The sequence below is a fragment of the Hemitrygon akajei genome, chromosome 17 (genome assembly GCF_048418815.1).
Source record: "Hemitrygon akajei chromosome 17, sHemAka1.3, whole genome shotgun sequence".
NCBI classification, from domain to species: Eukaryota; Metazoa; Chordata; class Chondrichthyes; order Myliobatiformes; family Dasyatidae; genus Hemitrygon; species Hemitrygon akajei.
Genome location: NC_133140.1, coordinates 35,231,342 through 35,375,520, shown reverse-complemented (window position 1 = coordinate 35,375,520; position 144,179 = coordinate 35,231,342). Strand labels below are relative to the sequence as shown.

Here is a 144,179-nt window from a genome sequence, read left to right as displayed (position 1 = left end):
GGAGGGGAGTTGGCATTGCTAGTCAGGGAAAATGTTACAGCAGTGCTCAGGCAGGACAGATTAGAGGGCTTGTCTACTGAGGCCATATGGGTGGAGCTGAGAAACAGGAAAAGTATGATCACATTAATTGGATTGTATTATAGACCACCCAATAGTCAGCAAGAATTGGAGGAGCAAATCTGCAGAGAGATAGCAGACAACTGCAGGAAACATAAAGTTGTGATAGTAGGAGATTTTAATTTTCCACATTGATCGGGACTCCCATACTGTTAAAGGTCTAGATGAGTTAGAGTTTGTAGAATGTGTTCAGGAAATTTTTAAAAATTAATATATAGAGGTACCAACTAGAGAGGATGCAATATTAGATCTCCTACTAGGAAACGAGTTAGGACAGGTGACAGAAGTGTGTGTAGGGGAACACTTTGGTTCTAGCGATCATAACACCATTAGTTTCAACTTGATCATGGATAAAGATAGATCTGGTCCTCAGGTTGAGGTTCTAAACTGGAAAAAGGCCAAATTTGAAGAAATGAGAAAGGATCTAAAAAGTGTGGATTGGGACAGGTTGTTCTCTGGCAAGGATGTCGTTGGTAAGTGGGAGGCCTTCAAAGGAGAAATTTTGAGAGTGCAGAGTTTGTATGTTCCTGTCAGGATTAAAGGCAAAGTGAATAAGAATAAGGAACCTTGGTTCTCTAGGGATATTGGAACTCTGATAAAGAAGGAGAGAGATGTATGACATGTATAGGAAACAGGGAGCAAATAAGGTACTTGAGGAGCATAAAAAGTGCAAAAATAACTTAAGAAAGAAATCAGGAAGGCTAAAAGAAGATAAGAGGTAGCTTTGGCAGTCAAGGTGAAGGATAATCCAAAGAGCTTCTACAGGTATATTAAGAGCAAAAGGATAGTAAGGGATAAAATTGGTCCTCTTGAAGATCAGAGTGGTCAGCTATGTATGGAACCAAAAGAAATGGGGGAGATCCGTTAATGCCCCTCCTCCCCTTCTTACCCCATCCCTGACATATTTAGTTGTTTGCCTGTTCTCCATCTCCCTCTGGTGCTTCCCCCCCCCCCCCCCCACTCCTTTCTTTCTCCCGAGGCCTCCCGTCCCATGATCCTTTCCCTTCTCCAGCTCTGTATCACTTTCGCCAATCACCTTTCCAGCTCTTAGCTTCATCCCACCCCCTTCGGTCTTCTCCTATCATTTCGCATTTCCCCCTCCCCCCACTACTTTCAAATCTCTTACTATCTTTCCTTTCAGTTAGTCCTGACGAAGGGTCTCGGCCCGAAACGTCGACAGCGCTTCTCCCTATAGATGCTGCCTAGCCTGCTGTGTTCTACCAGCATTTTGTGTGTGTTGTTGTTTGAATTTCCAGCATCTGCAGATTTCCTCGTGTGAGATCTTAAATAGGTTTTTTGCTTCTGTATTTACTAAGGAAACTGGCATGGAGTCAATGGAAATAAGGCAAACAAGTAGTGAAGTCATGGATAAGAGAATGAGGTGCTTGTGATCTTGAGGCAAATCAGAGTAGATAAATCCCCAGGTTTGATGTCAGTAGTAGGTAAATTATTGGACGGAGTACTAAGAGATAGGATCTACACAAGTATTTGGATAGACAGGGACTTATTAGGCTTATATAGAGTCAACATGGCTTTGTGTGTGGTAGGTCAAATTTAACAAATTTATTAGTGTTTTTCGAGGAGGTTACCAGGAAAGTGGATGAAAGGAAGGCAGTGGATGTTGTCTACATGGACTTCACTAAGGCCTTTGACGAAGTCCCGCATGGGAGGTTAGTTAGGAAGATTCAGTCGCTAGGTATACATGGTGAGGTATTAAATTGTATTAGATATTGGCTCAATGGGAGAAGCCAGAGAGTGGTAGTGGAGGATTGCTTCTCTGAGTGGAGGCCTGTGACTAGTGGTGTGCCACAGGTATCAGTGCTGGGTCCATTGTTATTTGTCATCTATATTAATGATCTGGATGATAATGTGGTAAGTTGGATCAGCAAATTTGCTGATGATACAAAGATTGGAGGTGTAGTGGACAGTGAGGAAGGTTTTCAAAGCTTGCAGAGGGATTTGGACCAGCTGGAAAACTGGGCTGAAAAGTGGCAGATGGAGTTTAATACAGACAAGTGTGAGGTATTGCACTTTGGAAGGACAACCAAGGTAGAACATACAAGGTAAATGGTAGGGCACTGAGGAGTGCAGTGGAACAGAGGGATCTGAGAATACAGATACAAGGTTGCCTAAAAGTGTTGTTACAGGTAGATAGGGTCATAAAGAGAGCTTTTGGTACATTGGCCTTTATAAATCAAAGTATTGAGTATAAGAGTTGGAATGTTATGATGAGGTTGTATAAGGCATTGGTGAGGCCAAATTTGGAGTATTATGTGCAGTTTTGGTCACTAAATTACAGAAAGGATATTAATAAGGTTGAAAGAGTGCAGAGAAGGTTTACAAGGATGTTGCTGGGACTTGAGAAACTGAGTTACAGAGAAAGGTTGAATAGGTTAGAACTTTATTCCCTGGAGCGTAGAAGAATGAGGGAAGATTTGATAGAGGTATATAAAATTATGATGGGTATAGATAGAGGGAATGCAAATAGGCCTTTTCCACTGATGCTCGGGGAGAAAAAAACCAGAGGACATGGGTTAAGGGTGAAGGCGGAAAAGTTTAAAGGGAACATGGGGGGGGGGGGGCTTCTTCACACAGAGAGTGGTGAGAGTATGGAATGAGCTGCCAGATGAAGTGGTAAATGCGGGCTCACTTTTAACATTTAAGAAAAACTTGGACAGGTACATGGATGAGAGGTGTATGGAGGGATATGGTCCAGGTGCAGGTCAGTGGGACTGGGCAGAAAAATGGTCCGGCACAGCCAAGAAGGGCCAAAAGGCCTGTTTCTGTGCTGTAATGTTCTATGGTATGGTTCTGTGTATATATATGGTTCTGTGTATATAAGCAGAACATCAGCTTTCGCGTGTGTGCTCATTACACACAACTCTATCTCCTCATACAACTCTTGACACTGTCACTTATTCCTCTCCGTAGATGTGGCCTCACCTGTTGAGCTCCTCCAGCATTCTGTGTGTGTTGCTCTAAATTTCCAGCATCTGCAAAATCTCTTGTGTTCATGATTTGCTGCTCCACTGCAATGTCTCTTTCACTTGGGTCTACCCTGAAGCCGTTAAAATCTTCTCTTCGACAAGAGTTCAGTGAGACGCTCTCTCATTGCTCTCCTTATATGGTCTACTCTTTCCCCTCCTCCGCCATTTTATTTAGGCTTCTTCCTTCTTTCTTTCCAGTTCTGATGAAAGGAGTGGCCCAAAATGTTTTTTTTTAAATACTTCATTTACAATTTTCAGTTTTACAAAGAGAAAACATATTGGTGACGTACAAAACAATGCAAAGGAAATGCAGCTCCAGTGGAGCACAGACAAAACAAATCAGAAACAGAAACAAAAAGGCTGCCAGACAATTTACAAGATTACATAAATACACTTTCAAAAAAAAGTTGACACAATAGTGGTATCACAGAAGCAATGTAAAATAAAATGAAGAAAGGAATCTGGTTAGGCACCACACCCACTCATGAGATTAGACAAGTCAAGATCACTATGTAATGCATGTGAGTTATTATGACACTGAGCCTAGAAAGGTCGCCATATTCTCTCAAATATATTCTGTGTATTGGGTTTGTGCAGACGCAGTCTTTCCACTTGTGTAATAGACAACATCTCCTTGAGCCAGTGAGCAAAGGTAGGTGGAGTAGTCGACTTGCAGGTCAGAAGAATAAGTTTCTTAGCCACTGCCATTCCTAGATGCAGAGCAATCTGCATGTCGTGCGGCAAATCAAGAGTCACTGCAGAACATCCAAAGATGGCGAGGTGGTGATTGGGCTGAATGTCTCTAGAATAGGCTTTTGAGAGCCACTCAAAAATTGCAGTCCAAAAGTTGTATAATGTAGGGCAAAGCCAGAAAAGATGTGCTAGTGAGCCCTCAGCAGAGCGGCACCTGTCGCGACCAGATGGGAAGCTGCGATCCAGTTTTGTTTTTGAATAATGCAATCGATGCATCACCTTGTACTGGATTAACCTGTAGCGTGAATGAATAGAACAGTGAACCTGGGACATTGTCTCCTCCCAAAGTTCCGATGATATCTCTGAGTTCAAGTCCCCAGTCCAGGCTTCCCTAGTAAAATCTGTAGAAACCAAAGGAGTAAAGCAATTCACAAATTTTGATATTAACTGTTTGGAGTCTGGAGGGAGCAAGAGGTTTTCAAGAAAGGGATAGATGGTGGAAATAGGCTGGAAGTGTGGGTACTTTTCCTTGACATAGTGTCTAACTTGGAGATAGCGAAGAAAAAGTGAATTTGGAAGGTTGAACTAAGTGCTTAATTGTGTGAATGATGCAAATTGGTCATCAATGTACAGATCTGAGAAAGTTTCGATACCCCTCTCTCTCCAGACTGCAAACACCAATCTAACTGTCCAGGCTTAAATGAGTGATTTTGACAAATGGGAGCGTGTATGGAAACTCTGGGAATTTGGTGAGTCACTTTTATCTGATTTAATATTTGTAAAGAATTCTTTAAGGTAAAGTTTTGTTGGATTAGCTTGTCTGTTGAGGCATAAGTGGAAAACAGAAGAGCAGGAAGTGAAGAATATTTAACAACAGAGGCTTCCAGCTGTAGCCATGAAGGTTTCTCTTCGGTCTCAGCACCTCCACATTTCCAGTGTGTAAGAGCCCTGGAGTTTGCTGCCCAATAGTAATGTTTGAAAATTGCCAGACCAAGACCGCCCTTCTTAAGGGGTTTGTGTAGGTGACCCTTAGATATCCTATGTGATTTATAGCCCCACACAAAGGGCAATATGATAGAGTCAAGTTTCTTAAAAAAAGGATGCATTTAAGTATATAGGCAGGTTTTGAAAAAGATATAGAAACCTGGGTAGGCTCACCATTTTGATCGCATTTACCCGTCCAATCATGGATAAGGGCAGTATCCTCCAGGACTCGATGTTTGTTCTGAGTTTTTCTAAGGAGTCTATAAAGTTGAATTTGAAAAGATTCTTTGCGTTCTTAGTCAGTTTAATCCCGAAATAAGTGGAACAGTCCTTCTCTACTCTAAAAGGCAACTTTTTCAGGAAGTTTTTAGGAAATTGATCCACTAAGGGCATGAATTCGCTCTTTCCCCAATTTACGGTATAGCCAGAAATACTCCTGAAGGAATTTATATATTCTAGTAGGATGGGATTAGAGACCGCTGGGTCGGCTAGACAAACAAGGAGGTCGTCCACGTACAGGGTCACACGGGTCTCAATATTGCCCAGCTTAATACCTTTAAAGTGTGGTGGCCCCTGATGCCAATTGCCAGGGGCTCCAGCACTATGTTAAACAGCAGGGGGGACAATGGGTCCCCTTGGCGAACACCCCATTGCAGGGAGAATGGATTGGATTTATCCCCATTTGTGAGAATGGAGGATTTTGGATTAGTATATAATATTTTATCCCATTCTATAAAAGTGTCGCCGAATCCAAACTTCTTGTGTGTTGCAATTAGATAGGGCCACTCTATCATATCTAATGCCTTCTGGGCATCTAGAGACAGTATAGTAGCTCTATCATCTTTCCCATGATCGGCATACAAAATGTTGAGAATTTTGCGGACATTCCAAAAGGAGTACCTGCCCGGGAAAAATCCCGTTTGGTCCGGGTGAATGATATTTGCTCTATGCTTACCAAGCCCATTTGCTAATACTTTTGTAATTATTTTCAGATCATAAGTTAGTAGTGCAATGGGCCTATAGCTTCCAGGGTCCATTTCATCTTTATCTTTTTTTAATAAAACACAGATATTTGCTTCACTGAGAGAGTGTGGGAGCCTCTTGTTGTTAAAGGTATCCCGAACCATTCTCAGCAAAATCGGTGTAAGGACATCTTGGAAGGCTTTGTGGAACTCTGGCCCAAACCCGTCCGGTTCAGATGCCTTACCGGTGGGAAATGCTTTGATGGCATCCTGTAACTCAAATAATGAAAAATCCAAATCCAAATTCTCCCTGAAAGCTACATCTAATTGTGGGAAGTAAAGCCGATCAAAAAGATTATCAAAATCTTCCTGTGTAGCTGTTGATTTGGAGGTGTAAATTTCTGAATAGAACTCACTAAATCGTTTGTTAATATCCTTTAAGTCCATAAGCATCAGGCCAGATTTGGATTTTATTTTGTAAATGGCTTGTTTTGCTTCTTCTCCTCTTAACTGCCTTGCCAATAACTTCTGTGGTTTGTCACCAAACTCAAAATGTCGCTGTTTAAGTTTAAGTAGTATGTTGTCAATTTGTTTCCCTAGAATGGACTTGTATTCGTATTTTAATTTGAGAATGTTATTATAATCTGATTGGAGCAGAGTTTTTGTGAGCGTGTTCAGCTGCTAGTAATTCTTTCTCAATCACTTCCAATCTATCTCGTTTAGCCCTTATCCGTGTTGCTTCATAAGAAATAATTTATCCTCTGATATACACTTTAAGTGTTTCCCAGAGTGTTGAGTCATTCACTTCACCGTTGTCGTTGGTCTCAAGGAACTGCAAGATGTGCATTGTAATATATCCTTTAAATGCCTGATCCTTGAGCAAAAAGGGATTAAAGCGCCAGTTATAGGCTTGCTTAGGGAGGGACAATTGAAGATTGAGATTGACAGGACTATGGTCAGATATTATTATGCTGTGATATTTGGTGTGGTCAATATTAGAGATTAATTTAGAGTCAACTAAAAAAATAATCGATCCGTGTATATGATCTGTGAGAACATGAGAATAAAAAGAATAATCATGGTCAGAAAAGTGTTGTAGTCTCCAAATATCCACCACCTTCTTCGACTTCATTGAATTGTTAGGAGTTTGCACAGCAAGAATATTGGGTGGGGAGCCTGTCTAAATACGGGTCCAGGTAGCAGTTAAAGTCACCCCCAATCAATATGTGGCTTGAATCGTTATCTGGGATCAAGTCAAACACCTTACGGAAAAAACCTGGATCATCCTAGTTGGGCCTGTAAGCGTTTACCAGTGTAATGAGAAATGAATTGATATGCCCAGTTAAAGTTATAAACCTGCCATTTGGATCAATTGTGCATGAGTGAAAACGAAAAGGCACGATCTTACGGAAGAGAATGGCAACGCCTCTGGCTTTGGAAGTGAAAGGTGCCTGATGGACCTGTGAAATCCAATTAGCCCTGAGTTTCCTATGCTGAGTGGCTTTAACGTGAGTGTCTTGTAAGAATATAATGTCAGATTTCAGTGACTTCAAATGTATGAAAACTTTACCTCGCTTTATTTGGTGACCTAAACCATGCACACTCCAAGAGACCAGGGATATGGAGTCAAGAGTATTATTCATTTGTGGTACCTTTTGCATTATAATGAAACACAAACGTAACATTCAGTCTGGCAGCCAACAAAAACCAACAGAAAATAACATGAACAGTTAACAAATATATGAACAAAACCCCCACCCATTGCTTCCCTAAACGAAGCAGAGTTAGGTCCCTCATCCTAATCTGGGACCGCTGGACAAAAGCGGAGAAAAGCACCTCCAACTAACAGCCCCTCATTAGCACACATAGTAAGGAACAAATTGAGGATAGAAAAAAGAACTGCCTTAATTAAAGTCTGCTCAGAGCACGTTTAGACCCTCTTCATTTATGTTGTGAAAATAGCTTTCAAAGTTTTTGGTCTACAAAAGTCTTGGCTTCAACCGGGTTGCTGAATACTTTTACTTGCCCTTGGTGATGAACATGGAGCCTGGCCGGGAAAAGTAGCAAGTGCCAGACCTCCTTCTCTCTCAGCAGTTGCAGCACCTCACGGAAACTCTGCCGTTGCTCCATAACCTCAGCGGTGTAGTCGGGGTAGATTAAGATTCGATGACCTCCGTAATCCATTGAGTGTTGCCTCAGGAGCTGCAGAATCTTTTCTTTCTCCTGTGGAAAATGTGCCCGTGCAATTATCGTGCAGGGCCTTGAGCCTTCCGGTGGTTTGGGCTGTTGTGTGCGGTGCGCTCTATCGATAACGACCGGATTGGTGAAGTTATCATCCGCCAACAGCTTGGGGATCAGGTTAGCGACAAATTCAGTTGGTCTCCCTTTCTCCTCACCTCCTGGGACGCCAACAATCTTTATGTTATTGCGTCTGGATCTCCCTTCCAGATCTGAAAGCTTGGCCCGGAGCCTTTTATTTTCTTGCTGCAGCTCGGCGACTGAAGTTTCCACGAGGTGGATTCGCTGCTCGTGGTCAGCGGTCTGATTTTCGGTGTTCAACAGTCTCTCAGTGAGCACTTGCTGGGAGGACAACAGACTCTGGAAACTGTGCTCAAGCTTGTCAAACCGCTCATTGAAGGACTGCAAGAGCTTGTTCAACATTTTCTGCCAAATAAGAGGAAGCTCTTCTTCCTCTTCGGCTGACGACGTTTCTGGAGGATTCTTGCTAGCTTGGTCCTGGCTAACATTAGCTGCAGCATCGGCTAGTGGGCAAGTGGCTCTCTTCCCGTGTTGTGCTGTTTTACTGGACATGTTCATGTTACACTTTTTGGTGGCGTAAAAGAGAAACAAAGAACGGAGACCTTGTAACAAAAACTGAGAGTCAAGCGTTCAAAAAGGCAGTTTTAACTGGTAAAGTTTGGTGTGCCATGGGGAGCTGGAAAAAACACGTCTATACTGCACTCATCTCACTAGTGACCCACGTCAAACTTCACCTCATCCTGTTCACCTGTGACGTGTGTGCTTACTCAACTACAGTGGCCCGCAGCTAAACAAAGTTTGGAGTTCAAACTTCCCATAATTTTTAAATTCCTCTATGGCTTTTCCTTTCTCTATGTAATCTCTTCCAATCTTGGAATCATCCACACTCCAGCTCTAGCTTCTTGAACACTCCCAAAATGAAATCAGTCCTCTCTTGGCTGACAGGGAATATCCTCTCACATTGCTTAGTGTGAAACTTGATTTGTTATCATTCCTGTAATGACATCATGAAAATTCGTTTGCTTAGGTCATGCTATGCCAAAGGGAAATGACTGGTCCATCTATTAAGAGAAAGATGACAAGCAGCTATTTCAACAGGTGGAAATCATGATGAGATAGTTATCTGATATGGTAATTTAAAAGACCACATCTAGATAGTGGACTGAAAAGCAACGGAATATTTCGAATATATACACTGTTTCTCAGTCTCCAAGCAGTAGCTATTGTTTTGTTTACAAACCAGAGTGAAGAGGGAAGCCAACATGAATGTTTCATGAAGGTTAATATTTTAATAACCACTGGCAATAGTAATAATGATCCATTTAAGTGATGCTGTTATGGGGGATGATGCTGAATAACGTAATAGGGTGGCAATCAGATAAGTTAAAAAGAAAAGCAGATGAATTGAGCCAAGGTGTTGATGGCAACAGCAGAACAACTATCAACTTCTGTCCAGAACAAACGCTCTGAAATAGCTGAACTCAAATCATGTGTGCAGAAGACTGAAATCTCTTTAATCTAAAGGTGAAGTGTGGTTCCCTATCCTGCAGTGAGTTTTCGAAGCAGGCTAAAGTCATAGAAGTCTAAGTTAAAGGAGGCTGAGGTATTGAAACAACCAGAAGCTGTGGGTTACCAGAGTTCCGCTAGATAGGATCTGTCTTGCTGTTGTGTAGGAGAGCCCATAGTGAGCAGTTGTTACAGTACACTGTCTTCTCTTTCATTAATCTAATCACAGGATACAAGCATGTGAGCAAGGTTGACATGTATTTCCCATCGGTAACAGAACGTGATGGCTTGCTGGACCATTTCAGACGGCAGCTTTTACGTGGGTGTGTCCAGAAACCTGTTTTTAATGCTTGGTGTTTGTAATCTTGATGTCAAAATCAGAATCCGGTTTACTATCACTGGCATATGTTGTGAAGTTTGTTGTTTTGTGCCAGCAGTACAGTGCGACACATAACAATAAAACTATAAATTACAGTAAGAACTATATTTTAAAAATAAATTATGTAAGTAGTGCAAAAAAAAGAGGAAAAAATTCAGAGTTCTATTCTGCCACCATCTGAAAGAAGTTTGTAGGAGGGGTGATTGATAAGTTTGTGGCCTAAGGTAGACGGAGTCAATTTTAGAAAACCTAGCACATTTATTTTTCAACATAATCCCCCTACATTTACACACTTAGTCCAGCGGTCGTGGAGCATACGGATCTTGGACCTCCAGAAAGTGTCCACAGATGGGTGATTGATAAGTTTGTGGCCTAAGGTAGAAGGAGATGAGTTATACAGCTCTCGTTACATGCACATGCAGGTCAACTCTTTGAGTGGTTATGCAGAAAGTTTGAAGTTAATAACTCATCTCCTTCTACCTTAGGCCACGAACTTATCAATCAATCCTGGAGTTATTAACTTCAATGTTGGAAGGACTCAGCAGGTTAGGTAATATTGAACTCAACATTCTGACAAAGGGTTATTAACCTTTAACTCGGTTTCTCTTTCTGTAGTGCTGCCTGACCTGTCATGCTTTTTGTTTATAGTTCAGCTAATCTTAATACCAGGTTTTAATACTTCCCTTTGTACTGAAAATACTGAATCCTACTGCAGTAAGTTAACCTACCACAGTAAGCTTAAGAAATCCAAGCAACACCCACAAAATGCTGAAGGAACTCAGCAGGCTGGGCAGCATCTGTGGAAAAGAGTAAACAGTCGATGTTTTGGGCCGAGACCATTGTCCTGCTGAGGGGTCTCTGCCCAAAATGTCAACTCTCTTTTCCATAGATGCTGCCTGGACTGCTGAGTTCCTCCAGCATTTTGTGTGTGCTGCTCGGATTTCTGGCATCTGCAGATTTTTCTCTTGTTTGTGATAAGAAATTAAAGCTGGCATAGGAACAATTAGCAATCATTAAGATTTGGTCCATTTTCCCCATGGACGTGAACCAGAATCAGGCTTAATGTCACTGGCATATGTTGTGAAATGTGGTGTTTTTCAGCAGCAGTACAGAGCAATACATCATTATAAAGAACTATAAATTACAGTAAGAAATGTATATCAAAAATAGGGAGAAAGTGTATGTGTTCATTGTCCATTCAGAAATCTGATGGCAGAGGGGAAGAAGGGTGTTCCTGAAAAGTTAAATGTGTGTCTTCAGGCTCCTGTACCTCCTTCTTGATGGTAGCAATGAGACAAGGGTATATCCTGGGTGATGGTAGTCCTTAATGATGGAAGTTGCCTTTTGAGGCATCACCTTTTGAAGATGTTTCCAATGCTGGGGAGGTGAGTGCCCCAAATGGAGCGGGCTGAGTTTGCAACCTCCTGCAGCTTTTCCAATCCTATGCAGTGGCCTCTCCATACCAGACGGTGATGCAGCCTGTCAGAATAGTCTCCGTAATACATCGTAGAAACTTGTAAGAGTCTTTGGTGACCTACCAAGTCTGTCACATTCCTAATGAAGTATAGCCATTGTCGTGCCTTCTTTGTAACAGTATCCACCAGGATAGATCTTCAGAGATGTCGACACCCAGGTTTGTGAAACTGCTCATTCCTTGCTGAGGACTGGTGTGTGTTCCCCAACAATTCTTGTGTCACGGGTAAATTTATAGATGTGCCTAGCCGCACAGCCATGGCTGTAAAGAGAGTAGAGCAGTGGGCTATGCGCTAGTGTTGGTTGTCAGCGAGGAGGAGATGTTATTTCTGATCCGCACTGACTATGCTCTCCCTGTGAGAATGTCAATAATCTAGTTGCAGAGGGAGGTACAGAGGCCCAGGTTTGGGAGCCCTGCTGTTTAGTACTGAGGGTACGATGGCGTTGTGTGCAGAGCTGTCGTTAATAAACAATAACCTGATGTAGGTATTGCTACTATCCAGGTGGCCCAAGGTCAAGTGGAGAACCAGTGAGTGAGTAAAAAGCATCAAAAGCATATGAAAGAAAGGGAGCTGACTAGATCAGGCACTTAATGTGGCATGGTGATGCCTCTGTCAGGTTCCATCTGGGTATCCTTCAACATTGGCATGGACGTCGATTTCTCTAATTTCCAGTCTAATTTCCCCCTTTTCTTTTACCACTTCCCACTCTAGCTCTCCACTTACCTCTTCTCTTGTGCTCACCTGCCTGTCACCTCTCCCTTGTGGCCCTTCTCCCATGGTCCACTCTCCTCTCCTATCAGATTGCTTCTTCTTCAGCCCTATGTCTTTTCCACCTATAACCTCCTAGCTTCTCACTTCACCCTGCATCCCCCTCCCACCTTGCTTCAACTATCACCTTCTAGCTTGTAATCCTCCCCTCTCCCTCCCCCCGCCTTCTTATTCTGGCTTCTCCCCCACCTCCTTTCAGGTTTTGATGAAGGGTCCCTATAGGTCAATTCTTTATTCTTTTCCACAGATGCTGTCTGACCTGCTGAGTTCCTCCAGCACTTTGCATGCATTGCACTTAATATATTCCTTTCAAACATCAGCTATGTTTGAAAATGGCTGTGACTGAATTTAATATGGCACTGGTTTGAAACTGGAAGGCTAAGCACATCTCTGTATGATGGAACCCTCCTAAGTGCTTGCCAAAGTCAAAGCAAATACTGTTCAATGTTTCAGCATGCTTCCAGCAAATGCAAGAGTTTAGCAGCAAACTCACAGAGTTCATCAGTAATCTGCAATGGTTAAACATTTTAAAATACTTGGCACCATTGTGGGATTGCATACAGAGATGAAGGATTCAATAACTGTAATGAAGCCAAGTCAAGAAGGTGAAAGAACATTCAGTTCTGTACTAAGCTATACTGGCAAAGCAGAATGCATTATCAAGGGAGGTAGCAATTAATAAACTGAAGAGATACTCTAGGGTTCAAAAGCCTGTACTGTATTTATTACAACTACTTACATTTTAATGTTTAATATAAAAGTGTAAATTTAATTTCTTAAATTACTTAAAATCGAATATATATTGTACAGATCAACCTCAAGAACTCATTAACCCAATCAGCAGGGTCAAACAAACCCCTGAAGCTCCACAGCACTGGGTTGTCATATGCCCTTTGGAAACACCAACACAGTTGGCTCTCCGCTGATAAGCTTTCAAGTTACAGGTGTCAGATCACTGAACAAATCCTTATTGAAATCCTTGAATAAATTGAAAGTACAGTGAGCCAAAACAAAGGTCGCACTGGATTGAGGTTAGCCAGGTTAGCCAGAGGACTGTATTAAAGGAGTAGAGGCAAAGAGAGGAGATTCTAGCACTTTGGAGAAGGTGTTAATGGTCTAGTGAAAAGTTGAAAGTGATCAGGGATGAGGCATGCAAAGTTTGTGAATGTTTGTCAGAATTTTTCTCAGTGAGAGGAGTGGTGACCAAAAGAGGAGGAGGTGAGGCACAAGGTACTAACACCAAGTTTTACAATCGGGATGTTCAGGAACTAGTTGTCACTGTATGTTAGTGAGCCCAGGGGTGATGAGCGAATGAATCTTGGTGCTAATTTCAATGGGCTCAAGCTTATAGAGGGTAGAGAATGGGTTGTGCAAGAAAGTTTCTGTTAAAAGAATGGTTGCCTACTGTAGTTAGATATGAAATTTATTAAATGATTGTTAAAACATTAGTTTCATATCAAACACGAGGAAATCTGCAGATGCTGGAAATTCAAACAACAACACACACAAAATGCTGGTGGAACACAGCAGGCCAGGCAGCATCTATAGGGAGAAGCACTGTCGATGTTTTGGGCCGGGACCCTTAGTCAGGACTAACTGAAAGGAAAGATAGTAAGAGATTTGAAAGTAGTGGGGGGAGGGGGAAAATGCGAAATGATAGGAGAAGACCGGAGGGGGTCAGATGAAGCTAAGAGCTGGAAAGGTGATTGGTGAAAGTGATACAGAGCTGGAGAAGGGAAAGGATCATGGGACGGGAGGCCTCAGGAGGCCACACATTTTAATTCCATGTCCCATTCCCATTCTGATATGTCTATCCATGGCCTCCTCTATTGTCAAAATGAATCCAAACTCAGGTTGGAGGAACAACACCTTATATACCGGCTGGGTAGCCTCCAACTTGATGGCATGAACATTGACTTCTCTAACTTCCGTTAATGCCCCTCCTCCCCTTCTTACCCCATCCCTGACATATTTAGTTGTTTGCCTGTTCTCCATCTCCCTCTGGTGCTCTCCCACCCCTCCTTTCTTTCTCCCGAGGCCTCCCGTTCCATGATCCTTTCCCTTCTCCAGCTCTGTATCACTTTTGCCAATCATCTTTCCAGCTCTTTGCTTCATCCCACCCCCTCCGGTCTTCTCCTATCATTTCGCATTTCCCACTCCCCACACTACTTTCAAATCTCTTACTATCTTTCCTTTCGATTAGTCCTGACGAAGGGTCTTGGCCCGAAACGTCGACAGTGCTTCTCCCTATAGATGCTGCCTGGCCTGCTGTGTTACACCAGCATTTTGTGTGAGTTTCATATCAAGCTCCTTACGAATCCCAGTGAGGCACACCAGTACCTTGTATATTAAAGCAAACTATGCTTTGTAATTCTGTGTTCCTCAGACATCGACAGAATTTGTCTAATGCCTGTATGTAGAATTCTTGCTGAAATTGCTGCTAGCCAGTTTAGGTTTTACTAATCTGCAAACCTCTGGGGGTGCAGTTAAACTTAAAATCAGTGTTACCTGCACTTTCAGCTTGAATGCACTTACGTGCTTATTGCGTTTTAAACACCTTAACGTGCCGCACCACTGTCTGGTACAGAAACTGCACTGCATCAGACAGGAGGGCTCTGCAACAGGTATGTAGATAAAACTGCCCAACATCACCGGCACCAGCCTACAATATCATGAAGGATTCACAAGTTTTAAAGGTATTTTACAGTAAACAAGTGTAAAGGGGAACAAAATAATTGTTTCTCCAGATCCAATGCAGTATAAGAATAAGGCAAATAGCACCATAATAATAAAAACACAATATATATAAATACATAAGATAGCTTATATACATACGTAGATTGATTGTATGTCCATAAAGTGATACTAGGCACAGGCATGTCTGTACATAAAGTGACTGACAGAAAATGCTGAAGTAGTGGTGGTGGGGGTGTGGTGAGGTGGGTTAGTAGGGGAAGGTATTAAGCAGCCTAACTGCTTGGGGGAAGTAACTGGTTTTCAATCTAGTAGTCCTGACATAGATGCTACGTAGCCTCCTCCCTGATGGGAATGGGACAAACAGTCCATGAACTGGGTGGGTGGGATTCTTCATGATGTTGCTGATCTTTCTCTGGAATATTTCTGTATCTACGTCCTTGCTCATGGGTAGGCTGGCGCGGGTAATGTGCTAGGCAGTTCTGACCGCCCTTTATAGAGCAGCACAGTGCAGCTTCTGTGCCATGCATTGATACATGTTAGGATGCTCCCTACTGTGCGTCTGTGGAAGGATGTGAGTATTTATGTGCATAGCCCAGCTTTCTTCAGCCTCCCCAGAAAGTAGAGGCATTGGCAAACTTTCCTGATTGTATAGGATGTGTTCTGGTTGTGAACATGATGTGAGAGGTTGTGCATGATGTGCACTCCAGGAGTTTGATACTGCCGACGATGTAGAGAGGTGTGATTGATGTAAATTTTCCTTAAGTCTCCAGTCATCTCCTTTGCCTTGTTGATGTTGAGGAAGAGGGTATTTGCCTAGCACCAGGCCTCAAGCTCTTCCACTTCCTCTCTGTAGGCCATCTTTCCGTTGTTGGTGGTGAGTCAGCTGTCGTGTTGTAGGGTAATGTAATTGGGAGAAATGTACATAATTCACTTGCAACGACCAACATTGGGTTGGGGTTTCCCTTTAAGTGGCTGGTCTGACGTAATGAGGTTATTACCTAAAAGGTTTTTAAACACATTTTTGTCCTGTAGGTTAGGAAGTTCGATAAAATGTGTTATGGGTTTCATTAAACATAAAACGCCTCTCTTCATCGTATTTGTAGACACCTACATTAGTGACCCCACTGCTCTAGAACCATTCCAGAGTTGTTGAACATGTTTGGCCAACGCAGTTACTTCAAAACTGCCGAAGTTTTGGGAGAAAAATGCCATCACTTGGTTGGTACAAGCTGCGGCCGAGTTTGCTCTGTGAGAAATATTCGCCAACAACACTATGTATTTTGATATAGTAGCATCGCTCAGCAATTCCACAGCTTTGAGAATAGCGAATTTACTAGAACACCCACCTGAACATGATAAATACTGATCACAGAAAATTCACCTTCTACAGACTTTAGGACTATCAGAGTCTGAGTGCGCCAAGCATTTGCTCTCCTTGCCCGACCTTGGCAATGCTAAGCCATTGGAGCTAATGAACCATGTGCTGTCTCTCCTGGGAAATCACCATCCTTGTATTATTTTTAAAGAACTCTTCATGCAGCAAATGTCTGATCAAGTTCACATAGCCCTCATTAATGCACCCACGAAGGACTATAGGGAGCTTGCTAAAATGGCTGATAGTCTACACTCAGCTAGGCAGCGGTGTATCATTCCTCCTCCTTTCTCTACCTCAAGAAGCCCAGACAGCAAGTTGCCCAACATAAGGACACCTGTGGCTGCGAAACACACTTCACTGGGTGTATCCAGAGAGCCGTGCCTGTCCCGTGACAGCACTGCCCTCACCTGGTCGGAGGTCACACCACCTGCCAGTCAACATTTCACCCTCCCAACTAATCAATGCACACTTAACCGTTGGCCACCTTAATTGGATTAACTCCTCGAGCACCAAGCCGTTTGCCCCCCAGTGAACCACCTGGGCTGGACCCTCCAGCCCCCTGAGCTATAAAGGGTGCTACGTGTGCTTAGCTTGCTCTCTTTTTGCCATCCTCGAGGGACCACCCTGCTTCACTCCAGGATGAAGACTGGGGGACAGCGCTGGAGACACGTGGTGAGCTGTCCATTGAATAGGGTTGTGGAAGTGTTTATTGTTGTCCCTGTAGCAGAGAGCAATGCCTGCCCGTAGTCAAAGGCTGGTTTCCCTTGCTTGTATGTGTACCTGTACTCCGTCCCCACACTGTTTTCCCATGTATTGTACTTGCCAACCCAATTTTTCCCACACTCATCTATTCTAAGCGCGTTTGTGCGAATATTGTAGCTTGTGTTGTTCCCAAGCTCTTCTCCCCTTGTAAATAAACTGCTTATTTTTAAAACTGTGTGTCCAGAGCCCTTGCCTTTGAGACCCAAAGAATCTGTTTCATTTCCATCACAACACTGGACCTATGCTTTTAACCACACTCACTTTGGTAGGAATGCTAGGAAGTGCTGACCGCCTTGCAGCTTTGACAGTGCCAGTGCATCGGGACATCAGAGGTCTGATAGCACTGTGGGTTCCAACTGCCAGGGTCGTCTGCTGTTCATGACAGACACCCTTTCAGGACAACACTTCCTGTGTGACATGGGTGGTCAAGCAAGCATGCAGCCAGCATCACCGATTGATGAGAAGGCAAAGAGCGACTAAACCTTGCTGGAGGCCGCCAATGGGAGCAGGATCCAGACTTATGGGACGTGATGGGTGACACTCTGCTTCAGTGGCCGACATTACACATGGGACTTTGTCCTGGCTAAGGTGGCAAGACCTCAGCTCAGCACAGATCTCCTGTGTGCCCAAGAGCTATGAGTCAATCTTAAGAACTGCCGGCTTGTGGATGTCAGGGACTTTGGGTCGTCACCCTGCTCCCCCAGTAAGTTCCCCACAATGACTCTGTCAAGCACGTGCACCACTGTATGTGAGTTCACTCAACCGCTGGGTGAATTCCCAAACCTTATCAAGCCCACATTCTCCATTACAATAACAAAACATGGGGTTGAGCACCATGTTCCCACAACTGACCCGCCAGTCCATGCCCCTGTGTGTAGACTGGCAACCGCGAGGGCTGATTTTGCCAACATGGAAAGAGTTGGTATTGTACACCGCTCGAATAGTCCCTGGGTTTTGCCTCTCCATATGTTCCCTAAGTGCGATGGTGCTTGCAACCCATGTAGTGATTACTGACCTTAAATGAGGCCACCACCCCCAATCATTATCCAGTCCCACACATCTAAGACTTCCGGTATGTTTAGCCGAAAAGTTAATTTTTTCCAAATTCAATCTAGTTAGGAGCTACCATCAGGTACTTGTGTGCTTGGAGGACATTCCCAAAAACAGCTGTGATAACCCCATTTGGCCTCTTTGAGTTTCTGCACATGAAGCACAGACTTTCCAATGGCTGATGGATTCTGTAGTAAAAGACTTAGATTTTCGTTTTGTTTACCTGGATGACATAGTTGCTGCCAGGGAATCCTAATCTGAATATGTATCTCATCTCCACACACTTTTCAAGAACTTAAGCCAACACTGATTGATTATTAACCCTGCTAAATGCTGTTTGGGTTGACAACCACTGACTTTCTCAGCCATCGCATTTCTGCAGAATGTACGAAACTCCCCCTACAAAAGGTAGCCAGTATTATGGTTTTCCCACCACCCTCACTACTAAAAAACTACCGGAGTTTTTGGGCTTGGTGAGTTTCTATCAGTGTTACATTCCGTGAGTTGCTGAGTTTATGAGTGGCTTAAAGGCAATACCCTTAATAAAGCGCTTGACTGGTCAGCAGCCATAACCTGGGCTTTGATGATCCCAAATGAGTTTTTTCCAAGTCGATCGTACTGGTGTACCCGCTCCCCAATGCACCCGTGGCCATTACTACTGATGCTTCAGACTTCGCTGTGGGTGCTGTGCACGAACAGTTGGCCAGAGGTGTGAGGAAGTCGTTTGCCTTCTTCAGCCGGCAGCTCCGTCCCTCGAAAGGAAGTACAGCACGTTTGACCGTGAGCGTCTCGGTCTCTCTCTGGCTGTCTGCATTTTCATTTTCTTCTGGAGGGTCGCCATTTCACAGCGTTCATTGACCACAAAACCCTCGTGCACGTGGTGGCCAAAATAGCGATGCCACCTGGCCTACGTATCTGAGTTCATAACAGATATAAAACATATCAAGGGGAAAAATAATGCCATGACTGATTGCCTCTCACAGCCAGCCATTGAGGCTGTACACATAGGAGTTGACCATGCTGGTGTGGCAGCTGACCAAACCAGTGATGCTCAGGCTTACCGAACAGCAGTCACGGGCCTGCAGTTGGCTGACATTAAGTTTGGGGAGACTGGGATTTCTCTCCTGCGTGATGTCTCAGCCGGTCACCCCTGCCCCAATATGCCCACAAACTGGAGGTGGACTGTTTTCGACTCCACACATGGCTCCTTACCGAAACTGGTTGCACTATAGTTTGTTTGGCACGGCCTCAGAAAGGACATATGTAATTGGATTGCAGCTTGTGTGGAGTGCCAGAAGGCAAAAATTGTCATATTCAGCTGCTATTGGCACCTTTTGAGGTCCCTGAGCAATGGTTTGACCCTGTCAATGTGGATCTTGTTGGTCCTCTTCTCCCCCTCCCACCTTCTCGCTGTGGTGAGCCATACCACCAGGTGGCCAGAGGACATCCCTATACCATCGACGACAGCTGCAGACGTGCCTTGGGCATTCATCAGCACCTGGGTTGTTCGGTTTGGTACCCCATCTGATAGAGTATTTCCTCTGACTGCCATCTCCAATTCATTACAGTCTTCTGGCCTGCGATGGCCCGGAACCTCAGCGGTTGGCTACATCACACCATGGCTTATCACCTGCAGTCCGATGACCTATGCGAGCAGTGTCACCGCTCCTTAAAGGCTGCTCTGAGGGCTTCCCAGACCGATGAGTGTTGGCAGTTTCGTCTCTCATGGGTCCTGCCGGGGCTCTGAATGGCTCCAAAGGAGGACCTGTAGTCGTCCACAGCTGAATTGGTGTCTGTGCAGCCATTGTGAGGGCCAGGTGATTTCATTCCTGATGCTATGACTGTCTGGTCGGCCTCTCAACAGTGTTGTACCCTCCTCAGTAAATTCAATTCCTTTGCACCTATTCCTACCTCCCATCATGGGATACAGCACTCGTTGAGTTCCTGTTGACGAACACACCACCTCATTTGTTTTTCTCCGGCATGATGCACCACAGCGTCCCCTCTGGCCCTCTTACGATGGCCCGTTTCATGTTTTGGAATGGGGAGAAAAGACTTTTTATTATAGATATGAGGGGTAAAGGGATAGATTGCCTTAAACCGGCCCACCAAGATTTGGAGTGTTCCGCTGCTATGCCCCGGCATCACAACGTGACCATGAGTTGGTCAACACACCTCTGGACGAGCCAGAGGCACCTGCAGTTCCTCCACCCATGGAAAACAGGACCCGAGCCGGGTGGCTCGTCCGACCTCCAGACAGGCTCACAGTCCCAGTTTTAGTGAATTCTGGCAGGGCCTGTGCAGGGTAACATAATCAGCAGAAATATACTTAATTCACGGCCACCGATATTGAGTTGGGGTTTCACTTTAAGAGGCTGCTCTGAAGCGATGACGTTGTTACGTGAAAGGTTTTTAGCATGTTTTTGTTGTGTAGGTTAGGGAGTTCGATAAAGTGAGCTACGGTGTTTGTCAAATATAAAACGCCTCACTTTGTTTATTTTTGCAGAAACCTACAGGGTCATCGGTGAAATTGAGAATGTGAATACTCGGGAGTGTGGTCATGGAACCTATCCTGCTTATGGGCTGTTTGTCCCAAACCCGTCAGGTAGGAGGCTACAAAGCACCTACACCAGGACGTCTAGACTCAAAAATAGTTACTTTCCCCAAACTGTCAGGCTGGTCAACAGCTCCACCCATTAATCCACCCTACAACCCGTCTCTTAATGTGAACAAAACAAAAGAGATGGTTGTTGACTTCAGGAGGGCACGGAGCGACCACTCCCCGCTGAACATTGACGGCTCCTCGGTAGAGATTGTAAACAGCACCAAATTTCTTGGTGTTCACCTGACGGAGAATCTCACCTGGTCCCTCAACACCAGCTCCATAGCAAAGAAAGCCCAGCAGCGTCTCTACTTTTTGCGGAGGCTGAGGAAAGTCCATCTCCCACCCCCCATCCTCATCACATTCTACAGGGGTTGTATTGAGAGCATCCTGAGCAGCTGCATCACTGCCTGGTTCAGAAATTTCACCATCTCGGATCGCAAGACCCTGCAGCGGATAGTGAGGTCAGCTGAGAAGATCATCGGGGTCTCTCTTCCTGCCATCACGGACATTTACACTACACGCTGCATCCGCAAAGGAAACAGCATTATGAAGGACCCCATGCACCCCTCATACAATCTCTTCTCCCTCCTGCCGTCTGGGAAAAGGCTCCAAAACATTTGGGCTCTTACGACCAGACTATGTAACAGTTTCTTCCCCCAAGCTATCAGACTCCTCAATACCCAAAGCCTGGACTGACTCCTTGCCCTACTGTCCTCTTTATTATTTATTGTAATGCCTGCACTGTTTTTGTGCACTTTATGCAGTCCTGTGTAGGTCTGTAGTCTAGTGTAGCTTTCTCTGTGTTTTTTTTTTATTACGTAGTTCAGTCTAGTTTTTTGTACTGTGTCATGTAACACCACAGTCCTGAAAAACGTTGTCTCATTTTTACTATGCACTGTACCAGCAGTTATGGTCGAAATGACAATAAAAGTTGACTTGACTACATTATTACATACACTTCAGCCACCCCTCTCCACAGCAACCCGGTACCCTTTATCCCTGCATACACTGACACTTTATGCTCCACTCCACACCTCCTGCCCACACTGACACAGTCACTGGCCCTGCTGCTACCTGGAGGAGTTCTTTTTGCCAAGAGTCACTTTGACAGGCAGTGATAAAGTGGCACTAACCTTATGATCAGATACTTTAGGTGCGTACAATCAGTCTATGTGTATGCTAGATAAGCTAACCTCTCGTTGGTATGCATGGCGACACCCATCAGTTACTGTACATTGTGTTTTGTAGGATTGATTGTATTGTGTTTTTATGCTTATTGTGATTTTAAGATGCATCAGATGCAGAGTAACAATCATTTCATTCTCCTTTACACTAATGTACTGAAGAATGACAATAAGCAATCTTGAATCTTGACTAAGGCTCCTAATGATCAGCTGAACATTGCTACAAGCTGGGGAATTTTCAGATCCCTCAATGTGAAAGTTTTCCTGATGGTGAATTACAGTATCTTTAGGAAGCACACATGGCTCTTTCCTGAGGGAATCTGCACTGCTTCAACACTACAGCCTTGAGCATGGATCCTGGGAGATTTGGGCCATGTTTACTTACATGGCTGCCTATGACAGCGTTCTCTCTAAATACGCCATTAAGTGCATGCACAATAGGAGACTAGAAAACTCCTGGAAAATAGGCTCGAGAAAGGCTCAGAATCGATTTTTGTGGCCTTCATTAATCTGGAGGTGCCCTGCAATACTCACCCAACAGATGTGGAGATTTTATTGGAGGGTGAATTGAAGATAGCAGTCAGTGCTGGCAGAAGAGCAGCTGGAGTTTAAGACCAAAGGAGAGAGCTCACCAAAGCAAAAGAGATAAGTACTGTTCACATATGACTGATAGAGAGACACTTCTTGTAAAAGAGCCTGTTATGCAAACTATTTGATCCTTTCTACAGTCTATTTGTTACCACCAATATATAGCAAAGATCTGCTAGTAGAGCTCAAGTGCTACATAACAAATCCTTCACCTGCTGCGGGTCGGTCACACAACATCAATAAACCTGTGATCTAATTACTGCAATGACTTTTTTAAAGTTTTTTTTATTAGTTTTTCAAAACATTTTACAAAATTAAAAACCCCAAATCCCAATGAGGAGCATTAATACAGAGCAAGGTTAAGCATACAATAACAATATGCTACACAGGAAGAGAATTTAACAAAAAAACACCTAAATTAAAGACAAGTGAGCTTAGTGTCCTCCCCAAACCCCACAACACAAGAAAAAAAAAACAATTCCAGACCGACCACCACACAATATAGAGAGTATAAGTCCGGACAGTCAAACTACAATAGTTTTTAATTGCCTGCAACTCAGCCTGACATCTCTTGCAAAGAGTTTCAATTTATTACTCTATTCTTCCTCTATGAGGGGATTCTCAGACTTGGAGGAGGCAGCTTGAGCCAGCTCCTGTCAGGGTCTCCCCCCCCTCCCCGGTTACCATGGCTTTCTTTGCACATGGGACCACCCTCCTGTTATGTATCTCATTGATTGGGGCTCTGACAGCTCATTGAATGGATCTGTAAGCCCCCACCCTCCCTCTTTAATTTCCTGTTCTCCATGGCAGCTATGGTTTGTTATGGCTGCCATATGCAGCTTCCACATTGATCCCCCTTTGAATTGGTGCACAGTAAAGTCTCGGAAGTTGCTTTTAACTGAGCTTGGTTCAGTGTTCGCACTCAGAGCGTAAAACTGTTCCAAACTTGACTTTGGCTTATTCCATTGTTTTTGAAGAGTATTAGTGCTAAAGTCAACAACGTGCTAGGATATCAAAAGAAAGCAGCACTGTGGTTTCCTACAACTGCACCTCATCATCTCAGGCTGTCAATATTGAGAGAAGGAACCAATCCCCTGCGCTAACCATAAAGAAATTACTAGGCACTTGGTTACAATGCAGTAGGGGTCTGAAAGACTTGAATAGCAAAGGAAGAATGTGTTGACCAAGCTGCACTGAGCATAATGCAGCTTTAATGCTAATGAAAGGAAGCTGAAATCGGTATCTGGACAATTAATATTCCTGCTAGTCTCTTTGTACCATTCTACTGCCATTTTTATTTCTGCTACTCAGCTTTGCAGAGACAAACAAAAATTTTGGACATCCTATAGGCATGCTCCAGGAGCTGTCCTTAGTTGACTTAATCATGTCATGTTTTGTTTTAAAATATCAGTGCAGAGTTTGGTTGCTGTAGAACGAAGCTTTACTGGAAACATATTGCACTTTGATGCCTGGATCTTGGGCCTCCTTCATGCCAGACTTGCATTCTTTCAATAGCACCACTGTAGAATGTCAGGGACCGGTTCACACTCAAGGCAGCTTGAGTTGTACATTGTTAAAGTAAAGAGAGCGTTCTAACACAGAAGACAAAGAATTAAGCCTATGAACAAACTGTCCTCTGCTTCTAGAAACGTCAGCAGCCCTTGCCTATCGTTGTGTAGTTCGTTATTGGCTCTATTGAATTCCACAACAGTGCACCACATTTGATGGAGAGAGCGGTAGGCACCAAACCATCTCCTTCCTCTACCTCTGATATTAGCTAAAAAGAGCCTGAGCACACATGTTTAGAGCTACATTGGTTTTCATGGCTACAATAATACAGCATTAATGTTCTATAGTTTTAGGAAACTTCAGGATGACAAACATCTGTTATCATCTTGCTGTTGAATTCAAGTCTCCTCAGGTTCATTTCTATTAGGTATCTGCATCTGGAGCAAGAGGCCCATGATGCATCAAGGCAGCAGTATTTACCAGAAAAAATACTACCTAATATCACAAGTAACTTCTCTGCTCTTGCTGGTTCTCTTCTGCTAAGGAACAGGACTGAATCTTGACTCTATTAGACCAGAAATAAGTTAAATAATTTCCAGATGATAAGTTTCAAAAATGTTATAAATTACAAGCTGTCTTTATGCATCAATCATATGTACAAAAAAAGCTCACAGACTCAAGAGGGTTCTCCAAATATCTGTACTTAGTCTGGGGATTTGTCTATTTTTCTTCCAAAACAGTACTTCATGGCCTTTATATCATAAACATTCTATGTAAAGCTGTCAGTTTGATTCCTATTAAATGTGGCGGGAACAAGCAGTCTCCAAGCTTTGCTTTCAAGTAAGACAAACCCCAAATAATAAAGCAAGATTAACAAACTAGCTCATTTTTGTCACTTTTATTTCTGCTGAGAAACTCACATGAAAGACTTGCTTGGTGCAAAACAACAACCAAGGATTGAAGTGCAGGAGAGAAAACCAAAGTCAGTCAGCTTAGCAAGGTGTATCAGTTAGGGGAATAAGTTTTCAGCCATTGAGATTTTATGGATTTCTTCTTCTCTATTTAACAGCTAAATAGACTTACTGCCAGAGAACTGCCCTTGCAGTTGCCAGTAGATCACCAGTGTCCCCATATTCCTGCTAGAAAGTTTGCTTCAGGGTGAAGATCTGGCTTCATTTAAGTGATGGTGGCTTGACAGTGACTGGGGAATCTGCTGGCTCAGTGCTACAGCAAAATGAGACAGCACCTTGATACTGAAGATCCACAAATCCTTGTGGGCCTCCAAAGGTCCCATTCAACTTTCTCTAACCATCTGTCCACTGGGGTTATGTGGTGAGAGAAAATGAGGTGGGTGGCTAAGGGTCTGGTCCTCCTAATGCTCAGCTTCTTCAGGTAACGTTCCAACGTTAGAACCACAAGGATCACCAAGAAAATTGCAATCCAGACCAAAGCGAACATCAGAAAATCCCAGCTGTGTGACATCAGAGATCCCTAGAAAACTTCCACATATTAACCACATGGATCAGCAGAAAATCCCAGTTTCATGGAAAATCCCAAAAACGGAAACACAGAAAATCCCAATCTTAGGAGGGAGAAGGCTGGCAGCTGTAAGCATCCTAAGGTGCGGGTGCTATAGAGGTGGAGGTCAGAGAGGAGAGTGAGTTGCATTTCTGATTAAGGAGAATTTTGCAGCAGTAGTTGAGATGAAATGACTGAGGGATTGTCCCTTTAAGGGTAGAGCTGAGAAATATGCAGGAGGTGGTCACTTGGTAGAGACCTCTAATGTGGGCCTCTAATGTGGAATCCAGGGAGATTTTAGAAGGTTACAAGAACAATAGGGTTGGTATAGTAGGGAATTTTAGCTTTCTTGATTTGGATTGAGACAGTCATCGTGCTAAGGGCTAAGATGGGGTGGAGTTTGTTAAGGGTGTTCAGGAAAGTTCTTCAGGCAATGTATAGAAAGATTAACTGGGGTGAGAGCAAATCTTGACCTTCTCTTGGTTAAGAGGGTGGGACAAGGTGACTCTTCGTGTTCACTGACCATTGTTTTATTAATTTTAAACTGATTATGGAAAGTGTCAGACCTGGCCCACAGATTAAACTTCTAGACTGGGGCAAGGCAAAATTTTATGGTATTAGACAGAAGGTTGCAAAGCTTAACAGGAGTAGATTGTTGACAGGCAAAGGGACCACAAGCAAGTGGGACGATTTTAAAACCGAGCCATCAAGAGTTCTCTGGGAGCAGTCAATTGTACAATTCAACATTTAATTCCATTTTGACTACTAGGAGTTCTCTAATGTCACTACAGAAGCCTTTTCTTCACTCACAATTCAATGTTAGTGTCCATAGATAGAGCAGGACATTTGATTTATCTTCTACTTTCATTTGCAACACAGATCTTTGTTCCGTAGGGAATATGAGGAGGAGAAATGAAGGTGATGATCAGATCAGCTGTGATCTTATTCAATGGCAGAGTGACTTTAGAGAGAGGGAGACCCTACTCTTGATCATGTTCAGTGCAACATCGAACCCGTTTGCATCACAGTTTGTCATGGAAGCTCCAGTGCACTGGAACACAAGGGGCTACAAAAACTGCTGGACTCAGCCCGTTCCATCATGGGTACAGCTCTCCGCACCACAGAGAGCAACGGCATGAGGCTATGTGTCAGAAGGCAGCCTCTGCCACCAGGGACTCTAATTATTTGACCCATGCCCTCTTCTCAATGCTGCCATAAAGTAGAAGATATTGGACCCTGAAGATCTACACGCCAAGGTTCAGCAAGAACGTCTTCCCCCACTGCCATCAGAGTCGTGAACTGACCGATATAACCTTAACAATACCTTGGACTATCGTCTATTTTCTCCCTGTCATTAATGCCATTGTTTGTTTTGTTAGTTATTCTGTGCATGTGTGGCTTGGGTATAATTTATGTAAATTTAAGTTTATTTTATCATACGTGTGTTCTCATCTTGTTCTGTGAAAAGCTAATTTTTCACGGCACTAATACCTTCTGTATGCCTGAGATAATAATAAACCTGAACACTTACACTATATTGGACGTAAAATAACAGAAAATTAATGAGCAGCCTAAAACCAAACAATAACCAGGTTTTCAAAATTAGAGTACTACTGGCTGATGTTGCTTGAACTTATACCTTTAGGTAGAAGTTTGTGTGGAACAAAAACCTTACTAAGGACACCATCACTCACAAAGGAAGGCAGGAAATAGTAAATAATTCTGAGCACATCAATTATATATTCAGTGGTGTACCTAGGCTTAGGATGTTGTACTAACAAAGCAGTAACAATGGTTTCAATTATTGGCTCTACATGCTGTCGGAATAAAGGCCCAACTTTGACAAAGGCTTGCTTTAATTCTGCTAGATAGTCTTCTCCGTAGTCTTGCAGGAGGGCTGGACAGAGGTTCTCCAAAAGTTTTCCATAACGTTGCTCCCACACTTCAACATTCCCAACTTGCCCTGAAATAGAAAATGTGAGAAAGTTCTACATCATGTTATAGTGTAATTTTCGTTATTATTATTCATCACTGGTGATCTTGCCTGTCATGAGGACTTTCCATGTCAATAATTATTAATGATAAAACATGATTAGCAATGATCAAATCAGAAAGAAATATTCATAGTCAAGCAAATGTAACCAGAGCAAGCAAGTTGGCACCAGGTCACAAGAGTCAATTAAGTACTGAAGACAAGTTAAAGCATAGACGATCGAAAACTCTATATTGTTGATCTAGGATCTATGTTTCTTATAAAAGGTCCTTCAAACTCTATACTTCATCTCAGATTCCACAAAAGGTCCTTCAAGATCAAAACTTCATCTCAGATTCCACAAAAGGTCCTTCAAGCTCTAAACCTCATCTCAGGTTCTACAAAAGGTCTTTCAAGATCTATACTTCATCTCAGATTCCACAAAAGGTCCTTCAAGCTCTATACCTAATCTTAGATTCCACTGGTATTCTCCTTGCCTGATTTGGAAGGTTGTGAATTCAAATCCCACTCCAGAGGTGTGGCTAAAAAGCTGACAGTAGTGCAGTGTTACTTCAGGTGCTGTCCTTTTGATGGCATGTTAAACCGAGGTCAACCTGCCCTGTCATAGACAAAATGTACTGGCACTCTTCTGAAAAGCAGAAGGAAAGCTGAGCTGTAGTCATGAATTATATCTACTTTTCAATCAACATTGCTAAATTATGTCCTTGTTCTTACTACAGTACTGTTTGCGGGTGCTGGCTTTGTAAGAATCAGATGCCATGTTTTCTGCAGTACACAATCCTTCTATGAAGTGCATTGGATGGTCTGAGATTCTGAAACATGCTGGATTGACGCAAAGCTGCTCTTTTGCACAAATGGAATCCATGAAACACACTGCAGTGCATCATTCCTCTGTGGCTGACTTCTACCAACGTTCACAGCACCATTCAAAATATTCAGCTCTATCTACAAATTTCTGTGCAAAATACCTTCTCACCTTGCAGAATGAAAACAACTGTGTTGTATTTATTTTCTGGAACCCCTTTAAGCCTTGCAACGCTGCTCTTCAGTTCCCCTGTGCACACCCTGCTTTCTTTGCAAATCAACTTTCAACCATTTTAACCAAAACTCCAGATATCTCCACTTAAATATCTAAAAAAAAAGCACCTTCATCAACAGAGAAGATTTTTCTTGCTGGTAACTATTTTTCAACTACTTGGGAGAATATGGAAACTTTATGAATGAAAGTTATTGTTGTTAGCCAGATACTGCATGCTGCACTAATTAATCAAAATGCATTTTACCTGTTTTAGTAGCACCGGGTTGGATGATGGATATTTGTACTCCCCAAGGTTTCATTTCTTGGCGCAGAATATCTGAAAAATGTTCCAGTGCTGCTTTGGATGTACCATATGGTGACATTCTTGCAAATGGCAATTCCCCTGTTGGTCATGAGCTCGTTAATAAGGCAATCTATATACGCTTCTATTTTATCATCAGAGCACAATGAAATTGGACTTAACTCAAAAGGACTAGAATATAAAAGCAAGGATGCAATTCTGAGGCTTTCTAAGGCATTGGTCAGACCATATTTGGAGCTTTGTGAGTATTTTTGGGCTGTACTATATATGTAAAACAAAAAGGATATACTGGCACTGTAAAGGGTCCAGAGGAAGTTTATGAAAATGATCCCAGAAATGAAAGGGTTAATGCATGAGGGGCTTTGGCCTCATGAGGATTTTGATGGCTCTGGGACAGCCCTCGCTGGAGTTTAGAAGAAAGAGAGGGGATGTCACTGAAACCGACCAAATATTGAAAGGCCTAGATAGGGTGAACTTGGAGAGGATGTTTTCAGAAGTGGGAGAGTCTAGTGTCAGAGGGTATGGCCTCAGAATACAAGGACATCCCTTTAGAACAGAGATGAGGAGGAATTTCTTTATCCAGAGGGTGGTAAATCTGTGGAATTCATTGCTTCAGCTGCGGAGACCAAGTATTTTGGTATATTTAAAGCAGAGGAGGAAATGTTCTTCATTAGTAAGTGTGCCAAAGGTTGTGGGAAGAAGGCAGAAGAATCGGGTTGAAATGGAAAATAAATGAAACATGATCGAATGGTGGATCAGACTTGATGGGTTGAAAGGCTTAATTTTGCTCTTATGCTGTATGGTCTTAAAGTATTAAATAATGACGTAGATCGCTGATGTAGAGTTACACAAATATATCAGTGGCTTTCTAGGTCTTTATCTCTCAGTGAGCTCCTTCCAGTTTAGCGAGAGCGTATGAATGCCCAACCCTACATATGAGCAAACTTCAAAAATATTATTAAATTCAAAACTTTGATGCATGTAGATAATTTTGTTCCTACATCTGTAGAACTAATCTCCTCTCACTTCACGTTTAGTAAGAATTCTTCCTTAGCAATCTTAGATATTTTTGATGCCATTCATTACAATACTGCAGCATTGAATGATATCTATGTATTGTCCAACTTATGCACAAAATAGTCTATAATAATGGAATTGGTTCATCAAACAGTGAGGGTTTATACTTATATTGTACCATGCTGGTTTAACATTCAGAGCTTGTTGAATTCTACTGATGGTAAAAGTGAAAGTATAAGAGAAGTCTTTGCTGCTATGCTGTTCAGAGTAAATGAACAAGGTATTTCAATAACAACTGCCTAGTGGCCAGCTGTTTCAGATTTACTATCTTGTATTGCCATACACCACAGAAACAAGTAGTTTGGCCAACTGAGTCAAATCCATCAACCCCCCCCCCACCCCACCACCATTTTTCTGCAACCCATTACATGTCCATTGACTCCTCTCTGAGTTACTCTACACAATGATCAACTTACCATAGCCTGTTAATAAGAGAATGTCTTTGGGGTGTGGGAAGTAACTGGAGGAGAACCTGGACATACCCACAGAGTTGGGGGAAACTGAGCAAAATCCACAAAGACAGCCGCAGAGGTCAGAAGTGAACCTTGGTCACTGAACAGCTGCTGTACCTGTACCATGTCCGTGCTACCCACTCCCTCCCAGGTTCAAAGTTCAAAGTGAAATCTATAATCAGAGTGCATACATGTCACCTCATACAACCCTGAGATTCTTTTGCCTGTGGGCATGCTCAGCAAATCTATAGAACAGTAAGTAAGCCGGATCAATGAAAGAGCATAGAAGAGAACAAACTCTGCAAAAGCAAATATAAATAAAGAGCAATAAATAATGAGATCATGAAAAGACAAGATAGAGTCCTTAAAGTGAGATCATTGGTTGTGGGAACTTTTCAATAGACGAGTGTAGTTATCCTCTTCTGTTCAAGAGCCTGGTGGTGCCATGCTTTCTTTGTAATATGTTGGGTCCGGGACAGGTTCCCTGAGATGGAATTTAAAGTTACTGACTCTCCGCCTCTGATCCTCTAATCCATGTCATTCTTATGCCACAGCTGAGGAGAAGAGCACAATGCAGGTGGATACAAAACACATTCTAAATTAGTGTCGTCAGTTTTACGTGAGCAGCTGCCTGATGCTCAGAAGACAGCACTGCCAAAGACAATCGCAAAGGCCAGTCCTCCACCTGGTTGAGACCATTTGAATTCCTTGTACAGAAGCTAGAATAAAACAGTGGGGGAGGAAATGATGAGTTCCTCCAGCATTTTCTGTGCGTTACAGCATCTCCAGAATCTCTTGCGCCTTCATTGTGCTGATACATTTGCATAAAGGTTTGGTGCATGCCTGGGATGAGTTATCATTGCAGATCATACCGAGGAATTCAACCGTATTAACTCGGCAGCTGAAGAGAAGAAATTATAAATATGCATAGTCGGAGCACTACAGTAACCATTGCTGGACTTGTGCCCTCTCTGAGTTACGATGCTGTCTGAGAAACCATTTACTCAGTGAGCCGTTTTATTTGTACAGAATACCATTAGAGTGCAGATGCAAATTTGGGTTATTACTTGTGTTGGCACATAATGCGCATGTAAAAGTACTCATGGGATTTTATTAGAAGCCGGACAGTTTTATTAAGTGACTAATCTCAACATACAAGTGTTGTAAACAGAACTATTTAATAGGTGAAATATTATTGTAACACTAAAAAGTTGGCTTGGCTGTCTTTGTGCTTCAAATGTCGTAAAATATTATACCCACAAGACTGAAGCAACTTATTTAGTCCTGTACTCACTGTTACGAATGTGCCACAGCTCTGAGGGGCCGAAGGGTGCGGGGTAGCCCCCTCCTTTGTGAGAATCGCAAGATCACTATTAAGTCAGTTCAGGGGACACAGGAAATGAGAGAAAGACATGCAGAATCCACAAAAGGGTTGGAATGTGTCCTGGCCTCCGAAAGGCGGACCCATCGATACCGGCTATTGTCTCTTGGAGACGGACTTGTGTATTGCATCCTGCACGATGCATCGAAGCCCCCCCAGGCAATGAACCGAGGGGGAGGTTGGTGGAGGGATTGCATCATCCCAACCTGATCGACATCTGCGACCCTGTGAGTCAGGATAAAAAGAGGGTCTGGGGGAACAGCCCGTCAGACGCACCAGAAGAAACGCTAGCGATCCCGTAATAGCGAAAGCCGGTGGAAGGCCACGTGCGTCCGCTTCCATTTGCCCCGGAATCGGTGGCCTTTGCCACGGAAAAACGGTTTTTAGCTAACAATGGGGAACTCAACTCTCAACGACTCTCGAAGGATTGACATCATAAAAGGAATGGGCAAGTTTTTCTCTAAATCTCTCTCTCCCCAACGGCTGCAGCCTGTATGAACTGAACGAACTATATATTTCCATCGGACAATTCATTATCCCCTAGACAACGATACAGCTTATTTCTTATTGATTATTATTATACCTGCACCTTTAGATTTAGTATTGACGACGTATAGTATCTGTATATTTGCATTGATTCTATTTTTGTGTCTTTTTACTAATAAATACTGTTTAAAAATAGTATCATCAGACTTCAACAGACCTCTCTATCTTTGCTGGTAAGTGACCCAGTTACGGGGTACGTAACATCACAATGTTTCAGGTTTTTTAATGGACAAGGGAATTCAATATATGGCCTATAACATGATAATCTGCCAATATTAGGGCAATAGAACATTCCAGACTCAGAGGAATTCCTGTTTTTTGTGTGTAACTCATAAAAATATGTTTTGTACTTAATATTGTACACGAGGGAATAAAATGCCCATGAATAAAATAAAGCAAATTAATAAATTGTTTCTGCTGCAAATGATATTTTGATATAAACCTCCATCAATCACTTGTCATTGTAGCCTGAAATGACCTGGTGGCCATTTTCACTTTTACCAGCCACGGACTGCATCTTAAATTGGAAAACAAAAGAACAACATGGGAGTTAAAGTGGCGTAGGCTGATTGTGCCCTTGTCATACGCTATACTCTCAGCTCCAATCAATTTTTTATTACATCTGCAACATTCCAAGTCAGGCTGGAGTTGAAGGATCCAGGCGTTGGACCGCTGATGCATTATTTCTGCCAATGGATTGAATTTATAGCTAAAACTGCACTCAGTGTATCATCAATAAACTTACTTGGTGGTCATAACAATAAAGAACAAAGTTGTGACTGGCAACAGACTGCTGAAATAATGCCAAAAGGCACAGACTGTAGCAGTTAGTGTGCAGTCCTATTGCTAAATGCTAAAGAGCCTGGATGTTCCCATTGAAAGAGTGGAGAAGGGAGGTTGGGTCTCTTTGAACCAGTGCCCATCCTGGAGAGTGAATTATAATGTTTCACTAGAATGAGTGGCTCTGTGCTGGGACTCTTGCCTCTGAATAAGATGGTTATGGGTTCAACTGCAGCTCCAGAAAGCTGCCGTACAATACTAAGTGGATGCTGTGTTGTCAGAGGTGCTATCTTGAAGATGAGACATCAACCTAAAGTACCCACTCCCACTCAGATACACATGAAAGATCTGACAGTATCATTCTGTCGCAAAGCAGCAGAGTTCTCCCTAATATCATAACTAATATTTTATCGTTTGGTTGGGAAGATGTTGGATCTGATTGCTAAGGATGTGGTTTTGAGGTACTTGGAGGTACATGATAAATAGGCCATAGTCAGCATGGTTTCCTCAAGGGAAAATCTTGCCTGACATATCTTTGAAGAAATAACAAGCAGGATAGACAAAGGAGAATCAGTTGATGTTGTGTGCTTGGATTTTCAGAAGGCCTTTGACAGAGTGTCACACATGAGGTTGCTTAACTAGTTAAGAGCCCATGGTTTATTGTGAAAGAAACTAGCATAGGTGGAAGATTGGCTGACTGGCAGGAGGCAATGAGTAGAAATAAAGGGAGCCTTTTCTGGTTTACTGCTGGTGACTAGTGGTGTTCTGCAGGGGACTGTGTTGGGACCAGTTTTTTATGCTAAGTGTCAATGATTTGGATGATGGAATTGATGGCTTTGTTGCAAAGTTTGCAGACAATACAAAGATAGGTGGAAGGGCAGGTAGTTTTGAGGGAGGAGAGAGACTACAGGAGGAGAATGGGCAAAGAGGTGGCAGATGGAATACAGTGTTGGGAAGTGTACGGTCATGCATTTCAGTAGAAGAAATGAAAGGGATGACTATTTTCTAAATGAGAGAAAATACAAAAATTTGAGGCGCAAAGTGACCTGGGATTTCCTAAAAGTTAATTTGCAGGTTGAGTCTGTGGTGAAGGAAAATCCGAATTTAGCATTTGTTTCAAGAGGACTAGAATATAAATGCAAGGATGTAATGTTGAGGCTTTATAAAGGACCAGTGAGGCCTCACATGGAGTGTTGTGAGCAGATTTGATACATTCATATTAGAAAGGATGTGCTGAAACTGGCGAGGGTACAAAGGAGGTTCACAAAAATTATTCCAGGATTGAAGGGCTTGTCATATGAAAAGCATTTGATAGCTCTGAGCCTGGAATTTAGAAGGATGAGGGGTGATCTCATTGAAACCTATCAAATGGTGAGTGTCCTTGAAAGAGTGGATGTGGAGAGAATGTTTCCTATGGTAGGAAACTCTGAGGCTAGAGGGCCCAGACTCAGAATAGAAGGGCGTCCTTTCAGAACGGAGATGAGGAGGAATTTCTTTAGCCAGAGAGTGGTGAGTCTGTGAAATTCATTGTACAGGCAACTGTGGAGGCTAAATCTTTATGTATATTTAAGGCAGAGGTTGATAGATGCTTGATTGGTCAGGGCATGAAGGGATACGGGGAGAAGGCAGGAGACTGGGGCTGAGAGGGAAAATGGATTACATAGAAACATAGAAAACCTACAGCACAATACAGGCCCTTCAGCCCACAATGCTGTGCCGAACATGTACTTAGTTTAGAAATTACCTAGTGTTACCCATAGACCTCTATTTTTCTAAGCTCCATGTATCTATCCAAGAGTCGCCTAAAAGACCCTGTCGTTTCCGCCTCCAGCACTGGTGGATTTGCAGGTTGAGACTGTGCAGGAGGCAATCCATGATGAAATGGCAAAGCAGACTGAATGGGCCAAATGGCCAAATTCTGCTCCTAAATCTTAAGGTTTCATGGTCTTGATATCAACATCTCAGAGAACATCACAGATACAGACTGTGTAGCCATGGATACAGAGGGTGTGGCCACAGATACAGACCGTGTGGCCACGGATACAGAGGGTGTGGCCACGGATACAGACCGTGTGGCCACAGATACAGAGGGTGTAGCCACAGATACAGACCGTGTGGCCACGGATACAGAGGGTGTGGCCACGGATACAGACCGTGTGGCCACGGATACAGAGGGTGTGGCCACGGATACAGACCGTGTGGCCACGGATACAGAGGGTGTGGCCACAGATACAGACCGTGTGGCCACGGATACAGAGGGTGTGGCCACAGATACAGACCGTGTGGCCACGGATACAGAGGGTGTGGCCACAGATACAGAGGGTGTGGCCACAGATACAGACCGTGTGGCCACAGATACAGACCGTGTGGCCACAGATACAGATGGTGTGGCCACAGATACAGACCGTGTGGCCACAGATACAGAGGGTGTAGCCACAGATACAGACCGTGTGGCCATGGATACAGAGGGTGTGGCCACGGATACAGACCGTGTGGCCACGGATACAGAGGGTGTGGCCACGGATACAGACCGTGTGGCCACGGATACAGAGGGTGTGGCCACAGATACAGACCGTGTGGCCACGGATACAGAGGGTGTGGCCACAGATACAGACCGTGTGGCCACGGATACAGAGGGTGTGGCCACAGATACAGACCATGTGGCCACGGATACAGAGGGTGTGGCCACAGATACAGACCGTGTGGCCACGGATACAGAGGGTGTGGCCACAGATATAGATGGTGTGGCCACAGATACAGACTGTGTGGCCACAGGTACAGACTGTGTGGCCACGGGTACAGACGGTGTGGCTACGGGTACAGACTGTGTAGCCATGGGTACAGACAGTGTGGCCACGGGTACAGACTGTGTGGCCACAGATACAGAGGGTGTGGCCACAGATACAGACGGTGTGGCCACAGATACAGACCGTGTGGCCACGGATACAGAGGGTGTGGCCACAGATATAGATGGTGTGGCCACGGGTACAGACGGTGTGGTCACAGGTACAGACTGTGTGGCCACGGATACAGAGGGTGTGGCCACAGATATAGATGGTGTGGCCACGGGTACAGACGGTGTGGCCACAGGTACAGACTGTGTGGCCACGGGTACAGACGGTGTGGCCACGGGTACAGACTGTGTAGCCATGGGTACAGACAGTGTGGCCACGGGTACAGACTGTGTGGCCACAGATACAGAGGGTGTGGCCACAGATACAGACGGTGTGGCCACGGGTACAGACGGTGTGGCCACAGGTACAGACTGTGTGGCCACGGGTACAGACGGTGTGGCCACGGGTACAGACTGTGTAGCCATGGGTACAGACAGTGTGGCCACGGGTACAGACTGTGTGGCCACAGATACAGAGGGTGTAGCCATGGGTACAGACGGTGTGGCCACGGGTACAGACGGTGTGGCCACGGGTACAGAAGTATCGCTGCTTGTAGCATATTGCCATATATTGACTGCTGTCAGTCCAGGATTGCAACAGTGACTGTTGCGGGGTGGAAATGTAAGAGCTAGGTGATGAATGGTTGTTTCTTTAAGACCAAGATAACAAATATATTTGTGTCATTAACAAAAATCACATGACAGCATGTTTAAAAAACATCTTCATGTGGAAAAATTGCCAGTCCACCCAAGGGACGAGGTATTAAAGAGCAATAAGTGATCCTGATATGACAATGAAGGAGATGTAGCTAAAGTGGGGTGGGAATGGAATGGGATTGTTCAAATGGGACCTGGAATGAGCCAAATGGCTTTTTTTTGGTGCCCTAATAAGAGAGTGAGCAGGAGACGGAGTGACAGTGAGAAGGTGAGAAAGATTGCTTGCCCCATGAAAAAAGATGGGTATCACCCTTCCAAAATATTTTTTAGTGCTAACTAGGCCCTGTCACTGGCTTGCCTGCAAGTTGCTCCTGACCTAAGTGCTTCTGTCATCCCTGGTGGACCCTTTTTCATGTTTATATTGGTATTGACAGGTCACGTCCATTTAGTTTCCCAATGGACAGCAGACCTTTCTAACTTGGAATTACAGCCGATGTCAATCTTCACTTCTAAAGAGAGTCCCTGTCAGCTTTGAGCAGGCATATCTTCAACCTGCTCCAAGTAGCAGCCTAGACAGACCTCCTGCAGAAGTGATGGGCGATGGAGGGCAGGGATGAAATTGTGGACAAACCAGAGACTGCAGACTCTGAATCCAGAGCAACATTAAAACCAACTGCTAGAGGAAGTCCGCAGTTTGAGCAACATCTGCTGAAGGAAAGAAAATGTTGGCGATTCAGGTCAAGACCCTGCATCAGGATAAAGTTGTTTTCTGTGCATTTTGCACAAGTCCTGGGAGATCAACCTGCATCTGTAATCACTTACTACCAAATTGTAGTTTCCAGAATATTATTGGAAAGTGCCTATGCAAACTTGTCATGCTGAAGTTACACAATTTTGCAAAAAATAGCAGTAAGGACAGGAAATGGAGAGAAGAGTGATGCTTACACCCTAGTCCTCCAATCCCTCCTTACCCTGCATTATGTTTATCTGCAATCCCACAGGAAATTATTTAACCAGTTGTTATACTCAGATGCATTGCTGTTAATTTGTTTTACAGATGTCTTTTAAAATTGTTGTTCCCTACTCTGACAATTAAATGCAAAACAGAGCATTTTGGCAGAAGCACTATGAAGCAGAATAGTGAGCTGGTTCACTGCCAAGCCAGATGTTCCAGCAGGTGTTTATAGTCACTTTGGGCTGACCCACCACTCCGACAAACTGCTTCAGTAGCAAAAGGAACATGCGCTCCTGGCTCTGATCAAAACAAGTAGTATTAAAACATTCAAATTATTGTTTGCCACAAAGCAACTTATTTATGAGCCTGTTGCAAATAGTCTTATAACCTTAATAAGGCACTGTGTATATCTCAACTATAACATTGTTTTCCTTTACTTAAAACCGCTTGCATTTAATTACGCAAGCACTCTGAACTAATAGGATGTTGGAAGCTATGTAATTCCAAGGAGGCAGAGCAAGACCAAAGTGAAATGAGATGTGGGACCAGAAATCTAGCTCTTAGTTTGGTCTTTCTAATCTTCCAGCTAGCTCTATGTTGCACAAGTCTCTTTGATAAGATATTCATTTTGATAAAAGACAAAAGCTTAATAAGATTTCCAATGAATGAGTTTACTTGGAAGTGAAGTTAACTGCCCATAGTGTTTTCCTCCTTAAATGTTGCTGTTACTTCCTACAGTGATCTATGATACAGTCACAAGTCCAGGCTACCACACTGTGAAGGAGATTTAGGAATGCAAAGAGCCCAGAAGGCAAATAGCTGGTAGTAATCTCAGCATGGATCTATTGAAGAAGGTTAACAACAGGTGAAGCTAACTATTAGGGGACATGCCTCCTGGTTAAAAAGGAACTGCAGGAAGAGTTAAAATGATTGGTGCATTATAAACACAAACATGAGGAAATCTGCAGATGCTGGAATTCAAGCAACACACACAAAATGCAGCAGGCCAGGCCGTATCTATAGGGTACAGTCGACATTTCGGGCCAAGACCCTTCGTCAAGACTAACTGAAAGAAAAGATAGTTGGTGCATTATAAAGACATTTTTGGTTTAGAAGTAATGTCAGGGCTCAGAGGATCTTAATATGCACCAGCAAGTTCTCTGCACATGCTACTCAGTGTCACTATGGGCAGACAAATTCATCATGCATTCAGATGAGGAATAGCTGCCAGGCCATAATAGTAGAGTTGTGGCTCACTTACATTTCAGGAAATCATTTACAGATTTTGTATTTATTGAAGTTGCTACTCTGGATTTCAACTTGTGAATTCAAATTTTGCTATGCATATTTTCTTAGCCAATGATATTGATTTATGAAGGAAGGAACTCAAAATAACAGGCAGGATTTCTTGTTGAGAGATGAAGTTGAAATACCACTTTGTAAGAAACGATTCACGTTAAACCTTGATTATGTCCAAGAAACATTAGTCACACCGATCAAATTAACAATTTGTTTGAGCAGACCTTACTAACTCCAGAACTGATTTTTGAAAGTGAAAAACCAGTTGAACTGTATGTTCCACAAAAATACATTATGCTCATTAATTTATAAAAAAATGTCTGGATTGGTGAAACATGTTCCAACTTCACACATAGGAGTCTGAAAGTTCCTTTGCCCAGAGTTTGTAGATATCTCTACTAATAACCTTATATATAACATCCCCTGCACACATCAGTATAAATGCCAAAAATTTCAACTATTTGCCTAAGGAAAAGACAGTCTTCAAGATTAACTCGAGGGACTAGGATGTGTATTTAATACTTCAGTAATATTTGAGTAATATTGTAAATATATTGTTAATTAAGCGTTCTTGTTCATTTAATTAATCCATTACAGGTTATATGTAAAAGTACGTAAATGGCATACGTCACTATGCCACCACGTCATATATGTGCATGCCTTACTTAAAGTGAAAGCAAAACATGAACAGCTTCTCCCGGGTTTCTGTCATTTTCCTTCAATTGGCTTTATGTTTTGGAGTTACAAAACATAACATTGGCAACAAGAAAGTTTTAAACAAACCTGAGAGGAGTACCTACCTGTTCAAGAGCAGCAAGACGTTTGAATCTTCTAAAAAGTGCAGTGTGCTTTCTTTGCAAGAGAGAAACACTCGAGTTTAAAAAGCATTAACGGACAAATTCATGGGTTCATAAACAGGGTGTACCCAGTGAAAATAATCATAAATAAAAAAAGAGATGGCTGGTACATGGGAAGGACAGACACATTGAATTGCAAAAGAGATAACTGGATATTATATACTGAGCAAACTGAGCAGTATTTTAAAGCAAATAAAAAATAGAATTAAAGCAATTGCCAATTTTCTAAGTGCATTAGGTTTAAGTGCCTATAGTTTGCTTAGAAGTTTAACTACTTTCACCAAACCAGCTAAAATGAGCTTTAATTGTCAGGTGAAGCGTTATTATACTACTGCTCAATACTGACAGCAATATCTGATGATAGTCATTAAACGAGTGATTAAGTAAAAGTGATCCACTGTTCTAGACCATTTCAGAATAAAACACAATTACCTACACAAGTCATTTAACTGGAAACATTAGAAACTATGCATTCTGAAAACAACAATGCAGAATAACAACCCAGATGGGATTTATGGAAATTCTTGAACATACCATTAAGGAACTGGTTAGCATGTGAGTTAAATGACATGAAAATGCATGTCAACATCTTTAACGTGCAGCATCTATATTTTTGAGAAGAGAGCACAAATTGTGGATTCAATGCAAACATGAATGAAAAATATGACAGAGTTTCAGCCAGCTCAAGATAAAGGTGCGTCTTTATTGGGAAAAGCTACTGGGTTAAAAGCGGCAGCAGAGGTGGCCTTTTTCCCATCAGTACCTCATTACAGGGACATTGTAACGTTCTCGCTCGGGTGTAACAGAACGCCGAACTAAACGTCGAGTTAAACCGTAGTCAATGAAAACAAGGTCGCAGTAAGATTAACCATTTACTGTTCACTCTTCACATTAACGTATGGTGAAAACTGTTGATAAAACAATACAAGATTGGTACAGTGTTTGTTTCCTTCTAAAGATCACATTTACATCGTGAATACTTGCAAAGGTAAAACTACAATAACTACATTACATTAAAGTGCAGCATACAGTCAGAATCTACCTGCTCCATTGACTGCTTTAAATACACTTCAACACAAACTATCCCGACTCTTTAACTAACGAAAACATAAACCTTATCGACCGTCGTTACTTTTAACAGAATCAGCGTTAACATTTTAATTCAACATATCGATTATCTCATGACTTACAGCGTTGCTTTCACTGTGTCTTTGGTGCGTAGAGAACAAACTGCTCGCGCTGTGGCGCCACATGTGAGCGTCCCCCCACCCTTGCGTTTATCCCAAACCGGTATTTCCCCACAAGACGCGGCGAAACCGGATGTAACGTCATCGCAGCCGCGATATATTACAGACAAATGAATTTACTTAAACAATCCTAACTTTAACTAAAAAATGCTAACAAATTACTAAGCGAAAATATTATAAACTAAATAACTGCCATAAAGGCAGCACACTCCCCGCTTGACGTTCGTAAGGTCACAATGAACATAATACAAAACTTCAGTCTCTAAATCAGTCATTAGGTAGAAGTAGAATGACTTCTGTAACTGGCCTTTGGTAAATTTTCACATCACCTTGGTCAGTAGTTTTCAATTCGACTTTCCTGACATGTCCATCCCGACTAGGGAATGTGGCAGTGATTCTGGCCATTGGCCAGCAGTTGCGGGTGATTTGCTTGTCCCTGAGCAGGACTAAATCTCCAACTTGCAGGTTCCTGCGGGGTTCTGTCCACTTTTGTCTGTGTTGCAACAAAGGTAGATATTCCTGTCTCCAACGAGACCAGAATCGATTTGCCAGGGCCTGGACCTGTCTCCATTGCTTTGTGTACAGATCCTTATCAGAGAAGTCCCCTGGTGGAGGGGCAGCTCCTGCCTTCTGCGTAAGGAGCATTGATGGCGAGAGTATGAAGGGGTTTTCCGGGTCAGAAGACATGGGTAGGAGTGGTCGTGCATTCATAATGGCTGTGACCTCTGCCATCAGTGTGCACAGTACCTCGTGGGTCAATCGGGTGCGTTGCTGCATCTCAGGTTTCCTTTTCAGGGTTTTTTGCAAGGACGTGAACCGCTTGACTGCCTGCTCTTTGTTGTTTGGCAAGCGCTGGCGTGGTTCTCTGAAAGGTAGTGGGGCGACCCCATTATTTGCTTTGTCTCTGAAGACCTTGGTGTCCTCTGTTTTTAAGATGATGGCGTCTTGAGCCGATGGAGCAAGTTTATTACCGTGCTCCGTTTGAGCGAAGACTGACTGACCCAGCGTCTCGTCAGTTACTTTGCGCTTGCTGAAGCCTTGTTGTGCTTCCTGGACACACATGGAACTTGTGCGGGGTTGAAGAATCGAATGGCGGCTACTTTCTAGCACATTGGTCTTGAGTGTGTTAACCGTCGATTTGTGTATGTTGCCAGGGCACACCTCTCCTATCACCACCCAGCCCAGATCCAGGCGTTGCGCAAAGGGGGCGTCGTGTGGTCCATTGACCTGCTGCCTAACCTTGTGTACCCGGAGAACATCTCTTCCTAATAGCAGGAGTATTTCTGCTTCTGGATCCAGCTCTGGGATGTGTTTGGCGATGTGGTGGAGATGTGGCTGGTGTAGCACTGCACTTGGCGTCGGGATCTCAGTGCGGTTGTTCAAGATTTTATCGCACTCTAAGAGTGGAGGGAGACAGATGAGGACTTTACCATCCAGGGACTCGATCTGGAAGCCTTCAGCCTTCCTTCCGTAAGTTTCCACGCTGCCTGAGCAAGTTCTAAGGTAGTATGGGAACTGCTCACTCTCAATGTGGAACATGTTAAAGAACTCTGGACTGACTAGTCAGCGATTGCTCTGATCGTCCAGAATTACGTAGGCTTTGGTGGCCTTGTCTTTGGCTCCCTTAGGGTACACCTTAGTGAGGCAGATCTTTGAACAAGAACAGCTTGCCTGAGCTTGGCCGCAAACTTCTGTACAGCTCGAGCTGACAACAGTTGTCCTGGAGTGAGCTTCTCCCTCCCCGCCGTCCTGTTGTGGGGGTGAAGGAGCGTTGTCGGTTCGCGGTAACGGGCTGGGATGCATGGCCCCGTCGTGATTAGTGCTATTACATTCCGGGCACTTCACGGCGATCGTACACACTCTGGCAAGGTGAGAGGTCGAGGAACAGCATTTAAAACATATTATTTTCTCCTTGAGAAGGGCCTTCCTCTCTTCAAGGGGTTTTTCCCTAAACGTTCTGCATCTTTTGAGGGGGTGGGGTTTGTTATGCAATGGACAATTCTTGCTAGGGTCGTTGTTAGTTGTAAAGACTTCAGTCTTAAGCACTGAGACTGGTTTAATAATGTTGAAATTATTCGGAGAGGATTTATCTGGCTTGGTGTAAATTGTACTGCTTCCTGGACCTATGAGGCTAGGATCATTTCGCTTCTTCGCCTCCTTGCACACAAACCTAGTGAAATACTCGAAGGGAGGAAATAGACCTCTGTGTTCTTCCTTGTACTCTGAGGCAACAGACAACCACCTGTCCTGCAGCCCAAATGGAAGTTTGCCCACGATTTGTCTAATCCCGCGTGGAGTATCTAGGTATACTAGACCAGCTGAGTAGCCATCTTCTTTGGCGCCTTGAATCTCCATGAGTAAATCTCCGAATTCTCTTAGCTTAGTGTGGTCCTTGGCTGACACCTTAGGAAAATTTCCCAAACGTTGGCATAGCGCCGCTTCAATAATTTCGGGGGCTCCATAGCCCTCCCGAAGTCTCTCCCATGCTTTCTTCAATGCTAGCTCGGGTTTGTTGATGTACACTGAACGTATGCGTCTCACCTGTTCGCATGATTCTTTTCCCAGCCATTTTGCCATAAGATCCAACTTCTGGGTTGCTCTGAGCTGGACTCCGTCGATAGTGTTGGTGAATGTGGAGTGCCATGCATGGTAATTTTCAGGTTTATCGTCGAACTGGTATACTCCTGAAGTGACGAGATCCCGTTGTGCTAAATACCGTGCTACGGGTTCGGCTGCAAGTGGCATGCGGGCTGAGGGAACATGTCTGTGGGTATACGACTGAGGGCATACATCTGTTATGGAATTTGCTGTTCTGGACTCGGTCTTTGCCTCTCTTCTCCTCAAATCTGGTAAGTTTGGTGTCGAGAAGTGCTTGTCGTGAGCCCTTTCATTCCTGGATTCATTGCGGGGTTGCGAGGGTAAATTGTCTTCCTCGGATGGATGTGATGCGGTCGGGCCTCTCTGAGACTCCTCATGAAGTGGGACGTTATGAAATGAGTGTGGAGCGGAAGAACGAGTCTTCCAGCTTATTTGAGATTGGACATAGTCTCTTGTGCGTTCCAACCTGATCTTTTCTGAAGTAGATTTTCCGTCAACTGGATCATGCATTTCTTCAGCATCTTCTATTAACTCTGCTTCCACCCTGGCAGCTGCTGCTTCTCGTTCTAGCTTCAGCACTTCTAACTTTGCCTCTACCCTTTTTCTTTCCAACTCATTTTTGGCTTTTCTGGCAGCCTTTTTCTTCTGGTTTTCGGCTTCTCTGGCAGCCGCTTCCATTTTTACTTCTACTTCTTGTTTGGCAAAGCACGCTCGCACATTGGCGGCTTCTGCTTTAGCTCTTGCTTGGGTGGCCTTACTTGATTGCCCTACTGCCCCTGTCGCAGGATGGCAATGACTTTGGCAACGACTTGATGCTGGACCGAGTTGACATTGCTGCACTTGAAACACCTGATAATGCCGCTTTTTCACTGTAACGTTCTCGCTCGGGTGTAACGGAACGCCGAACTAAACGTCGAGTTAAACCGTAGTCAATGAAAACAAGGTCGCAGTAAGATTAACCATTTACTGTTCACTCTTCACATTAACGTATGATGAAAACTGTTGATAAAACAATACAAGATTGGTACAGTGTTTGTTTCCTTCTAAAGATCACATTTACATCGTGAATACTTGCAAAGGTAAAACTACAATAACTACATTACATTAAAGTGCAGCATACAGTCAGAATCTACCTGCTCCATTGACTGCTTTAAATACACTTCAACACAAACTATCCCGACTCTTTAACTAACGAAAACATAAACCTTATCGACCGTCGTTACTTTTAACAGAATCAGCGTTAACATTTTAATTCAACATATCGATTATCTCATGACTTACAGCGTTGCTTTCACTGTGTCTTTGGTGCGTAGAGAACAAACTGCTCGCGCTGTGGCGCCACATGTGAGCGCCCCCCCACCCTTGCGTTTATCCCAAACCGGTATTTCCCCACAAGACGCGGCGAAACCGGATGTGATGTCATCGCAGCCGCGATATATTACAGACAAATGAATTTACTTAAACAATCCTAACTTTAACTAAAAAATGCTAACAAATTACTAAGCGAAAATATTATAAACTAAATAACTGCCATAAAGGCAGCACAGACATAGAGGGCAGTTTCCAACCCTGGAAGCCTGATGGGCAGGCAAACTGTTAAAAGCTAGGTTCCCCATTACTCATGTAAAACAGAAAGAAAAACTGGACACCTGCAACAAGTTGTAGAAGCAAGCAGAAAGTGGCTGATATAAAGAATTGGTATCTATTGTGCTTGGAGGCAAGGAATTACACTGACCAAATACATTCAGAGAAATGCTTGCATGCCATTGCAGTTACTGATGCTGCATATTGAATGGTAACATGACAGAAGACTGCACAACAACTATTAAGATAATTATTTGCTGTAATGCGTTACAGTGATGGGTGTTAATGCAGCAGAATTCTACTCATTCGTGAGGTAGGACACCGAAGGCAGCTGACAGACAAGTCTGGCTCTTAGAAGCTCTAAAATCTCTGAAGAATTCTTGTGACCTCTGGGAGGAATGAAGTGGCTCATGGTCCAAGGCGGTGGGAGTCATGCTACCGATCGATAACTGTGGCAATGTGTACCCAGAAACTGATAGTGTTGGGCAGTGACTGGGTTTGAGCACTTGACTAATATACTACATTTAAGCACAACACTTGCTGGAGCAGGTGTAATGGGAGACTCAGTTTGACATTGCAATGAATTCTACTGAATCACCACCCACTGGCTGAAGGAATTTCTTTGCATCTCTGTTCTAAATGGTCGTCCCTCTATTCTGAGGCTGTGCCCTCTGGTCCTAGACTCAGCTATTATAGGAAACATCCTCGCCACATCTACTCTAACTAGGCCTTTCGATATTTGATCAGTTATAATGAGATTCCACGCTCATTCTTCTAAACTCCAGCGAGTACAGCCCCAGAGCCATCAAACACTCCTCATATGTTAACCTTGTGGAATTCATTGCCAAAGACAGCTGTGGAGGCCATGTCATTGAATATATTTAAAGCAGAGTTTGATAGGTTCTCAGGGCATCAAAGGCTACAGGGAAAAGACATGAGAACGGGATTGAGAGGGATAATGTATCAGCCATGAGCAGAATTGATGGGCCGAGTGGTCTAATTCCGTTCCTATGTGTATGGTCCTATTTTAAGGGCTCAAAACTGCTCACAATACTCCGTGCGGTCTGGCCAATGCCTGATAAAGCCTCAGCATTATATCCATGCTTTATATTCCAGTCCTCTTCACTGTATTCGCCTTCCTTCCCAGAGTCATTCTTGTGATCCACCTCTGGAACATCTCCAATGCCAGCACATCTTTTCTTAGATCAGGGGCTCAAAACTGCTCGCAATACTCTAAGTCTGGTCTGACCAGAGCCTTATATAGTCTCAGCATCACATCTTTACTCTTATATTCTAGTCCTCTCACAACGAAGGTTAACATTGCATTTGCCTTCCTTACCATCGACTCAGCCTGTAAGTTAACCTTTAGGGAATCCTGTGCAAGGATTCTAAACAGAGAGAAAATTCAAAGAACAGGTGTAAAGGCATTTGGGAATCCTTGGCCAGGATTCTTAAATCCTTTTGCACCACTGTTTTTTGAATTTTCTCCTTGTTTAGCAAATAGTCTATGATTTTATTTCTTCTATCAAAGGGTAGGTTTCGGGACTAATGCGCGGTGGGCTCTTTCGACTTCCAGCTTCATAGCCGGGGGAAGATCCAGCATGTCTCGCAGTAACTTTCCAACAAAGTCCGTCATAGACGAGCCCTCCGCTCCTTCGGGAACGTTGTAGATTCTGATATTTTTCCGCCGTGATCTTCCCTCCAGGTCAAGCAGTTTACCTTCTTGGTGATGTATTATTTTTATTGTCTTACTCAGTATCTGTTCCACGTTTTGAACACAATCTTCCACCTTCTCAATTCGAGTCTCTGCCACCACTATTTTTTGATTAATGCTGGCGAGCTCTGACTTAACATCACTGAGCTGCTGCTTTATATCTTTCTGGACCTCCATTATTTCTTTCAGGATTTTGAAGATATTCACCGCTTCGCCTGAACGAGGCCCGGCGTCTGCTTCGCTCGCATGCGGTCGGGTAGGAGAGCCGCTCACTGCACTCCTCTCGGCCGCAGGCTCCGCAGTGTCACTCTTTAAATTTCCATTCCCTTTCCCCATTCTTGCCCCTCTTTTCAGTTCAAATATTTTTCGAAAAATATTATATTTGATGGGTTAATGGGGCTTAATACGCGTTTTTCCGGAGGAGCTAGTGACTTAAGCTGCCATTCTCGATGATGACGTCACCGGAAATCCCCCTTGCGGTTTCTTAACTCTACTCACAAGGATTCAACATCTTCTGATCCAATGTCACCTCGTTCTAAGGATTTTGATTTTTTTTTACCAGCAGATCCACTCCGCCCCTCTGCCTACGTGCCTGTCCTTTCAATACAATGAGTATCCTTGGATGTTAAGCTCTTGACTATGATCCTCTTTCAGCCACATCGCAGTGACGCCAACACGTCATACCTGCCAATCTCTAACTGTGCTACAAGATTATCTACCTTATTCCATATACTACGTGCATTTAAATATAACATCTTTAGTCCTGTATTCATCCTCCTTTTTGGCTTCCATGTTTCAGTTCAGCTCATCCCACAGAATACAATTTTGCCCTATCATCCGTCTGTCCTCCCTCACAATCTCACTGCAGACTGCATCGACTTGTATACCAACTGCCACATCTTCAGCTCTATTACTCCAGTTCATAGACCCCTACCAACTTACTTTAAGCCCACCCCAACAGCTCTAGCAAACTTGCCCACAAGAATATTGGTCTTCCTGGGGTTCAGGTGTAACCTGTCATGTACAAGTCATACCCAATGATCCAGTAATCTGAATTCCTGCCCCTGAACCACCTCCTCAGCCACTCATTCATCTGTCCCAAAATCCTATTCCTGCCCGAACTTGCATGTGGCACTGTGAGTAATCTGGAGATTACTACCTTAGAGGTCCTGTTCTTCAGCCTCTTCCCTCACTCCCAGTACTTACTGAGAAGGACCTCTTCCCCTTTTCTGCCTATGTCAATGTGCACCATGACCTCTGGCTGCTCACTCTCCCTCTTGAGAACCTGGTGCAGCTGCACTGAGACATCCTGGACCCTAGCACCCGAGAGGCAACACACCATCTTGGCTCTCTTTCACGCCCACAGAATTTGCTGTATGTCCCCCTGAGTATCGAGTCTCCTATCACTACCGCTCTGCCTGACTTTACCCTTCCCTGCTGGCCTGGTGGCTGCTGTCCCTGCCCCCACCAGTATCCAACTTGTTGCTGAGGGGAAAGGCTATAGGGGATCCCTACAATGAGTACTTAATCCTTTAACTTACCCCGGTGGTCACCCATCTAAAGTCTGCACTCTGGGTGTGACTACTTCATTAAGATCTATGACGTTTTCAGCCTCCCAGATGATCCCAAGTGCATCCAGCTTCAGCTCCAGTTCTTTGACTTTGTAAGTCTGGAGCTGAAGTTGGGTGGACTTCCTGCAGATGGAGTCATCAGGAAGACCATTAGGTATCCTGAAATCCCACATCTCACTGCCTGAGCTACCATCCTGTCTGCACTTTTTGTGACTCTAACTTCTCAAACTTAACTTCTAGACTTCCCCTATTCTAGCCCAAGCCTGATGAGCCAAAGCTTAACCATTCTAACACCGTCCACTCATACAATAGCTGTTCCACTTAAACCTAACTTCTTTTGATTGGCACATGCTAATTAACCCTAGTTACTATTAACCCCAGCAAAATTCCACTCTTCAGACAAGTCTCGATAGGCCTCGCTCACTTTTTAAAACTGGCACCTAAAGTCCATAAAGAACTATCTCCAACTCACTCTGCGATATTCGGCTCTGCAGATAAAGGAAGGATGTGCTGGCATTGGAAAGGGTCCAAAGCAGGATTATGAGAATGACCCTGGCAATGAAAAGGTTAACGTATGAAGAGAGTTTGATGGCTCTGGGTCTGTACACACTGGATTCTAGGAGAATGATGGCCAATCTCATTGAAACCTAGATAGGATAGAAATGGGGAGGATGTTTCCTAAAGTGGGGGAGTCTAGGACCAGAGGACAGAGACTCAGAATAGAAAGATGTTCCCTTTTGAACAGAGATGAGGATGAATTTCTTAAGCCAGAGGCTGATGAACCAGTGGAATGGGATTGAGAGGGATGATAAATCAATGGTGGAGTAGACTTGATGTCCTATGTCTTATGATCTAATTGGAGGCACAATCTATCAGCATAAAGTGGGGATTCAGGGTAAAGGGATGTCATGAGAAGGTTCAGACAAACACTGAGGTTGCAGTGTAAATGAGTCCTTGTAGGTAATGAGATTTACACATTTATACTTTTGGAAACAACTAAACAGGCAGGTTTACAATTGGCTTATCTTGACTTAACTGCCCATATGTTGCCTCCAGTTCCTTCCTTCCCTTTCAATGAGAGAACCGTAGAGTGTATAATAGATGTGGTATTAATGATGGTGAGGTGCCATCGTGTTGAGGACTACGTTACACGGTTAATCATTGAAACACTTACAGCTTTGATGATGAAATAAACAGTTCTCTTTCTTTAAATGAGTGAATAGGTGAAAGGGATACTCAGACTCAGACCCAGACCTTTTGAAAAACCTACAGCGCACTACAGCTACGATCACTTATATCCTGCATCTGTAAAAATCATCCTGTGAATACATATCACATCAGCACAAGGAAACAATCTGATTCTCCACCAGCAGGGGAAGAGCTGGATGCACATTTTGAAAAGTTTACGTAAATGTCTATACACCACGGGGCATATTTTGAAAATGTGTCTCATAATGGAGCATTGATGGATTTCACAGGCAAACAGTGTGTAGAACTTCCAGCTTTCAACGCATCGTGTCAGTCACGAAAAATCTTGAGGGACCCAATGAGAAGCTCTGGTGTTCTCGCTGAACATCAGTGGTTGTATAAGATACTGGTGAGGCCAAATTTGGAGTATTGTGTACAGTTCTGCTCACGTAACTATAGGAAGGATATCAGTAAGATTGAAAGAGTGCAGAGAAGATTTACTAGGATGTTGTCGGGTCTTCAGGAGTTGAGTTACAGGGAAAGTTTGAAAAGGTTAGGACTTTATTCCTTGGAGCGTAGAAGAATGAGGGGAGATTTGTTAGAGGTTTACAAAATTATGAGGGGTATAAACAGAGTAAATGTGAGTAGGCTCTTTCCACTTAGATTAGGAGGGATAAATATGAGAGGACATGGCTTTAGGGTGAAAGAGGAAAGGTTTAGGGGGAGCTTCTTCACTCAGAGATTGGTGGGAGTGTGGAACGAGTTGCCATCTGATGTGGTAAATGAGGGCTCACTCTTAGGTTTCAAGAATAAATTGGATAGGTACATGGATGGGAGAGGTTTGGAGGGTTATGGGTTGGATGCAGGTCAATGGAACTAGCGGAATAATGTCTCGGCACAGACTAGAAGGCCTGTTTTCAGTGCTGTAGTGTTCTATGGTTCGATGGTTCAGGGCTGACTGTTCTGTAAGACCCAGCTCCATTCTAGGACCCAGAATCAAGCATCAGCTTTATTTGCTATATACAGTACATTGACATGTTTTAGAAATTTGCCCTGGTGTGTTGGCACAACATACAACAAAAAACTACATTTGACAATCATAAGGAATAAATAATATACAGATATAGAATAAAATGTGCATAAACACATAAATACTAGCATGTATTTACAGTCTAAACAGCATTATAAAAAGTGGTTTAAAGTGTTTTAAGTGCAGTACAGTGACTGAGGTAATAGATAGGAGATGGGGATGGAAACTAGATTTGTTACAGTCTACAAGCTTCAGCTGAGAGATTTAAACCAAAAATGTAATCATGCAGCCAATCTTTCTTTTGGCAATTTTGTTTGTTTTTAGTCTTATCTTTGTACTGGAAGCACTGCTTAGCAGGTACCAGTGGCCCTCTGGTGCCCAACCACGTAAATGGCTGAACAACTGGATACCAGGAACAAATTGAATTCTTCATAGCTGAGTCAATCGTCCCTTAAATGATTTTATTAGCAACAACAGGATAATGAGTCTGACTGACATTGACACTTTTCAAAAGCACAAGGTATGAAGACGAAGTGGATCCTCCTAGAACTACCTGGCCAATATCTGCTATCTTGACATGTTCCTGGGATCTTCTTAATCTTTTGGCTTTCCCTATTTCTTTTGCATCAGGTTTGAAACCTGACTAGTCATGAGGTCTGGAGTTTCTTCTTTAAACTTCTGGGCTTTTCTATCTCACTCTCTTTTTTCTCTCTCCTCCCTGAAGAGCTCAGTACTCTTTCAGCAGGTCTTCAGTTATCTGTCCTGATATCTGCTTATGTGGCTATTGCCAGATCTCATCAGGAAAAGTGCCAAAAGGATTTCATTATCTTAAATAGTTGTGTAAACATTCCAGTGCTGAAATCAGTATACTTCAGCTCAGCACTTTGAGTGTGTTTATCAACTTTCCCATTGGGGAGTTGCTATTAAGATTTAAATGAGGATTACTAGGAATGTCATTTTCAGTACTCTGAGTGCCAATGAGTGATCTTTCCCCACACAAAACAAAATCACAGCTGCAGCTGAAACTATATGATTTCATTTCTCAAGGCACTCCAGTCAGACATGCACTAAACTTGGAATCTGTTCAATGTGCCTGTAACAGCAGTCAAAGTAATTACACTGTCAAAATTAATCAAAAGGGTACTGAATTACCTTTCTGGGGAATGGAGACTAGTTAATCTAAATGAGAAATTTTGCTGCCAACCGCCTGCATAATTAAACCACACAGTCGAAAAAGTATTTACGGTATATGCATTTGCACTATCTCAGCTGCTTGTTCAACACGAGTAAAGGAAAAGGTTACTTCAGGACACCACACATCTCCATCTCTGAGAACTCCACTGCATTTGTTACTACATTCAATTGCTCAACAGCTTCAAGGACATGGCAGATGCAAGAGTTAGCCCACAAAATGTTTGAAGGACAGTTGATATCCGGAGATCTGACGTGTCATCAAGTCTTCTTCTCCTTTACTTTCCAAAGACCCAGCAGGTCAGTGAAGAAGATTCACCAGCCTCAGCGGACTTCATTCCATTGCCAAAGCAGCTGGTTTGCAAACTTAAGATAGTCCAGAGCAGATATGCCAGATTTCCCAGAAGTTTAAGGGAGATATCAGGGGTAAGTTTTTTACACAGAGGGTTGTGAGTGCCTGGAATGACTTGCCAGGGATGGTGGTGGAGGCTAAAACATTAGGGGTATTTAAGAGCCTCTTGGACAGGCACATGGATGAAAGAAAAATGGAGGGTTATGGGGTAGTGTGGGTTTAGTACTTTTTTTTAAGGATTATATGGGTCGGCACAACATGGAGGGCTGAAGGGCCTGTACTGTGCTGTAGTGTTCTACGGTTCTATGTTTTAACAATGCTCAAAGCCTACCATTCTAAAGATCTTCCTATTGGGAAACAAAATGAAGAACTGGTGTGCAATGGACAAGTGAATGGACATAATCTTCAAATTTAGATCATGAAATCAGTGAGGAGAAGGCTATTACAACAAGCGTGAAAAAAGAGACCAGAATGTATGTCATTGAGCAAACTATCCACTTCACTGAATTGGCAGGGTTCAAGTGCCTAGAAGAGTCAAGATCCTCCATTCCAAACTTGATATTGATAGAGGTGAGCTGTGTCCTGCTTATCGTTATAAAAAGACAGTGTATGTGACGGAGGCACCCAGATGGTGTGCTGCCTCCGAGGGATGTCTCAGATCGGGCCCACGGCATTCTAAAGGGGGAGGATGAGCAGCTAAAACCCTTTGTACTTGTTGGCACCAATGACGTGCTGTAGATAAGAAAGGCAAGGAAGTCCTGAAGAGAGATTTTAAGGAGTTAAATAGAAAGCTGAAAAACAGGCCCTATAGAGCAGTAATCTCCGGTTTGCTACCTATGCCTTACAACTGTGAGCGCAAGAATAGGGGCATTTAGCAGATAAATGCATGGCTGAGGAACTGATGCAGGGGGCATATGTTCAGATTTTTGGATCATTGGGATCTCTTCGAAGAGCGAGAGAGCTTCGCACAGGTTGGGGGAGAAAAGTTTAAAAAAGAAGTGTTTTGCAGAGCTCGGCGCATTAGAATAGTGGGTATGACTGTGAGGACAGTTTTCTGTTCTGGGTGTCAGATGCGGGATCTTAAGTTTGCAAACCACACTTCCAACCTCCCTGATGGCCACATCTGTGCCAGGTGCATTGAGCTGCAGCTCGGTGACCTGCAGTCGTTAGGGAGAGTGAGGAGGTGATAGACAGGAGCTACAGGCAGCTAGACACCCCGGGGCCACAGGAGAGAGATAAATGGGTGACCGTCAAGAGAGGGAAGGGAGGGCGTCAGGTAGTGGCTGTCTCCCTTAACAATAAGTACTTCATTCTGTGTGCATTTGGGAGGGACAGCCTACCTGGGGGAAGCAACAGTGGCCGTGCCTCTGGCGCTGTCTTGTCCTATGGCTCAGTAGGGTAGGGAACGGAAGAGGAGGGCAGCAGTAATAAGGGACTCTATAGTTAGGGGAACAGACAGGCGATTCTGTGGGCACAAAAAAAGAAACAAGGATGGTAGTTTGTCTCCCAGGTGCCAGGGTTCGTGATGTTTCTGAGTGCACCCACAACGTCCTGAAATGGGAGGGTGAGCAGCCAGACGTCGTGCTACCTATTGGTACCAATGACGTAGACAGGAAAAGCGTGGAGGTTCTGAAAGAAAACACAGGGAGTTAGGAAGGAAGCTGAGAAGCAGGACCTCAAAGGTAGTAATCTTGGGTTTGTTGCCTGTGCCATGCAACAGTGAGTATCGGAACAGAGTGAGGTGGAGGATAAGCGTGTGGCTGAAGGATTGGAGCAGGGGCAGGGATTCAGATTTTTGGTTCATTGGGACCTCTTCTGGGACAGGTGTGACCTGTACAAAAAGGATGGGTTGCACTGGAACCCGAGGTGGCCAATATCCTGGTGGGGAGGTTTGCTGATGTTTTTGGGGAGGGTTTAAACTAGAATTGTAGGGGTGTGGGAATGGAAGTGAAGAGGCAGAGGATGGGAAGGTTGGAGCACAAGTAGAGACAGCTTGTAGGGCGTTTGTGAGGAAGGATAGGCAGATGTTAGAGCAAAAGATGCACTCAGCCTGATGGATTGAGATGTGTCTATCTTAATGCAAGGAATATTACAAACAACACAAATGAACTTAGAGCATGGATCAGTACGTGGAACTGTGATGTTGTGGCCATTACAGAGACTTGGATGTCTCAGGAGCAGGAATGGCTGCTGAGTGTGCCAGGCTTCAGAAGTTTCAAAAAGAACAGAGAGGGAGGTAAAAGAGGTGGGGGAAGGCATTGCTAATTAGGGATAGTGTCATGGCTGCAGAAAAAGCGGAAGTCATGGAGGGATGGTCTACCGAGTTTCTGTGGGTATAAGTTAGAAACAGGAAAGGGGCAATAACTCTACCGGGTGTTTTTTTATAGATCCCTCAATAGTAACAGGGATATCAAGGAGAAGGTAGAGAGTCAGATTCTGAAACGGTTAAGTCGTCAAGTCACTTTTTATTGTCATTTCGACCATAACTGCTGGTACAGTGCATAGTAAAAATGAGACATTTTTCAGGACCACGGTGTTACATGACACAGTACAAAATCTAGGCTGAACTACGTAAAAAAACAACACAGAAAAAAACTACACTCGACTACAGACCCACCCAGGACTGCATAAAGTGCACAAAACAGTGCAGGCATTACAATAAATAATAAACAAGACAATAGGGCAGTAAGGTGTCAGTCCAGGCTCTGGGTATTGAGGAGTCTGATAGCTTGGGGGAAGAAACTGTTACATGGTCTGGTCATGACAGCTCAAATGCTTTGGTGCCTTTTCCCAGATGGCAGTAGGGAGAAGTTTGTATGAGGGGTGTGTGGGGTCCTTCATAATGCTGTTCGCTTTGCGGATGCAGCGTGTAGCGTAAATGTCTGTAATGGCGGGAAGAGAGACCCCGATGATCTTCTCAGCTGAACTCACTATCCGCTGCAGGGTCTTGCAATCCGAGATGGTGCAATTTCCGAATCAGGCAGTGATGCAGCTGCTCAACGTGCTTCAAGGGTGCCACCATCATCCCTGTGCCGAAGAAATCTTCAGTGTCCTGCCTAAATGACTACCGTCCCGTTGCACTCACATCCATCATCATGAAGTGTTTCGAGAGGCTCATCATGAGGCATATCAAGACCCTGCTGCCCCCCTCACTGGACCCGCTGCAGTTTGTGTACTGTCCCAACCGCTTAACAGATGACACCATTGCCTCCACCCTCCACCTGGCCCTAACCCACCTGGACAAAAAAGACACGTACATTTGAATGCTGTTCATAGACTTCAGTTCAGCATTCAACACAATCATCCCTCAGAAACTGATTGGAAAGCTGAGCCTACTGGACCTGAACAACTCCCTCTGCAACTGGATACTAGACTTCCTGACTGGGAGACCTCAGTCAGTCCGGATCGGGAGCAGCCTCTCCAACACCATCACACTGAGCACGGGGACCCCCCAGGGTTGCGTGTTCAGTCCACTGATGTTCACTCTGCTGACCCACAACTGTGCTGCAACACACAGCTCAAACCACATCATCAAGTTCGCTGATGACACGACCGTGGTGGGTCTCATCAGCAAGAATGACCAGTCAGCTTACAGAGAGGAGGTGCAGCGGCTAACGGACTGGTGCAGAGCCAACAACCTGTCTCTTAATGTGAACAAAACAAAAGAGATGGTTTTTGACTTCAGGAGGGCACGGAGCGACCACTCCCCACTGAACATCGACGGCTCCTTCGTAGAGATTGTTAACAGCACCAAATTTCTTGGTGTTCACCTGACAGAGAATCTCACCTGGTCCCTCAACACCAGCTCCATAGCAAAGAAAGCCCAGCAGCGTCTCTACTTTCTGCGAAGGCTGAGGAGAGTCCATCTCCCACCCCCATCCTCATCACATTCTACAGGGGTTGTATTGAAAGCATCCTGAGCAGCAATAATACAGTGCAATAATAATAATAGGGTTATTGTCATGGGAGATTTTAACTTTCCTAATATTGATTGGCATCTCCTTAGCGCAAGGGGTTTATATGGGGTGTTCTGGAAGGTTTCCTGACACAATATGTAGATAAGCCAACTGGAGAAGATCAATACTTGATCTGGTATTGGAAAATGAACCTGATCAGGTGTCAGATCTCTCAGTGGGAGAGCATTTTGGAGGTAGTGACCACAACTCAATCTCCTTCACATTGGTGTTGGAGAGGGATAGGAGCAGACAATTTGGGAAAACATTTAATTGGGGTAGGGGGAAATACACTATTGGGTAGGAACTTGGAAGCATAAATTTGGGGCAGATGTTCTCAGGGAAATGCACGGCAGAAATGTGGCAAATGTTCAGCGGACATTTGCATGGAGTTCTGCATAGGTATGTTCCATTGAGGCAGGGGAAGGATGGTAGGGTTAAAGAACCATGGTGTGCAACGAATGTAGAAAATCTAGTTAAGAAGAAAAGAAAAACTTACAAAAGGTTCAAGAACCTAGGTACTAGCTCTAGAAAATTTACAAGGTTGCTAGGAAGGAGCTTAAGAATGGAATTAGAAGAGCCAGAAGCGGCCATGAGAAGATCTTGGTGAGCAGGATTAAGGAAAACCCCAAGGTATTCTCCAAGTATGTGAAGAGCAAGGGGATGAGCTGTGTGGGAATAGGACCAATCAGGTGCGATCGTAGAAACATATGCATGGAGTCAGGTAGCAGAGGTACTTAATGAATACTTTGCTTCAGTATTCACCAGGGAAAAAGACCTTGGCAATTGCGGGGATGACTTACAGCAGAATGAAATGCTTGAACATATAGAGATTAAGAAAGAGGATGTGCTGGAGCTTTTGAAAAGCATTAAGTTAGATAAGTCACTGTGAATGGATGAGATATACCCAATGCTACTGTGGGAAGCAAGGGAGGAGATTACTGAACCTCTTGCAATGATCTTTGCATCATCAGTGGGGACGGAAGAAGTACTGGAGGATTGGAGAGTTGCAAATGTTGTTCTCTTGTTCAAAAAAAGGAGTAGAGATAACTTAGGAAATTATAGACCAGTGAGTCTGAATTCAGTGGTGGGCAAGTTGTTGGAGAAGATCCTGAGAGGCAGGATTTATGAGCATTTGGAGAGACATAATCTGATTAGGGTTAGTCAGCATGGCTTTGTCATGGGCAGGTCATTCCTTACAAGCTTGACTGAATTCTTTGAGGATGTAACAAAACACGTTGATGAAAGTAGAGCAGTGGATGTAGTGTGTATGGATTTCATTAAGGCATTTGATAAGGTTCTCCTTGCATGGCTTCTTCAGAGAGTATGGAGACATGGGATCCAGAATTGGCTTGCCCACAGAAGGCAAAAGGTGATTGTAGATGGCTTGTATTCTACATGGAGGTTGATGACCAGGGTTGTTCTGCAGAGATCTGTTCTGGGACCCCTCCTCTTTGTGATTTTTATAAATGACCTGGATGAAGAAGTAGAAGGGTGGATCAGTAAATTTGCTGATGACACAAGGGTAGGGCTTGTTGTGGATAGTCTGGAGGGTTGTCAGAGCTTATAGCGGGACATTGATAGGATGCAGAACTGTGCTGAGAAGTGGCAGATGGAGTTCAACCCAGCTAAGTGTGAAGTGGTTCATTTTGGTAGGTCCAATTTGAAGACAGAATATAATATAAATGGTAAGACTCCTGGCAGTGTGGAGGATCTGAGAGATCTTGGGGTCCGTGTATTGGAGTATAAAAGTATAAACTTTAACTATGAAGTCAGTTATTTGCTATGCATGTACTCAATTTAGTAGAATGAAATCTTAGGAATGTAGAGGTAACTAAAGAGCTAAAGAAATGTAGATTAGAACATTGCTCAGTTCTGAGTTTCCTATTTGCTATGCATATACCCAATTTGGTAGGAGACTGCAGTCTTAAGATGACAATGGTGTGTTAATGAGAGGTAGCTAAAGAACTAAAGAAATGTAGATTAGAACATTGCTTAGTTTTGAGTTTATTATTTGCTATGCACAGTGTACGTGCAGCACGTGTAAAATGCAACTAGAGATTGCTTTAAAAGCTGCTGTGTCTGAGGATCGGGGGTGGGGGGGGGGCAGTCAGCGACTAGTTCAATGACTGTCTCAGCTTTGATTTGCAAATTAAAGTTTAACCCTTCTTGAAGAATCTTCTGCATCTCCTGGTCATTTGTAAGGCACGAAAAACCACGACATAATTGGCGACCGCTGCAGGACCGGATAGAGACCCGCGGAAGGGAAACGGCAGATTGGGAACACTTCCCGGTCCTCTAGGGACCCCCACAAGGCTAACAGAATTAAGGATGCACCCAAACAAAAGGAAAGCGCTTTTTGCGACAATTTGGACTAAGAATTCTGTTGGCTTTGGGGAGGTCTTGGAGTCTCAGAAGTGTGGAACCGCTGCCAAAGGGTCTCTCCGGTCCAAAGAATCTGGCAGAATTGGGGGTTAACGAAGGAGGCTCAGAGGATTGCTCAAGAACACTGCAGTGAGGGTAAGTACAAATAAGTTAATAAGTTAAGAAAAAGTCCACGTGGTGTTGGTAAATCCCTGTGAGTACCGCTTCGTATGAAACGAAGGGCTGAACGGCAGGGAAAGTAGAATAGAATTAGAGTAGAAAGTCCTCGTGGTTACCGCCTTAAGAGATAAGGGTCTGCCCGGGCAAGGTGTTAGACTAGGTGTAGAATTAGAGTAAATAATATTATCCAGTAAACAAACTGTGAATCTCTGAAATACCTTAACAAGAGAGAATAACATGACAGGTAAAGGAACAGCAGTAGAGATTCTGAGCAAAAAATTCCCATTAGTTCAAAATGAGATCACAAAAACTTCAGAAAAATGGGAAAAAAGAACCAAAAACCTGGTCACAAAGTGGCCAAGAGAAGGAACGTTTGATGTAAGTTTGTGCGAAGAAATGGAGGGACTAGTTAAAAATTACAAATCAAAAGATAAATCTAAGAAAAGAGAGCAAAAAAGAGAACGAGAAATGGAAGTGCTAAAACTCTTCAGAATGGAGGGAGAAAGGCTGAGGAGGACAGGTAGAATATTGATTACAAGCGAGGAAGACACTAAGGTGCTGGAGAAACAGCCTGTTAAAGAGAGAGAAGGGTACGGTGAGAAGCTGCCTTCGGCTCCGTACCCGGATGCGAAAGAAACAGAAAAACCCCCTCCCTATAATGAGGAAAGAACCCCTAAGCAGTGCCCCCTGCTGACGGGAACAGTAAACATGCAGGGAGAAGTCCAAGTTTGGGATAATGAGGAGGAGAAAAAAACAATACGAGAAGGAAAGAGCGGCGATATGGAAGGAGATACAGGCAGAAAGGATAAAGATAGAACAGGTACAGAGAGAAATGCAAGAACAGATTGAACGGATGAAATACTTGAGAGAGGAAAAGGAATATGAGGAGTATCGATTATACCATAGAAATAACAGACTTGAAAAGGTGACTCATTGGAGGAGCAAGAGTTAAGTGGAGAGAGAGAGGATGCGAGAATTTGTGGGGAAGAGGTAGGAGGCAGAAGCCTAGAAGGAAAGAAGGAGGCAGTAGGGGAGCGACTTGCGGAAGTAGAGAGAGAGCCAGATAAGTTACTGAAAGGGGATTGCCAGGAGAGATGCGGAAAATATTCTAGGGGCCAACCAAGTATTGAATCAAGACAGAAAGGAAGGACTCCACAGGGAGACCGAGGGAAGAGCAGAACCCCGGAGACATTTGTGTGGGAGGCAGTAAAGACATACCCAGAGACAGATGGGGAGTCAGGTGAGGAGGAAAGCCAGGGCAGGTGGGAAGGAGGAAGAATGATACCGTTGTTAGTTAAAGGATCAGGACGTACAGTATATCCCTTGGGGATCCCAGGACCTAGAAGGGCTGAAAAACACTCTGCCCAATTTACATGAAGGAGCAGGGAAATGGATTAGAGCCTTTGAAGAAGAAACAGCGGGACGATTATTGGCTATGGGAGATTTGAAGGCACTGTTGATAAGGTTGATGGGAACCTCCAAATTTAACGAACTAATGGAAATGGCTGGCATAGTAAACTCGAACGACCCAAGAACTGATGGAGATGGGTTTGACAGAGTGAGGCAGAGGGTATGGCAGGCCCTCAGAAAGCTTTATCCACCCAAAGTGGACCCCAAAGCCTTAAAAGGGGATCCATTGGGAGACACTGAAAACCCAGCAGCCTACGTAGAAAACCAGTTGAAAAGGTGGAGAATAGCTTATTTATGACCTCACTGTTCCGACATAGCATTTTGGATGCAGTGCCGCCACAAGTAAAATCCAAACTGGAGGAGGTGGTTGGGCTAACGTCAAAGACCCCACAAGAATCTAGAGACCACGTAGCCCATGCGGTTGAGAAATACCGGAAAGACAAACAAAGGTTGGCTGAGCAGCAGGAAGAGGTGCAAAGAAAGTTAATACAAATGCAGCTCGAAGAACTCAAAAAGAAGGAAAAAGAGAAAAACAAAAAGATGCTGCCAACAACCACCGGTTCGAGTACAGCCATCGAGCTGGACAAAGCACTGCTATATGGAGGGACCAATCATACTGTAAGACAAGGGCTGGAAAACCCCATGCCAATAATTGTCTTTGAGGGAGCATTCCCACAAATGCCCTATCAGGAACAGACTAAATTCGGTAGTCTCAAGATGGCGCTCATGGAGTAAACCGCATCTAGGCTTTGCTCCAAACCTTTTACGTTTTTTTTAACCTACAAACACCCCTTAAACTTATTTTAAAGGGGTCTAAACATATAGAATTTTTCTTCTTAAACTATTTGAATTATTCTCAACTTGCTGAAATGTCTAAAGCAAAAGAACCGAAACAGACGAAAGAACCGTTAACTTTAGAAGTAGTTGTGAAGTTTATAGAAGCTAAATTTGAAGATCTGGAGAGAAAATTACTTGGAAGATTTACACAGTATGACGAACATTTGAAATCACTCGAAGAAAAGTTCCTGACCCTTTCACGGGAATCAAAAGAACAACAAGCAAGCATTTTGGTTCTTGAAGAAGCCGCTCGTAAGAAGGATCGTATAATCGAAAAAATACAAGAAGAGCAAACTTCGACGATCCAACAGATGGATCGTTATAAAGTTAAAATTACTGATTTGGAAAATCGTTCTCGAAGACAAAATCTTCGGTTAATTGGGATCCCGGAAAAATTTGAAAGCGGTGATCTGACCGTTTTCTTCTCTAAATTTCTAGTGGATGTCCTGGGCGCAGAGGTCCTGGATAACCCCCCGATAATCGATCGAGCACATCGGGTGTCCAGATTTCAGGCAGATTCAAGTCTGAAACCGCGACACGTAATTCTTAGAATCCATTATCCTCATATCAAAGAACGTCTGATTCGTGCGGCTCGTAAAAAAGGTATGATAACCTATCAAAACTTCAATTTTCGCATTCTGGAGGACTATAGCCCGGAGGTATTACGGGCTAGGCTGGCTTTTAGATCGGTTATGTCGAATTTTCACCAGAAAGGCTACAAGCAAGCGTTGCTGTTTCCAGCACACCTGAGAGTCACCCTTCAAGATGGATCTTTTCGGCTGTTTAAATCGCCAGCGGATGCTCAAGGTTTCCTGGAACAATGACATTTGATCGGGCTGACCAATGTAATTTAGCCTATAGATTTGGATCTGTTATAGATTGACGTTTGGGGTTTTTTTTGGATACGGTTCACATGTATTTCTTACATACGGTTAAAGCTCTCTTTTTTTTACTGGGCTTACTCTGATTTTATATCTTTTTATATTATTAATCTATTAGCGTTGAAAATGACCTATTAGGGTTATTTTTTTCTTTTTTGTTTTTCTTTTTTTTAAATCGATATACGCTCTTTTTTTACACTTTTAACATTTGAATATTAAGATTGGGAAAAAATAAAATGGCGTTTCTTCTTCCCGACAGACTCCAGTGTTTGCAGCGTCATAACTGTTTTGATGTGTTTGAAAGTTTTAAACTTTCATTTATTGTTTTAATTTTTTTAAACCCTTTTGTTTATATACATTTATAACATTAATTTTATATTTTAACTTTTGCTTTATCAACCCTTTTTTATAATGTGGGTTGTTTGTATTTTTTTAACTTTGTTACGTTTGAGTTGCCGTCTTGAGACAAGGGGGTAATTTTAGTATTAGATCGCTCGCTTGCCTCTGTTTGGCTTTTTTCCTGGGGTTTTGAGGGTGGTGGGAGGGGGATTTTTCTTTTTTTTCTTTTTTTTGCTTGCTTTTTGCTTAGTTTTATTTCATGGGCTTATATGAAACTACAAAAATGGCTGCAGTGCTGTGACTTCCGGTTTCCCTTTGAACTTACTTCCCTCTTCCGGGTTCATGAGTTCACTTTTCTTTCAAACCTATATGATAACTGTAATATATATTGTCAATATGGATAAGACTATTAACTTTGTTTCTTGGAATACTAATGGTTTAAATCATCCGATCAAACGGAAAAAAGTATTCAAAGTATTCCATAGAATGAATGCTAATGTTATTTTTGTACAAGAGACTCATGTAAGGAAGGTGGATAGTCAGCGGTTGTTTGGGTTTTGGAAGGGCCAACAGTATCACTCAAATTCGCAAGCCAAAGTGAGAGGTGTTTCTATTTTTATAGACTCATCAACTGCTTTTATACATCATGAAACAATTTCAGATCCACAAGGTAGATTTTTGCTTATTACTGGTTTACTTTTTAATCAAAAAGTTGTTTTAGTTAATGTTTATGCTCCAAATACTGACTGTCCTGAATTTTTTAAATGCTTATTTACATCCTTTCCTAATCTGAATCAATATAGATTGATAATGGGCGGGGATTTTAATTGTTGTCTAAACCCTTTGATGGATAGATCCAAGCCCACTCAAACTTTTCCGAACAAATCGGCTTCTCTTATTAATTCTTTTATGATTGATTCAGCTATTTGTGAAATTTGGCGTTTTCTACACCCTAATGACAAAGAGTTCTCATACTTTTCCCATGTGCATCATAATTACTCAAGAATTGATTACTTTTTCATTGATCAGCATTTACTTATAGATGTTATGGATTGCAAATATGACTCTATTGCTATATCTGATCATGCACCTTTGAAGTTATCTATTAAGGTGACGGATTCATATATTAGTACTAAAGGTTGGAGGTTTAATCCTGTTTTACTGCAGGACTCTGACTTTGTTAACTTTATTAAACAGCAAATTGATTTGTTTTTTTCAATAAATTCTACAGCAGACATCTCTAGTGGAATTTTGTGGGATACTTTTAAGGCATATATTCGTGGACAGATTATTTCATATTCTGCCGGAGTTAGGAAACGAACTAATTCTAAAATATTAACATTAGTTGATAAAATTAAGGCAATTGACAAGATCTACTCATTGACCCCTAGTAAAGAACTTTATAAAGAAAGGGTGGAACTTCAAATGGAGCATAGTTTATTATTAAACTCCTCGATTGAAAGTCAGTTAATTAAATCGAAAGCTCAATTCTATACATATGGAGATAAGTCTGGTAAACTACTAGCTAACCAATTGAAAATTGTTTCGGATAAGCGACAAATTACTAAGATTCGCAAACAAGATGGTACTTTGACGATTGATCATAAAGAGATAAATAAAGCCTTCCAAGATTTTTATAATTCTTTATATCAATCAGAATGTACTAAGAACTCTTCTATAATGAATGAATTCTTAAGGAAATTGAATATTCCAAAAGTAACTGTTGAGGATAGTGTATTTTTGGACACACCTATTACGGAGTCTGAAATAGAAAAGGCTATTTTCTCAATGAACTCGGGTAAAGCTTCGGGTCCAGATGGTTTTTCTGCAGAGTTTTTTAAATCCTTTTCTTCTATACTTTCTCCTTGGCTTTGTAAAATTTTTAAAGATGCATTAAGTATAGGTAAACTACCACAATCTTTTTATAAAGCTTCTATTTCCTTAATTCTTAAAAAAGATAAAGACCCCACTGAATGTGCATCCTATCGGCCTATATCTTTGCTGAATACGGATTTTAAGATTTTTAGTAAAATTTTGGCTATTAGATTAGAAAATATATTGCCTCAGATTATTTCTGAGGATCAGACTGGATTTATTAAAAATCGCTATTCATCTTTTAACATTAGAAAATTAATTAATATTGTTTATACCTCTTCATCTAAAATCCCAGAACGTGTCATTTCCTTAGATGCCGAAAAAGCATTTGATAGAGTCGAATGGTCATATTTATTTAATACTTTGCAACATTTTAATTTTAGTTCAAAATTTATATCATGGATTAAATTAATATATCAGAAACCTTTAGCTTCGGTCTTCACTAATAATCAAAGATCCCCTTTTTTTCAGTTATCTCGGGGCACAAGGCAAGGTTGTCCTTTAAGCCCTTTATTATTTGACATTGCTTTGGAACCCTTGGCTATAGCTATTCGTGAATCACCCAATATTTCAGGTATTACCCGTGGGGAGACGATGTATAAGGTATCATTATATGCGGATGATTTGTTATTATATATATCTGACCCTGAAAGATCTATTCCTGCTATTTCTTTGCTTGCTCAATTTAGTAATTTTTCTGGATATAAATTGAATTTTAATAAGAGTGAACTTTTTCCATTAAATATGCATACTTCAATTTATAATCAGGTACCATATAGAATTGTTACAGACTATTTTACTTATTTAGGTATTAAAATTACTAAAAAACATAAAGATTTATTTAAAACTAATTTTTTGCCTTTAATAGATCAAATTAAGCAACTTGCTAATAGGTGGTCCCCACTATCTTTGTCTTTGGTAGGTAGAATTAATGCCATTAAGATGATGATACTACCTAAATTTCTATATCTATTTCAAGCATTACCAATTTTTATTCCTAAATCTTTTTTTGATATAGTTGATTCTAAAATATCTTCGTATTTGTGGCAGAACAAAAATCCTAGGCTAGGTAAAAAATATTTACAGAAGCCTAAGAAGGAGGGCGGTTTGGCTCTACCAAACTTAAGATTTTACTATTGGGCAGTTAATATACGGTATTTGATATTTTGGACACAAGAATCGACTATAGTTGCTGGCCCACAATGGGTAAATTTGGAATGTAAATCTGTGCAAGATTTCTCATTGATCTCAATCTTAGGATCTTCACTTCCTTTTTCGTTATTCAAAATGAATAAACAGATAACTAATCCTATAGTCAAGTATACATTACGAATCTGGTTTCAATTTTGTAAATTTTTTGGTTTGAATAAGTTTATGCTGTCAAGTCCTATAATATCTAACTACTTTTTCCGACCATCATCTATAGATCAAGCTTTTCTTTTATGGAAAACAAAAGGTATAACATGTTTTCGTGATCTGTTTTTGGATGATAACATTATGTCCTTTGAACAGTTATCTAATAAATATAATTTATCTAAAACCCATTTTTTTAGATATCTACAAGTTAGAAATTTTTTATATAATGAACTAAAGTCTTTTTCGAAAGAATGTCCATTGGACATTACAGAAAGAATTTTAGCTCTTAATCCTTGTCAAAAGGGCTTAGTAGCTATCATTTATAATATGATTATGAATGTACAACCAGATATATCAGAAAAAATTAAGAAGGAATGGCAGGAAGAATTGCATTGCCCTATATCTACTGAGCAATGGGAAAAAAATTTATCATTGGTAAACTCATCCTCTATCTGTGTTAAACATGCTCTAATACAATTTAAGGTTGTACATAGAGCTCACATGTCTAAAGATAAACTTGCTCGATTTTATTCTTATGTTAATCCAACCTGTGATAGATGTCATTCTGATATTGCTTCGTTGACCCATATGTTTTGGTCTTGTCCTTGTTTACAAAACTATTGGAAAGATATTTTTAATATTATTTCAAGAGTCTTAAATATTAATCTCCAACCACATCCTTTTACCGCAATTTTTGGTCTACCAATGATAGATAATAAGCGTTTATCCGCTTCATCCCAACGAATGATTGCATTTGTTACACTAATGGCTAGAAGATCTATTTTACTGAATTGGAAAGAAATTAACCCTCCAACTGTATTTCAGTGGTTTTCTCAAACTATTTCCTGTTTGAGCTTAGAAAAAATTAGAAGTGTGGTTTTTGACTCTTCAGTTAAATTTGAGGAAACTTGGAGACCATTTATTCAACATTTTCATATGAATTAAATGGTCTGATCCTGAACCTTATTGTTACTATCCTGAATTGTGTGGATGGAGGTTGGGAGTCATTGGCACTGCTGTATGTATTTAACATTATGCGATTGCCCATGTTGGTTAGTTTTTTTTAAAGTTTTTTTTTGGGGGGGTTTTCTTTTTTTTTCTCTGTGTATTGATTAATACATATTTGATTGTTAATTAATCTATTATGTACTCTCAAATGTTTTGTACTAATATTTTTCTTATGTTTTTCTTAAAAAATTAATAAAAAGATTTGAAAAGAAAGAAAAGGAACAGACTAAATTCAAACAGCCCAGACAGGACTGGAAGTCCCAAGGAGGGGGACAGAGAAGCTATGGGCAAAGGGGAGGCAGCTGAGGAACCCATTGTTCAGGTTATTTTAGAAGGGCAACTGACACCAATAATGATAGATACTGGAGCCACGTACACTTGCGTACAGCCACAGTATGCCCTTCACCTTCCCATGTCAGGAAAGTTTATTAAGACGGTAGGGTTCTCGGGGAAAACACAGTTAACACAGTGCACGGCTCCAGTGCGGTTGAGAATGGGAAATAAAGAAATTGTTTTGCCGGTGCTAGTATTTAAAGGAACTCCGATTAATTTGTTAGGCAGAGATGCCTTGTTGAAACTGGAATTAAAATTAGAATGCACCAGAAATGGGCTGAGTGTGAAAAGAGCAGGGTCTCAATTGATAGTGTGAAAAGACAAGAAGGCTAATGTCTTTTGGATAGGAGACATCGCAGACCAGATTCAGGAAACCTGGGAAAAATGGAAAAAGGGCGTGCAGGCTATATTACCCAGGGCTGTAATGCCCAAATCTGAGCTACATTGTACAGTGATTTTTGACGAGACTCAGAACAGGGAGTTAGAGGAGAAATGACACCTGGAGGCATGTACCCAGCAGCACCTGGAAGGGGGGAGGCTGTGATAATTGGAAAGCAAGGAGCAGCTTTACAAGTTAAGTGGAACAACTTTTTAGAAAAATGGTACAGGATACCGGAGGCGGCGCCCCACGTAACGTTGTTGGTAAACAAGGGATATCAGTCTAAAGACTTAGGACCTTTAGTTAAGAGTGCTGAAACCGTAACAGTGTGGAGGAAAATCATGCCAGAGGTGTGGATATCAGAAGACAACAATTGTATTAAAATAATGGTAAGTGTAGATATGGTAGGGACAGTGAGAGAGGTCGAAATAACTCCCCAACCACACATGCCATTGCTGGGAAAGGAAAGAGGCCAGCAGAAAGATAAAAGGTTAGATGAGTTGCCGTCTATTCTGTGGTCACAGCATGACACGGACGTAGGGAAAATAAAAACAGCTAGTCCGGTGGAAATAAGGCTGAAAAAAGGAGCAATTCCACCCAGGAGACCACAATACCCACTAAGACCAGAAGCAGAAGAAGGAATAGCGTCGACAGTGCAGGGGTTGCTTGAAATAGGAGTGCTTAAAAGAACAAACAGTCCATGCAATACCCCGTTGTTGCCGGTCTTAAAAGCAGATAAATCTAAGTGGAGATTGGTGCATGATTTGCGAGCGGTAAACGATGTGGTAGAGGACTGGCCAGCGGTAGTCCCCAACCCACACACGCTTTTGAATAATGTTCCACCAGAAGCAAGTTACTTTTCAGTGATCGATTTGTGTTCGGCTGTCTTCAGCATTCCTCTGGCCAAGCAGTGTCAGTATTACAGTATTTGTTTGCATTTACTTACAGAGGTGCTCAGTATACCTATACCAGAATGCCGCTAGGATTTAAACATTCACCACACATTTTTAATCAGGTATTGAAGGCAGACCTAGAGGGCATGCCGTTGGAAAGTACATTGTTACAATATGTGGATGACCTGTTGATTTGCTCCCACAGCGAGGAACAGTGTAAGCAGGACATTATAACTCTGTTAGAGAAGCGAGCGCACGGAGGACATAAAGTATCCAAAAAGAAACTGCAATTTTGCATGCAGCAAGTGGAGTACTTAGGCAGGGTAATATCCAAGGGAGTGAAGGCGATAGCACCAGATCAGATTGAGGCAATAGCTAAGGCCCCAAAACCCCAGACTGTAGGGCAGATGATGACATTTTTGGGAATGGCAGGGTACAGCTCAGATTGGATAGGAGAATATGCTGAGATTGTGGCACCTTTAAGAAAGATAATGAAAGAAGCAGGACATACAAATTTGAAGAACGGCTTACAGTGGAATGGAGAGGCGGAGATAGCTTTCAATACTATTAAACAGGAATTGCAGTCAGCACCAGCATTAGCTTTGCCTGACTATGAGAAGGTTTTTATTTGTATGTATCCAATCGACAGGAGGGTTATGTTACAGCGGTTCTAACACAGGAGACAGGCACAGGAAAAGCAAAGCAGCCGATAGCATAATACAGTACGAGACTAGATGAGGTGGCTCAGGGGTATCCACCCTGTTATCAGGGATTGGCGGCGCTGTACTATGCATATGAAAAGGCATCATCGGTAACCCTGGGCTATCCTGTAACTCTGTACACACACCACAAAGTAGCAGAATTGCTGGAAAAAGGGAAATTTGTGCTGACGCCAGCCAGGATAGCAGCGTATCAGATGCTATTGACATTTTCTGACATAACTATTAAGAGATGCACTACCAGTAATATAGCCGATTTTGCCCCTTTAGACTATGAAGGAGAACCCCATGATTGTGTAGGGAAGACGATGGCATTTGCCAAATTGAGAGCAGATTTACGGTCAGAACCACTAGAGGAGATAGATAAAAAGGTTCTGTTCGTAGATGGCTCTTGTTATAGGGATTATGATGGAAATCACGCAGGATTCTCAGTGGTGCAGCAGGATCAGTCGAGCTATAAGATTATTAGGATGGAGTCCTGTCCCCAACCGTGTTCCGCCCAACTAGCAGAAATCAAATCCCTGACAGCTGCGTGTGAAATGATGGAAGGTGAGACAGTAGACATCTATACTGATTTGGAATATGCTCACGGAGTATGCCATTTGTTCGGGGCAGCGTGGAAGCAGAGAGGTTTTAAAAAAGGTAATGGAGATCCCAAACAACATTGTCAGCAAATTCTAGACTTAATAAAAGCCATAATGAAACCTAAAGCATTGGCTATAGTAAAATGCCAGGCACATAAAAAGGGAAATGATGTAATAACAAAGGGAAATCAAGCTGCAGACGAGGCAGCTAGAAAAGCGTCTGGGTGTACATCAGCTGTCATTGCCCCCCAGGTAAGCCTAGCTCCAGAACCTGACGTAGAGGACCTAATTGAAATACAAGGTAAGGCAACTTTGGCAGAACAGACAATGTGGAGACGAAGGGGGGCCAAGCAGAACCCAGAAGGCTTGTGGAGCACGGAAGACGGTTTGTTGGTAGCGCCCACCCCTCTACTGACGATTCTGATTTCAGAAGCGCATGGGATGGACCATTGTGCAAGGGGGGAAGTGATAAGGAAAATAAGGATGGTTTTTGGTCACCTTATTTACAGGCTTCAGTGGACTTTGTCTTGTCACAGTGTGAGGTATGCACACAAAATAATGTTCGGAAGGGAATTACAACCCCAATAGGTCACATTCCTGTACCTGAAGGACCATTTAAACATTTAGTGATCGATTACGTAGACATGATAAAGACAGTGAGAGGGAAAAGATACATGCTGGTAGTAATTGATCGATTTAGCAGATGGGTGGAGGCGGTACCTTCAAGAGATCAAGGGGCAAAGACAGTGGTAAAATTTCTGACAAATGAAGTTATCCCAAGGTTTGGAATACCTACAGAAGTTAGCTCAGACAATGGTTCAGCTTTTATCCAGAAAGTGGTCAAACTGGTACTACAGGCGCTGAGGATAAAGCAAAGATTTGGATGTGTATACCACCCTCAGTCGCAGGGCATGGTAGAAAGAATTAATGGAACCCTGAAAGCCAAACTAAACAAAATTTGTGCAGACACTAAACTTAATTGGGTCGATGCTTTACCGTTAGCATTGATGAGTTACCACATGCAAACTAATCAAATGACATGCCTGACACCGCATGAGATGCTCACTGGGAAGCTATCATTCCTGTGATAGGGGTAAGCAAAAATGTTGAATGGATAAACTATATATACTACAATCAACAGAGATTCATCAACTACACCGATGATGCACTGGAGGCCTTAGGCAACAGCTGGATGCAACTAGCAGGGAGGCGTGGCAACACAGACAGGTACTGGATTAGCTTTTGGCAGAGAAAGGGTGTGTGTGTATAATGTTTGGAGAACAATGCTGCACTTTCATACCGAACAATACTAGCCCAGAAGGGTCTTTCACCAGAGCAATGAATAAATTAAAGAATCTGCAGACGGAGGTCAAACAGAATGCAGGGTTCGGACATCAGTTCTTTGATTGGTTGGAAAGTAGACTCGGAGGATGGGGAGCATGGCTGACTAAAATAGCAATAACTGTCAGTATTATATTGTTGAGCTGTGCGCTTGTGCTGTGCTGTTTTCTTCCTTGTCTCAAATCTCTTGTAGTGCGTGCTGCAACCAAACAATTTCCGATGCTCGTGGCAATTACTGAAGCAAGCTTAGTAGAGAAAGAAACACCGAACATGTATCGTTACAGTCTACAACACCTGCAGGATGAACAGGAGATGACAGTGTGGGAGTAGATTGTAAGGGCTTCTGAGTCTTTTTCCCTGTCTCAGATACATAGGGACAGGTTTTTGGCTCAGCGGCCCAGGGTAACAGGGAGAGAATACTTTGAGGTCTTGGCGCAGAAAATTATAGTTTAACCCGAGATTTGGGAATAAGTGCTTGAGTTTATTGGGGCTTTTGTGCGCAGACTCTTCATCTTCTTTCTCTGTGTGAGACCCTCAAAGAGGGGATATATTGGAGTATAAAAGTATAAACTTTAACTATGAAGTCAGTTATTTGCTATGCATGTACTCAATTTAGTAGAATGAAATCTTAGGAATGTAGAGGTAACTAAAGAGCTAAAGAAATGTAGATTAGAACATTGCTCAGTTCTGAGTTTCCTATTTGCTATGCATATACCCAATTTGGTAGGAGACTGCAGTCTTAAGATGACAATGGTGTGTTAATGAGAGGTAGCTAAAGAACTAAAGAAATGTAGATTAGAACATTGCTCAGTTCTGAGTTTATTATTTGCTATGCACAGTGTACGTGCAGCACGTGTAAAATGCAACTAGAGATTGCTTTAAAAGCTGCTGTGTCTGAGGATCGGGGGTGGGGGGCAGTCAGTGACTAGTTCAATGACTGTCTCAGCTTTGATTTGCAAATTAAAGTTTAACCCTTCTTGAAGAATCTTCTGCATCTCCTGGTCATTTGTAAGGCACGAAAAACGACACGTGTCAATAAGATACTCAAAGCTGCTGCACAGGTTGACAGTGTTGTTAAGAAGGCGTATGGTGTGTTGGCATTCATCAACTGTGGGATTGAGTTCAAGAGCCATGAGGTAATGTTACAGCTATACAAGACCTTGGTCAGACCTCACTTGGAGTACTGCGTTCATTTCTGGTCATCTCACTACAGGAAGGATGTGGAAGCCATAGAAAGGGTGCAGAGGAGATTTACAAGGATGTTGCCTGGATTAGAGGGCATGCCTTATGAGAACAGGTTGAGTGAACTCGGCCTTTTCTCCTTGGAGTGACAGAGGATGAGAGGTGACCTGATAGAGGTGTATAAGATGATGAGGGGCATTGATCGTGTCAACAGGATGATCTGCAATGTAAAAAGGGGACAAGAGGGGACTAAAGGTGTTGTATTTGAATCCATGCAGTATATGGAATAAGGTAGATGAACTTAGAGCACAGTCAGAGATTGGCAGGCGTTAGGGAAATTAATTTGTTAAGGAAATTTGATTAAAGTTGATCACAAGTAAATTAGACATGGACTATGTAGTAAAGAGAGTTTTATTCACAATATCATGGGGAATGGAACCTCTAACAGTGGGTTTGAACTCAAAATAATACAGAGAGCACAGCTCCTGTTATGTACATACAAATGGATTGCCAAAGCAAAGGCTGTTTGATTAACCTTGTGAATTAGATAAGCTAGGTTCACATGCAGTTCTCTTGTGATAAACTTTACCCATAGCAACAGCCAGAGGTTAAGCATTCAGTCCTGTGTACAACTTTGTATTAGCAAACTGTTTGTTTCATATCCCAGAGTCTAATTCTTACAAGGTAGGCAACTGCAAGTATTTATTCTAAGCATCATCTCTCTTGAAAGCTCGGCCATATCTGTAACAAAGTAAACTGCCAACGGGTTTCCAGACTCAAAAAGCCAATATTAACCTTTGGTCCATCAAAATCTTTAGCTCACAATATCTTCCTCCACAGTAGATATGACATTATGGGTAGAGCCAAGAACATCACTGAATCATGGCGGAAAGAAGATTATAGCTGGGAGCTTAACATCCAAGGATACACATTGTATTGAAAGGACAGGCAAGTAGGCAGGTGGGGGGTGGCTCTGTTGGTAAAAAAAATGAAATCAAATCATTAGAAAGAGGTGACATAGGATTGGAAGATGTAGAATCATTATGGATAGAGTTAAGAAACTAAAGTAGAAAGACCATGATGGGAGTTATAGAGAGGCCCGTGAACAGTAGCAAAGATGTGAGCTACAAATTACAGTACAATGGGAAATGAAACATGTATTTCAAAAGAACAATATTATGATAGTTATGGGGGATTCCAACATGCAGATAGATTGGGAAAATCAGGCTGGTTCTGGATTCCAAGAGGGGAATTTGTAGAATGCTTACAAGATAGCTTTTCAAAGCAGTTCGTGGTTGAGGACACCAGGGGATCAGCTTTCTGGATTGGGTGTTGTGTAATGAACCAGACTTGATTAGAGAGCTTAAGGTAAAGGAAACCTTAGGAGGCAGTGATCATAATACGATACAATTCACCATGCAATTTGAGAAAGAGAAGATAAAATCAGATATATCAATACTAGAGTGGAGTAAAGGGAATGACAAAGGCATGAGAGAGGAAGTGGCCAAAGTTGATGGGAAGGGAACACTAGCAGGGCTGACAGCAGAGCAACAATAGCTGGAGTTTTTGGGAAGAATTCAGAAAGCACAGGATAGATTCATCCCCAAGAAAAAGTAGTATTCTATGGGAGGAAGAAGCAACCACAGCTGATGAGGGAGGTCAAGTTCAGCATAAAAACAAAGCAGAGGGGATATAATTTGGCTTATAGTATTTTGAGTTATAGGCAGGTGGTCACACCGGGGCCACGGTAAACAGACAAGTGGGTCACAGTCAGGAGGGGGAAAGAGAAGCGTCAGGTATTAGAGAGTACCCCTGTGGCTGTACCCCTTGACAATAAGTACTCCTGTATGAGTACCATAGGGGCAGGACAGCCTACCTGGGGGAAACGACAGTGTCCATGCCTCTGGCACAGAGTCTGGCCCTATGGCTCAGAAGGGTAGGGAAAGGAAGAGGAAGGCAGTAGTGATAGGGGACTCTATAATTAGGGGGTCAGACAGGCAATTCTTTCTTGTGGACACAGGAAAGAAACTCAACTGGTAGTTTACCTCCCAGGTGCAAGGGTCTGGGAGGCTTCAGATCGCATCCAAGATATCCTGCAGTGGGAGGGAGAATAGCCAGGGGAGGTCATGGTACATATTGGTACCAATGAAATAGGTGGTAAAAGGGAAGAGGTCCTGAAAAAAAGAGTACAGGAAGTTAGGAAGGAAGTTGAGAAGCAGGACCGCAAAGGTAGTGATCTCGGGATTACTGCCTGTGCCACACGACAGTGAGAATAGGAATAGAATGAGGTGGAGGATAAATGCGTGGCTGAAGGATTGGAGCAGGGGGCAGGGATTCAGATTTCTGGATCATTGGGACCTCTCTTGGGGCAGCTGTGACTTGTACAAAAAGGACAGGTTGCACTTGAATCCTAGGGGGGGCCAATATTCTGGCAGGGAGGTTTGCTAAGGCTACTGGTGAGAGTTTAAACTAGAATTGTTGGGGGGTGGGAACTGAACTGAAGAGACTGGGGAAGAGGAGGTTAGCTCACAAATAGGGGAAGCTTAGAGACAGTGCGAGAGGGAGGATAGGCAGGTGATAGAGAAGGGATGCGCTCAGACCGAAGGTTTGAGATGTGTCTATTTTAACGTAAGGATTGTTGTGAACAAAGCGGATGAGCTTAGAACATGGATCAGTACTTGGAGATATGATGTGGTGGCCATTACCGAGACTTGGATGGCTCAGGGACAGGAATGGTTACTTCAAGTGCTGGGTTTTAGATGTTTCAGAAAGGACAGGGAGGGAGGCAAAAGAGGTGGGGATGTGGCATTGTTGATCAAAGATAGTATCACGGCTGCAGAAAAGGTGGACGCCATGGAGGGATTGTCTATGGAGTCTCTGTGGGTGGAGGTTAGGAACAGGAAGGGGTCAATAACTTTACTGGGTGTTTTTTATAGGCCGCCTAATAGTAACAGGGATATCGAGGAGCAGATAGGCAAACAGATCCTGGAAAGGTGTCATAATAACAGAGTTGTCGTGAGGGGGGATTTTAATTTCCCAAATATCAATTGGCATCTCCCTAGAGCAAAGGGTTTAGAAGGGGTGGAGTTTGTTAGGTGTGTTCAAGAAGGTTTCTTGACACAGTATGTAGATAAGCCTACAAGAGGGGATGCTGTACTTGATTTGGTATTGGGAAATGAACCTGGTCAGGTGTCAGATCTCTCAGTGGGAGAGCATTTTGGAGATAGTGATCATAATTCTATCTCCTTTACAATAGTATTGGAGAGAGAGAGGAACAGACAAGTTAGAAAAGCGTTTAATTGGAGTAAGGGGAATTATGAGGCTATCAGGCAGGAAATTGAAAGCTTAAATTGGAAATAGATGTTCTCAGGGAAAAGTACAGAGGAAATGTGCCAAATGTTCAGAGGATATTTGTGCAGAGTTCTGTACAGGTACATTCCAATGAGATAGGGAAGTTTTGGTAGGGTACAGGCACAGTGGTGTACAAAGGCTGTAATAAATCTACTCAAGAAGTAAGGAAAAACTTACAAGAGGTCCAGAGATGTTACCTCAGAAGAGGTAATGTTAGAGATCGAGAAGATTATAAGGCTAATGGGAAGGAGCTTACGAAGGAAATTAAGAGAGCCAGAAGGGGCCATGAAAAGGCCTTGGAGATCAGGATTAAGGAAAACCCCAAGGCATTCTACAAGTATGTGAAGAGCAGGAGGATAAGACATGAAAGAATGGGACCTATGAAGTGTGACAGTGGGAAAGTGTGTATGGAACTGGAGGAAATAGCAGAGGTACTTAATGAATATTTTACTTCAGTATTCACTATGGAAAAGGATCTTACTGATTGCAGTGCTGACTTGCAGCAGACTGAAAAGCTTGAGCATGCAGATATTAAGAAAGAGGATGTGCTGGAGCTTTTGGAAAGCATTAAGTTGGATAAGTCGCTGGGACTGGATGAAATGTACCCAGGCTACTGTGGGAGGTGAGGGACGAGATTGCTGAACCTCTGGCGATGATCTTTGCATCATCAATGGGGATGGGAGAGGTTCCAGAGGATTGGAGGGTTGCAGATGTCATTCCTTTATTCAAGAGTAGAGATAGCCCAGGAAATTATAGACCAGTGAGTCTTACTTCAGTGGTTGGTAAGTTGATGGAGAAGATCCTGAGAGGCAGGATTGCTTTGTCAAGGGAAGGGCATGCCTTACGAGCCTTATTGAATTTTTTGAGGATGTGACTACAAACACTGATGAAGGTAGAGCAGTAGATGTAGTGTATATGAATTTCAGCAAGGCATTTGATAAGGTACCCCATGCAAGGCTTATTGAGAAAGTAAGGAGGATGGGATTCAAGGGGACATTGCTTTGTGGATCCAGAATTGGCTTGCCCACTGAAGGCAAAGAATGGTTGTAGAAGGGTTATATTCTGCATGGAGGTCGGTCACCAGTGGAGTGTCTCAGGGATCTGTTCTGGGACCCTTACTCTTCATGATTTTTATAAATGACCTGGATGAGGAAGTGGAGCAATGGGTTAGTAAGTTTGCTGATGACACAAAGGTTGGAGGTGTTGTGGATAGTGTGGAGGGCTGTCAGAAGTTACAGAGGGACATTGATAGGATGCAAAACTGGGCTGAGAAGTGGCAGATGGAGTTCAACCCAGATAAGTGTGAAGTGGTTCATTTTGGTAGGTCAAATATGATGGCAGAATATAGTACTAATGGTAAGACTCTTGGCAGTGTGGAGGATCAGAGGGATCTTGGGGTCCGAGTCCATAGGACGCTCAAAGCAGATGTGCATGTTGACTCTGTGGTTAAGAAGTCATATGGTGTATTGGCCTTCATCAATCGTAGAATTGAATTTAGGAGCCAAGAGGTAATGCTGCAGCTATATAGGACCCTGGTCAGACCCCACTTGGAGTACTGTGCTCAGTTCTGTTCGCCTCACTATGGGAAGGATGTGGAAGCCATAGAAAGGATGCAGAGGAGATTTATAAGGATGTTGCCTGGATTGGGGAGCATGCCTTATGAGAATAGGTTGAGTGAACTTGGCCTTTTCTCCTTGGAGCGACGGATGAGTGGTGACCTGATAGAGCATTGATCGTGTGGATAGTCAGAGTCTTTTTCCCAGAGCTGAAACGGTTGCCACAAGAGGACACAGGTTTAAGGTGCTGGGGAGTAGGTACAGAGGAGATGTCAGGGGGAAGTTTTTTACTCAGAGAGTGGTGAGTGCGTGGAATGGGCTGCCGGCAACAGTGGTGGAGGCAGATACGATAGGGTCTTTTAAGAGTCTTTTGGATAGGTACATAGAGCTTAGAAAAATAGAGGGCTATAGGTAAGCCTAGTAATTTCTAAGGTAGGGACATGTTTGGCACAACTTTGTGGGCCGAAGGGCCTGTATTGTGCTGTAGGTTTTCTATGTTTCTATGTTTCTAAAATTTGTGGTAAGTTAGAGGATTGGGAACCTTTTAAGGGCCAACAGAAGACAAGTAAAAAAAGCACAAAGGAGAGAAAAGATGGAATATGAAGTTAAACTAGCTAATAATATAGCTAATCTAATAAATTAAAAATACAATGTTTTTTCGGATGTGCTAAGAGGAAAAGAGAGGGAAGAGCGGATTGGATCACTGAAAAATGATGCTGGAGAGGTCGTAATGGGACACAAAGAAATGGCAGATGAATTGAATAAGTATTTTGCATTTTCTAAATGAGGAGCAAATGCTGAAGTTCAAGGTGCAAAGGGGCCTGGGAGTCCTCGTGTAGGATTCTCTCAATGTTAATTTGCTGATGAAGTCAGCAGTAAGGAAGGTAAATGCAATGATAGTATTCATTTGGTGAGGACTATTATATAAAGGTAATACGTAACGCTGCGGAGGCTTTATAAGGCATAGTTCAAACCACACTTGGAATATTCAGAGCAGTTTTGAGCCTTGTATCTAAGAAAGGGTGTGTTGGCACTGGAGAATTTCCAGAAGTTCACAAGAATGATTCCGGGAATCAAAGGGTTGATGTATGAGAAGTGTTTGATGCCCCTGGGCTTGTACTTCCTGGAGCTTAGAACAATGGTGGGTGGGTGGGGGGACAATCTTACTGAAACCTTTTGAATATTGAAAGGCCTAGACAGCATGGATGTTGACAGTATGTTTTCTGTAGTCGAGGACTCTAGGATGAGAGGCCACAGCCTCAGAATACAATGATCTCCCTTTACAAAAGAGACGAGGGGGAATTTCTTCAGCCAGAGGATGATAAATCTGTGGAATTCATTGCTACAGACAGCTCTGGAGGCCAACTCATTGAGGGTACTTAAATCAGAGGTGGATAGGTTCTTGATTAGACAAGGTGTCAAAAGTTATTCGGAGAAGGCAGGAGAAAGGGATTGAGGGGGCAATAAATCAGCTATGATGGAATGACAGAACAGACACAAAGGGCTGAATGGCCTAATTCTGCTCCTATGTCTTATAGTTTTATATTCCCAATCATGTTGGGCATCGCTACCAGGGAGTTGGTCAAAGAGCTAAATTGCAGAACTTAAGTTTCTCAAGAGTTTCATGGTCACTGAAATATCATTTTCTCTGATCCTCTACAGATCCCTAACATGCCTGCTTCCAGGACAATCATTATTCCTTTTGAAGAGAGCCAGCCCAGATCAAGCACAAATAGAACCAGCAAGGGAGAGAGGCACCAGTCTCCCTGCTGAAATCTGATCATGCAGAGCTCATGTATATTTCCAGTTAATTATTCCTGGCAGTCTCCTGCTCTGGATATAAAACTGCACACAAGGAAGTCTGCATGCTATCAACATGATTTACTGGACTTTAGGGCAATCTGCCCCAAAAACATACCTTAGGAAGAATCACTCTTAGTACCAATATAAAAGCATACAAATTTGAGAATAAAGACACTCCAGTTAAATGGCTTCCATGGGCATGCTATCAAGGCCAGGCCCATCTTAACTTGTCACTTAAATTTCTCCCTCATTGGCAAGCCAAAAAAATTGGGATAAAAAAATGAATGGAAGGCTTAGAAATCCTGTCACATTCCTTCAACAAAGTTGTAAATTCTGATCAGCATGTTATAACATGTCACAAGCATAATGAAAGATTTGATTGCATGGTAGATTACTGCACTGCATACACATGGCAGAGAAAGCAGAATAATCAGAATAGGTAGAGAAGACAGTTAAAAAGACATGCAGGGTGGTTTCCCTAATTAGCCAAGGCACAGAATAGAAGAGTAGGGATAATTTATACTGAATTAGTACACTAAACTTGTCAAGACACAGTCTGAGTAATGCCTGCATTTCTGGTCACTAGATTAAAGGAAGGACATGATTGCACTAAAGTGGCTGCGGAGTAAATTTATTTTTTTTAAAAAACTTTTAAAATTGCGTTTTCAAGTAATTACTGAAATAAAAGTATATGAAAAAAAATGTATATTACCCATCCCCCCTCCCCTTAACCCCTCCCCCTTAACATCCCTATAGAAAAAAAGAAGAAAGAAAGAAAAAAAAAGAAAGAGTGCCTGGATATTGGAAGATCCCCACATGCGCCATGGAGTTCGTAATAACTTTAGTATATATATTTATTTCTTTCCCCAAGTAACCAATTATTTCATCTTCGGAGCACCTATATATTTAATCCTGTCTTTTGTAAATAAGGGCGCCAAATTTTCAAAAATGTTTCATATTTATCTCTTAAATTATAAGTAATTTTTTCAAGTGGAATACAGCCATAAATTTCTTTCTTCCAATGATCTATACTTAAGTATGTATCCGATTTCCAAGTAACTGCAATAGCCTTTTTGGCTACTGCCAGTGCAATTTTTATAAATTCTTTCTGATATTTATTCAATTTGGGTTTCGGTTTTATCCCTTCTATCGCTAGTACCTTGTCATGCCTGGAAAACTGTGGTTATAAGACTGAACAGAATGGAGATTTTGTTTCGGAAAAGAGGGGGTTGAAGAGAAGGCTAACTGAAATGTATAAAATTGAGGAGCCCAGACAGAGAAAAGACAAAGCATCCATTTCATTTAGTAAACACTTTAAAAGAAACAGGAGTACAGATTTAAAGTTATTGACAGAAGGATTTAATTGGAGAACAGTATTTTTCCCTCCTGGAGAATGGTAGGCTTCTGGACCACTGCAAGGAAAGTGGAAACTGAAACCCTCTCAACCAAGTTTTATGTTTATAGTTGCTTATAGTTGTGTTGCTAGGGAGATGGTACAGAGGAGATGTCAGGGTTAGGTTTTTCACACAGAGAGTGGTGAGTGCATGGAATGGGCTGCCAGCGGCGGCGATGGAGGCGGAAAAGATGAGGTCTTTTAGGAGATTCCCGGATAGGTACATGGAGCTTGGTAAAATAGAGCGCGATGGGTAAGCCTAGGTACTTCTAGGGTAAGGAAATGTTTGTTGCAACTTTATAGGCCGAAGGTCCTTTATTGTGCTGTAGGTTTTCTATATTTCTACGTTTCTAGTGCCAGATCTATTGATTCTTGGAAGGTCATCGTTAAACCCTCCACAATCTCTCCAGCTATTTCCTTTAAACCCTGAGGTTGCATTCCATCAGGTCCAGGAGATTTATCCACCCTCAGACCATTAAGCTTCCTTAGCACCTTCTCAGTCGTAATTTTCACTGCACAAACTTCATTTCCCTGACACTCTTGATTGTCCTGTATACTGCAAACGTCTTTCACTGTGAAGACTGACGCACAATACGCATTCAGTTCCTCTGTAATCTCTGCATCTCTCATTACAATATATCCAGCATCATTTTGTATTGGTCATGTATCATTACACAACACCCAATCCAGCACAACCGATCCCCTAGTGGGGTCAACGATAAGCTGTTCTAAAAAGCCATCCCTTGGACATTCTACAATTTCTCTGTCTTGAGGTCCAGTGCTCAGCTCGTTTTCCCAAACCTCTTTCATGTTAAAATCCCCAATGATTATCAGGTCCTTGTGCTTTTGTCACTTTTTTTTCTATCTCTTACTGTAATTTGTAATCCACATCCCGGGTACCGTTTGGAGGTCTGCATACAACTGCCATTAGGGTCCTTTTACACTTGCCATTTCTTAACTCAACCAATCGTGTACCTTCCAATCCTATGTAATCTCTTTCTAATGATTTAATATGATTTTTAATAGACAGAACCACACCACACCCTCTGCCAATTAATCTGTCTTTCGGATACACTGCATATCCTTGGACGTTCGGTTCCCAATTGCCGCTATACTTTAGCCAAGTTTCAGAGATTGCCATAACATCCTATGTGACAATCTGTAGCTGAATTTCAAGGTCGTCCATTTTACTCCTTATCCTGCGTGCATTCAAATATAACAATTTCACTCCGGTATTTGTTGCTTTCTGTTTTAACGGCAAGACGCCTCCATTGCACTGTAACTCATGCCACTGGATGTGATTAAGCCTCATCTCCTGCCTGTTCTTTGTATAATCTCTGTTGCACACTATGTTTGATTTATATCTGTTTTCCCCTTCCTCAACCCTATCATTTAGGTTCCCACCTCTTTGCCAAATGACTTTAAACGCTCCCTAACAGCTTTATTCAATGTGACCGATTGGATATTGGACGGCTTTGGGTTCAGGTATAACCCACCCTTTTTTGTACAAGCCGTATCTCCCCCAGAAGAGACCCCAATGATCCAGGAATCTGAAGCCCTTCCGCGTACACCAGTCTCTCCGCCACACTTTAATACGCCTGAACATGCTATTCTGGCATTCGCTAGCAAGTGGCACAGACAGCAATCCTGATATTACTGCCATAGTGGTCCTGCTTTCTACCTAACTCCTTGAATTTTCCTTTCACACCTCCTCCCTTTTTCTACATTTGTCATTTGTACCAATGTGTACCAGGATTTCTGGTGGTTCACAGTCTCAGTCAGAATACTCTGCACCCGATCCGAGACACCCCTTACCCTGGCAACTCGCAGGCAACACACCATGCAGGTACCTCTATCAGGCTGACAGAACCTGCTGTCTGTCCCCATCGCAATGGAATCCCCTATGACTACCGCATTCATCATCTTCCTCTTTCTCTTTCCCTTCTTTTCCACGGAGCCAAGCTCAGTGCAACAGACCCGATCGTCATGTCAGGTCATCCCCCTGAACAACTTCCAAAATGAGATTGCAATTACAGAGGCTGATAGCCACAGGGATGCTCATTATTATCTGAGCTCTGCCCTTCCATTCCCTGACCGTCACCCACTTATCTATCTCCTGCTGCCTCGGGGTGACTAACTCCTTGTAGCTCTATCTCTCTCCTGTTCATTCTCTCTGATAAGCCGAAGGTCTTCGAGCCGCAGTTCCAGATCTCTAACATGGTCTGTCAGGAGCTGCATCTCGGTGTACATGGCGTAGATGTGGCCTTCTGGGAGACTGTAAGATTACCGGGAATCCACATCTGACACCCAGAGCAAAATACTAACCCTACCAACATGTTCAAAAAATGTAAAGATATACCTCAAAAATGTAAAGACAAAGCAAACACGAAATCCATTTACCAGCCTTCCGCGCCAAAGCCGGAATGAGCCAATGCCTGTTGATTCTACTCTCACTAGTCGCCGCTCCGCTTAACCATTCTGTACTTTAGTTCGTTGAGCTCAGTTGCCGCTGCTGAATGGCCCGCACAATGGCCCAACTTCAGCGAAGCTCTCGTTTTAAACCAGAGAGATATCAGTACCGTCTTTAAGCAGGATTTTGCTACCGGCGCACTGAAAAGTGGCTAATGCACATTCATTTAAAAAGGCCCGCAAGTACAGGTAGTGAGCCAAATATCGCTGCCGGGAAAAGATACTGAATGAATGATACTGAAAGGGAAATCAATAAATCTAATAGACTTTCCGCATATTAGATAGATTAAAAAACGTGCAAAAATAGAAATAATATATTTAAAATCTAGTAGTATTCACGGGTTCAATGTTCTATAGGAATTGGATGGCAGAGGGGAAGAAGCTGTTTCTGAATCGCATAGTGTGTGCCTTCAGGATTCTGTTCCTCCTACCTGAAGGTAACAGTGGGAAAATGGCATGCCTTGGGTACTGGGGATATTTAATAATGGACGCTGCCTTTCTGAGACACTGCTCCTTGAAGATGTCCTGAGTACTTTGTAGACTTATACCTAAGGTGAAGCTGACTAAATTTTCCGACCCTCAGCAGCTCCTTTCGGTCCTGTGCCGTAGCCCACCCCTCCCCTACCATGCCAGTGACGCAGCCTGCCAGAATGCTGTCCACAGTACAGTTATGGAAGTTTTTGAGTGTTTGCGTTGACCACATCTCTTCAAACACTAATGAAGTATAGTCGCTGTCTTGCCTTCTTTATAGCTGCAACGATCTGTGGGGACCAGATTAAATCCTCAGAGAACTTAATGCCCAGGGACTTGAAATTAATCATTCTCTCCACTTCTGATCCCTCTATGAGGATTGGTGTGTATTCTTTTGCCTTACCCTTCCTGAAGTCCACAAGCATCTCTTTCGTCTTACTAACGTCGAGTGCAAGTTGTGGCAATGTAGTGTTCTCGCACAGGTGTAAAAGAACTCTGAACTAAACACCAAGTATAAACCAGTCAATGAGGCGGTCCCAGTAAGATTAACCGTTTACTGTTCACTCTTCTACATTAACGTATGGTGAAAACTGTTGATAAAACAATACAAAATATATACAGTATTTGTTTCCTTCTTGACATCACATTTACATCATAAATACTTGCAAAAGTAAAACTACAACAACTATATTACATTAAAATGCAACATACAGTCAGAATCTACCTACGCCATTGACTGGCTTTAAATACACTTCAACACAATCTATCCGCAACTCTTTAAATAACAAAAAACATAAACTTTATGAACCGTCATTACTTTTAACAGAATCAGCGTTAACATTTTTAATTCAACATATCGATTATCTCATGAACTTATGGCGTTGCTTCACTAATGTTTCTTGTGCGTAGAAAAAAAACTTTTCTCGTGCTGATCCTGCACACCTAAGCCCCCTCCTTCCCATTTCTCCAAACCGGTATTTTCCCACAAGATGTGGCGAAACTGGGTGTGACGTCATCGCATGCCGCGATATATCACAGACAACGAATTTACTTTATCCAACCTTAACTTTAACTAGAAAACGATAACAAACGAATTACTAAAGCAAAAATATAATAAAGTAAACTAATGCCTTAAAGGCAACACACTCCCCACCTGACCTTCGTAAGGTGACAATGAACATAATACAAAACTTCAGTCTCTAAATCAGTCCTTAGGTAGAAGTAGAATGACTTCTGTAATTGGCCTTTGGTAAATTTTCACATCACCTTGGTCAGAAGTTTTCAACTCAACCTTCCTGACATGTCCATCCCTACTAGGGAATGTGGCAGTGATTCTGGCCATTGGCCAGCAGTTGCGGGCGATTTGCTTGTCCCTGAGCAGGACTAAATTTCCAACTTGAAGAATCCTGCAGGGTTCTGTCCACTTTTGTCTGTGTTGCAACAAAGGTAGATATTCATGTCTCCAACGAGACCAGAACCGATTTGCCAGAGCCTGGACCTGTCTCCATTGCTTTGTGTACAAATCCTTCTTCAACTTGACCATCCTTCCCGACTACTTTCAAGTAAGCCACAGCACCGATGGCCTTGGTAGACGCATCCGAAAAAACACACAATTCTGTGTGCGCTGTCTCGGTGGGTGAGGTCACAGTGTACCTACGTCGGATATGAAGCTGTTTTAGATCTTGCAGTGAATCTCTCCAAGCCTCCCACTTGCTTAGCTTGTCTTCTGGTAGGGGAGTATCCCAGCCAGAGAGCTCAGAGGTAAGTTCTCTGAGAAGGACTCTTCCCTGGATCGTAACTGGCGCCAGTAGACCCAAGGGATCGAAAACACTGTTGACAGTGGAGAGAACTCCACGGCGGGTGAATGGCTTGATCACGGTCGGCACGGAGAACGTGAATGTGTCAGTCGTAATCTCCCAGAGGAGACCTAGGCTCCTTTGTGTGGGTATGGTTTGTCCATCTAAATCTAGGTCTTTGATTGCCGGAGCACAGTCATCGTGTGGAAAGGCCTTCATTACTGCCTGACAGTTTGATGCGAACTTATGCAAGCAGAGGTTTGACTCAGCGAGTGAGGCTTGTGTACGTCGGAGCAGATTGATTGCTTCGTCTTCTTTCTGTAGTGATATCAAGCCGTCATCAACATAGAAGTGCCTTTCTACAAACTTAACGGTGTCATCGCCGTGCTCCTGTGCGCCCTCTCTGATGGCTCTTCGCAGCCCATAGATGGCCACGGCAGGTGATGGACTATTGCCAAAAACGTGGACTTTCATCCGGTACTCGATGACTTCCTTGTTAATGTCATTGTCCTTGTACCATAAGAAACGGAGGAACTTGCGATGGTCCTCCTGTACTAAGATGCAATGGAACATCTGCTAGATGTCCGCTAAGATTGCGACCGTCTCCTTCCGGAAGCGCAGCAGGACCCCGAGAAGGGTATTGTTAAGGTCGAGGCCTGTGAGGAGCACATCATTAAGGGAGATACCAGCGCACTGAGCACTGGAGTCAAAGACCACCCTGATCTGATTGGGCTTTTGTGGGTGGTAAACCCCAAATGTTGGGAGGTACCAGCACTCCTCGCCTTCCCTCAGTTGCAGCGCTACTGCAGCATGTCCATTAGCGAAGATCTCCTCCATAAATGCTACGTATTGTTGCTGCATCTCAGTTTTCCTTTTCAGGGTTTTTTGCAAGGACGTGAACCACTTGACTGCCTGCTCTTTGTTGTTTGGCAAGTGCTGGCGTGGTTCTCTGAAAGGTAGTGGGGCGACCCAATTATTTGCTTCATCTCTGAAGACCTTGGTGTCCATTATTTTTTAAGAAAATGGCGCCTTGTGCTGATGGAGCAAGTGTATTATCATTCTCAGTTTGAGCGAAGACTGAATGACCCAGTGTCTTGTCGGCTACTTTACATTTGTTAAAGTCTTGTCGTGCTTCCTTGATACACATGAAACTTGTGCAGGGTTGAAGAATCGAATGGCGGCCACTCTCTAGCACATTGGTCTTGAGTATGTTAACTGCCGGTTTGTGTACATTGCCAAGGCACACCTCTCCTATCACCACCCAGCCCAGATCCAGGCGTTGTGCAAAGGGGGCGTCGTGTGGTCCATTGACCTGCTGCCTAACCTTGTGCACCTGGAGAACATCTCTTCCTAATAGCAGGAGTATTTCTGCTTTTGGATCCAGTTCTGGGATGTGTTTGGCGATGTGGTGGAGATGTGGCTGGTGTAGCACTGCACTTGGGGTCGGGATCCCAGTGCGGTTATTCAAAATTTCATTGCACTCTAGGAGTGGAGGGAGACAGATAACAACTTTACCATCCAGGGACTCGAGCTGGAAGCTTTCTGTCATCCTTCCATATGTTTCCACGCTGCCTGAGCAAGTTCTAAGGTAGTATGGGAACTGATTACTCTCAATGTTGAACAAGTCAAAGAGCTCTGGTCTGACTAGTGAGCGATTGCTCTGATCATCGAGAATTACATAAGCTTTGATGGCCTTGTCTTTGGCTCCCTTAGGGTACACCTTAGTGAGGCAGATCTTTGAACAAGAACGGCTTGACGGAGCTTGACCGCAAACTTCTGTACAGCTCGAGCTGACAACAGTTGTCCTGGAGTGAGCTTCTCCCTCCCCGCCGTCCTGTTGTGGGGGTGAAGGAGCGTTGTCGGTTTGCGGTAACGGGCCGGGATGCATGGCCCCATCGTGATTAGTGCTATTACATTCCGGGCACTTCACGGCGATCGTACACTCTCTAGCAAAGTGAGAGGTCGAGGAACAGCATTTAAAACATATTCTTTTCTCCTTGAGAAGGGCCACCCTCTCTTCAAGGGGTTTTTCCCTAAACGTTCTGCATTTTTTGAGGGGGTGGGGTTTGTTATGCAATGGACAATTCTTGCTAGGGTCGTTGTTAGTTGTAAAGGCTTCAGTCTTAAGCACTGAGATGGGTTTATTAATGTTGAAATTATTCGAAGAGGATTTATCTGGCTTGGTGTAAATTGTACTGCTTCCTGGACCCATGAAGCTAGGGTCGTTTCGCTTCTTCGCCTCCTTGCACACAAACCTAGTGAAATACTCAAAGGGAGGAAATCGACCTTTGTGGTCTTTCTTGTACTCTTTTCTTTTTCAATCTCTTTATTAGTATTAATAATATTATGAAAATACAATTGATATATTAATAAAGGGATTACAAACATACAAATTCCCATTACACATGAAAGAATACATAAGCAATGATTACAGTATAAATGAGTTTTCCCAAAACATGAACCATACAGTATATGTATGAGCAAGGTAAATCTAGGTATTTCATAATATATGATATAAAAAAAAGTTTGCAAAATTGACTAAACTACTAATCTAATAGCTAAAGAAGAAGAAAAAAGAAGCAAAAAAAGAAAAAAAAAGAAAAACTAGAAAAAGAAAAAAAAAGGGCTGTTTATAATATCTCACAAGAATACATAATCATCAGTGTCGTCAACTCCGATCCTCTCAACATAAATAAGATTAAAGCTGAAAAATCCAATAAGCTTGGAACAGGGTCATATTACATCATATGAAAATATTGAATAAATGGTCTCCATATCTTTTCAAATTTAATAGAAGTATCAAATACACCACTTCTAATTTTTTCTAAATTTAAACATAACATAGTTTGAGAAAGCCAATGAAATACAGTGGGAGGATTAATTTCCTTCCAATTCAACAAAATAGATCTTCTAGCCATCAAAGTGAGAAATGCAATCATTCGACAGGCGGAAGAAGATAAATGAAGTGAGTCCATCATTGGTAAACCAAAAATTGCGGTAATAGGATGGGGTTGTAAATCGATGTTCAATACCGCAGAGATAATATCAAAAATATCTTTCCAATATTTTTTCAAAAGCGGACATGACCAAAACACATGAGTTAAAGACGCGATTTCAAATTGACATCTATCACAAATAGGGTTCATATAAGAATAAAAATGAGCTAATTTATCCTTGGACATATGGGCCCTATGTACGACCTTAAATTGTACTAATGAATGTTTGGCACATATAGATGATGTATTAACTAATTGAAGAACTCTATCCCAATTCTCAATAGGAATAATAAGATTAAGCTCTCTTTCCCAATCATTTTTTGTCTTATAAAGGGGCTCTGAACGTATCTTCATAATTATATTATAAAGTTTTGATATAAGCCCTTTTTGAAAAGGGTTTAATTCAAACAAACTCTCCAAAATATCTGAAGACACAAAATTTGGAAACGTAGGAAGTACCGTACTTAAAAAATGCCTAACCTGTAAATATCTAAAAAAATGAAATCTAGGCAAATTATATTTATTAGATAATTGCTCAAAAGACATAAAACAATTGTCCGAAAATAAATCAGAAAATCTTAGTAATCCCTTAGTTTTCCAAGCCAAAAAAGCTTGATCTATAATTGAAGGGTGGAAAAAGCAATTACCGTAGATTCCGGACTACAGAGCGCACCTGATTAAAAGCCGCTGGCTCTAATTTTAGAAAGAAAATCAATTTTTTACTTGTACAGGCCGCACCGGATTTTCGGCCGCACCGGATTTTCGGCCGCAGGTGTCCCACGTTGTAATATGAGATATTTACACAGAAAGATATTACACGTGAGGATTTTTTAACTTTTAATTAAATCCATATGGTAACATAAACAAATACATATTGCAAATGCTTTTTTTCGAACCGTGCCTGTAACGCGGCTACTTTTAAATATAAGTTGCGTATACTTTTTTACTGAACAACATTCCAATATCTCCTAACGACTGGTAAAAAATATATATACTGCAGCCTACCAGGAAAAGTTATTGATCGCCTTTAACTTAAAAGCAGCGTTCGCTCAGATCCAATGCCGCTCGCGTAATGCCGCTCGCCCCCCTCCTTCCCGTTTATCGCAAACCAGTATCCCACAAGACGCGGCGAAACCGGGTGTGACGTCATAGCATCCCGCGATGTAGTACAGAAAACAAATATAGTTAAAACACTTCTAACTTTAACTAGAAAATGAATTACTAAGCGAAAATATTATAAACTAAATAACTGCCATAAAGGCAGCACAATGCTTTTCTTCGAGTGTTTTCCATGTTGATGAGGGTGAGTACAAATGACTGATTTACAATAATTTAATTGTGAAAGTGCGCTTGATTTATCGTACAATTTCATTGGACCTCTGTGAACTACTCATCAATTTTATTGGTCTACTGTTACGAGGCAAAATGTTTTTGGCGGCATGAAAAAAATCATGTATTAGCCGCACCGTATTAAAGGCCGCAGAGTTCAAAGCTGTTCAAAATGTGGGAAAAAAGTAGCAGCTTATAATCCGACATCTACGGTAGATACAATAGGAATATTTAAAACGAATAAAGTCAACCCGAAAAATTTCCGAAATTGAAACCATATACGTGAGGTATATTTAACTATCAGGTTGTCAATTCGTTTCAGCAATTTAGAAAGAGCAAAAGGGAGAGAAGTCCCTAAAATAGAACCCAGAGTATAACCTGGTACCGATTTAATTTCCAAACTCACCCAAAGAGGGCCAAACGAACCATCCCAGTCTTTCAACCAACATAACAAATATCTAATATTAACTGCCCAATAATAAAATCTGAAATTAGGTAATGCCAACCCACCTTCCTTCTTTGTCTTCTGTAAGTATATTTTACCTAACCTGGGATTTTTATTCTGCCATATATATGAGGAAATTTTTGAATTAGTAAAAAAAGATTTCGGAATAAAAATTGGTACCGCTTGAAAAATATATAAAAACTTAGGTAAAATAACCATCTTAATAGCATTAATCCTACCTATCAGAGATAAAGATAATGGTGACCACTTAGTAAACAAGCCTTTAATCTGATCAATTAAGGGTAAAAAATTAAACCTAAATAATTCTTTATGGTTTTTTGTGATTTTAATCCCTAAGTAAATAAAAGAGTCATTAACTAATTTAAAAGGTAAATTTCCATAACTTGGGACCTGTGTATTCAAAGGAAACAATTCACTCTTATTAAGATTTAACTTATACCCAGAAAATTCACTAAATTGAGCCAACAATGATAGAACTGCTGAAATAGATTTCTCAGGGTTAGAAATGAATAATAATAAATCATCTGCATACAAAGATACCTTATGAATATCTGTCCCACGATTAATACCCGAAATATCCTGTGATTCTCTGATGGCAATTGCCAAAGGTTCTAAAGCGATGTTAAATAGTAATGGGCTAAGAGTACAACCTTGTCTAGTGCCCCGAAATAAACGAAAAAAGGGAGATCTTTGATTATTAGTAAACACCGAGGCTACTGGAGTGTGATAAATCAGTTTAAATCAAGAAATGAATGTCGGACTAAAATTAAACTTCTCCAACACATAAAATAAGTAAGGCCATTCAACTCTATCAAATGCTTTCTCCGCATCTAATGAAATAACACATTCTGAAGTGCTATGTGAAGGAGTATAAACAATATTCAGTAATCTCCTAACATTGAAAAAAGAATAGCGATTTTTAATAAAACCGGTTTGATCTTCCGAAATAATTTGGGGTAATACCTTCTCCAGCCTGGAAGCCAGTAACTTGGAAAAGATCTTGGAGTCCACATTCAATAAAGATATTGGTCTATAGGATGCACAGTCAGTAGGGTCTTTATCTTTCTTCAGTATTAAAGAAATGGAAGCTCTATAAAAAGATTGTGGCAAATTCCCCAATCTAATTGCTTCTTCAAAAACCCTGCATAACCAAGGAGAAAGAGTAGCGGAAAAACATTTAAAAAATTCTACTGTATACCCATCTGGACCTGGTGCTTTCCCAGAATTCATTGAGGAAATAACCCCTTTAATTTCTGCATCCGTAATCGGAGTATCTAATATTGAAAGATCATCGGATGATAATTTTGGAAAATTCAATTTCCCAAGAAAATCACACATGGTATTATGATCCTGAGGGAATTCAGATTGATACAGGGAGGTATAAAAGTCTTGAAATGACTTATTTATCTCATCATGGTTAACTGTCAAATCCCCATTCTGCTGACGAATCTTAGTGATTTGACGTTTAACCAAAACATTCTTCAACTGACTAGCTAACAGTTTACCCAGTTTATCACTATGTATATAAAAATCAGATCTGGTTTTCATTAATTGATTTTCAATCGGAGATGTAAGTAATAAACTATGTTTCATTTGAAGTTCAACCCTTTGTTTGTAAAGCTCCTTACTAGGAGTGATCGAATATTTCTTGTCAATCTCTTTAATTTTATCAACCAATAAAAGAGTTTCCTTCTTAATGCGTGTTCTCAGACCAACAGAGTAAGAGATAATCTGTCCACGTATATACGCTTTAAAAGTGTCCCAAAGTGTTCCACAAGAAATATCATCCGTGGAATTAGTTGAAAAGAAGAAATCGATCTGCTCCTTCATAAATTTAATAAAGTCCGGATCTTGCAATAAGGTAGAGTCAAATCGCCACTGTCTAACATTAGAAGCTGTATCCGTAAATTTAATAGAAAGTTTTAATGGAGCATGGTCAGAGATAGCTATAATATCATAATTACAACCAATTACCGATGGAATAAAACAAGAGTCAATAAAAAAATAATCAATTCTCGAATAGGAATGATAAACATGTGAGAAAAAAGAAAACTCTTTGTCGTTAGGATGCCGAAATCTCCAAATATCAAAAACTCCATTATCAGTCAAAAAGGAGTTAATACAAGTGGCCGACTTATTGGGTAAAGTCTGAATAGATATAATAGATTTGTCCATCAAAGGATTTAAACAACAATTAAAGTCACCACCCATTATTAACTTATATTCATTTAGATTAGGTAAAGAAGTAAATAAGGACTTAAAAAAATCAGGACAATCCACATTTGGAGCATAAACATTAACCATAGCAACCTTTTTATTACAAAGTAAACCCGTAATTAACAAAAATCTACCATTCGGATCCGAAAGGATATCGTGTTGAACAAATGCAATAGAGGAGTCAATAAAAATTGAAACTCCCTTAACTTTGGCATTCGAATTCGAATGATACTGTTGACCCCGCCAAGACCTAAAAAAGCGATATTTGTCCTCCTTCCTCACATGAGTTTCTTGTACAAAAATGATATGAGCATTAAGTCTTTGGAATACTTTGAAAATCTTCTTTCATTTAATCGGATGGTTTAAACCATTAGTATTCCAAGACACAAAATTAATGGACTGAGCCATGCTTCTAAAGTCAACCCTTTGGTATAGAAAGGGTTAACCAAATTATAAACTCATGCACCCGGAAGAGGAACAAAAATAAAGAGCGGACCCGGAAGTGACGACATCGTAGACATATTTGTAGTTCAAAAACAGCCCAAATGAAAAAACTAAAACAAACTGGTAAAAGAAAAATAAAATTAGAAAACAGACCATCCCCCACCCCCACAAGAAAAAGAAAAAAAGCCAAAATATGGCTAGAAAAAGGAAAAAATGAGACTAATTCTACCCCCATATCAGCGGAAGACCTCTCCGTATATAAAGGATATATATGAAAAAAAAACCACATCAACTTTAAAAATTATAATCACTATACTAAAAACCACGCTTCTTAATATCCTTAGTTGTAAAAAAAAAAGAATATTATCACTAAAAGCTTATAAATCGGGTTATAACCCAAACAAGTCAAGAAATATTTAAACTATGATAAGCGATGCATTATAGGAAGAAGACGAGAAAAGAAAAAATAACGCCATCTTAAACAAAACCAAGAATATTTTTCCAAAAAACCACCATCTTAATAAAAAAGAATTTACCTTCGAAGGGTTAAAAATATACCTTCGAGGGAACAAAAATAATAGTCAAAAATATAGTATAACGGTTAAAGTGTATAAAACAGAGCGATTAATATAACGAAAACACACTTTAACTTAAATATAAAGTATAGGATAAACCTACACCAATAACCAGAGACTAACTCTGGTTTGAGGAATTGAAAACCATCTTACACGATCAGAATCACTCATTTATTAGAGATTAGTGTCTGTGGCAGTAGGGAAGTTCTCCTCCAGATACTTTCTCGCTTCAGATGTAGAAAGGAAAACCTGGTGTGGAGCATTCGACGGAGAGATTCTAAGCTTCGCAGGGTATAAGAGCGCAGGTTTTAGATTTTTCTCATAACATTCAGACATCAGAGGTTTAAAAAGAAGCCTTTTCTTCATATCTTCAGGACTAAAATCTTCAACCAAACGGAAATGGTAATCTTGAAATTTAACCATTCCAACCCGCCGAGCCACACGAATAAGTTGTTCTTTGTCGTGTACATAATGAAACCGGATAATTACAACCGAGGGTTTAGCTGGAGTACTCGATGAACGACGCCAAATTCTATGTGCTCGATCAAGTAACGGGGGGTTCTCTGGGAAAACCGATGGGAACGCATCTTTTAAAAGTTGAGCAAAATATTTCGAAGGATCGTCTCTTTCTATGCCGTCTGGAAGACCAAGTATACGTAGATTCTGTCTTCTGGACCGATTCTCAAAGTCGACACTCTTGGCTTTAAGTGTTTCCACCAATTTAATGGTCGAAATTAAATCCTGTTGCAATTTTTCAATTGTCAAATCTCGTTTCTGAGCTTCTTCTTGCAGAGACGTGATAAGAACTTGCTGCTGGTTAATTACTGAATCCGTCTTAACCATATAATCTTGAAAAGCCTTTATATCTTGTTTAAAAACTTGTTGTAGTTCATCGAATTTTTTATCCAAAACCTCCATAAGCAGTTCATAAGTTAATTCAGTGCGTTGCGGATGAGCTTGCTTCTTTCCATTACCGTTCGGGTTCCGCCCCGGTTCTCGTCCTTTAGATCTAAGAGCCATTTCTGTTTGCATATCTTCAAAAATTCACAATAAACTCTTAACGATAAGCCCAAGAAAATAGCAAGAATCTTTTGGTGTAGGTAAAAATAAGTTGGATAAGGGTGATCAAAGGTTAAAAAAAGTAAAGGTTATGGAGCAAATCTAAAACAGTACTCACTCCATGAGCGTCTCCCGCTGACTCCAGTCTTCCTTGTACTCTGAGGCAACAGACACCCACCTGTCCTGCAGCCCAAATGGAAGTTTGTCCACGATTTGTCTAATCCCGGATGGAGTATCTAGGTATACTAGACCAGTTGAGTAGTCATCTTCTTTGGCGCCTTGAATCTCCATGAGTAAATCTCCGAGCTCCCTTAACTTAATGTGGTCCTTGGCTGACACCTTAGGAAAATTTTCCAGACGTCGGTATAGCGCCGCTTCAATAATTTCAGGGGCCACATAGCCCTCCCGAAGTCTCTCCCATGCTTTGCTTAAGGCTAGCTTGGGGTTGTTGATGTACACTGAGCGTATGCGTCTCACCTGTTTGCATGATTCTTTTCCCAGCCATTTCGCCATAAGATCCAACTCTTGGGTTGCTCTGAGCTGGACTCCGTCGATAGCGTTGGTGAATGTGGAGTACCATGCACGGTAATTTTCAGGTTTATCGTCGAACTGGTATAGTCCTGAAGTGACGAGATTCCGTCGTGCTAAATACCGTGCCATGGGTTCAACTGCAAGTGGCATGCTGGCTGGGGAAACATGTTGGCGGGTATACGACTGAGGGTGTACATCTGTTATGGAATTTGCTGTTCTGAATTCGGTCTTTGCCTCTCTTCTTGCCAAATCTGGTAAGTTTGGTGTTGAGAAGTACTTGTCATCAGCCCTTTCATTCTTGAATTCATCGCGGAGTTGCGAGGGTAAATTGTCTTCCTCGGATGGATGTGATGCAATCGGGCCTCTCTGAGACTCCTCATGACACGGGACGTTATCAAATAAGTATGGGGAGGAAGAACGAATCTTCCAGTCTATTTGAGATTGGACATAGTCGCTTGTGCGTTCCAATCTGATCTTTTCTGAAGTAGATTTTATGTCAACCAGATCATGCATTCCTTCAGCATCTTCTATGAACTCTGCTTCCACCCTGGCAGCTTCTGCTTCTCGTTGTAGCGTCAGCACTTCTAACTCTGACGCTATCCTTGCCCTTTCCAACTGGTTTTTGGCTTCTCTGGCAGCCTTTTCCATTTCTCTGGCGGCCTCTTCCTTCTGGTTTTCGGCTTCTCTGGCAGCCGCTTCCATTTCTCTGGTGGCCTCTTCCTTCTGGTTTTCGGCTTCTTTGGCAGCCGCTTCCATCTTCAATTTTGCTTCTTGTTTGGCGTAGCGCACTCGCACCTTGGCAGATTTTGCTTTAGCTCTTGCTTGGGCAGCCTTACTTGATGATGCCCTACTGCCCCTGTCGCTGGATGGCAACGACTTGATGCTGGATCAAGCTGTCATTGCAGCACTTGAAACACCTGGTAATGCCGCCTTTTCACTGTAGTGTTCTCGCTCAGGTGTAAGGGAACGCTGAACTAAACACCGAGATAAACCGTTGTCAATGAAAACAGGATCACAGTAAGATTAACCATTTACTGTTCACTCTTCCACATTAACGTATGGTGAAAACTGTTGACAAAACAATACAAGATTTGTACAGTATTTGTTTCCTTCTTGATATCACATTTACATCGTAAATATTTGCAAAAGTAAACTACAACAACTACATTACATTAAAATGCAGCATACAGTCAGAATCTACTTACGCCATTGACTGCTTTAAATACACTTCAACACAAACTATCCACAACTCTTTAACTAACGAAAACATAAACCTTATCGACCGTCGTTACTTTTAACAGAATCAGCGTTAACATTTTAATTCAACATATCGATTATCTCATGAACTTACGGCGTTGCTTCACTATGTTTCTAATGCGTAGAAGACAACTTTTCTTGCGCTGATCTTGCACATGTGAGCCCCCTCCTTCCCGTTTCTCCAAACCGGTAATTTCCCACAAGACGCGGCGAAACCGGATGTGACGTCATCGCATGCCGCGATATATCACAGACAACGAATTTACTTTAAACAATCCTAACTTTAACTAAAAAATGCTAACAAACGAATTACTAAGCGAAAATATTATAAACTAAACAAATGCCGTAAAGGCAACACAGGGTCTTCTTCAGGGTGGTGTCTGTGACTAGTGCTGTTCTGCAGGGATCCATACTAGACTCTCTATTGTTTGTAATATATAAAGATATGACCTGGATGAAAATGTTAATGGGTGGGTTAGTAAGTTTGCAGGCAATACAAAAATTGGTGGTGTTGGGGATGGTGCAGAGGATTGTCAAAGGATACAGCGGGATATAGGTACGGCCAGAGAAACTTCAGGCGGAGTTTAATCTGTGCACACTTTGCGAGATCAAATGTAAAGGGACCGTATACTGCCCGTAGCAATGTGTATGAACAGAAGGATCTTGGGGTTCAAGTCTATAGGTTCCTAGAAGAGGCTGCACAGGTCAATAAACTGGTAATGAAGACATATGGTATGCTTGTCTTTATTAGTTGAAGCACTGAGTTCAAGAGAAGTTTTATTGCAGCCCTTTAAAACTCTAGTTAGACTGCTTCCAGAGTATTGAATTCATTTCAGGTCTCCCCATTATAGCAAGGATGTGGAGACTTTCAAGAGTATGCAAAAAGGTTAACTAGGTGGCTGCCTGGGTTAGAGAGCATGTACTATGAGGAGAGGTTATACAAACTTGGGTTGTTTCCACTGGTATGGATAAGCAGAGGGGAATTTGGAGGCTAAATTTGGAGTATTGTGTGCAGTTTTGGTCACCAAATTACAAGAAGGATATTAATAAGGTTGAGAGAGTGCAGAGAAGGTTTACAAGGATGTTGCTGGGACTTGTGAAACTGAGTTATAGAGAAAGGTTGAATAGGTTAGGACTTTATTCCCTGGAGCGTAGAAGAATGAGGGGAGATTTGATAGAGGTATATAAAATTATGATGGGTATAGATAGAGTGAATGCAAGCAGGCTTTTTCCACTGAGGCTAGGGGAGAAAAAAACCAGCGGACATGGGTTAAGGGTGAAGGGGGAAAAGTTTAAAGGGAACATTGGGGGGGGGGCTTCTTCACACAGAGAGTGGTGTGAGTGTGGAATGAGCTGCCAGATGAAGTGGTAAATGCGGGCTCACTTTTAACATTTAAGAAAAACTTGGACAAGTACATGGATGATAGGTGTATGGAGGGATATGGCCCGGGTGCAGGTCAGTGGGACTAGGCAGAAAAATGGTTTGACACAGCCAAGAAGGGCCAAAAGGCCTGTTCCTGTGCTGTAATGTTCTATGGTTCTATGGGACATCTGATTGAGGGCTATAAGATTATGAGATGAATAGACCAGACAGCCAGTATTTTCACCAATGGTCAAAGTGTCTAACACTAGAGGGCATTTAAGGTGAGAGAGGGTGATTTCAAAGGAGATGTTTGGGGCAAGTTTTTTTTTAAACACAGAGAGTGGTGGGTACCTGAAATCTGCTGCTAGGGGTGGTAATGGAGGTAAATACGATGAAGATATTAAAGAGGCTCTTAGTAGGTACATGGTTAAGCAGACAATGGGAGCATGTGGACGTTGTTTATGCAGAAGAGATTAGCTTATTTAGGCATTTAACTATTGGTTTAATTAATGTGGCACACCATTGTGAGCAGGAAGATCTGCTTCCACACTGTACTGTTCTATGTTTAATCAGAGTTTTACAACATTCTGTTGTGAATTACTGACAAAAAGATTGACAGCCTGAGATTGTTGCAAGGGGGTTATGGGAGAAAATGAATGTGTAAGTGGAGAGGGTCTCTAGGAATATAATTAGAATAAATATTTAAAAAAAGCTAGAAAAGGAAAATTCAGAATTAGAGACATCTGGAGTCATAGAACAAGAAGTGTGATAAACACTACATACGGGGGCTTAATATAATATTCCGAGGGTAAAGCAATGATTCATACCAATTAACAATCCAACTGGATTGGGCAATATTACATCTGCACTTCAGTTGTAAATTTTTCTCTATAAAATGAGTCTTTCTTTTGCCAAGTGCACAGAACAAATCCGACTGCACTCGCCATTAATGATGTCATTCAGATTTAGGGTTCATACTTTCTTTTCTTCAGGAAGGATTTTACAACTGCAGCAAATTGTACTGAAACGTTGAGTTCACTGCTTCAACTTTTTCTTAGGCTTCATCTCAAAGACTGCTTGGAAACAGGGATTCTGAATTATTGCAAATGATGTATCCAGACCTCATATAACAGCTAGAACAAAAATAGCAACTTGCAATTTAACGATGTGTTTAGAAATATTTTATTCACTTTCAGTGCCTAAAGAAATGGAGTAAAACATCTGTACCCTTGTTATCTTAGATTTTCAGCCAGATTGATTTGCACCTTATAGGATTACAGCCCCTTAGGCATCTGTCAGTGCTAAGTTTTAAAGATAAAATGCAGGAATACTTGGAAACTACCTTCTACCAGTTATAATTGTAGTCTTTTCTGATGCTTCATTTTCCAAGATTTGCAAATTATAGATTTTTCAACACGTTCTCAATGGTTGAACTATTAACTCTTGAAGGCTGTGATCCTTTATGACTGAGGAATTCAACATTTTACAACTACACGTAAATTAGTAAATCACATTTAGCAGATTTGGAGGTCATATTGTACCTCAATCTGCTCTACGGGGGCTTTTCATTTTGCCCTCCGTAATTTCATTTACTTGCTAATCATTTGCTTCACCCATTAAACAAAAATCCTTTGCAAATTAATGCCATGGATCTACCGGACTGTCATATACTTTCTCTGCAGTCTGGAGAAAACTCAAGCTACAACCAAAAGAAATTCTCTGTAAATGGTTACCATCAGAAAGGAACTTAATACTTAATCAATCACAGACCAGACAAAATACTTTCTTTTCCTCACAGTATGACACCAATGACTAAGAACCCATACTGTGTTGGGAAATGCATGTCAAATAGGTGACCAAAGTACAGTTTGTGTGTGTGACTTCTGTCATAAAATGTTATTGCAACCAGAACCAAGGCATTCTGCTCAACTGAACTGACCTTGCACATGGCACACACACAAAGGGCTCTCTTCTGTTCAGTGCTTGGTGTGAGGCAAAATAATTGGGCTTAAAATCAGTTGCAGTGACTGAGAAAAATGGATAGAAAACTTACAGGGACTGACAGAGATGATTCAAAATCCTAGACTTCACGGCCTTGGGCCTAGTTATCTATGTCACATTTTAAGTTGTTCTGAAGGAGGCCTCACATGTCAAGGGAAGTTCTATTTCTGTATCAATCGTCTGTTCGAATCACACGTGCACACACAATGGGATTCTGCACAAGTGACATCCATTACATATGTTTAGGTGCCTCTGTGTATGTAGTACCCAAAGTACATTAGTGACTGTTTCAATCCCTGCAGTGGCCTACTTGATTCAGGATTCAAGGCCTACAATTTTCTAGTTATGGTGCGCTACAGCACAGAAACAGACCCTTTGGCCCATCTAGTCCATGCTGAACTGCTATTCCCACCTGGACCATAGCCCTCCATACCCTTCCCATCCATGTACTTATCCAAATTTCTCTTTAAAGTTGCAAACAAACCCGCATCCATCATTCCACACTCACACACCCTTGGAGTGAAGAAGTTCTGCCTGAGATTCTCCTTAAACATTCCACCTTTCACCTTTAGTCTATGACCTCCAGTCCTAGTCTCACCCAAAAGCAGTAGAATAAGCCTGGCTGCATTTGCCCTGTCTGTGTCCCTCATAATGACGTACACCTCTATCAAATCACCCCCATTCTCCCACACTGAAGGGAATAAAGTCCTAACCTATTCAACCTTTCCTCAAGACTCGGCAATGTTCCTGTAACTTTTCTCTGTACTTTTTCAATACCATTAAAATCTTCCCAGTAGGTAAGTGAAATTCAAATTTGGCCTCAACATCTTATACAACTTCAGCATGACATCGCAACCCCTGTACTCAATACTTTGATTCATGAAGGCCAATGTATCAAAAGCTCTCTTTACAACTCTACCTACCTGTAATGCCGCTTCCAATGTATTATGGATCCCTTTGATTGACTGGACTTCTCAGTGCCCTACCGTTCACTGTGTATATCCTACCCTACCTTATCCTCCCAAAGTGTAACACCTCGCCCTTCTCTGCATTAACTTCCATTTACCATTCTTCAGCCCATTTTCCAGCGGGGCAAGATCCCATTACAAGCTTTGAGAGTTTTCCTCGCTGTCCATTATGACCCCCCCTCCGAACCTTGGTGACATCCTCAAACTTGCTGAACTCGTTTACCACATTATCATCCAGATCAGTAATATAGATGACAAACAACAACAGACTCAGCACCAATACTTGCAGCTCACCACCAGTCACAGGCTTCCGGGAAGAGAGGCAACCATCTAGCGCCACTCTCTGGCTTCTGCTTCTAAGCCAATGTTGCATATTGAATGCCAAACAACTGATCAAGATGAAGCAGTTCTGTTATATTGCTTTTATAATTCCTGAATCAGCTGTCTGGTGCCGCCGACTGATGCGACGTAGGAGAACAAGGAGGATAGCGAGCAGCAGGCTTGCTGTTGGCTGTGTGCCCAGAGGCACAGAAATTGGAAAAAGCGACACCACAGACTTGTAACATCATAAATCAGTGAGTTGTTTTGTTATGTCTCCCCTCTTGCTGTGAAACGGGTCTCCTCTTTTTCCCTTATTAAGGAGAGAGAGAGAGCCTGTGCTATATCGAATTACTGGGTGAACAAGTAGCCTTTGGGGTACTACAAGTCTGTGTCTTATTGATGCTTTGCTGTATGCTTGAGTGCTCGGTGGGAGGTGCCATTGCTTTTTTGCTGGGGGGGGTTCATTGCTTTGCTGCTGCTTATACATCGGAGGAAGCAGTTGGGGGGGCTTTGGGGTTCTAACATTTAACTGTCGTTCATTCTTTGGGGCACTCCTCTGTTTTTGTGGACGTTTGCGAAGGAAAAGAATTTCAGGATGTATTTTGTATACATTTCTCTGACATTAAATGTACCTATTGAAAACCTATTCCTGTTCTTATTCATATCAATGCTATTTAATTTCCTGTGAATATTATTTTAGAGGAGAAAGGTAATTAGTAATAATTAACTTCAATTTTACTTTGAAAACCATTAAAAATGTAATTTCACATATGGAACAAATAAACTTTACAGACCCTTAGTAATTCTGATGTTCACATTAGGACAGAAAACGCCATCTATAAATTAGTTACGTATGGAATCGTTACTCTTGCCCGACGGAAACAACTCCCAGACAATTATAATTCATTACCGTTCAACACAAAAGGTCTATTCATTGCTTAGTATGTTGAGATATTTTAACATTGATTGCTTACAGAAGTAGCTCGGAAAGCATGCTATGGAAAGTTCAATTCCACTAATCTACAGCTTTAAGTACAATTTCATTACATTGCCTCAGCATGCCAGATATTCCATTTGCATCATTGTTCCAAACGTCTAAACTATGCATCTCGCTCAATACACTATTGTTAGCAATGCATCACAATGATCTGGAACGGAAACAAAATGTATAGTTGCTTGCCTCTGTTAATTAAACATTATTTATTAACTAAACCTCCCGCAAAGTTAAATGTTGTGACATGGAGGATAACAGGGCTTTGCTTCCAGATGAGCTCAATGCCTTCTATGCTCGCTTTGACCACCAGAACAGGGAGGAACCATCGCGCATCCCCATGCCTCCCGATGATTCTTTGGTCTCAGAATCTGAAAATAATGTGCCTTCAAGAGAGTGAATCCAAGGAAAGGATCCGGTCTGGATGGAGTACCTGGCTGAGTACTGAAGACCTGTGCTGGCTTGTGTGTTCATGGATATCTTCAACCTCTTGCTCCGTCAGTGTGTGGTACCCAACTGCTTCAAGCAGGCTTCAATCGTACTAGTGCCGAAGAAGAGCGTGGTAACCTGCCTCAATGACTATCGCCCAGTGGCACTTACATTCACTGTGATGGAGTGTTTTGAGAGGCTGGTGCTGAATCATACCAGCTCTTGTCTGAATGACGACTTGGATCCGTTTCAATTTGCCACTGAAGCAACAAGTCTACAGACGATGCTATTTTGTTGGCTGGAATCCTGGAGCATCTGGACAGCAGAGATGGATACATCTGGATGCTCCTTATGAATCACATCTCACCATTTCACCCCATCATTCCCTCAAAACTAATCAGAAAACTCCACGATCTGGGCCTCAATATCCTCTTGTGCAACTGGAGCCTGGATTTCCTCACTTGTAGACCCCAGTCAGTTCGGATTGGCAAAAACATCTCCTCCACAACCTCCATCAGTGATGTGTTCTTAGCCCCCTGCTCTACTCGCTTTACACCTGTGACAGTGTAGCTAAGTACAGCTCCAACAGCAACACCACATACAAGATTGCTGATAACACCACTGTTACGGGCTGTATCAAAGGTGGTGATGAATCTGCATACAGGAGGGAGATTTAAAACTTGGCTGAGTGGTGTCACACAACAACCTCTCACTCAATGTCAATAAGACCAAGGAACAGATTGTCAACTTCTGAAGAGGGAAACCAAAGGTCCATGAGCCAGTACTCATCAGAAGATCAGACATGGAGGGGGTCAGTAACTTTAAATTCCTGGGTGTCACTGTCTCAGAGGACCTGACCTGGACCCATTATATAAATATAATTGCAAAGAAAGCACAACAGCGCCTCTACTTCCTCAGGAGTCTGCGGAGGTTCAGCATGTCATCAAAAATATTGGCAAACTTCTATAGATGTGTGGCGGAAAGTGTGCTGACTGGCTGTATTACAGCCTGGTATGGGAACACCAATGCCTTTGAGCAGAAATTCCTACAAAAGGTAGTAGATTTAGCTCAGTAAATCACAGATAAAATCCTCCCAACCACTGAGAACATCTACATAGATACCTTGCCATAGAAAAGCATCCATCATTAAAGATCCTCACCTCCCAGGCCTCAGGACCTGCACCACCAGGTTCAAGAACAGTTACTACCCCTCAGCCATCAGGCTACTGAATAAAAGAGGACAACTACACATTTGAGGAATCCGTTATATTGTTATTTCATGCTCATTATCTATTGCTATTTATTTATTAGCTGCATTTTCCGTTTGTTTACAGTATACAGTTCCTGATGTTTGCAGTTTATGGATCCTGTTTGCAGTCATTTTTCTAAGATTTGCTCAGTACACCCGCATAAAAAGAATATCAAGGTTGAATGAGGAGCTCTGATAATAAATTCTATTTTGAACTTTACTTTATGCTTTGAACTTTGCTTATTGTAATGAATATTCACCCTCATGCAACATCAGTGAAGCTTCAGCACAGCAGCACCGGATTTTAATGTAGTCTACAGGTGACCTAACTTATGAAAAACCACAAGTTACATTGGAATTTAAAACTGTATATCCAATTGTAGATGAGTACTGCCACCTTAAGAAATTTATTTCTATTTGTCTTGATTGTAGAACACTTATTTTGAGAAGAACATTGCAAAGTAATGTGTGAGTAGCTGTCAATTACTTCAAGCAGGGTGTCAATACCTCCCTCAATGTTTTTGACAGGGTGATCTATTCCGATAAGATGTAATTTTTTGTCTCAACAAGATCTTTCATATTGTTATTCTGAAAATTTCCTGCAAACCAACAGCATCCCATTACTATATAAAGAACATACCTGAGGGACTAGAAAGATTAATTATCCTCCCTTTTGCTCGACGAATCAAAGGTAAAAATGTTTTAGTAACTTCAACTGTTCCCAGGAAATTGACATCCATGCATTGCTTAAAATCATCTGTTGGAATGATTTCCGCTTCACAAAAAGAAGTTGTGATTCCTGCATTATTAACTAGAGCATAGAGTCCTACAGAAAGAGAAAGCAAAAATTAGAATTCCAAAAAAATTCTTTGATGTTTTTGTTCTGCCATGGAATAAAGGTTAGGTGTATTTGGTAGCATCTAATTTCTGTAACCTTCTCTTCCTCCTCTAAACCCTACTAGGTGTCAAGTTTCTTGAACACCAGAATCTCAATCACTCCTCCTCTCGGATTTAGGCAACACCTTAAGCTCAGGAATTCCCTTCCTAAACTTTGTTTTTGTTAAGATACTCCTTAAAATAAACATGAGAAGATCTTCAGATGCTGGAAACCCAAAGCAACACTCTGAGTGCTGAAGGAGGGTTTCAGCTGAGAATGCCGACTGTTTAGTGTTTTCCATAGATGCTGCCCGACCCGCTGATTTTCTCCAGCATTTTGTGTGTTGCTTCTTAAAATAGCCTGTTTGGCCAAGACTTTCATGATTACCTGTATACCTCAGACTTTAGATACACCACTGAGACATGTCATCTGCATAAATTCTCTGATGACTCAGAAATAGTTGGGTCTATAAAGGGAGGGCGGGAGGCTGAATACAAAGCCCTGGTGGAGGACTTTGTCAACTGATGCAAGTTGAATCATCTGCAGCTCAATATCAATAAGACAAAGGAGATGGGGATGGACTTTAGGAAGTCTAGGCCTGCACTGCTCCCTGTTACTATTGATGGTGAGGACGTGAATGTGGTGAGAACCTACAAGTACTTGGAGACGCACCAGATGACAGACTTGAGTGGAGCACCAACACAGGGTGTGTACAAGAAGGGCCTGAGCCGCCTTTACTTCCTGAGGAGACTGAGGTCCTTTGGAGTATGCAGGCCTCTCCTTCACATGTTCTACCAGTCTGTTGTCACCAGTACGATCTCCTATGCAGTGGTGTGCTGGGGCAATGGCATCAACATGGGTGATGTCAACAGGCTCAATAAACTGATTAGAAAGGCTGGCTCTGGAGTCAATCTGGACACACTAGAGGCTGTGGTGGAACAAAGGACCCTACGGAAAATCCTGGCATTTCTGGACAATGTTCACCCTCTGCCTGCCACCTTGGCTGAACAGAGGAGCACTTTTTATAATAGACTAAGACAACTCCGCTGCTCCAAAGAGCGCTAAATGAGGTCATTCTCACCCTCGGCCATTAGGCTCTAGAATGAGTCAAACTGTAGCCAGGGAAGTGATTACCCCCTCCTGTTAGACTGTTCAGGTAATTTTTTTATTCTTTCTTACTTCTTACTTCTTACTTCTGATATTTGTGTGTCTGTGCATTTGTAATGCTACAGCGAGACTATATTTTCCTTTGGGATCAATAAAGTATTTATCTATCTATCTAGTCAGTTCATTTATCTTATTTTCTGTGGTTCAGTGTCAAATGCACATTATCTAATTTTTTTTTAAAGTAACTAGTGTCTTTCAAGAAAGTGTTTCTTCATAAAGTTGCAGTATTTTAGTTGGAGCAAATGAGCAACAGGAGCAATGTGGGAATCTCGTCAAACCGTATCACCTCAAGGGAAACTTGGATATTCTCTTTTATGAACGTGCCAGCTACCTTTAAACTATAAAAGGCAGTTTTCTTTCAGCAGTCCATCACATGAAAGATCATGAAGGCAAAAGAGAAGAAAGACACTGATGCACCATCAATTACTCTAGGAGACTGGAAGTGAATGATAGGTTTTTATTAACAGCGAAAAGGGAGCACAACCATGTCGAAAACTGAGGGAGGAGCAGTGCCTCCAATCGCCTTTATACGGGGGTCTGTGGGAGGAGCCACAGGAGCAGTCAGCAGAGGGGCGTATCCAGACAGGTATACATAGTTTACCACAGACACAAAGAAAACTAAGAGCATCTAAAGAAATACACAATGACATATAAACACAGGGAAACAAAACCAAAATGAAAAATGTTGAGATAAGATTTTTTAACAAATCAAATAATATTCATACTGTAAAATAGAGGACCACAAAAAGAAGCTTTGTTGAGATCGGCACAAAGGGATGCACACAGGAAATAAAGGGATAATTGTATTAGTTTGTAAATAAAGCTTGATGGAATTGTTTTTTGGAATGCAAAGGATCCAGTTTGATGTTCCCTGTGGCATTTGTCCATTAACGATGTCTGGATATGACAGCAATGAGAGGGAAGTATCCCACTGAGGGGCTATTTTTACAGTTGTAGTGAAACTTCTCTTGCCATTTCAAAATCTTTTATGTACAATCCAAAATGCAAATTACATTCAACTGGAGAGTTAAAGTTCTTTGAATTTATCCAATTCATTGAATATCCTTTCTTATTGGACATACTTTCAAAATCTGCAGGAACTCTTAAATCATAGTGCCAAACAGCTGGTTCTGAAGATTCATATCAAAAGATATCAATTATTTTTGCATTGTAAATTAATTTTCCTCGGCTTTGTAATCTTATGGATAACATAGCAATGGAAAGGCAGATGAAATCACCTAATTAAAATTTTACTTGAACTTGGAAATTCATTTTCCTCAGAACTTAAGAGTACTAATATCATCAAAGTTGATGTCATTCCTACCTCTGAATTTAGGCAACAGCTGTGGAAGGTTCTGCTTAAAGCATTGACTATGAAAGTACGAGTGAAAAGGCATTGCACTGCTTATTCTTGTAAATATTTTTCATTATGAATAAAGTTCTTACTGATGTAAAAAACAGATCTGGAATGGCTTTTAACTGCTACAAACAATGGAAGGAGGCTTCTGTAAACATTTTCAGAACTGCGCTCAATGTTAACGCTAAAGGAAGACAGACAGTTCTGATTCACTAAGCTTAATTAAGGATAATGGCATGTGTATATCATTAAGGTGCAATTGTATCGCAAGACTGTGTAGGTCACTATTAATTTACATACTAGTGCTTATCCACGTTTTGTATAAGGTTTGTTACAATTCATAAGATCAAAGAGAAAGATGCTTTTATTAGTCACTGCACTCCAAAGTGGAACTTGTGATGATTTTGTACTTTTAGATACAGGACCAATTTAGAGCTGAGAAGGTAGGTTAAAATTAAAACTAATAACTGGTTTGGTTTAAGCTTTGTGAATCCAGCAGTTCTAAACAAAAAGCTGAATGATAAAAAGTGGGGGGGGGGGGGGGACTTTGCATCTTCAATCATGTAAAAACAACAGTTACTAATTTTCTTGAAGGATCCAGGTGTAAAGTCCAGATTGTTAGAATTGCTATAAGAAGGATGTAATTCAGCTGGCGAGACTGTAGCAAAGATTCGCAGGAACACTGCCTGGACTGGATGCTCAGAGTTATAATGAGAGATTAGATAAATGGGGACTGTTTTCTGCAGAGCGAAGGAGGGTGAGCGGTTTAAAATTATCAGGGGCACTTTTCCCAGGGAGGGAATAATAAATAGAGGACATACGTACAAGGTGAAAGGGGAAAGATTTAAAAAGGGCATGAGAGCTCATTTTTCCACACAGAGGGTGGTGGGATTATGCCAGAGGAGGAGATGAATGTTTAAAGGTATTTAGACAGGGTCATGGACAGCAGGAATACAGACCAGATGGGACTGGTGTAGATAGGTAACTTGGTTGATGTGGATGATGTGGGCCAAATGGTTCAATTTGGTTGCGCGAATGGAGCAGACTCGATGGGCCAAATGGCCTACTTCTGCTCCTTTGTCTTGTGATCTTGTGATCTTATGAATATCTCGGAATATAAGAGGCATAGGAAGGGCAGATAGAAATATATTTATCCCACATTAGGGCATTAAAAACAAGAAGTAGGTAGAAGATTTAAGGAGAATCTTAGGGGTAAGATATTTTGCACAGAGAGTGGCTGATATTTGGAGTGAGCTGCTACAGGATGTGGTGAAATTAGATACAATTATTATGTTTAAGAGGCATTTAGACAGACTCTGAAATAGGCAAGGAAAAGATCCTAATGTGGGCAACTGGAATTAGTATAGATGAGCAAAAATGTCGAGATGAACAAAGTGGGCAGAAGCTTCTGATACTGTACTGTATGACTCTATGATATCATTACTCTATCATTTTCAGAATTAGTAATTAGTTTATCACTATTATACCTGTCTGACTTTAGCCATATACCATACTGTGAAAGCTAAGATGTTTGGGGAAACATTTCAAAGTCAAAGTAAATTTATTATCAAAATGCGTCCATGTCACCTTGTATTAGCTATAGCTTCATCTTCTTGCAGGCATTTCAGCCACTAATATACCAAATGACAGGCTGAACAATTGAACTTTCTTGCATCGGCTACTAGACCACTAATGTTTCTTCTTCTGTTTTAATCTCTTTTGCCAAGGAAACAATGCTCCAAAAATAAAGAACTTCCCTAGGTTAGAACTTTATCCTAAATGATGACATAACACCTGAAGAATGATCTCGGCCCAAAGCATTAACTGTTTACTCTTTTCCATAGATGCCGCCTGGCCTGCTGAGTTCCTCCAGCATTTTGTGAGTGTTGCTCAGATTTCCAGCATCTGCAGATTTTCTCTTCTACATGTTATAGTGCCAATGTTGTAGTTCTTGCATGTGGCAATAGGTAATATTAATTATTATGCATGTTTACACCACCTGATGTGAAGTTAGAACATTTCTTATTTACAGTCATTGTCAGTAAACAATTGTCCTTCAGAAGAACAGATTAATGTTTATTCTATTGCTACAGTATTATTAACTTTGTGAACATTTCCAGGACCTTGGAATGAAACATGGTACACTGCAACATACCTTTGTCTCCCAGCTGCTTTTCAATTTTTTTCTTAACTTCTTGGACCATGGCCCAGTCTGTAACATCCATTTGAATGACTGAGAGTCGATCAGAAGCAGAACATCTGAGAACCTGCGCTCCATTTCCTTCTTCATGAAGCACCATTGCAAACACACGGAAGCCAAGGAGATGGAGGTGCTTGGCCAGAGAGTGGCCAAAGCCCGAGTCACAACCTAAATGTAAAAAGAACAGGCATTGGTAATGGGTTTATTATTAGCAGATGTACAGAGATAGAGTGGTTTGCATATGGACCATTCCAAATGGGAGTATGTCAATGTAGTACAAAGGGAAAGGCAGCAACAAATGCAGAATGCAAGGTCACAGTTATAAAGGAAGTGCGGGGCAGGTAGACAATGAGGTGAAGCAGCCATGCTCAAGTCGACTGTGAGATCTTCTTCATGATGGAGGGGGGGGGAGGCAGAAGAGAGAATGACCAGAGTGAGGAGGGGCTTTGATTATGTTGGCTCCTTTCCCCAGGCAGCAGAAAGTGCAGACAGAGTTAGCAGAGGAGATGCCAGATTCTGTGACACAATTCAAACAAGTAGGGGTAAGTAATTGTTCAAACACTAAAACAATGAAAAAAAAGCAGTCTCTTAGTTATTTTTGTTCTGTCCTGCTTACAAATTTAATGTTGCCTGTAAAGAGGCAAAAGTATAAATGTCCACGATACAAGAAACAAATATGTTTATGAGCACTGTTCCCTCTAAGCTGTGTGGGTGTGCAGCCACACAGTAACGGAAATGCTCCCGTGCACAAAGCCATTGATGCCGTGCAGCTGAAATTTTCTTTTATATAATGCTAATATAACTTTGAAATTATTAGCATTAACTGTCAATTGTGTTTTAGAATATCTGGCATCCCTTTGTAAATTCCTTCAGAAAAGCTCTTTGAATACAATTGAAGCACTGCAGTATGCAAAAGCAAAAATTAACAAGTTGCGGTCACGGTATCTTGGCGATAATGTTTATTGGAGTGACAAAGTGAAAGATCTGCTTGTGTTTATAAGTTCTGATGTTGATACTGTGCCTATTATTTGATTCATTCAACATGTTAATAAATTTCTTGATAACGAGCCTATAGAATGGCAAGCTTTTGACCCTGTAGCTATTGAAAACACAACCAATTTTGAATTTGGAAAAGAGAATTTTGTGTGACTGACAAAAAATACTCAGCTACTATTACAACTATGATGGAAGTGTTGCCTCAAAAATATTGCAGCGATGAATAGTGTGATTTCAAATTTGTCATTTCTGGGAAAGTTAAGACTGGTTCAATTAAGACGTTTACTGATAGTTTGAACTATGTGCTTAGAAACAAAGAACTTGAAGAACTGTCAATTCTCGTTGCATCATTGAAGCATTTCAAGCTTCTAGTGCTGACTGCGAACGTGGAGTCAGTCTTATGAATTCAATCAAATGTAAATCCAGGTACAGACTAGAAATGGAACCTTTGAATGACCTAATGAGGATTAAGATGCGTCTTTCACCTGGATGTGAAATTAATCTGGACAGTGCTCATAGACAAAGGGTCTGTAATAAAGACAGAGTATAAAATGTGGAAGATTTTCTTTGTTCTCCATTTCATTACACCCTTCAATTACTAAATAAAATCAGAAGTATATGATTTTTCAATTTTCATTCTAAATTTTCATGTTACAAAAAAAACATTTTGCAGTTTTCAGGCCATGTAAGTATTCCCTGCTCAGGGCAATGGTTCATTCATATGCAGTTGTGTAAAAAGAAATTGAGGGTATGCTGCTTATGAGCCTCTGAGGAACTGCTGATCTGAGACCAAATTCTATTATATATCCAACACAGATGGCTTAATGGGTCCTCCTTAGAAATACTTAAAGTCTTGGTCTTCAATACAGAATGAATAAATCTGTCAAAGAATCGGAGAGATAGCAAGAAAGCAGGTGTCCTAAATAATTAAACTCTAAAAGCGAGATAAAAAATTACAATAAAAGAAATCAACTTGGTTCATGGACCTTCAAGTCAGATGGCTGCTGATAGAAAGCTTTGACATAGTAATAAGGGAGGATTGGTGAGCTTGATATGGTTGGCTCTTATTCATTCTAGATCAAATACCTTTTGAAAGTATTATGTAATTTGGAGGAACAGGGAATAAAATAGCTGTTAAAGCTCGGACATAGAATCATTTGATGATCATAAAGCAGAGAGTAACGGGGAATTGATTTTTAAACTGAAAGAAAGTTGGTAATTGTAGGTATCCTAAAACAAATTAATGCTTTAGTTGCTAGATATCCAAATAATTCAGAGCAGCATTAAAATACTCAACTAGTTTGATAGCATCAACGGAGATGGAAACAGAGATAAATTTCAGGTTAATAACCCTTTGCCTGAAAAGTTAGAGTAAATGAAATTTAAGACGCAGAGCAAGGAGGTGAAGAGGTGATGGAGTTGAGTGAAATAAGGTAGGCAAGGTATATGTGAATAGAAAAAGGTGGGTCTATAGGAGATACAAAGAGAGGACAAATGAATGTAGAATTATCAGCTAATCAGAAAAATATGAGAAGATAAAATGTGAGATTGAAATACTAGAATTACAGGTGATTTGAAATTGTTGAACTCAAATTTAAGTCTCAGAGAATGAGGGGAGATTTGATTGGGGCATATAAAATTATGAGGGGTATAGATCGGGTAAATGCAAGCAGGATTTTTCCACTGAGGTTGGGTGAGACTAGCTCCAGAGGTCATGCATTAAGGGAGTTCAAGGGGAACATGAAGGGGAGCTTCTTCACTCAGAATATGTTGAGTGTGTAAGGAGCTGCCCGTGGAAGTAGTGAATGCAGATTCTATTGCAACATTTGACAAGTTCGGATGGATGGAAGGGGTATGGAGGACTATGGTCCAGGTGCAGCTCAATAGGACTAGGCAGAATCATCCTTCTGCATGGACTAAATTGGCCATAGGGCCTGTTTCTGTGCTGTAGTGCTCTATGACTCTAGAAAGCTGTAGCATGTTTGTCACAAGATGCATTGCATTGAATTTATTTGCACATTGTCAGAAGTCGAAGACAGAGATCAGAGTAGGAGTGTGCTGTGATATTTAACTCCAAACATTGAACTGATTGCAAGAAAAAGACAGGAGCTCAAGAGAACAGGTCTTAGATTCGTTTTTACTTTAAGCTAAGTACCTACGTATGACATGGCGGCATAATCATGTATGTCATTTACGTTCTTTTATATATAACCCACAATGCATTATGTATTCAACAAAGAATACTTAAACAAACAATATATTACTCAAATATTACTGAAATATTAAATACTCAACAGAGTGTCATGTTTGTGGATTGAAAAGAGGAAAGTTCTGCAAACTAATTTCTTTACAGTTGAGGTTGCTCTTAACCTCCACTCATGTCCTAAACATTGGTACAAAAGTCAGAGTCATCTGTGCCTGTCTTTGGGCAATAAAACATTGTTGTATTGCCCCCTACCAGTGTTTAGAAAGCTATTGAAAGGTGGGAAATTCATTAGTACTGTCAAGTGTCCTCACACGCCGTCGTGCTGCTCAAGGAGCTGTCAATATGAGTGTAGAAGTGCACGAATTAGGAGCCGAGCAGATTGCTTGGCCCTCAGGCCTGCTCATTGTTCAGTAAGGTCATAGCATCGATCACCAAAGATCCTCGCCACCCACGATACGCTCTTTTCTCGCTGCTGCCATTAGGTAGAAGGCACAAGTGCCTCAGGACTCACACCAGCAGCTTCAAGAACAGTGACTACCCCTCAATCATCAGGCTCTTGAACAAAAGGGGATAACCACACTCATTTAAGGACTCTGTTATTTTGTTATTTTATGCTTGTTATTATTGCTATTTATTCATTATCTGTATTTGCCCAGTTTGTTTACAGTTTACAGATCCTGTTTACAGTTACTGTTCCATAACTTTGCTAAGCACGCCAGGAGTATAAGAATCTTGGGGTTGTTTGTAGTGATGTGTGTGTACTCTGATAATAAATTTTGCTTTGAACTTTGAACTGACCTTACTGGTGTTCTTTTTCTGCTCGTGGTCTGAATTCTTCTCTATCACTGCCTATCCTCTCTCACACACTGTCTCCAAGCTTTCTCTAATTGTGAGCCAACCTCCTCTTCCCCAGTCTCTTCAGTTCAGTTCCCACCCCCCAACAATTCTAGTTTAAACTCTCCCCAGTAGCCTTAGCAAACCTCCCCGCCAGGATATTGGTCCCCCTGGGACTCAAGTGCAACCTGTCCATTTTGTACAGGTCACACCTGCCCCGAAGATCCAGAAATCTGAATCCCTGTCCCCTGCTCCAATCCCTCAGCCATGCATTTATCCTCCACCTCATTCTATTCCTATTCTCACTGTCGTGTGGCACAGGCAGTAATCCCGAGATCACTACCTTTGCAGTCCTGCATCTCAAATTCCTTCCTCACTCCCTGTAGTCTGTTTTCAGGATCTCTTCCCTTTTGCTACCTGTGTCTTTGGTACCAATATGTACCACAACCTCTGGCTGTTCTCCCCTTCCACTGCAGGATATCATGGATGTGATCTGAAACATCTCGGACCCTGGCACCTGGGAGGCAAACTACCATCCGAGTTTCTTTCCTGCATCCACAGAATCGCCTGTCTGATCCCCTCACTGTAGAGTCGCTGATCACTACTGCCTTCCTCTTACTTTCCCTACCCTTCTGAACCACAGGGCCAGACTCTGTGTCAGAGGCACGGCCACTGTCACTTCCCCCAGGTAGGCTGTTCCCCCTCTCCCAACAGTACTCAAACAGGAGTACTTATTGTCAAGAGGTACAGCCACAAGGGAGCTCTCTAGTACCTGACTCTTCCCTTTCCCACTTGTCTGTCTCCCAAGGTCTGTCCTGGTGTGACCACCCACCTGTAACTCCTCTCTGTCACCTCCTCGCTCTCCCTGACCAGACGAAGGTCATCCAGCTACATCTCCAGTTCCCTAACATGATCCCCTAGGAGCTGCAGCTCGACACACTGGGTGCGGATATGGCCGACCGGGAGGCTGAGAGACTCCAGGACCTCCCACATCTGACACCGAGCGCATAAAACCAGCCTCATACTCATACTTCCTTTCTGCAATTAACACAGGTAAGCCTACCTCGTCCCGTTACCGCCAAAGCCCTAACACTCTGCTACCCTCACACTCCGCTGCCCGTCTTTTTAAACTTTTCCCTCCCTACTGGCTGACATGACGCGCCTGCGCAGTCTTGCCTCTCTTTACCCTGAGTAGTAAAATGCTTCACTCCGAAAATCCTTTGCCATTCCACTCGTTGCCTTCTTGCTCCGAATCTAAAAATTCTGATACTGATATATCCAACTTACCTTCTATGTCTCAGCCTGCAGGATGAATTCTTTCATATTATGATTACTGTCTCCTAAGTGTTCCTTTACCTTAAGCTCACTAATCAAATCATATCGATTGCATAAAATCCAAAGCAGAATTGCCTTTCTCCAGGTGGACTCAGCTACAAGCTGCCCTAGAAAACCCTAATCATTCTACAAATCCCCTCTCTTGAGATCCAGCACCAACCAGATTTTCCCAATTCAACTTCCTATTGAACTCTCCCTTGACTAAGGTAACATTGCTCTTTGTACATGACTTTTTTTTTTACCTCCTATTGTAATTTCTATCCCACATCCTGGCTACTGTTCAGAGGTCTGTATTTAATTCACGTCAGGGTCTTTTCACTCTTGCATTTTCCCAACTCTGTCCACAAGGATTCTACATCTTCCAATCCCATGTCACCTCTTTCTAAGGATTTCATTTCAGTTTTTATTAACCCCCTCTGCCTACCTGCCTGTCCATTTGATACAACATGTACCCTTGGATGTTAACCTCTCAATTATGATCTTCTTTCAGCCACGTCTCAGTGATACCCACAACATCATACCTGCCAATCTCTACCTGTGCTACAAGATTGTCTACCCTATCTCATATACAGCATGCATTCAAATATAACACATCCAGTCCTGTATTCATCACCCTTTCTGATTTTGCATTCATGCAACACTTCAACTCATCCTACTGCCTGCAATTTTGCCATTTCATCTGCCCCTTCTTCCTGACAGTCTGCCACACACTGCATCCACTTGTGTACCAACTGACCCATCCTCTGCCCTATCACTCTGGCTCCCACCCCACTGCCAAAGTAAAAGTTGACTCATCTGAGTTGTCATTATTCTGAACAATGGTTTTGAAAACCTCACAGGTAAAAGCTATTGTCAAGCTGACACTGGAAGAATAGTGCAAGAAACAAGAAAATCTTTCATGTGGAAGTTCATACAATGTAACAAATGGCAATAAGACAACTGGAAACATGCTAGTTCACTTGAAATGCCATTAACAAGATCTGCAATTCACACTGATATCACGGCCACAATTTAAATGTGAAGGATAAAATTCAGAAATCTGATAGAGTGCGGACAATAGCAACTGACTCAGGGTGACTTTGATAACTATATGGCTGGTGATGGTGTTTTTCGACAGGAAGAGTAAAATCAAACTAAACTAGGCAATTTCCATGTGAGTATTGTAGACATGGCAAGTCTTTGAAGGTGAACATCAAAAAGACAACTAAGATTTAGTTGGCTGGTTGAAAGGTTGACTAGAATGCCAGATGGAAACACAAAGGACTGCAAATGATGGAATTTGGATCAAGAAACAAAGTGCTGATATTTATTCAATTTAAGTTTTGGTTTTATCCCTTCAATGTCACCTAATAAAAATAATATTGGGTTATGTGGAAGTTGTGTTCCAATAATTTGTTCCAATAAAACTTAAATTTATCCAAAAAGGTTGAATTTTGAAACAAGACCAAGTGGAATGTAAGAAAGTACCAATTTCTTGATTACATCGAAAACATTGATCAGATAAGTTTGGGTTTAATCTATTTATTTTTTGTGGTGTAATATATAATTGATGTAAAAAATTATATTGTACTAATCTGAGTCGAACATTTATTGTATTTGTCATACTGTCAAGACATAGTCTTGACCAACTTGTTTCAACAATATTAATATTCAAATCCGTTTCCCATTTTTGTCGTGACTTATGGATTCCTTGTTTAAGTGTCTGTTTTTGAATCAGATTATACATAAAAGAAGTAAATTTAAAAATTTTTCCTTTTTGAATTAAAGTTTCCTTTTTAAATTAAAGTTTTATAAATAAAAGAATTTATAAAAATTGCATTGGCAGTAGCATTGCAGTTACTTGGAAATCGGATTTGTATTTAAGTATGGATCGTTGGAATAATGAAATATTTAGCTGTATTCCACTTGTAAAAAATTACTTATAATTTAAGGAATAAATATGATACATTTTTGAGTATTTGGCGCCCTATTTACAAAAGATAGGATTGTATATATAGGTGCTCCGATGATAAGGATGTTGGTCCTCTGGGGAAAGAAACAAACACATATATTAAATTTATTCTGAATCCCATGGAGCATGTGGAGACCTTCCGATATCCAGGCAGTCTTTGTTTCTTTCTTCTTTCTTTTTTTCCTGTTTTTTTTAAAGGTAGGGGTATGTTACAGGGGGAAGGGTTAAGGGGAGGGGGGAGGGTAGATATTATTCTATGTAATTAAATTTGAAAATTGAATAAAAATTTAGAAAAAAAATAGAAACAAAGTGCTGGAGAATCTCAGCAGGTCAGGAAGCACTGGTGGAGGGAAATGGACAATCAACATTTTGGATCAAGACCCTTCATCTGGACTGAAAGATAGAGGGGGCATAACCAGCATAAATAGATGAGATGCGAGCTGGAGCAATAGGTGGATCCAGGTGAGAATTAGTAGATGTAGGAGGGAGGATGGAAATGACAACAGATGCTGGGACATCTTAGGTGGAGGCAACAAAGGGCAACAGACGATAGGAAGGAAAAGAATGTGGCACTTTAAATAAGAACAGAAGACGGAGGAGCCAACTGCAAGAATGTGACGGGCACATGGAAAGGATGGATTAGGAGAAAGGGACAGGGTGGTGGGGGCTAGTGAGAAGAGTGGGGATGGAGGAGGAACTGCACAGATCAGGAGAAGAGAGAAAAAGGACAGAGGGGGAGCAGGTCGCCTGAAAGTGGAGGATTAGTCAGGTTGTACGCTACCATGTGGAATTTGAGGCACTGTTCATCTGGTCTGCATCTAACCTCACCCCGGCAATGGAGGAGACAGGTCAGTGTGGGAACAGGGAGAGGAGTTAACATGGTCAGCAACCTGAAGCATCAGATAGCCCCAGCGCACCGAGCACAGATGCCCAGCAATCAGTTACAGAGTTCACACTTGATCACACTGATGAAGAGGAGGACACAGCAAGATAACTAACTTCAATAAGTAAGATTTTATTTTTTCTTCTGGTTATAGGCCTTTTCACTGCTTAATATAATATTTACAATGCTGCTATGTTAAAGATGTTACAATGTTAATATATTAAAATACTTAAACGTTTAAGACCCTTTAAAGCTCATGGTATACAATACAAAAGGAAACTATGGTAAATCATTATAATTTACTGATTAGGCCCCAACAAGGGTACTGCAGTCACAGCTAGAGTATTACAACTATTTCTGGACGCTATCGTTTAAGAGATATACAAGATGGGGAGAAGACTTGCATGAATGTTTTATGAGATTAAAATCTTCAGTACCGTGGAAAGACTGCAAGGATTTTAAAGTAGTAAAATTGAAAATATTGTATTCAAGAAATGAAAAGACCATTAACCAGAAGAAAACAAAAATAAAACTGGCAAAAAAATGCATGAAAACAGGGAAAAGCAGGAAAGCAGAATAGCCTCTTTGCATGATATTGGACTGAAGTTTTTTTTACTTGTAACTGTTTGTTTAATTAATTCAGTTTTTCAAATATATCTGACAGGTAAAATATGTCAGACTCAGCATTGACAATTTGTTCTTCAAGCAGCTCATCACTTAGAAATGCTACAATACTATCCCAAAGGGCAACAAAGTGCCAATGAGAATTACCTTTTGATAACCATATGCCATTCAAATTCCCCTGCATTTTCGTCACAAAGTTGTCAAAAAAGATAATCTTGAAGTGTATTTGCTTTGATGACGTTCACAGCCATTATTACCACAGCAAAGGCGTCATTCAAACACCTCCCAATTTTTCTTGCAACCAAATGATGACGGTGGATGGATGACACAGCATTTGCAAAAAAAACCTCAGGCACAATATTTTTTAAATAAGCGATGAATCCTCGGTGTCTTCTTACCATCGAAGCAGCACCATCAATTGCACGCCATTATATTTTGCAGCGGAGCATCGATTTCTAAGAAATAGCTCTTCTTCAAAAATAGTTTCCCCTTTGGTATCAGTCTTAAGCTTTTGGGCTGAAAGCATTTCCTTACTGACCTGACCATCATTCAAAAACCTAACACACAGTAAGTCATCAGAAGAGCCTTATTATCACATAATGTGCTTTCATCGATTTGCAGGGCAAACCTCTTAACTTGCAGTTGTGCAACTACGTAGTTGAAATTACACCAGAAACTACAGGAGTCCTCTCCTCTCTGCAGATTAACCCTTTCTGGTAGATGACCCACTGCAGTCACTCAGCCTTCATGTCACGTTTTATAAGGATTATAACACACGTGGACCGGTACAGAACTAGCCTCCTGCTGCATATTCGCTGACTGGCCTTGCTGCAGAGAGCCCCGCCAAATCTGCAGTTTGTGATTTGGGGGTGGATGTGGAGCGGGGCCCTGCAGGGTGGGGATGGTGATTTGTGCGAAGTCAAGCAGGAGCAGAGATAAGAATTGATATGCCTCACCTACCCCCACACACACAAAAACACCCACTCTAAGCTGCTTTGCGGCCTCATTTGCATCACCTAGTATATTTTTACATTAATTTCATTCAAGGTTCTAATAAAATTACATATATCATTTCTGTTTCTATTTATATAATTTAGTAATATTTCTTTAAAACAATAAACTTATCTTGGCCCATTCAAAAACCCCTGTGGCCTGCAGTTTCCTGTTCTTTTATTTGTCACCCCTATGATATCTGGCATGGTCCCCAGGGAAGCCATTTGGCCAAGACTGAGAGCCTCTTTATTAGCTACAGTACAAAGCACTTGCGGAAAGGAGCACAGGAACTTTTGCAGTAGGAACTTGGAAGAAGAAAATTGAATGAATGCATGAAAAGGCAACTTAACTGGAGCATAATAAGCAAAACAGAAGGAGGGGACTGATTTGAAGGCTGTTGCACTGGACTGAGCATGTTCCAGGCATATAAAGACTGTTGCTTAACAAGTAACTTGTATGGTAACAGAAAGGGCCTTTAGATTTATACTGAATTAGTCTACTAAAATAACCCATTACTTCTAACTTTGATTGCAGCTTCACTATGCCTTTCATTTTCATTAGCATAATGTGGGTAAAATTGGCAGAGACAAAAAAAATTAATGCCAACCCCAATTATCCTGGATGTATCAGTGAAACGCTTGAATCGCTTGTGGTAAAGGCGCTCCCTAAATAGTGTTAAGAAGGTGGTTTTAGAACTCAGACATAACGAAGGATTGTGTTATATTTCTGTGTTAAAATGGTGTATAGAATGGAGATTTTTCATTTCCTAGAATCTTATGAACCTGCTTCTCTTATTTACATGTGATAAAGTTTGAGGGTTTGGCTGGTGTTGTCAAATTCTCCCAAGTTGCTACCATGTACTGTATCTTGTCGATCATCCAAATTACATACTCAAGTGTGTGGTGGGGCAAGTGAAAGTTTAGGATGGGTGGCTGAAATGCCAATTAAATAAGCTGTTTTACTCAGCATGACGTCAATCTTCTTGACAGTTGTTGAAGTTGTATTCCATCCAGCCATGTAGAATGTGTTCCATTAAGTACCTGACAATAGAGAAAAGGCTTTGAAGAATCAAATGTTTAGTCTCTTGTTCTAGGACACCCAGCGCCTGGTGGAAGCATTGTATTTACATGGTTGCTGCCGCTGGGTTCCGATGTGGCCCAAGCGAGAGACACTGAAGCGGGTCAATAGCTCACAGACTTTAATGCGAACAGAGTCAGAGGGAAAGAAAACGCTAGGTCAAACGGGGCTGTTAACTAAAACTCTCAAATGGAAAAAGAAGCCTACACTGCGGCTGAAAGGAATAACCAAATATAAAATGAACACCGCTGGTCTTCAGAGTCGGTTGACTTGACAGTCCAATTTCTCAGGCAAGGCCGAATGCAAGCAGGCAGCAAAGCATTGCTGTGCTGGGTTTAAGTCTCGACAAGCACCATGATGGAATGAATGGAGTTAAATACTATCACAATGAAATAATAATTAGCTGACACGAGCATGTTCATGTGCACAGTTACCATATTTGCTGCGCTGCCGAATCCGTGGTTGTGACAGTTGGTTCAATGAAGATCTGCCTACTTGGGATCATCACGATATTCAATGTAGGATATTTGGTCATGGAAATGCCAACAGAATATCAAGAAACAGCTTGGTGTGGTGACCCACTTCCTAGCGCACTCGAACCGGCTCACAAATAGCCAGCGCGCCGGCATAAAGGCCGGTCCCAAAAGGGCGCCAAGTCTGCTTCACCAGCAAGGGGAAAAGCCCGCGCACGGGACAGGACTGTGAATACTTGCCCCCTACAGCATCCGCGCGCGGGACAGGACTGTGAATACTTGCCCCCTACAGCATCCACGCGCGGGACAGGACTGTGAATACGTGCCCCCTACAGCATCCACGCACGGGACAGGACTGTGAATACGTGCCCCCTACAGCATCCACGCGCGGGACAGGACTGTGAATACGTGCCCCCTACAGCATCCGCGCGCGGGGCAGGACTGTGAATACATGCCCCCTGCAGCATCCGCGCACGGGACAGGACTGTGAATACGTGCCCCCTACAGCATCCACGCGCGGGACAGGACTGTGAATACGTGCCCCCTACAGCATCCGCGCACGGGACAGGACTGTGAATACGTGCCCCCTACAGCATCCACGCGCGGGGCAGGACTGTGAATACATGCCCCCTGCAGCATCCGCGCACGGGACAGGACTGTGAATACGTGCCCCCTACAGCATCCACGCGCGGGACAGGACTGTGAATACGTGCCCCCTACAGCATCCGCGCGCGGGGCAGGACTGTGAATACATGCCCCCTGCAGCATCCGCGCACGGGACAGGACTGTGAATACGTGCCCCCTACAGCATCCGCACGCGGGGCAGGACTGTGAATACATGCCCCCTAAAGCATCCGCGCACGGGACAGGACTGTGAATACGTGCCCCCTACAGCATCCACGCGCGGGACAGGACTGTGAATACGTGCCCCCTGCAGCATCCGCGCACGGGACAGGACTGTGAATACGTGCCCCCTGCAGCATCCGCGCACGGGACAGGACTGTGAATACTTGCCCCCTACAGCATCCGCGCGCGGGACAGGACTGTGAATACGTGCCCCCTACAGCATCCGCGCGCGGGACAGGACTGTGAATACGTGCCCCCTACAGCATCCGCGCGCGGGACAGGACTGTGAATACATGCCCCCTACAGCATCCGCGCGCGGGACAGGACTGTGAATACGTGCCCCCTACAGCATCCGCGCACGGGACAGGACTGTGAATACGTGCCCCCTAAAGCATCCGCGCACGGGACAGGACTGTGAATACTTGCCCCCTACAGCATCCACGCGCGGGACAGGACTGTGAATACGTGCCCCCTACAGCATCCGCGCACGGGACAGGACTGTGAATACGTGCCCCCTACAGCAACCACGCACGGGACAGGACTGTGAATACTTGCCCCCTACAGCATCCACGCGCGGGACAGGACTGTGAATACGTGCCCCCTAAAGCATCCGCGCACGGGACAGGACTGTGAATACGTGCCCCCTACAGCATCCGCGCGCGGGACAGGACTGTGAATACGTGCCCCCTACAGCATCCGCGCGCGGGACAGGACTGTGAATACGTGCCCCCTACAGCATCCGCGCGCGGGACAGGACTGTGAATACGTGCCCCCTAAAGCATCCATGCGCGGGACAGGACTGTGAATACGTGCCCCCTACAGCATCCGCGCGCGGGACAGGACTGTGAATACGTGCCCCCTACAGCATCCGCGCGCGGGACAGGACTGTGAATACGTGCCCCCTACAGCATCCGCGCGCGGGACAGGACTGTGAATACGTGCCCCCTAAAGCATCCACGCGCGGGACAGGACTGTGAATACGTGCCCCCTACAGCATCCGCGCGCGGGACAGGACTGTGAATACTTGCCCCCTACAGCATCCGCGCACGGGACAGGACTGTGAATACGTGCCCCCTACAGCATCCACGCACGGGACAGGACTGTGAATACTTGCCCCCTACAGCATCCGCGCGCGGGACAGGACTGTGAATACGTGCCCCCTACAGCATCCGCGCGCGGGACAGGACTGTGAATACGTGCCCCCTACAGCATCCGCGCACGGGACAGGACTGTGAATACGTGCCCCCTAAAGCATCCGCGCACGGGACAGGACTGTGAATATGTGCCCCCTACAGCATCCGCGCACGGGACAGGACTGTGAATACGTGCCCCCTACAGCATCCACGCGTGGGACAGGACTGTGAATACGTGCCCCCTGCAGCATCCGCGCACGGGACAGGACTGTGAATACGTGCCCCCTGCAGCATCCGCGCACGGGACAGGACTGTGAATACGTGCCCCCTACAGCATCCGCGCGCGGGACAGGACTGTGAATACGTGCCCCCTACAGCATCCGCGCACGGGACAGGACTGTGAATACGTGCCCCCTAAAGCATCCGCGCACAGGACAGGACTGTGAATACGTGCCCCCTACAGCATCCGCGCATGGGACAGGACTGTGAATACTTGCCCCCTACAGCATCCACGCTCGGGACAGGACTGTGAATACGTGCCCCCTACAGCATCCACGCGCGGGACAGGACTGTGAATACGTGCCCCCTACAGCAACCACGCACGGGACAGGACTGTGAATACTTGCCCCCTACAGCATCCACGCGCGGGACAGGACTGTGAATACGTGCCCCCTACAGCATCCGCGCGCGGGGCAGGACTGTGAATACATGCCCCCTGCAGCATCCGTGCACGGGACAGGACTGTGAATACGTGCCCCCTACAGCATCCACGCGCGGGACAGGACTGTGAATACGTGCCCCCTACAGCATCCGCACGCGGGGCAGGACTGTGAATACATGCCCCCTAAAGCATCCGCGCACGGGACAGGACTGTGAATACGTGCCCCCTACAGCATCCACGCGCGGGACAGGACTGTGAATACGTGCCCCCTGCAGCATCCGCGCACGGGACAGGACTGTGAATACGTGCCCCCTACAGCATCCGCGCGCGGGACAGGACTGTGAATACGTGCCCCCTACAGCATCCGCGCGCGGGACAGGACTGTGAATACGTGCCCCCTACAGCATCCGCGCGCGGGACAGGACTGTGAATACGTGCCCCCTACAGCATCCGTGCGCGGGACAGGACTGTGAATACGTGCCCCCTAAAGCATCCGCGCGCGGGACAGGACTGTGAATACGTGCCCCCTACAGCATCCGCGCGCGGGACATGACTGTGAATACTTGCCCCCTACAGCATCCACGCGCGGGACAGGACTGTGAATACGTGCCCCCTACAGCATCCGCGCACGGGACAGGACTGTGAATACGTGCCCCCTACAGCATCCACGCGGGGGACAGGACTGTGAATACGTGCCCCCTACAGCATCCACGCACGGGACAGGACTGTGAATACTTGCCCCCTACAGCATCCACGCACGGGACAGGACTGTGAATACGTGCCCCCTACAGCATCCGCGCACGGGACAGGACTGTGAATACTTGCCCCCTACAGCATCCACGCACGGGACAGGACTGTGAATACGTGCCCCCTACAGCATCCGCGCGCGGGACAGGACTGTGAATACGTGCCCCCTACAGCATCCGCGCGCGGGACAGGACTGTGAATACGTGCCCCCTACAGCATCCGCACGCGGGACAGGACTGTGAATACGTGCCCCCTACAGCATCCGCGCACGGGACAGGACTGTGAATACGTGCCCCCTAAAGCATCCGCGCGCGGGACAGGACTGTGAATACGTGCCCCCTACAGAATCCGCGCGCGGGACAGGACTGTGAATACTTGCCCCCTACAGCATCCGCGCACGGGACAGGACTGTGAATACGTGCCCCCTACAGCATCCGCGCGCGGGACAGGACTGTGAATACGTGCCCCCTACAGCATCCGCGCACGGGACAGGACTGTGAATACTTGCCCCCTACAGCATCCACGCACGGGACAGGACTGTGAATACTTGCCCCCTACAGCATCCACGCGCGGGACAGGACTGTGAATATGTGCCCCCTGCAGCATCCGTGCACGGGACAGGACTGTGAATACGTGCCCCCTACAGCATCCGCACGCGGGGCAGGACTGTGAATACATGCCCCCTAAAGCATCCGCGCACGGGACAGGACTGTGAATACGTGCCCCCTACAGCATCCACGCGCGGGACAGGACTGTGAATACGTGCCCCCTGCAGCATCCGCGCACGGGACAGGACTGTGAATACGTGCCCCCTGCAGCATCCGCGCGCGGGACAGGACTGTGAATACGTGACCCCTACAGCATCCGCGCGCGGGACAGGACTGTGAATACGTGCCCCCTACAGCATCCGCGCGCGGGACAGGACTGTGAATACGTGCCCCCTACAGCATCCGCGCGCGGGACAGGACTGTGAATACGTGCCCCCTACAGCATCCGCGCACGGGACAGGACTGTGAATACGTGCCCCCTAAAGCATCCGCGCGCGGGACAGGACTGTGAATACGTGCCCCCTACAGCATCCGCGCGCGGGACAGGACTGTGAATACTTGCCCCCTACAGCATCCACGCGCGGGACAGGACTGTGAATACGTGCCCCCTACAGCATCCGCGCACGGGACAGGACTGTGAATACGTGCCCCCTACAGCATCCACGCGCGGGACAGGACTGTGAATACGTGCCCCCTACAGCATCCACGCACGGGACAGGACTGTGAATACTTGCCCCCTACAGCATCCACGCACGGGACAGGACTGTGAATACGTGCCCCCTACAGCATCCGCGCACGGGACAGGACTGTGAATATGTGCCCCCTACAGCATCCACGCGCGGGACAGGACTGTGAATACGTGCCCCCTACAGCATCCACGCGCGGGACAGGACTGTGAATATGCGCCCCCTACAGCATCTGCGCCCGGGGAGGGCGGGATCAGGAAGGCTTTAAAGCGAGGCCACGAAGTTCGAATAAAATCTTTTTGTAACTGCAGTTTACCGACTGCGTGTCGTTATTTCAGCGCTGCGTGTAGCACACCGCTACAATTGGTGACCCCGACGGCCCAAACGATATTTGGGCCGAAGATGACCGACGCCGCATCTGTTCGTGCGGTTTCGTTGAAACTGCTGAGCTTCTGGACCCTGCGACCTCACCTATGGTTCCAGCAAGCAGAAGCCCAATTCGGCAGATAACCTCGGAGGACACGCGTTACTACTACGTGGTGAGCTCCCTCGACCAGGACACAGCGGCCCAGGTTGCGGAGTTCATACAGTCTCCCCCGGCGGACGGCAAATACATGGAATTCAAAGCCCTGCTCATAAGGACTTTTGGACTCTCACAGCGTGAGCGAGCTGCCCGCTTACTGCACCTGGATGGTTTGGGGGACAGACCACCATCGGCTTTAATTAATGAGATGTTGTCTCTGGCCGGAGGACACAAGCCCTGCCTCATGTTTGAGCAGGCATTCCTGGAGCAGCTGCCTGAGGACATACGCCTGCTGCTGTCCGACGCGGATTTCAGCGACCCCCGGAAGGTGGCAGCCCGGGCGGACTTGCTGTGGAAAGCCAAGAAGGAGAGTGGGGCATCCGTCGCACAGATCACCAGGCCACTCTCCCAGCTGCAGACCAGACCAGGCCCGGCAGCAGAGCCCACTAACCCCAGAGGGAGGGGTGAGGAGACCAACGAACAATAGTGCTTCTACCACCAGTGGTGGGGCGCAGAAGCCCGCCGCTGTTGCCCGCCCTGCAAGTTCCCGGGAAACGCCAGGGCCAGCCGCCGCTGATGGCTACGGCGGCTGGCCATCGGGATAGCCTCCTGTATGTGTGGGACAAGAGGTCGGGACGCTGTTATTTGGTCAACACCGGTGCCGAGATCAGCGTCTTACCTCCGACGAGTTACGACACCCGCAACAGGGCACTGGGTCCCCCCCTGAGGGCCGTGAATGGCAGCACAGTAAGGATCTACGGCACCTGTACGGTGCAACTACAGTTCGGCTCCAGCCGGTTCACGTGGGACTTCACACTGGCCGCCGTAGCCCAACCGCTCCTGGGCGCGGATTTTTGGCGGTCTCACAGCCTGCTGGTCGACCTGGAAGGTTTTTCAGCAAACACCTGCGGCCACCCGAGCTCAAATACAGTGCTTTCGACCGGGAACTGTTGGCGCTATACCTGGCAATCCGGCATTTCAGGTACTTCTTAGAAGGTAGGCCCTTCACTGCGTTCATGGACCACAAATCGCTTACCTTTGCATTCATGAAGGTGTCCGATCCCTGGTCGTCCCACCAGCAGCGCCATCTGTCCTACATCTCTGAATACATGACGGATGTCCGGCACGTCTCGGGTAAGGACAATGTCGTGGCAGACGCTCTCTCTCGCCCTAACATTCATGCCCTTTCCCAAGGGGTAGACTTTGAGGCGCTGGCAGAGGCGCAGCAGGCAGACGAGGAGATCCCTAGTTACAGAACCGCAGTCTCCAGTTTGCAGCTCCAGGACCTCCCCGTAGGCCCAGGTGAGAGGACCCTACTCTGTGACATCACCACTGGCCAGCCCCGTCCCGTCATCCCGGCAGCCTGGCGGCGGCACATTTTCAACTCCATTCACAACTTGGCGCACCCCTCCATCAGGACAACACGTCCGGATGGTCTCCAGCAGGTTCGTTTGGCATGGACTCCGCAAGCAGGTCAGTGAATGGGCCAAAACGTGCATGCACTGCCAAACAGCCAAGGTGCAGCGGCACACCAAAGCTCTGCCGCAGCAGTTCCACCCCACCTACCGGCGTTTCGACCACATTCATGTGGATCTTGTGGGCCCCCTGCCAGTGTCGCGTGGAGTGGGGCACCTCCTCACTATCGTGGACCGGTTCACCAGATGGCCAGAGGCAATCCCGCTTACCGACACCACCTCCGAATCTTGTGCCCGGGCACTGATCACCGCCTGGGTGTCTGGCTTTGGTGTACCGGCCCACATTACCTCCGACAGAGGCGCCCAATTCACCTCCAGCCTGTGGTCAGCTATGGCCAGCCTTTTGGGGACACAGCTGCACCACACAACTGCCTACCACCCACAGTCGAACGGACTAGTGGAGCGTTTCCACCGTCACCTAAAGTCGGCTCTCATGGCCCGCCTGCGAGGACCTAACTGGGTGGACGAGCTTCCCTGGGTCCTGTTCGGAATCCGCACGGCGCCCAAAGAAGATCTGCATGCCTCATCGGCCAAATTGGTGTACGGCACGCCCCTGGTCGTCCCAGGGGAGTTCATACCAGCCCCAAGGGGGCGCGAGGAAGAACCCGCAGCAGTCCTGGGCAGACTATGCGAGAGGCTCGGCAACCTGGCCCCCATACCCACTTCGCAGCATGGGCAGAACCCGACCTGCATACCCAAAGACCTGCAGAACTGTAAGTTTGTGTTTGTATGAAGGGGCGGGCATTGGGCACTGCTACAGCGGCCCTACGAGGGGCTGTTTCCGGTGATCAGAAACAACAGGTCCACGTTCGTGCTGGACGTTGGGGGGAGGGAGGAGGTTTTCACAGTGGACCGACTCAAACCGGCCCATGTGGACGTGACGCAACCGGTCGAGTTTCCGGCACCGCGGCGCAGAGGCCGACCTCCCAAACAGGGTCTGGCCCAGACTGTGGACATTGGGGGGTGTATCGCCGGTTCTGGGGGGGGGGGTTATGTGGCGACCCACTTCCTAGCACACTCGAACCGGCTCACAAATAGCCAGCGCGCCGGCATAAAGACCAGTCCCAAAAGGGTGCCAAGTCTGCTTCACCAGCAAGGGGAAAAGCCTGCGCGCGGGACAGGACTGTGAATACGTGCCCCCTGCAGCATCCGCGCCCGGGGAGGGCGGGATCAGGAAGGCTTTAAAGCGAGGCCGCAAAGTTCGAATAAAATCTTTTTGTAACTGCAGTTCATTGACTCCGTGTCCTTATTTCAGCGCTGCGTGTAGCACACCGCTACATTGGTACTTTAAAGCACAAAGTTCAAATTAAAATATGTTATCAGAGTAGCTTTGAATAAACAAACAGCATGGTCACGCCAGTTCAGGGCCAAATGCATTCTGTTAGTCTGCTTAAAGTGCAAAGTTGAAAGTAATATTTATTATCAGAGTACTATACATACAACTCTGAGACTCTTCTTCCTGTGGGCGTTCTCAGCAAGTCTACAGAACAGTAGTGTAAACAGGATCAATGAACAATGAACTGAGCAAATGCAAACACAGATAAATAGCACTAGATAATGAGCACGAAATGACGTCTTTAAAGTGAGATCATTAGTTGTGTTTACAGCAGAAACCGAATGAGTGTAGTTGTCCTCTTTTGTTCACGACCCCAATGGTTGAGGGTTGTAACTGTTCCTGAACCTGGTGGTGCGAGTCCTGAGGCACCTGTACCTTCTACCTGATGGCAGAAGTGAGAAAAGAGCATGGCCTGGGTGGTGAGGATCTTTGATGATGGTTGCTGTTTTCCTGCAGTAACATTTCACGTAGATATGCTCAATATGTCTATCGCTCAGTAGCACTCACATTTACAGTGATGAAATGCTTTGAGAGGTTGGTAATGACTAGACTGAACTCCTGCCTCAGCAAGGACCTGGACCCATTCCAATTTGCCTAACGCCACAATAGGTCAGCGGCAGATGCAATCTCAATGGCTCCACGTGGCTTTAGAACACCTGGACAACACAAGCACCTATGTCAGGATGCTGTTCATCGACTATAGCTCATCATTTAGTACCATCATTCTCACAATCCTGATTGAGAAGTTGCAGAACCTGGGCTTCTGTACCTCCCTCTGCAATTGGATCCTTAACTTCCTAACCAGAAGACCACAGTCTGTGCGGATTGGTAATAACATCTGCCCCTCACTGATGATCTACACTGGTGCAACTCAGGGGTGTGTGCTTAGCCCACTGCTCTACTCTCTGTATAGAACATAGAATAGTACAGCACAATGTTGTGCCGACCCTCAAACCCTGCCTCCCATATAATCCCCCACCTTAAATTCCTCCATATACCCGTCTAGTAGTCTCTTAAACTTCATTAGTGTAACTGCCTCCACCACTGACTCAGGCAGTGCATTCCACGCACCAACCAGTCTGAGTGAAAAACCTTCCTCTAATATCCCCCTTGAACTTCCCACCCCTTACCTTAAAGCCATGTCCACTTGTACTGAGCAGTGGTGCCCTGGGGAAGAGGTGCTGGCTGTCCACTCTGTCTATTCCTCTTAATATCTTGTACACCTCTATCATGTCTCCTCTCATCCCCCTTCTCTCCAAAGAGTAAAGCCCTAGCTCCCTTAATCTCTGATCATAATCCATTCTCTCTAAACCAGGCAGCAAGCTGGTAAATCTCCTCTGTACCCTTTCCAATGCTTCCACATCCTTCCTATAGTGAGGTGACCAGAACTGGACACTGTTACGGATTCAGGCAACAATAAATATATGAGTTAGGCAGGGGTTTATATAACAAATAACACGTTTATTAAACACTGAAAACAAACCCCCCAAAAGTAAACAAATCACTGATGTAACCGGGAATCAGCTGCTGTGCGGCAGCTTGAACAGTTCTTAAAGCGATGTTGCAAAAACAGTTCTTCAAAGTAGTATTGCCAAAAGTTCAAAATGCTCACAGTCCATTTAAGGGAGAGTCTTTTTAAAACGATTTAAATTCTCTTTTCCGTCATGTTGCTTCGGTTCCCAAGATCGAACTTTTTCCCATGAAGAATTTATGAAACGAAATGGCTTAAAGGCACTGACCTTTCCTTTACAGAACTATTCCCAATCCCTTCTGCTATCCCGCAGAGATTAACACGAGAACAGTCAACGAATTCCTTCCGAATAAGGATCAAACAAGGTCGAACCTGTTTCACCATCGAAATCGATTCTCCTCGATCTTTAACTCCCGAACTCCGATCTTCACTCTCCACTGATTCTCAACTAGCAGTATTGTAGAGAAACTGCTGGCAATGACCTTTTAAACTTAAGGCATTAGATAAAACTTCATCTTTCAACTAAACTGCGTCATAACATTAAATCACGCAGTGGCATGAAGTCAACATGGCAAATCCAGCCACGAACTGCCCCTCCTCACAGGGAGGGGTCCTCCTTTTATACCCTGTAAAAAAAACCTGTCACATGACCTCTACTGGCGGGAAAATGACGTCACTCCACCATCACAAGACCATTACCTCAAGTCCAGTATAGCTTCAATCCCAGTCACGTGACAAGGGTACCACTGTCACGTGTCACGAGTACGTAACACCTCCCTCCAAAAAAAACATTTTTGGTCTGACAAGAACAAAAATTTCAAAAATAATTTACAAGAAAAACAAATGTATAAATTTTATAACATACACAATATACAATACCATCATATAACATCTTACAACTCACAATACAGTAGGAGTGCTACAATTGAAAAAAAACCACTCTATAAAAAAAATTACATTGTACCTTCAACATCGAGATAGACAATCAGCAACCACATTATCTTTACCTTTAATGTGAGTTATCACAATATTGTACTCTTGTAACATCAAACCCCAATTTAATAATCTCCTGTTTTTGTTTTTCATCTTACTCAGAAAAACTAACGGATTATGATCAGTGTAAACAATAAGTGTTTTTTGAGTTGTACCAACATATACCTCAAAATATTCTAAAGCTAAAACAAGAGATAACAATTCTTTCTCTATTGTCGAATAGTTTCTTTGATGCTTATTAAATTTCTTAGAAAAGTAAGCTACTGGATGATCAACCTCATCACCCTCATTCCTTTGCATCAATACTGCTCCTGCAGCCTCATCACTAGCATCTATAGCTAATGAAAAAGGTTTTTCAAAGTCAGGTGCCTTAAGCACAGGTTGTTGACATAACATTGTTTTCAATTTTTCAAATGCTTCTTGACAAGGCACTGTCCACACAAACTCCACATTCTTCTGCAAAAGGTTAGTTAATGGAAGGGCAACATTAGCAAAATTCTTACAAAATTTTCGATAATATCCTACCATTCCCAAGAATCTTCTGAGAGTTTTTTTCCCCATTGGAGTGGGAATCTCTAAAATTGCCCGAACTTTTGCCTGAACAGGAGCTACCTTACCTTGACCCACAACATAACCAAGGTAAGTCACAGTAGCATGTCCAAATTCACTCATAGCTAAATTAATAGTTAAGTTAGCTTTTGAAAGCCTTTCAAACAATTTCTCCACCGCAATAATGTGTGCTTCCCAAGTATCATTTCCTGTCACTAAATCATCAATATAAGCATCAGTATCTTTCAATCCCTGAATCACAGAGTTAATCATCCTCTGGAAAGTACCTGGGGCATTCTTCATCCCAAATGGAAGAACATTATATTCATATAGCCCAGATGGAGTTACAAATGCAGAAATCTCTCTACCTCTGTCCGTTAATGGAACACACCAATACCCTTTCAATAAATCAATCTTTGTAAGGAACTTTGCTTTTCCAACTTTATCTACACAATCATCGACTCTAGGAATTGGATATGCATCTGGTTTTGTTACAGCATTCACATTCCTATAGTCTGTACAAAACCTAATACTACCATCTGGTTTTGGCACCATAACACATGGTGAACTCCAATTCGAGTTAGAATGCCTAATAATATTATTCTCTAACATATATTTAATTTCTTTCTCAGCAAGTTCACATTTTTCTATGTTCATCCTATATGGGCGTTGTTTGATAGGTTTGGTATCTCCAACATCTACATCATGTGAAGCTATAGTAGTCCTTCTCGGAACATCTGGAAACAAATCCTTATATTTAAAAATTAATTCCTTCATCTGTTGTTTCTGCTCTAGCTGTAAATGTGCTAATTTCTCATCAATATTTTCCAGAATGGTTGAATTTGGTAACCTAACAGAAACAATGTTGGATTTAGAATGAAATTCAGATGAATCATCTATCATATTCCTAGTTACATCAAACTCATTCTCACTAACCACAACAGTCAGAGTATCAGATGGTTTCTCATAATATGGTTTTATCATATTTATATGGCAAAGTTGTGTTGACCTTCTACGATCTGGAGTTTTTAATCACGTAATCCACATCATTGATTTTAGACACAATTTCATAAGGACCATGAAATTTAGCTTGTAAGGGATTCGTTTGCACTGGGAAAAGAACCAACACCTTATCTCCAGGCTTAAACATCCTCATCCTAGCTTCTTTATCATACCAAGTTTTCATTTTCTCTTGAGCCAATTTTAAATTTTCCTTGGCTAAGCTACAAGCTTTATGTAACCTGTCCTTAAATTTCAAAACATAGTCCAACAAATTAGTGTGTATTTCCTTACTAATCCACTATTCTTTTAATAAAGCTAAAGGTCCTCTAACTCTATGCCCAAACACAAGTTCAAATGGACTAAAACCTAAAGATTCCTGTACCGATTCCCTTACTGCAAATAAAAGTAAGTTTATACCCTCATCCCAATCATTCTCATTTTCCACACAATATGTCCTAATCATATTCTTGAGGGTAGAATGAAACCTCTCCAAGGCACCTTGCGATTCTGGATGGTATGCAGATGAAGTGATTTGCTTAGCTCCCAATTTATAAACTATCTGTTGAAACAATCCAGACATAAAATTACTGCCTTGATCAGTTTGTATTTCCTTAGGTAATCCAAAATAAGTAAAGACTTTTATAAGGGCCTTTGTCACAGTTTTAGCTTTTATATTCCTAAGTGGTACTGCCTCTGGAAACCTAGACGAAGTACACATGATAGTCAACAAATACTGATAACCAGTTTTTGTCTTTGGTAAGGGACCAACACAATCTACAATAACTTTAGAAAACGGTTCACCAAATGCTGGAATAGGTTGTAATGGAGCTACTGGTGTAACTTGATTTGGTTTACCCACAATTTGACAAGTATGGCGTGTTTTACAAAACATCGCCACATCTTTTCTTAGACCAGGCCAGTAAAAATGTTTTAAAATCTTGTCCACAGTTTTCCTTACCCCTTGATGTCCACCTAAAGGCTGACTATAAGCTAAAGTCCAAATCTCATTTTGATAAACTTTAGGGACAACTACCTGGTAAACAATATTCCATTCCTCACTTGCAGGAATTGTAGGTGACCTCCACTTCCTCATCAGCACTCCTTTTTCCAAGTAATATCCTACTGGCACCTTCTCAATTTCACTATCTAGTAAAGCTTGTTCTCTTAATTTTATAATCTCAGGGTCTCTATTCTGCTCTACTATCATCTCCTTCCGATACAGAGATAAATCTTCATAGTCAGACTTACTCCAAGAATCTTGTTCAAACAACGAAGGTAAGAAAGTCTCTGACACATTCTCAAAACTCGAATCCTGAGTTGAACAGTCATGAGTAACAACCTCATTCTACGCATCAATCTTTTTAGCCATAGCTCTAGTCACAACACAGGAAGAATCTGTGTTAGAATTCATCTCTGGTTCCTCTGACTCCATTGTCAAATGCACTTCAGGAAAAACTTGTCCACCTGCCAAGTCATTACCTAACAATAAAGAAATACCCTTCACAGGTAAGCTATGCTGTAATCCTACTTTAACAAATCCTGTAACTAACCCTCACTTTAAATTTACCTTATGTAAATGTACAGGCATAAAATTACTCCCAACACCTCTTATGTAATTTACCTCACCAGTATCAGACTCTTCATTAAACTTCAATATACTGTCTAACATCAGTGATTGAGAAGCTCCAGTATCCCTAAGGACTTTCATTGGCACCAGAGTAGATCCTTCTTTCAAGGATACAAATCCTTCAGTTATAAAATGATCATATCCCTTTTTAACTTGGTCAGACTCTAACAAAACCTCATTTGTGTTTATCAAACCCTGTAATTTTACAGGTGCTTCAGTATGTTGCACACAAGCATCTGGAACTGCTTCCTTCTCTTTCTTTCTCAATCTGAAACAGTTAGCTATTACATGGCCAGGTTTCTTACATAGTTACAAATAAGACCAAACTGTCTTTCCTTCACAGGTTTTCCTTCCTCCTTACCTTTCTCATTAACTTCTGATTTAATTTCTGATTTACCTTGAGTCTCCATGTTATTTTTCCTCTTAAAAATTCTGCCCTGAGGAAATTTATTCTTATGGATTAAAACATACTCATCAGCTAATCTAGCACAGTCCTGCAATTTATCAGTATCCCTCTCATTTAAGTAGGTCCTTACTTCAACAGGAATGCTTCTTTTAAATTCCTCCATTAAAATCAGCTCTTTCAATGTATCATTGTCCTCATTTACATTTTTAGAAGAAACCCATCTCTCAAAACACACAGCTTTATCATAGGCAAATTCCACATTAAGTCTTTTCCACAGACTTCTTCAAACTTCTGAATCTTTCTCTATACACTTCTGGGACTAATTCGTATGCTTTTAGAATATGCATCTTCACAATATCATAATCAAGTGCTTGCGCAGCAGTTAAAGCTGTATAAACTTCTTGTGCTTTGCCTTTGATTACACTCTGTAACAACACTGACCATTTATCTTTCGGCCACTCTGACATCCGAGCAATAGTTTCAAAATGTTGGAAATATCTTTCCACTTCTGTTTCACTAAATGGAAGGACCAATTTAATTTCTTGACTAGCAACAAACGGCTTTTTAGAACCAGAAGACTGATTCCCAGACCTTAATTCCGTCATTGCATATTCAAATTCCCTTTTTTTCTGATCAGCTTCTAACCTACAATGCTCCAACTTCATTTGCTCGATTTTCAACTGCATCTCCAGATTACTTATTGGAAACGACTCTAAAGTCGATTCATCAAAAACACCCGAATCCACATAGTGTGACGCGATTTTTCTCTGTATTACAGCCTTTGATGTAGTCTTCAAAGTACCTTCAAGTTGCAATCTACTAGCTATCTCAGATACCTCAGTTTTTTTCGCCTTTGCTAACAACTCCGCACCTGGCGAAACCAGAAACTCATCAATATCCATTGTTGCCGAATACCACTCACAAGCCAATCAAACAAAAGAATCAAGCATTCCCCATTTCCAAAACACCGACTCAAAATTTAACAAGCATTTAAACTCAAATGATCCAATCCGGACGCAGCCCCCATATTTATGTTACGGATTCAGGCAACAATAAATATATGATTTAGGCAGGGGTTTATATAACAAATAACACGTTTATTAAACACTGAAAACAAACCCCCCAAAAGTAAACAAATCACTGATGTAACCGGGAGTCAGCTGCTGTGCGGCATCTTGAACAGTTCTTAAAGCGATGTTGCAAAAACAGTTCTTCAAAGTAATATTGCTAAAAGTTCAAAATGCTCACTGTCCATTTAAGGGAGAGTCTTTTTAAGACGATTTAAATTCTCTTTTCCGTCGTGTTGCTTCGGTTCCCAAGATCGAACTTTTTCCCACGAAGAATTTACAAAACGAAACGGCTTAAAGGCACTGACCTTTCCTTTACAGAACTATTCTCAATCCTTTCTGCTATTTCGCAGGGATTAACACGAGAACAGTCAACAAATTCCTTCCGAATAAGGATCAAACAAGGTCGAACCTGTTTCACCGTCGAAATCGATTCTCCTCGATCTTTAACTCCCGAACTCCGATCTTCACTCTCCACTGATTCTCAACTAGCAGTATTGTAGAGAAACTGCTGGCAATGACCTTTTAAACTTAAGGCATTAGATAAAACTTCATCTTTCAACTAAACTGCGTCATAACATTAAATCACGCAGTGGCATGAAGTCAACATGGCAAATCCAGCCACGAACTGCCCCTCCTCACAGGGAGGGGTCCTCCTTTTATACCCTGTAAAAAAAACCTGTCACATGACCTCTACTGGTGGGAAAATGACGTCACTCCACCATCACAAGACCATTACCTCAAGTCCAGTAGAGCTTCAATCCCAGTCACGTGACAAGGGTACCACTGTCACGTGTCACGAGTACGTAACAACACAGTACTCCAAGTGTGGCCTAACTAGAGTTTTATAGAGCTGCATCATTATATCGCGTCTCTTAAACTCTATCCCTCAACTTATGAAAACTAACACCCCATAAGCTTTCTTAACTACCCTATCTACTTGTGAGGCAACTTTCAGGGATCTGTGGACATGAATCCCCAGATCCCTCTGCTCCTCCACACTACCAAGTATCCTGCCATTTACTTTGTATTCTGCCTTGGAGTTTCTCCTTCCAAAGTGTTACACCTCACACTTCTCCTGGTTGAACTCCATCTTCCACTTCTCAGCCCACTTCTGCATACTGTTACGGACTCAGCAACAATAAATATATGAGTGAGACAGGGGTTTTATAACAAACAAAATGTTTATTAAACACTGAAAAACAAACCCCCCAAAAGTAAACAAATCACTAACGTAACCGGAAATCAGCTGCTGTGCGGCAGCTTAAACAGTTCTTAAAGCGATAAAGCTTAAACAGTTCTTAAAGCGATGTTGCAAAAACAGTTCTTCAAAGTAGTATTGCAAAAGTTCAAAATGCTTACAGTCCATTTAAGGGAGAGACTTTTTAAGACGATTTAAATTCTCTTTCACGTCGTGTTGTTTCGGTTCCCAAATCGAACTTTTCCCACGAAGAATTTTACGAAGATGGAACATAACGGCTTAAAGGCACTGACCTTTCCTTTACAAAACTGTTCCTAATCCTTTCTGCTATTCACAGGGGTTAACACGGGGACAGTCAACGAATTCCTTCTGAATGAGGATCAGACAAGGTTGAACCTGTTTCACTGTCAAAATCGACTTTCCTCGATCTTTCAGCTCCCCAACTCCGATCTTCACTCTCCACTGATTCTCAACTGGCAGTATTATAAAGAAACCGCTGGCAATGACCTTTTAAACTTTAGGCATTAAATAAAACTTTATCTTTCAACTAAACTGCGTCATAACATTAAATCACGCAGTGGCATGAAGTCAAAATGGCAAATCCAACCACGAACTGCCCCTCCTCACAGGGAGGGGTCCTCCTTTTATACCCTGTAAAAAAAACCTGTCACATGACCTCTACTGGCAGAAAAATGACATCACTCCACCATTACAAGACCATTACCTCAAGTCCAGTATAGCTTCAACACCTGTCACGTGACAAGTACACCACTGTCACGTGTCACAGATACGTAACAATACTATCAATGTCTCTCTGCAATCTTTGACAATCCTCTACACTATCTACAACACCACCAACCTTTGTGTCGCCTGCAAACTTGCCAACCCACCCTTCTACCCCCACATCCAGGTCGTTAATAAAAATCACGAAAAGTAGAGGTCCCAGAACAGATCCTTGTGGGACACCACTAGTCACAACCCTCCAGTTTGAATGTACTCCCTCCACCCTTCTCCCTCTGCCTTCTGCAGGCAAGCCAATTCTGAATCCACCTGGCTAAACTTCCCCGAATCCCATGCCTTCTGACTTTCTGAATAAGCCTACTGTGTGGAACCTTGTCAAATGTCTTACTAAAATCCATGTAGATCACATCCACTGCACTACCCTCATCTACCTGCCTTGACACCTCCTCAAAGAACTCTATCAGGCTTGTTAGACACGATCTGCCCTTCACAAAGCCATGCTGACTGTCCCTGATCAGACCATGATTCTCTAAATGCCCATAGGTCCTATCTCTAAGAATCTTTTCCAACAGCTTTCCCACCACAGACGTAAGGCTCACTGGTCTATAATTACCCGGACTATCCCTACTACCTTTTTTGAACAAGGGGACAACATTCGCCTCCCTCCAATCCTCCGGTACCATTCCCGTGGACAACGAGGACATAAAAATCCTAGCCAGAGGCTCAGCAATCTCTTCCCTTGCCTCGTTGAGCAGCCTGGGGAATATTCCGTCAGGCCCCGGGGACTTAGCCGTCCTAATGTATTTTAACAACTCCAATGTATTTTATCCTCTCCCTTAATATCAACATGCTCCAGAACATCAAACTCACTCATATTGTCCTCACCGTCATCAAGTTCCCTCTCAGTGGTGAATACCGAAGAGAAGCATTCATTGAGGACCTCGCTCACTTCCACAGCCTCCAGGCACATCTTCCCACTTTTATCTCTAATCAGTCCTACCTTCACTCCTGTCATCCTTTTGTTCTTCACATAACTGAAGAATGCCTTGGGGTTTTCCTTTACCCTACTCGTTAAGGCTTTCTCATGCCCCCTTCTTGCTCTCCTCAGCCCCTTCTTAAGCTGCTTTCTTGCTACCCTATATTCCTCAATAGACCCATCTGATCCTTGTATGCTGCCTTCTTCCACCTGACTAGATTTTCCACCTGACTTGTCACCCAAGGTTCCTTCACCCTACCATTCTTTATCTTCCTCACTGGGACAAATTTATCCCTAACATCCTGCAAGAGATCCTTAAACATCGACCACATGTACATAGTACATTTCCCTACAAAAACATCATCCCAATTCACACCCGCAAGTTCTAGCCTAATAGCCTCATAATTTGCCCTTTCCCAATTAAAAATGTTCCTGTCCTCTCTGATTCTATCCTTTTCCATGATAATGCTAAAGGCCAGGGAGCGGTGATCACTGTCCCCCAGATGCTCACCCACAGACAGATCTGTGACCTGACCTGGTTCGATACCTAATACTAGATCTAGTATGGCATGCTCCCTAGTCGGCCTGTCAACATACTGTGACAGGAATCCATACTGGACACACTTAACAAACTCTGCCCCATCTAAACCCTTGGAACTAATCAAGTGCCAATCAATATTAGGGAAGTTAAAGTAACCCATGATAACAACCCTGTTATTTTTGCACCTTTCCAAAATCTGCCTCCCAATCTGCTTCTCAGTATCTCTGCTGCTACCAGAGGGCCTATAGAATACCCCCAGTAGAGTAAACTGCTCCCTTCCTGTTCCTGACTTCCACCCATACTGACTCAAAAGAGGATCCTGCTACACTACCCATCCTTTCTGTAGCTGTAATAGTATCCCTGACCAGTAATGCCACCCCTCCTCCCCTTTCTCCCCCACTCTATCCCTTTTAAAGCACTGAAATCCAGGAATATTGGGAATCCATTCCTCCCCTGGTGCCAGCCAAGTCTCTGTAATCATGACTGTGTGGCTAGGCATAGCTTAAATACTACCTATAAATTTGCTGATGATTCAGCTGTTGTTGGTAGAATCTCCGATGGAGACGAGAGGGCATACAGGAGTGTATCATGGTTCCGGTCGGCCGTTCCCCTTTAACACTCCTTTCTCCCTGATCATGCCCCAATTTCAGTTAATTGCTGCTAGTTACCCAATTACCGTACATTTGGCTTTCAATCAGAGACTGGGAAATAAAAACGAGGACGACCCTGTCACAGGTTGCCAGTTCGTTGGTCAATCCTTGTGTGATACATCCTTCCCTATTCCGATTGAAATCAGCAATTCTAAGTTCCGCCCTAGTTCTAGAGAATCCCTGTGAATCCCTACTCCTTGTCAAGATCCCCCTGGTTTCCTGCTCTACGTTCAGGTCTACGACAGCCTCTCCAACTGAGTCGACATGCCAGTGTCCTGCGCTTGGGTTCTCCTCCGTCGCCCCCGTGTAACAGAACGAACTGGCCGCTATGAACCCAGCAGATCCCGTACGAGAGGCCCTGACCAGCCAGGGCTACCTGTTGGGCGCCCATGATCAAGTGCTTCGGGAGATCACAGACAACCTTCGGACGCTAACTATGAACGTGCAGAAGGTCAGTGAACGAATGGACCAGGTCTCCACTGTGGCCTCCCCACCCCCTCTGAGATCCCCGGCTACCCAAACCGCTCTGCTCGGGATGGCTTCGGCCTCAGAGTCCACAATCCCATCCTCTCGAGAACCGCCTGTGCCCGAGCCTGAACCCTACGCTGGGGACCTTGGCAGGTGCCGGGCCTTCCTGCCCCAATGCTCCCTGGTTTTCGATCTGCAGCCACGTACCAACGCTTCCGACAGATCGAAGATAGCGTACATCATGGGGTTGCTACGAGGGGAAGCCTTGGCTTGGACAACCACGGTGTAGGATAACCGGCCGGAGGTTTGTTCCTCCTACCCCTCCTTTGTCACGGAAATGAGAGAGGTTTTCGAGCAATCCATTTGCGGCAAGGATGCCGTGAGCCGACCGCTTGCTCTCTGCCAGGCGTCACGAAGTGTTCCATCGAGTTCCGGACCTTGGCCGCAGACTCCGGGGGGAGTGACGAGGCCCTACGAGAGGTGTTTCGGCAGGGCCTCTCGGATCAGATCAAGGATGAGTTGGCCGCGAGAGACGACACGGACTGTCTGGGCTCCAATCTCGCTGGCCATCCGATTAGACTACCGAGTCAGAGAGAGAAGACCAGTCGCCCCGGTCCACCTTGCCCGCCTCAGCCAGGCCCCCTTCCCCAGCCGCTCCCCGTGTGATTGCTGCTATCCCTGTCCCTTTACCCCCCCCTCCCCCGGGAAGAACCGATGCAGCTGGGATGGAACCGGCCCTCCCTGTACAATAGCAAGTTGTTTTTACGGCCTCCCTAGAGTATGATGTGGATTTGACTTCATTTCGAAATTATTCTAAAATGTCAACATCAGGAACGGAGACTAAAAAAACTTAAAGCTTTCAAACGTCACAGAAGTATGGCCCGGTACTGTATTGATTTTTCTGAATGGAAACATGCGACACCACAGGCTACCTATTGCCACCCCTGCGAGCGTCCTCCCTCACTGGCCGGGCTCTCAATCAGAAAGGCGGAGCCCCTGGGATTCATTCACCCACTGTGGAAAGCTGCTCGGGTGTATGCAGAGCTCGCAACAAATCCTTCACAGTGCGCTTCCTGGGATCTGCATCCCGCCCCCTTCGTCACGCTGCTCTGATTATATTGCTCTTGGTAAGCTTCTGTCCCGGATTCAAGATCAGTTCCCTATGTTACGTACCCCGTAACTGGGTCACTTACCAGCAAAGACAGAGAGGTCCGTTGAAGTCTGATGATACTATTTTTAAACAGTATTTATTAGTAAAAAGACACAAAAATAATATCAATGCAAATATACAGATACTATACGTCGTCAATACTAAATCTAAAGGTGCGGGTATAATAATAATCAATAAGAAATAAGCTGTATCGTTGGCTAGGGGATAATGAATTGTCCGATGGAAATATATAATTCATACAGGCTGCAGCCGTTGGGGAGAGAGAGATTTAGAGAAAAACTTGCCGATTCCTTTTATGATGTCAATCCTTCGAGAGTCGTTGGGAGTTGAGTTCCCCGTTGTTAGCTAAAAACCGTCTTTCCGTGGCAAAGGTCACCGATTCCGGGGCAAATGGAAGTGGACGCACGTGGCCTTCCACCGGGTTTCGCTATTACGGGATCGCTAGCGTTTCTTCTGGTGCGTCTGACGGGCTGTTCCCCCAGACCCTCTTTTTATCCTGACTCACAGGGTCGCAGATGTCGATCAGGTTGGGATGATGCAATCCCTCCACCAACCTCCCCCCTCGGTTCATTGCCTGGGGGGGCTTCGATGCATCGTGCAGGATGCAATACACAAGTCCGTCTCCTAGAGACAATAGCCGGTATCAATGGGTCCGCCTTTCGGAGGCCAGGACACATTCCAACCCTTTTGTGGATTCTGCATGTCTTTCTCTCATTTCCTGTGTCCCCGAACTGACTTAATAGTGATCTTGCGATTCTCACAAAGGAGGGGGCTACCCCGCACCCTTCGGCCCCTCAGAGCTGTGGCACATTCGTAACACCTATCAGCACACTATCGTCGTCTCCACTATAGACACCAATCCGTGCAACAGACTGCACTGGTCAGGCCCAAAGATAAGGTACCAATAAAAACATTTTTTTTTCCAAACGCAGATAGCAGACACGTAATCAAACGCACAAACATGAAGAAATCTGCAGATGCTGGAAATTCAAGCAACACACACAAAATGCTGGTGGAACACAGCAGGCCAGGCAGCATCTATAGGGTACAGTCGACGTTTCGGGCCGAGACCCTTCGTCAGGACTAACTGAAAAAAGAGATAGTAAGAGATTTGTGAGGGGGAGGGGAGATCCGAAATAGTAGGAGAAGACAGGAGGGGAGGGAAGAAGCCAAGAGCTGGAAAGTTGGTTGGCAAAAGGGATTCAGAGCTGGAGAAGGGAAAAGCACGTCTCAGTGACACAAATCATAACCCACAAAAGGTGCGGCTCCGATTCAAATAGGAGGGATTATGCCAGGGGCAGAGGTCGTTAGTTTTAGTCCGTGAAACATTTGGCATAAATAGATGAATAAATGTAGGTTGTTACTTAATTTAACAAAGCTAAGTTATCTTTGAATGAAAATGACAATCTACCGCAATATCCTGCGAGACGCGAATATACAGTTTTGCTTACCCGTTATAAGAACAGCCTTCCCATGCGGAGAAAGAATTGCATTGGAACGGATGGATCGGAAAACCAGGTAAGAACACAGAGCGAAAAGTACGACCCCAGCGTACTGCGGTAGATGACTGTAAAACAGACGGGAACCGAGAAACAGCAGCAGCAGTTGTATACAAATGGAGCAGTTTAAGTTCAAACTCGCGTTAGTTTTCAGGAAATGGATGACCACTGCCGCCGCGAAAGCCGCAGCGATGAACCCATACAAGCCTAGAACTAAACTGCTGCCGCTCTCAGTTTCTTCCAAAGTTGGCATTTCAGCGAGTTTCAAAACCAACACTGACCGCAAAGCAAACGGCTGAACTGAGACCGCGTTTAACTGGCCTCCGCAAGTACAGTTCCGCAGCGTGAGCAGCGCCTCTCTGACCTTCTCTCTAACCTAATCGCGCAGCAACTACGATACAGGAAAATATTTCGTTGCTATCATCCTCAATAAAATTGTGCAATCGGACTAGGATTGACGATGCAAATGTTCAAAGTGCAGAGATGGACGGGGTCTACAATCAATAATGACAGTTTCTTAGAGTCGAGCAGGAAAGAGGAGGATTTAGGGGGGTGAGTGATGTTTTGTGATCCGGAACGAAACATTTGGCTAAAACAGTTCATGGAAAGCAGCCGCAGGAAATCCAGCCAATATGGCGAAGAGAGCAACGGCTGGAAATTTGGGCAGCGGACGAGCTTCGGCTTGGGTGAAGTTGTACAACGAAATACAGATGGAAACAAGACCCTTCTGATGAAAAAGTGAACTGTGGGGTCAGAAATGACATAAAGATTGTGAGGTCTTTATCGACCTTGCGGGTGAGGGGATAGGGTTGGCTGCTTCACTCAGTTCATTGTTGGAAGAGATTTCTGTTCGCCCTTGTTGCAATTCAGATTAGGCTGAACTGGAAATCGTTAGCAGATTTAGGGAAATAGGCACTAGTATTTTAGGTGACGCTTCGGTTAACCTGGTAAAACGTAGGGTAAACTTTTGGTAGATCAAACGAAACCGTCCTAGTGGACAACAGCAAAGCAGCTAAACGAAAGGGCATGAGCTGAGAAGGAACAAAGGAGTAATTGTATTTTTCAGAGATCGTTCTTATTGACGCTGAAAGATTGAGATTCAAACAATAATTCTAAGAGGAGAGCAATAATTGGAGAAGTGACTTCCTATTGAAGAACTTTGAAGAGGAAGAGGTGGAAGAATATTCTTGGTTTGCTAAGGGCGTTCTTCTGTGAAGGGAATGCTTGATAATGAAGGAGAGTGAGAGGCAGCCTGTTAACAGCAGTTAGGGAGGCAGAAGTTTAGGCTAACGATAATTATGGATGCATCATGCGGTTAAAACATTTTGGCTGGAACCAGAGAAATGGCCATTGAAGTCTAGGCCATTAGTTTATCCATTAGTTGGCGTATAATAAAATATGTATTTGACCCCATGTCTGGAAAACGTGCGTTTGAAGAGTTTATTAAACCTAATCATGGCCAGGGTAACGCACTGTTACTGCAACGCTAATACAGCTAAGGGAGTCGTGGTTTGGGGTTCAGTTCCGGCGTCCTCTAAGAAAGCTTGTGCGTTATCCTTGTGTGCGCATGGGTTTCCACCGGGAGCTCCAGTTTTCTCCTGCAGTCCAAAGACGTGCCGGTTCGTAGCTTAATTGGTCATTGTAATTTGCCCTGATTAGACCAGGGGTTAAATCGGTGGGTTGCTGGGCGGCGAGGCTTGGTGAGCCGAAAGAACTTGTTACGGTCCGTATCTCTAAATAAATCAGAATCATATGAAACCTAGCAGAACTGATCATGGTTTGTTGCCAAGCATAAAAACAGGACCATACCATAACGCACAACATGATAGCAACCAACAATTTACAAGACAACAGTGCAAACAGCCACGAGGAACCGACAACTGGCAGAACGTTCACAGGCGCAAACATGGAACATAGAGCATAGTACAGGAAGAGGCCATTTGGCCCACAACGTTGTGCCGAACCAGCTAAAAAGCAAATCAAAATCACCCAAACGCCGATCCCTCCAAAATCACCCAAACGCCGATCCCTCCAAAATCACCCAAACGCCGATCCCTCCAAAAACACCCATCCGTCCAAAAACACCCAAACACCGAT

At 43.1% G+C, this 144,179-nt stretch overlaps 1 protein-coding gene across 1 annotated transcript; it reads right to left on the bottom strand.

Moving 5' to 3' along the window:
* Nucleotides 1-24,783: 24,783 nt before the first annotated feature.
* Nucleotides 24,784-142,452, bottom strand: LOC140740595 (11-beta-hydroxysteroid dehydrogenase type 2-like). The gene is made up of 5 exons (XM_073069884.1): nucleotides 142,035-142,452; nucleotides 108,349-108,561; nucleotides 103,433-103,618; nucleotides 28,695-28,832; nucleotides 24,784-27,381 (listed from the first exon to the last, which is right to left on the bottom strand). Exons 1-5 carry the CDS (start codon nucleotides 142,333-142,335, stop codon nucleotides 27,029-27,031), a joined length of 1,191 nt encoding a protein of 396 aa, XP_072925985.1. The 5' UTR covers nucleotides 142,336-142,452; the 3' UTR covers nucleotides 24,784-27,028.
* Between the last annotated feature and the right edge of the window lie 1,727 nt (nucleotides 142,453-144,179).

Bases quoted from the DNA above. Each gene is read 5' to 3' on its own strand.
- LOC140740595 (XM_073069884.1), bottom strand. From the start codon at position 142,335: ATGCCAACTTTGGAAGAAACTGAGAGCGGCAGCAGTTTAGTTCTAGGC. The intron at 103,619-108,348 runs GTATGTTGCAGT...CTCTTTCTGTAG, and splicing joins AAAGCAGCTGGGAGACAAAG to GACTCTATGCTCTAGTTAAT. The intron at 28,833-103,432 runs GTATGTTCTTTA...CATGACCAACAG, and splicing joins TAATCTTTCTAGTCCCTCAG to GGGAATTGCCATTTGCAAGA.